Below are 111591 nucleotides of genomic sequence, written 5' to 3'. Positions count from 1 at the left end.
GACATCACATTGTTAATAATATGTTCCCAGTAACTTGAAGAACAAATGTGGTCAATGATGGGACATTTGCCTTCACTCGCAACAGGCTTTGATTGATCTCGGTGTCTAAGTTATATAGGTCAGCCAGACTGGTGATTCAAATAATCATCTCATGCCATTCACAGAGTGGTGTCCTGTTCTTCCAGAGGACCGGTGTAACTAATGCAGGAACCTTTGCCTTCACTCTGAATTGGCTTTGTTTCCTAGGCTTCCAACTGAGCAGGATTCCCCTGGTGGATTCCCTTAGCAAGAAATCAGTACAATGTTGCTGTCACCCACTTGGGCCCCTAGTTCGGGTACAATCTGGCAAGTTTTAAAGAAACATATTTATTACTTATTTATCGAAACCACACTCTATTTCCCCCTCCTCTGAAAAGGAATCCATCGACACAGATGCTTTTCGCTGTTCAAAGGCAGAGTCTAAAAGAACTGTGTGCAATTGGTGAACAGGTCATTTAGGGTGAGTGTAGAAAACGGGCAGGGGAGGCATTAAACACCCCAACAATGGAACAGGTGTTTCTTGAGTGTGCCAGCAACCTTCAAGAGCTTCCCTTCTGTTTGCAAGGCCTGCATTCTGCATCCATCTTTGCCATCAGCCTAATGATACACTTCTAAGTCTCTTCTGGTGCCCTAAGTGATTGGTCATTAGGATAATATTTTTCTCTGTCATCAGTCCCCTGCTGACCTGCCAAAACCTTCATAAAAGACAATGCCCACAGTTTATTATCCTTTGTCCAATCCCACCTTCCCCTGTTTCACCAGCTTGGCACCTGATAATACCAGCGGAGGGAAATTACAGCCATTCAAACTTTGACACCTTGGAAAATATCATATTTAAGTGGTGCTGTTGGCTCACTGACAGCGGCAAAGGATCAGCTTTGGTGCTCTCATGGGGGTTTAATTATAAAGACCCATTTGCAGGCCTAAATGCAGAGGGGGGCTTGAAAAGCATGCAGTTGCTGTCATTTCATGTGCTCTTAGATCAGTCTTGGGTGGACAGGCACACAGGACGTGTAAATTCTGCAGAACAATTATTCTGCCCCCCATGTTTCTTTTTCTGCCCCAAAGAATTTGCTTTTGGAGTTTCTTTCCAAGAAGAGGACTGTGGTCTGGAGATTTGTATGCATGAACCTGACCAGTGTTCAGTTTGGGTTTTATGAATGCACATTTCTTAAGTTTGGGTAAGGACCAACCAGACTCTGGGCCAGCAATCTGATTATATTCGGTTCACAGTGGTGTGGTGGGCGTGCGTTACCAATGAGCCTATGACCTTGAGGAGGGAAGTGTAGTAAAGGAGCAGTTGACTCAGGAATGTTTATGCTATTTCCTGGTTGATATGTAAATTGTGGGTGGCAGGAACCTTCTCTGGCGATGCGAAGGTTCAGCCAACTTACCAACATTGAAGATCATCTACTGATGTTACCTAATTGTTGTCCTTGCATCTCTGGGTCATAAATTAATTATCCATGACATCTTGGTGACACCTTCAACCTTCTCCCCTTTCCTCCGTAACATTTATTTCTTTGAACTCTCAGATTCTTTGATGGGAGCACAGCAATCGCTGTATTTTCTGGCATGCCACTAAAGTAACTTCATTGCAAAATCTCCAAATGCTTTGGTTCTTCTTAAGGGTGGGCATTTGTCACACAACAGTGGAGACATTTAGATAGATGGAGTGTGGCATTCCTTTTTTTTTTAATATATAATTTTTATTAAAGATTTTTTTTAAAAAAAGGAAGCTAAAAACTAATACAAGCTAATATAATGTTAAAAAAAGGAAGGAAAAGGGAAGAAATCAAAGAGAAAGCTAAAAATGCAAGAAAGGAGAAGAACAAGTGAAAGAAAAATAGAAAAGAAAGAAAAAAGATACGAAGAAGTAGCTTCCAATCTTCTTTATAGCAGTTGTACAGAAAGTATAATTATAGATTTACCTCATACTCCATGGTTACAAGATACTGTAACTCTGTTCTTTCTGTAATCTATCCTGTCTAATCATCAAAACCATAAATCATAAGTTCATTTTTTTTCTGACTCACACAAAAAGTCCATAAGGGGTTTCCAGTCAGCAATAAACATAGATATTGTCTTTTCTTTCATCAAAGAAGTCAGCTTAGTCATCTCAGCAAGTTCCATCATCTTCGTCAACCTTCGTCAACTCCGATTTGGGCAGTGCCAAATCGGAGCGTGGCTTTCCTGGACATATTTCCTGGCAAGGCAGCCAAGGGCTGGGCGTGAATGTCTTGCTACTGACAGCACAGCTGTCTTTCCAGCAGTGTGAAGCTTCCCTGTGTAGCGCATGCCAAAATGATGAATCATGTACTACAAGGCCACAACATAAGCACCTCCGTGTTGCCCCTGAGGCACAACATTGCACCCAAATATGTCACAAAAGAGTTTATATCACAACTCTGCAGTGCATTTCCATCCTCTCTGCCCATCTGTGGCTGCTTAGGAATCTCTGGTTTTCCACACTTCCATTTGAGGGAAGACCTTGAAAGGAAACCCCTAGAATGGGTATTTTTCAGGGTCCCGTTAAAAGGAATCCTGTCCCTGAGAAACAGGCAGGGTTCCTCTCTTTCCTCTGGAGAAATCGGGAGATCTTTCATCCGTTTTTTTCTGCTCACAAAGGTGGCAGAAAAATTCAAAAGGGTTAAGATTATTACGTTATGTTATATATTACATTATATAATGTTATATTGCTCTCCCTGTAATGGGGCCTGTCCTTATTGACTTTATGGAAGCAGCCTCAGGTTGGAACTAATTCTCCTCTATGAGAATCCGGTAGAATGTTTGGTTTAATCAGCCACTGAAGTATCATCAATGACCGTGGTAAGAAAATTCAGTAACCCAGTAAAGCATGTTGCCTGAAGGCTGGATAGATATAAGATGTCTAGTTGTTTATCAATTATTTTGGGGGTGACTCAAGGGTGGGAAAAGATCCAGGCATATTTGAAGCTGGTCTCCAGACTCATAAGACTCTCTGGGAGATTAAATCAGATGCAATTGCCATTAGCAAAGCCTGCAGCCCCCCACAACCCCACCCTGATATTGACTAATGGCTCTGAGTCTCCACAGCTGTAAAAGTCCCAGTGTGCAGTCTATTTAAATCATTCCCTCTATATTCTATGAGCCACAAGGGCAAAACTTGTTAAGGCTGTCTTTTGGTTTTCTTTTTAAAAGTATTTTATTATTGCCACAGACTGTAGTTGTGGAGTTTTTCATATCTATCTCCGGGGGTCAATATTGCTCTCCCTGTAATGGGGCCTGTCCTTATTGACTTTATGGAAGCAGCCTCAGGTTGGAACTAATTCTCCTCTATGAGAATCCATTAGAATGTTTGGTTTAATCAGCCACAGAAGTATCATCAATGACCTTTTTGCTCATGCCAATATTAATGATGAACATTGAATTCTACTGTGCATGATAAACATTTACTGTTACACCACGGTATAGTGGTAACGAGTCTAGTTCCTAAGGGTGTCTTTACACATCAGTTCAGCTGCCTCTGATCTTACTCTGTCACTCCATCCATGCCGAAAACTTCACATTCACTTTGCATTTACAATAGATATTTGCTACTTCATCCTATCCCTGAAAAATGTTCCACACATTTTTCTCCAGGCAGAAAATAAAACTACTGGTCTTGCATCAAGACCTCCAAGGGCACAAAAAGTGTAAGGGATGGGGGTGGAGGGGAGTCAAAAGTTGCATATTTAGAAGCCTCAAATACCTGGTCCTTTATTTTGTTCTGCATTGGTGATAGAAGGAAAACAAGGGTTACCCTTATGACTACATACATAAAAACTTTATTTCACCAACGATCAATGCTGATCAATGAATTAATCCATATGTATTCTTCCGTTATATATTGCACATTCACAGCCAACAGGCCAATCTGTAGGGCTTAATAATAGAACCAATAAATAACATCAAGATCGAGAACAGGATAATCCAAAGAACACCATTAATCTCATAAAATTGCCGAGAATCACGAATAAGCATCAGAAAATTACAACATAACAGCAATACACCAAGTTGACTAGGCAGCCTCTTCTCCAATTTGGTGCCCACAAGTGTGTAAGGAAAACAACCAGAATTCAGTTCCTGATGCCTCTTATGTACAACTACTCAACACTGCGGACCTCTCCATAGCAGGAAGTAACTTTACTGTGATTTTAGACCAGCGTAAGATCCTTCTTAATTTATAAATGCAGCAGTAGGGGAAGATCCAGAAAGCTATTTAAAAGTATATAAGAATATATCAAGTAAAAGACCAAAAACAAAATAAAAGAAAGAAAGTGTTTAATAAAGCCCACCTGCATAATATTCATTGATGCATTCTCATAGCCGCTAGTCAAAATTTAGGCACACTTTGGGTAATAATGGCCTCTTACTTTGCTAAGAGGAAAAGATATATACCAATCTCCATTTCTACCTGGGAGTTCTTTTACGAGGGGCCTAATTAATATGTCTTATAAGTCCCTATAAAGATTACAGTAAAATAAGATGTGTCATGCATCCTCTATAGCAGTTTTTCTCAAACCTTGGCAACTTTAAGATGTGTGGACTTCAACTCCCAGAATTCCCCAGCCAGTATACTGGCTTGGGAATTCTGGGAGTTGAAGTCCACACATCTTAAAGTTGCCAAGGTTGAGAAACACTGGTCTATAGCCTGGGAGTGACACAGGCAGAAGCGTTAATGGTAGGAAATCTTTGGTGTTTACCGCTGAGTCTGGCTAGGGCACCTGCTCATAATGTCCATAGTTTATTAAGAATTGGCAAAAGACAGCTGGCATGGCAGCAAAGTCAAGCCTCCAAGACTTACGTACATTGCCTCAGTGCCATGATAATATCTGAGTGCTATCCTGGGTCTCAGTTCTTTCCTTCAATCCACGTTTGGCTTGGCATTTCCCACCCTTTGTAATAGCACAAAAGAGAAACCACACAGAGTCCAATTTCCTCTTGCACATATCTTCTGTGAGGATTGAAAACTGTCCTTGATTATCAGGGAAGTCAGCACTCTTGGGATAAATACTAATTTGAGACAATAATTAAAAATCACAATCAGTAAATCTTCTTTGCTGCAGCTAAATTAAAGGTCCGAATTGTGCACCATGCAATTGCTGTGCCAATCTCATGGCTTTTCCCATCATTCCTTTGACCCCAGGCATCCAACCCTTCCATTGTTTCCCCCTATTTCTACTTCCCTCATCCTTGCCAAGCACCGTTTTTTTCTCTAGTCCATCATCCTGTCACATCACTTGCCCAAAATATATGAGCTTCTACATCTCGGGACAGCAGCCAGTTTTTAATCAAGACCGTTTCACTGGTTCTTCTTTCAGTCTTTGGTGTTCTTACTAGTCATGTCCAAGTCCATGATTCAAGCATATTTATCTTCTTTTCTTGTTCTTTTCTCAATCCCCAGCTTTCACAGCTGCAGGCTACCACTGCAAAACCCACTGCTTTAATTATTGCTTTAATTATTCTGATCTTCCTTGTCCTTGAAACAACTGTGCCCACAGTGTACGGTAAAAAATGACTTTTTTGATCACCCCCTGAAGACACATCTGCTTTGCAATATATTTATCCATCTTGATCTTGCCTAAATTTGTTATGCCATCTTCCCTAAGATTAATGTCTTAACTTCTTGCACACGTTCATTATTATCATTCCTTGAGCTGAAGAGAGCAACATTATGTATCCACTTCACTGCCAACCATGACTTCACAAGGCATGATGGTGGACACTTCTTTTGTCCTCCTAGCATTTAATATTTAATCCAGGTTTGTCGCCTTCACAGTGAGCTGTTCTAGATCTTCTTCACTTGTAACTAAGAAAGTGGTATCATCTGCAGATCTCAAGCTGTTGGTGATTGAACCTCCAGTTCATCTCTTCTTACAATGCAGTTACTGTATTAGGTAAACAAATATGGCTACAATGATCATTCTTGCTGCACTGGTCAGACCACACCTGGAGTCCTGTATCCAGTTTTGGTTGCCACAATACAAGAAGGATGCTGTGGAGGTGGAAAGAGTCAGAGAAGGTCAACAAAGATGGCGAGGGCTCGGAGGTTAGATCCTAGGAAGAACAATTAAACGAACTGGGTATGTTTGGCCTAAAGATTGACTTAAAGAAAGAAGGTTGTGTGGAGACGTGATAGCAGTCTACCAATACATGAAGGGATGTCACAGGGAAGTGGGTGTAGTTATATTCTCCTTAGAATCCAAGGGTCAGACAAGAACTACTGGTTGGCAGCTTTACAGAGGGAGGTCCAAACTCAAAATAAAGAAGAATTACTTGACCATAGGAGCTATGAAGCAGTGGAACAGTTGGCCTCCTGGAGTTGTGGGGGCTGTATCAGTGGCGGTTTTCAAGCCAAGAATGGACAGCCATTTGTCTGGGATGATCTGAGGATTCCTGCCCTGGGCATGGGGTTGGACTAGAAGTCCTCCAGGTCCCTTCTGACCCTATCATTCTATGATCCTTCGCCCTATCTTGAGCCACTCTGTTTCTCCAAATTGAATTCTTATCATAGATTCTCGTTTATTGTAAAAATTCCTTAGAAGAATGATCTGGTGTTCTGGCACTCCAGTTATCTTCTATATACCACTTAGATGGATCTGATCAAAGCAGCAGGAAGGAAGTTGTAAAGCAACACATGTCTATACCACTAAAGGCCTTGTCATCAGTCAAGATAAACTGCCTTCTTAAATTCTCATCTTCTCCTATACTTCAAGTTAGTTATCTGATGCTGTATCCCCCTGCCTTTTCTAAAACCTGACAGTTCATTTGCCACTTCTCTTTCCATGTATGCCTTTAGCTTTCTGGGTAAGGCTTAAACAAAACTTTCTACACCCACAAGGAATGGGTACAATAGCTTTACAATTAGCCGATTCTCCTGCAAGTCCATTCTTACACACTGCATCTTTCGGTCTCTGGGCCCCATGGTCTTGTTCCTTATTTGCTGTTAGCATTTTAATGTCCTTGTTCCTACAATGTTAAACAGTTCCATTGGCATTTCATTTGCACCTGAGGCTTTCCTGCTGGACAGATTGTCTGTTGTAGCCACTTTCTAAGTCCTAGACAGCTGGCCGTGCTGGTTGGGAGCTAAGCAATTTGTTGTCCCACACATCTGGAAAGTGGCAAGTTAGGAAAGGCTAGTAGGGATCACCTCTTGGGATCCATACAGCTTCTTGAGCATAGGGAAATATGATCACAGTCCTTCTGAAAGCCTCCTCTCTCAATGTACTGGACATCATCAAGAGTATCTAAGAGGCTTCTCTTACCTTTGGATACATCTACAGCAGCCTCCACCAATGTGAAGTCCAGATATTTGGACTCTCAACTCCCCAAATTCTGGCTAGGGAATCCTAGGAGTTGAAGTTCACACATCTGGAGGGAAGGCTGATCTAGACCCTTGGCCTGCCATAAAAAACATGACCTTTCCTGTTTCATGTTAGAATGGTGTTTTCTGCTGCCACCTTGTGAAAACCTTTATGGCTCCATTGAGTGCCATAACCGAATTCAGGATCACATCTTCACAGGTGTGCTACCTTTATTAGGTTAAGTCCAGCTTAAAAATTATTTTAAGCTTCAGGGTTTCTCACACTTCTTCCTTAAACAAAATGTTTGAAATTATTTAGGGACAACTGGCACCAAAGAGAAGCATATATATTGATGCCATGTTTCCTTTCTAATGCTATTATGGGGGAAGAGAATCCCTTGTAGGGGAAGTAAGGAAATGGACAAGACGTTTCACCCTTTCTTGGCTGGCTCTCCAAAAATCCTGTGCAAATAACTCCATCTTAGCTTTAGAGTAATTTGTTTTTCTACCGAATCTTAAAAGCAAGTCTGAGTTCAGCTGGATGGTATGGAGCTGGAGGGGTGGCCCATGTGCTTTTCTCTTTTTCTGGATCTTCTGCATGCATCCGCTAGCTTTCCTTGAAAAAGTTAAGCAGGGATGGGAGACCCCCAGAATTCCCACTGCTCTAGGCTAGACTGAAAAGTTTAAAAAAATCCAGGAGAGCGATAAAACGTATGTATCTACCTGGATCTTAAGATCTTACAACGAAGTCCTCCTCCTGGTCTGTCCCCCCTCAAAATAGATGAAGAAGGTTACCTCAAGGGAGAAAGCTTTTTCTGTGGTGGCCCGCTGTTGATGGAATTCCCTCCCCAGAGGGCCTTACCGGGCACCCACATTAACATCATTTCAGCGGCACGTGAAAACCTTTCTATTTTCCCAGGCTTTTTAAATTGGCTTTTAACTGACTTTTAATGGTACTTTAATTCATATTAGAGAGCCAGTTTGGTGTGGTGATTAAGGCACCAGGCTAGAAACTGGGAGACCATGAGTTCCAGTCCTGCCTTAGGCACAAAGCCAGCTGAGTGACCTTGGGCCGGTCCCTCTCTCTCAGCCCTAGGAAGGAGGCAATGGCAAAGCACTTCTGAAAAACCTGTCAAGAAAACTGCAGGGACTTGTCCAGGCAGTCTCCGAGAATCGGACACGATTGAATGGATTAAAAATCCATTTTGAATGACTGCCTTGCCACTGCCTAGTTTATACAATGTTCTCATTTTGCATTGTCTTTGATTTTATTTCCAAGTTTTTATTCAAATTGTACTTTTTTGAAAGAGTGTTTTATTATAAATCAGCCAGAGAGTTTGGCTATTGTGTGCTTTAAAAATGTTTAATCAATAAAATAATAAATAAATAATAATAAATGAATTGTTTAATTATAACAAATCAATAAAAGATAAACAAACAAACAAATAAATAAACTGTTCCCATTATTGCTGTCAAGAAAACTACAGAGATATGTCTATGAAGTCATCAGCAATCCAATTTGACTCAACACAAGGGCGTCTTTGCCTTCACTAGTAAAATGTTTATAGCAAAGGCATCTTTGAATACTGACTCATACTAAGGTGGGATAAAAAATAAATAAATAAATAAAAGAATCAATCACTCGTTGAGATCTCTTTTGTAGGCATTCACTCACAGGATCACTCACTCACATCCCGTGTTTGTGTTAATCTGTTAAAAAAAATACACACGTTTGCATGGAAATGCAATTAAATAGATATTTTCAGTGCATTTTATCTTTTAAAAAAATGTGTCTGAATGCATTTTCTCCCAAATGATGTACCTTTGCATATCATGAGCCACAATTTTCAACTCGGCATTCAAAGCATGTGAGATGACATTGGGAAATCCTAACCCAGCTCAGTGTTTACAAATCTTTCTGGGATTCTTTTTAACAAATCTCAGGCGTGCCCCAGAGGGTGGTCCAAAAAGTCAAGATGTACCCACAACAGTGTGATTGAAACTGATTGCACCTTCACTTTTTGGACCACACTCTGGGGACACTCTGGATTAATCTGCTTTTTAAAATAACACCCTGACAAATCGTTCCTTAAAATGTGTGCATGTATCCAAACCTAACAATGACCACTAGGTGGCACCAGAATCAAAGACTGCAGTGGGCATCAGAGTCCCATTGCATTATGTCATTTGGGGTGTGTCTGATTTAAAAAGCTTCAGTTAGGCCTGGTTTTAAGCTGAGTTAACCAGTCCCTCCGTGAAATGAGGGGTGCATTTGTCTCCTATTATGGGATGTGGCTGTACCTGCCATCGGCTTTCCTAGGACAGCAGCAAAAATTACATTTTTGGTCTGCTTCATCCAAAAGAGGAAAGGGAGGGGCTCAGCTGTGGTGTAGTGTGGTGCAGTGGTAAGAGCAGGGCTTCTTAAACTGTGGGTCAGCACCAGGTTTCTCTTAGAACTTCATCAGGTTTGTGCCTGCTGAGCAGCCACACGTGTTAAAACTCATTCCGTCTACAGTCAGGTAAGAGTAGGCTGACCATATTTCCCTGAGACAAAAACGGGACATTGGGATGGCAAAACGGGGCAGGGCTGGGCGACGGGCTGGATCGGCAGGCAGGAACTTCTCCAGTTTTCTCGGGCTGGGAATCTTCGGATTCCTTCATTTGCAAGAGGCAAGGCTGGGCTGGAGAGTCTAGTGGGCGGTTGTCCCCGACAAGCCATTCCTCCTCTGGCCGTGCTTCTACGTTCTTTTCTTCCTGCCATTTCAAGGCAGGAGCCAATCGGCTCGCCCTTTGATCACCGCCTATCAGCCGATCCTGTTTTTTCCTTTTTAGGTTTCCTGCTGTGTCGAGCTCTGCGGCTTTTTTCCCACCGTTTCTGCCAAGCTCCCCCTCCTTCCACTCAAAGTCAGACTGCATTCTGACACGTTCATGGGAACTTTCAAATGTTTAAGTAAGGTTTTTAAGAAAACAGGACAAAATGGACATTTATATTAAAATGATGGAACGGTCTGGAAATGTTAAAAAAACGGGACTGTCCCATGGTCAGCCTAGATAAGAGGGGCTTGAGCCCGGGCCAAGAAAGTAACATGAGTAAATATCTCAGACAAGCTCTTCCCTAGTTCACATGAAGATAAAGGGAGGGAGGGGGAAGGTCATTCAGACTTTCAAGATTCTGTTACTATATATAGCTTTACAATAAAAGTAGTCCTGACCTACATGGCCTTGGTTTCTCAGTCTGGTCTACCTTGTAGGGCTGACACAGGGTAACTTTGGGCCAGTCACGCTTTCTCAGCCTGGCCCACCTCACAGGAGTGTTGTGCTAGGAAAAAATGAGGGAGGGAAGTCTATGTATACAGCCTTCACTTCCTAGGATGGTGTTTCTCAACCTTGGCAAGTTTAAGATGGGTGGGTGGGGGGAATTCTGGGAGTTGAAGTCCACCCATCTCAAACTTGCCAAGGTTGAGAAACACTGTCCTAGAGGGAAGGTGGGATCTAAATTAAATACAGAATAAATATGTTCTACCATGCCTTGGTTGGTTTTTTGCTTCAACAGTGTGAAACCTTTATTACAACACCCATTTAAAAACGTTGGAACATTTCCTGGTTTTTGTTTTTTAAGTCATCCAGATTTTTGCACCCCTATTTTCATCTCCTGGAGGAAGAAAGAGAGACAACGAGCTGGCTCAACACTCTTTCCAATTACCTGGGAAGATAATTCCAAATAAATCTGAGATTTTCCACCAATCGCACCCCAAATAACCTTTTAAAGGTGCATGCTTTTAAACATTACCTATCTGTGTCCTGCCGAACTCCAAAGGGCTCCTTTCTGAAAAAATGGAGAAGGAAGCGAGGGATTGGAGCAGGGTTTCTCAACCAGGGTTCGGTGGCACCCTCAGGTTCTGCAAGAGGTCACTAAGGGCTCCCTGGAAGATCACAATTTATTTAAAAAATCATTTCAAATTCAGGCAACTTCACATTAAAGAGGTAAGTTTCATTCTTTATTTTCAGTTTAAGAACACTGTTAACGCATATAGACAGGCCTACCCATGAAACGAATATAATAATTTTGCAACTTCTGGCCTATATTTGAGCCTGACTGTGCAGGGGTTCCCTGAGGCCTGGAAAATATTTCAAGGGTTCCTCCAGGGTCCAAAGGTTGAAAAAAGCTGGATTAGAGAAAGGGGCTTCACACCACTTGCCAGTTTTGCTATTCCCCTGGCAACAATCCTCCTTTATTTTATTGTGGGTTGGTTGTTTTTTTTCTTTTCCTTGTTTGCAAAGTTTGAATGTTATTCTCTGTGCTCCCATATGCTTCCATGAGGCGTACTTGATTAATAAAAATCACATTTCCCCCTTGCAGCCTGACACAAAGTAATTAACTTTGCATGTCACACACAAATCTCGACAAGTTTGGGAGGGTATGTGGAGGAGGCAAGCGTGCGGAGAGGCTGGGCAGCAACAGGCAGAGTCGCCCCCCCTTCTTTTTTTCAACAGCCGGTTCTGAAACCGAACACAGCATCCTGTATGGTTTTAAATCGTTTTAATTGTTTTTAACATTTGCATTGTTTGTATTGTTGCTTTATTGCTTTATTGTGGTATTGTTTATGTTTTAATTGTAAGCTGCCCAGAGTCATGAATGTGAGGTAGGAGGCTATATAAATTGAATAAATAATAATAATAATAATAATAATAACAACAATAATAATAATAATACTTTTTTTAAACAGCTCCAAGCTAAAGCTCCTCTGAGTGGGGGGAGACATACCCTACACCCCCTAAAATGCCCTAAAAGCTCCCCCTCTCCAAAAATAATCATAAAAAGTCCTCCAAAAACAGATATTGTGTCTGGGCTGCAAAACATAGAGTTGACCAGTAGGTGGCAGCAAAGAGAAACAGAAATCATCATTCTGGTTGGTCTCACAGTCAGCCAGATGTTTAGACTGTATTTGGCATTTTTGTCCACTTATCGAGTCCTTCCCAAGGACTTGGGATAGGCAGATGTTGTTGTTTGACTGTGTCAAAGGTATTGTCGCAGGATGTGTGCTGTTCCAAGTAAAGCTGCCTTTTGCAATTGACTGATGGTGATTTTGTCAATGCTGATGGAGTTCAAGCAGTGCTCCAGATGTTTTGAAGTTGCACCCAAGGCGCCTATTACTACTGGTATTACCTTTGCTTGCTTTCGCCACAGTCGTCCTATTTCTATTTGCAGGTCTTCATGTGTTGTGATTTCCTCCAGTTCTTTCTCTTTTCTTCTGCTGTCTCTGGGGATTACAATGTCCACTATCCAGACTATTTATTTATTTACATATTTATTAAATTTATCCCCACCCATCTCCTCCCATCGGAGGAATTCTGAGCAGTTTACAATAAAATTGCCAATTAAAAACAAGCGTAAAATATAAATACAATGTATAAATATATAATTACTCTTAATAAATAAAATAAAAATAAAATAAAAATAGGAATAAAATCCAAGTGGCAGGAAGGTCTGATACAGTCCATACATGGGAGGAGCGCTCTAAGGCACCAGCCATCCCCATGTGCAGCCACTCCCCTCCTCGCCCTAAGCAAGGTGGCAGAGCCAGGTCTTCAGGCTCCTCCAGAAGGTCAGGAGCAATGGGGCTAGCCTCACCTGCGGGGCAGCATGTTCCACAGGGCAGAAGCACCTTGTCAGTCTTTAGTAATCTCAGAAGAGCCTCTTTACCCCTGGGGATGGGAGACCACTAGGAAATCCCAGAGAGGAAGGCTAGACCATGAAGTTGGAAAAGAACAATATGAAGTATGAATAACTTTATTGATTAGTCAAATGACCGTATCAGAAAGTTGGGCATCAGCCACTATAAAATATAAAATGTGATACCATAAAACAGCTAAAAAGAGTAAAATTAACTAGAATATACTATGTTGAGATAAAATACGATAAAATACGGTAAGAAAAAATAGAGATAAAATTGTAAGATAAAAATGCAGGATGTGATAAAACAAGTGATAAAATACAGGAACAATGTGAGTTTAAATGAATATTTCTCCAAGGAAAAGAACAGAAAATAGATGAGTTCAGCTCCATTTAAAGGAAATTTGACTTTACGGTGGGGTGGGGGTGGGAAGAATTTGTAATATATGGATTGCATTAAAAAAAATCAAATGCTTTATCTGAGAACTGACGCAAAGGTGAGATTGCCCATGATGGTTTTATTTAGGGGGGGGGGATCAGTGCTTTGAATACCGTGTTAAAGTCTGTGGGGTTGTCGTCTCAGTAGGTTTTCAGAAGACCCCAGGAAGGAGAAGGTTGACTTCGGCGACAGGAGAAAAAGGCCATTTTGATCAAACTTCCCATCTTGGTCCTCCCCCGCCCCTTCTTCTCCATCCTGCCAGCTCTTGCACGCTTTCAATCAGTCCATGGCTAATCAGCTTTATTCCTGACCCTTTCAGCAAATTGAGATAACGGCTGCTTAGACAAACAGCAGAGTAATTGTGGCTCCGAGTAACTCAAGGGCTGCAAATGGGCGGTGAGGAGAGAGGGCTTATAAAAGAACCCATGGCTCTCATGGGCCAAAAGGGGAGAACCCTCTTGGACAGGCGGGCCAAGAAGGAAGAGTGATGTGCCCGGGCTCCTGCAATCTCTGGAGCCGAAGGAGGAGACTGCTGTCCCCTGGATAGGGAGTGTGTGAAAGCAAAGCTGGATGGATCACGATGGCACCCAACTTCATGTTCATTATGTCCATCCTGATCTATCTCTCTTCCTTCATTGGCATGATCGGCAACCTCATAGTCCTTTTCGCCTTCCTCAGCCATGCCATCCGGCACAAGGTGCTCCAACCTCTGGATCGCATCATCGTCAACATGGGCCTGGTGAACCTCTTCCTCTGCTGCTACAAAGCCATTCCTGGGATGCTCATCTTCAGCAGCACCAGAGTCTTTGGGGAGGAGAGCTGCAGGGTCCTCCTCTACACGTACCACACGCTGAGGCTGATCAGCATCTGGTCAGTGGAAAACCTGAGCTTCCTCCACCTCATCAAGATCCGGAGGCCCAACCACCGATGGGCAAAGTTCATCTACAGGCATCAGGCCCGATACGTCAACAACACCCTTGCTGGTTGTTGGGTGGTCAGCGTCCTCTTGCAAGTCCCTTATTTGCAGTATGAGGAGACAGGCGTCCAGAGGAATAAGTCTGTCACCTTCCTGGCCACTTCTACTTGCTTGAGATCCACAGAGAGCTTTGCCATGAGATTTACCACCTACGCATCCATCAGCCTGGACCTGGTCCTTATCCTCCTGGTCATCATCCTCAATGGCTTCATCATAGATCTGCTCTGGAAGCACAACAGAAAGGTCAAAGCCTATTCCTCCACCATAGGCAGTAGGTGGAATAAACACACAGCCCAGGCCACCAAAATCCTGCTTTCTCTGCTCTCCATTTATGTGGTTTGCTGGATCTCTAATGACATGGTTTGGCTCACTATCGTCCTGGGGTACAATAGGAACAATATCGAGAACAGCTTTCTCAGTGCCTTGTATGGCATGCTCTCTTGCATATATTATTCAGCCAGCTCCTACGTGATGGTATTTGGGTACAGAAAAGTCCGTGAATACCTTGCAGAAATCTGCTGGTGCTTGAGATGTAGAAGGCCCACAATGGTTCAAAACATCTCTTTGGAGGACACATCCCCCAGATGATGGGAAAGCTCTCATCAAAGAGGACAGCTAGACACTGTTGTTCAAGTTATCATAATTCTGGTCCTTGGCTGAGAAAACAACAACCCAGACGAATCAGGACCAGTTCTGGAGCTGGTGTGCCCTCCAAACTTCAATATTTCATCTTCTGGACCTACACTCCTGCTTGTTTGATCCGGTATCCACATTGGTGACAAACTCCAGAAAGAGAATGGCAACCAGACATGCTTGGGAAGGGAGTAACTGCTACACTGGGCCCTGCTCTCAGCTCTTCGTCATGGTTTGCAAAAATTATGGCATCTCAACTTCCATTTGAAGAATCATTTCAGCTTGAAAAGAATAGGCCTCCAGTCAATTAGCTAATGGGACAATGGATTTTATAGAAGAAGGAAGACAGCCCAAGAAACAGAGGCATTCACAGGGGAGAAGGGGTTTTAAAAAGTCAAGATGGAGGCTGGGACCACACACTTCTCCCCCATGGACCCCCCGCTAGCACCAAGGGTATTGATCCAGAGAAAAGGAGAAGGAAGGGGAAGTAAGAACCAATGGCAGCTCCAAGAAATTGGGCGGAAGGGAAGAAGTGGGTACAGATGGTTGGTTGGGAGCTATGAGGATTTTGCAAATTTATGGCAGGGTGGGAGGATCAGAGCCACAGGGGAAGTGGTGGGCAAGGGCTGGAAAAAATAGGACAGAGTTATGGCTCTGGTGGTTCTGTCCCATTTTGTCCCACTACTTTTCCTCAACCACAACTTCTTTTCTTCTACAAAACTCCACCTCTGAGCTGAACCCACCAACAAAGTAGATTTGCAGAAGACAGCCTGTATAGCAGCTGTTAAGTCTGCCATGGCCCTATGGCCAGCCACAGTTGTGGGCCACTCCCTGAGAGGAATAATGTGGCTTGCAACCAGCCACACCCAGCCAAAACAGGAGACCATGCTAGCAAACTGACGTGGTTGGTCTACCACCTGCTCAGAAGAAATGTTAGGTGACTTCCCCCACAACGCAAGGAGCTGTCCCTACAGTCCTCTTGCCCTTACTGAGAAGGGGAGAGATTTTGCACCCATTCTTCATTGCGGAGTCTCATTTGAGGAGCAGATAAAGTTTCCTTCAGTTGAGTTTAATGGTTAGTGAACACAATGGCTGAGTGTGAGCAGTGCAACATGAGGATTTTGGTTTCCGGCAACATGGAGGAAGCAGTTTGCAGGGCATTCATCTGGGGTGTTTTTTCAATCTTGGAGTCTAGTCTGATGCTCCAGGATTTCCAGTCCAAGTTCTAACTAAGTCCCATCTGTGGTTAGCTTGTTGATATCAGTTGAGGTCAGCTCAGTACTACCAGGTTGAACAGGATGATTCAAGTTAAATCAACCTGAATCTGTAAGTTTATCTGTGTTTTCATGGGACTGTTTGGTGGGAACAGCTGGAATGAGTCGACCATGACTTGACTAATGCAAACATGAAACTTGTCTGTTGCTGGACGAAATTACTGCTAGTTGCAAAGGGAGGTTCACCGAGTCCCACAAGAGCTCCTCCCTTTGATAGTCATTGGTGGGAAACTATCACTGGTCACTGGCCTAAAGTACGCTGACCCACATTTTAAAGATGGATCGCCCTGCATGTCCATGCGCCACTCCAAGTACCCAGATTGCATGACAGAGATTGCATAGAAGGTAGCTTCAGATGGCTTGCGGATGGAGGGTTGCCAGACAAGATCTAAGGTTGCATTCAATGGAGGCTAGGGCATCTGTGATGGTTCACACGGCCAGTTCAGGAAACATTGAAAGAAAAAGCCACTCTCTGTGGGGAGCCCAACATTGTGTGATCACTGAATGACTTCATGGATAAGTCCATGTAGTTTCCTTGGCAGCAGTATGTATTTGCTATCACCTTCTCCCACGGAGTTCTAGTTGGAAGGAAGGAAGGAAGGAAGGAAGGAAGGGAGGGAGGGAGGGAGGGAGGGAGGGAGGGGGAAGGGAGGGAGGAGGGAGGGAGGAAAAAGAGGAAGGAAAAAGGGGAGGGAGGGAGGGAGAGACTTTGCTTTGTCTCAAATCTTCCAGGATTTAGAAGACAGCACACAAATTAGTTTCTTCATCAGAATAGGGCAAGCAAGAGCAGAGAGGCTACTTTGGACTGTAATTCTCAATACAAGAGCAGGGATTTTGCAAGTGTGAAATTCTTCAGGATGAATTTGCATTATAAACCTTAAAAAATAATTAAAAAGATGTTAAAAGGCTCTCTCGGTCTCAGTCCCTGACTTTTAAACTGCAGTCTTCTCCCTCTCTCTCTCACTTCCTTCTACGTCTTCCTCCTGCAAGTGACAGCGATGTGGACAGCCAGCTGTTCTTGGTCTCTGAGTGACTGTACAATGTATACTCTGGAAATGCCACTTCCTTTGCCGGAGCAAATGGTGGGTAAACATTTGCCTCCCATCAGCTAGATACAAATGAATGGCTGCAAGCGTTACCTCTCTGGAGCACTGGAACAAAGCCACCAGCCCTTGAGGGTTGCAATGTCCACCTTCTGTCCTCTTGCACAGTCAAGGAAAAAGCAAAAGTGCCAAAGTGCAAGGCAAAAGCTGGCTGAGTGTTTTAAAGAAATGGGTGTCCTGGATGATGAAATGAACTACAGAGGTGAATTTCCAACCTATGAGTTGGCACACATTTCTTCCCCATGCCCCTCAAAAGCTCAGAAGACAAATGTACATACTTGGTCTTGGTGGTGTAGAAAAACCTTGGCTTGGGGCATGCACAACCAAGTTTAAATGCTTCCCTTGTGAATATTTGAGTCCATTTCCAGATGTGCAGATGAATTCCCCAATGCTGGCTGGGGAATTCTGGGCGTTGAAGTCCACACAGCTTAAAGTTGCTAAGTTTGAGGAACACTGATCCACATTTTATGCTTCTGTGGCTACAGCCTAGAATTGCATTTGACTTTTTTGCAGCCACATCACACCGCTGGCACATACTCAGTTTGCAGTCAGTGGCACTTCCAAGGTCCTTTTCATAAGGACAGTTATCCAGCCAGATATCATAGTGTTTGTGTTCTAAGCGTCTGCTGAATGTCATATCAATACTTTCAACCCACTTCATCGACCAATATAATTTGTACTCCTGTCTTCTAGGATATGCACTACCCTACCCAACTTCGTAGCGTTTGCAGATTCCATAAATGTTCCTTTCACCTCTTGCAACTAGTATCTGAAGGTATGCCAGACGTGTCCCCACCCCAGAGGCAACACCAAGTCTTCGAAACTAAGAGCCCTTGATGAATAAATTCATGCATTTATCCGACCCCCTTTTAAAGCCACCTAAGTTAGCAGCCATCACCAGGTCCTGGAATCATTAATTCCACAGGTTAATTATGCCCTTTACTCTCTTTACTTTCTCCATCAGTGCATGAGGTTCTACATCTGGACAACCTTCTTGGGTTGTCTTTTCGCCAAGCTATAGAATCCCAAACCATCTTTGCAGAGAAATGTTGTGAGCCCCTTAATAAATCTGCTTACCCCTTTTCTGCATTTTGTCCACCTCTGTTACAGCCTGTTTTGGGTATGGATACACCGTATATTTGTATAAAGGCATTACAGTGTTGGCGTTTTATTTTCAGTCCCTTTTCAGCTCCTCGTTAGCCTTCATCATCACAGCTGCTGCATCAAGTCAATCCGTGAAGGAACCAAAATCTTTCTCCTGGTTGGTTACAGACAGCTCAGAATCTCTCGGCCTCGATGGAAATCTTTTAATCTGTACTTTTGCCCCAATCCGCACTTTTAAAATTGAACAACGTTGGCCATCTGGTTGACTGTCCACCCAGTTTAAAGAACTTCTTCTGCAGCTCCTCCCCATGATTTCCGATTTTCACCCTCCATCATTCACAAATCTGCCCATCTCACGGTAATAAAAAAATTGAGATTGTTTATGAAGAAATTAAAAGCACCAGTGAGGGAGTGACTGCCCCAGAGTCACTGTTACAGGTAGTCCTCGCTTAACAACCACAATTGGGACCGGAATTTTGGTTGCTAAGCAAACCAGTCATTAAGTGAATCCAACCCAATTTTACACCTTTTCACAGCAGTTGTTGAGCACATCACCGCAGGCATTAAGAAAACCACGTAGTCGTTAAGCAAATCATGTGGTTCCCCATTGATTTTGCTTGTCAGAAACCGGATGGGAAGGTCAAAAATGGCGATCATGTGACCATGGATCGCTGAGATGGTCATAAATGCAAACTGATTGCCAAGTGCCCAAATTGTGATCACGTGACCGTGGGGACGCTCCGACGGTCATGTGACGACTGGCCGTAAGTCAGTTTTTCCAGCACTACCATAAGTCCGAACCATCACTAAACAAATGGTTGTTAAGTGAGGACTATCTGTACTGTCCATGGCTGAGAAGGGATGGGAACCTGGGTGCCTCTGGTCCTACTCCAGTTCTCAACTGTCCTATTGCCTTGTTCACCTCTACGACCATCTCAAATGCTCGCTAGAGGCTTTTGCTGTGGCGAAATAGGGGGATCCATTCACACCAATGGGGAAAAAAGCCCAGTTCCAGCCTTGCTATGGGAAAGCAGATCCAGTGCATTTTCTGTCAGATTGCAATTGCTCCAGAAATAAAATGGTTTAGCTGGCACAGAGCAACAATATTGCGGGACCACAGAGGCCCATATCTAATCCAGAAGTGGCCCAAACACCACGGGCACAGTGGCCCTAGACTCACGCACACAGACTTGGAACGACTTCACTGGGATAATCCCCATCAACCCTCAAACTTGCAATAATTTAATTTGGTGGGGAGTTCCCCGTGAGGACGTTCTGTTTCTAGTGGATGACTGAAAGGCTCAATCATTTCTCTAGCTAATTCTGCTTGATCATTGACTCAGAGGGTGTGAATGCGGGGTGCCTGAATTCCCCCACCCATGGTGCTTAACCCATCCAAGGGAGCCTTCTAAATTCCCTGCAGACCTCTGAGTCAAGCTGAAGATCAAACCCATCCAAGGCTCTTTGGTGGTTTGGACATCTGTTTAGCTGCCAGCAATAGGCAGGCAGCTCAATGGGTGCATTTTGTATAAATAAGCCACGTCGCAAACATAGCGCAAACTAATGTAAAGTAACTTACCGAACCTTATCTGCAGATAACATTCGCCATTCCCCTTCCTGCAGGCTCTCAGCGCACAGAACTTTAGGTTCCCTCATCAATCACACTATTGTAACGTCATCAGTTTTCTTGCGAAAGAATAACTGTCAGATAGTCATATATTCTCAAGAAAGGCTAATTACAGATCTGCAAACAAGGAGTTTCTTTTTCTATTTCAGAACAGCAGAGAGCCAAAGGCAGAATCAATACATGAGGGTGCATGTGTGTGCATGGGTCTGTGTGTGTGTATGAAAGAGCAGGTGCATGTTCATATCTCTCCCAGCAGACTTGCTAATGGTTTTTCTGACACTCTCAGCAGAGATCTGGAAGAAATATCATTACCATGGTTGTATTCATGACTGACCACAGGGAGGCACTATACACCTGTTTTGTTCTTGTTGAAATTAATCTGGCATAGGTACCACCATATAGTGAATATAACCACTCTAATACAAAATTCTACAGCGCCCCCTCAGGGGCAGGGAGGTCTTGAGGCTTCTGGTGTGATGCTCAAACAAAAATAACACCCATAAAGTGGGGAAAGGTCCTTAGTCAGCCCACTAATAATTTTTCCAGGATAGGAATGCATAACATTATCCTCAAACTGCCCCTAGCCCACTTGGAAGGCGATCTTTGGCCTTGCATCTAAAGTAGTTCTTGCTGAATTCTGCTAGTATAAAGGGTGTTACGTTGTATGTTGCGGGGCTTTATTTTGTTGTAGGCAAATGTTTCTGCTTCAGTTAGCTACCATGAGCTGTGGTGGAAATCCCACCGCCCCTCTAGTCACTGGTCAGTGCCCTTTATGGTCGTTTCATCCTGGGCTGCTGAGCCACCCAACCCATTTGAGGACCCTCCCATACTGGGCAAGTGAACCTCTGTGTTTTTTTTTACTTGTTTCATTAGTCCACTGGTGGAAACTTGAAAAGCTGGGATTTCTTTTTTCTGCAGATTCACAAGTGACCTGTGAAATGATGGGATTTTTGCTTGTTTTAACAGCTTTACTGGGACTGGAGGAACTTTTTCAAAAATGTACACCTGGGTGAAATTGACTAGAATTCTATTAGTTTCCTTTCTAACTCAAGTAACTGGAAGAATAATAAAACTGGTGTTTTTCTGCTTTTTTCCAAGATGGACAAAGTGTTTCTGAAGGGGTCACTTGAGACAGGCTCATACAAAGGTCTATCAGTGGATAACATATGTCTTCAAAGACCCTCACAGGTCTTTGTGATTAAAAAAAACAGGGGAATCCATCAATCAGGAGCTGTGGTAACTGTCCACCAGGCAGAATCCCTGTCTGTTGCCAAAGCAGAGCAAAGGATTGAAATCGAAAAATAAATTTCTAAATTCAGCTTCATTTCCAGCCAGACTCAGCCTGCGAAAAAACTTAAGTCAGTTTTTTTCAACCTCAGCAACTTTAAGACATGTGGACCTCAACTCCCAGAATTCCCCAGCCAGCATGCCACACGTCTTAAAGTTGCTGAGGTTGAAAAAAACTGACTTAAACCAAGCAGAAGAACCCTCAAGTTCACTTTAGTTCATCATCTTAGGAAGCTGAGTGCCATCTGGTGGAAGGATTAAATTTGGCAGAGGCACAACAGAGTAAGACTAAGCCAAGCTTCAGGATCATTTTAGGTTACACCTAACAGTGCAAGAATATCTTTCCTTAGTGGACCAAGAGAGAAATAGCTGGGTCTCTCGCCTGGTCCACCATCAGCTGTTAACTGGTCCATCTGCCCAAAACGCTTGCACAAAGCCAGGAGTGAATTTTGACGGGTGGTTGAAACTCGCAAGGGCTAAATCTCGCAAAATTACCCTCCATCCCATGTTAAGTAGAAGGACTGGTGGCTGTTTTCTCACTGGCTGGTGATGTTTGGTGGGAAGGGAAGGGAAGGGATATAAGATGATGGATGGATAGATAGGTAGGGGAGGGGAAGGGAAGGGAAGGGAAGGGAAGGGAAGGGATGGGATGGGATGGGATGGGATGGGATGGGATGGGATGGGATGGGATGGGATGCAGAGGAATCCACTAACCCCATTCCTTAACTCGCCTAGCACACCATAAATGGAACCACCACCATTTGAAGGCAACCCAGAACAGGGGCTGCAGAATCCCACCATGGATATGCAATGGGAACAGTAAATATCCTACTTCGGACACCCTAATGCTGGGAAAGATGGAAGGAAAGAGAAGAAGAGGACGACCAGCAGCAAGGGGGATGGACTCCGTCACAGTGGCGATGGGGGCACCCTTGGAAGACCTGAAGGACCAGGCTGGGGACAGATCCTCCTGGAGAAAATCTATCCATGTGGTCACTAGGAGTCAACAATGACTTGAGGGTATGTAATCAAGCAAGCAAGCAAGCAAGCAGAAGGGGAGCCCCTTTACCCATTTTGCAGCTCATGAAAGCTGATGCCTACTACAGGTCATCCTCCTTTAGCGACCACAATTGGGACCAGCAACTCGGTTGTTAAGCAAAGCGGTGACATAAGTGGGCACTCAGTCAATCAATCGTTTTCTATCAGAAAACTGGCTGGCTGAACAGCACTTTTGGCTCAGCCCAGGACGAAACCTTGTAAAAAAGAGACACAATCAAGTTTTTGCAGTGACTTCAATTCTACAAGAAGTTTGAGCTCTCTCTTTTGTTTTAGGCTGGACAATCAAAGCAATTTTAAAGACCTTGGGTTTGGGCCAGGAGGGTAGGCAAGTTCTGCTGCTGATGTGGCTTTTTAAAAAAAATGATTGGGATGCATTATTTACTTTAGGCATCATGGTTTATTGTTTGTAGCTGTTTTAATCTCTGTATGCTGGCTAGCGTCACTGTTGTGAGATGGGTGGCCATATAAATGTTTTAAGTTAGTAAGTAAAAAAATCAATAAGGCATCATCTTTGCTGTAAACTGTATTTACAGTTGATCATATTTAAAGTGACAATATTTCCTTGGAAAAAATAAAGGACAAACCTGAAAAGGGGGCAAATCTGAAAGAGATTTAGAAGGATACACACACACACACGTGTGTGTGTGTGTGGGTCACCACCCATATAAAACTATTTCACATAGCTACTAAATATAAGTAAAATCCAGATGGCTGCGATCTCATTCAGTCCTTGCATATATTTGTTTAAGTTTATAACTTTGCTTTGCAAAGGAAAATTCAAGAGCAAAACCAAGAAAATAAATAATTAAATTAAATGAATCTAAAGGATAGCTTTCTGAAATAAAGGAATGTCCTTTATAATAAAGGGCATACGGTCACTGTACTTACATTTTGTCTTTAGAGAAGTTTATTATATCAGTTAAATAAACTTCAACTCCCAGAATTCCCCCAGCCAGTATGTTGGCTAGGGAATTCTGGGAGTTGATCCACACATCTTAAAGTTGCCAGGTTTGAAAAACACTGTCCTAGACATCAGCTCTGAGGTTGCAATTAGCTTTTTTTTCTTAATGGGGATATTTTTACTGATGTTTTATTTGGTGTTGTGTACAAGTGGATGCACGTTGCTCAAGTGCTCTGCGGTATTTCTCATAGAAAGGCCATGCATGTACTGGAAATAGGTAAATACATAAAAAAGCGCCCACATAAAAGCTGCAGTATGTGCCTGGGTGATTCCTGTTCCAGGCACGCAGGATTCCTCTTCCCACCTGCACTCAGGCAGAAGCTTAGACACCTCCTTTCTATTCATATGAGCTACCCGGAAGGCCCTTAAAAAATCAACAACTAAACTTTCAATAATAAAATAGCCGGACAGCATAGCCTATTATCGTATCCCTCCATACATTTCCAAGCCTCTTTCCAAAGCCAAAATAAAGGCAACCTTTTTTTTCCAATCAGGCATCTGGTAAGACAACTCTATATCGTCGAGGGAAAAGACCGATGTCAAAGCCCTGCGGTTGCTAGGCGACGCCGCGGGAGGGCGACCCCGATTGCCTTTTCCTCTTCCGCCCTCGCTGGCCGGGCAAAGAGTGGGGTGGCTTTCCACCCTCGCTCTGGATTGGTCGGCTCCCCTAGAGGCCGGCGGGGAGGAGGCGGGGCTACGGCGGTCACGTGGCGAACATGGACCCGGTGCTTTACGTGTTGGCGGCGGTGCTGCTGGTGGCGCTCCTCGTCTTCGTCAGCCGCGTCAGGGGACAGGCGCGCGCCGGTAGGACCCTCACCTACGGGACTGGAGGAAAGGACGGTCTGCGCCGGGCAATGACTTCCGGGAGAAAGCGACGGCCTCCTCTAGCTGGAGGCCTCCACACGCCTTGGACTACAATTCCCATAATCCCTTTGGCCGGCATCTAACTACCTGTGCTGGCTGGAGAGGATGGTAGTTGTAGTCCAGCGCTTCTAGCTGGCACCTGGGTCCTCAGTCTTTGCCCCCTGCAAAGAGAGGAGGGGTCTCTGAGGATAGGCAGAGTGCTTTTCCTTGGGTTCTTGATGGATTTGCGATGTGGCTGCCCTAAATCCCCTTTTTCAGTGGCCCTGGGCTCTCCTCTCTCTGGCAGCATGAGCGCCTCGTGTGCAAAGGGCCTGATAGGGAAAAGTTGGAACATTGGGCAGAGTCAACTCTGGCCTTCCCCAGCTTGATATCTTTTAAATGGGTTTGAGGGCACACCCATAGTACCCTTCTCTGGGACTTGCAACGGGGGTCTTTTCTGGGGGTACTTGCACCCAACACGTTGCAATGTATCACGAAGTAAGCGAAAGGCAATGGGCAAAATTGCACCTCTTTCCAATTCATCACTGAGAAGTCGCCATTCAGAGAAATCCAGTGCTGCGTCCCTTTCAGTCCAGATTAAATTGGCATCTGCTGCCATGGATATCCTGCACGTGAAATAGTGGGAATTAGTGTTAGAATGACCTCTTCAGCCTAGTAGGTAACGCAAAGAATTGCAATGAATTGAAGTTCTTCTCTTACTTCCCTTTAGCAGCACTTGATGTGTTTCAAAAAAAGAACACACTTTTATTTTTTAAAAAATGCACTCCAGAATTCATAGCAAGGACCATTTTGCTGGGGAGTTCTGAAGGCTGCACACCTGGAGAACACCCATATTCGGGAAGCCTAGATAAAGAACATCTGTCTAGCTACCTGCTGAAAAAAGGCGTCTCCTTTGCATCTTGAACTGCAGGGGAAGCTTTTCTTGGTAGATCGACAGGCTGGGCAAGCTCCAAGTCCCTTCTGTCAAACTGTCACCCAAATGGGACCAGGAGAAGTGTCTTCTTTTTTGTTATAATGGCACCTGCCCGCCCTGGGGAACACCTTGCCCCTTGAAATTTGGATCGCCCTGGGTATATTGGCTTTCCGCACTGAAGACCTGGTTTTTCCTTGGAGCATCGGGCCAGGGTGTTAGGTGGACCATCTTTAAAAGATTTACTAGGTAGATATGTGAATGGCCTTGGACGTGATGTGTTTGTAGTTTTTTTGCTCTGATATCTTATGTGTGTTTGTTTTAACCAAGTGTTAGCTGCCCAGACTCACATTTCCAAGTTGGGCAGCCATTTAAATTGAATGAATGAATCCCTTACTTGTCCTCCCAAGCATTCTTTTTTTTTTTTGCACAAGGTGTAGTGATAACCACTAACCTTGATGCTTTTAAAAGGGGGCTGGACACATTCATAGGGAACAGGTCCATTGAGGACCATCAGCCTGCATCATTTAATGTTCTCTCTGGATTGGAGATAGCGTACCTCCCAGTACCAGTTAAAAGTGGAACAATGGTAGGAGAGAGCCGTATCTCCATCTGCTGCTTGAGAGCACCCACAGTCTTCTGACCTTTTTCAGTGGTGTTCACAACTGGTGGCAATTGCATCTGTCTCCAGCTATCCTGTCACACGTCAGCCGCTATCTTTCACAACGCAGCTGGCCTGATTTGGTATGTCTCAGGCACTGTAGGCGTCTCAGGATGTGGTATTAGCAGTCCGTTAGCTTATTTTTTAGGTGTAGTTGCACCATAGAGTCTATTTTGGACACTCCTTTGCACCCCCATCCTTATGTGTGCAAGTCTCTGTCCCCACAGAGTTACATAAACTACTCCAGTTCCTGTCCACACACACAGAGTACACCATTTTCCTTTAGGAAGAAAAAAAAAAATCCAAGATTATTTCGCAGGCCTCCCTGCTCACATGAATGCTTTAAAAAAATGTTGAACCAGAGGGGGGAAAATATTTATTTTCACCTGGACAAGCACCTCTTGCTTATTATTCCTAGTTCAGCTTGAGGCAACCTTTTGCAGTGAGTGCAAGTCAGTTGATACGGTCTTTTGAACGGTGGTGTTGAAAAGGCTTAAGTAGACAGCACTTAAGCCTCACACCCTAAGAACAGCATCCTTTTTGTTTCTGCATTTAAAAAAAATTAAAGTGAGTTCTGTGGAATTCTGAGTTGAACCCATTATTTATTTATTTATTTTTATGTTTTTAGATTTCATGAGCTCACTTCAATTGATGCATAGGGTAGTTAGCTCAAAAATGTGCTGCAGCACACAAAAGCTTCTGCCTTTTAATAAAATTTGGTAGTTGGAAAACAGGCTAGCAGACTCTGATTTTCTGCAAAGATCTGTGGAGGAGAAATATGAGTGATGGAAATTCAGTCTTTGGGGCTGCATTTTTCCTGCTGTTTTAATGTCAAATTATTTTGTTACAACAGTTAGTCCATGTAATGGGGAGCCAAATGATACTATGGAATGGACTGAACAGCACATTTTAAAAATATAAAACAGAAGAAGGAAATTATGCAAAAGAAAGTGATATGAACATCAGTAAAATGTAACATAGAAATTAATATATTAATAGTGACTGTAGCAACCATGATTACACTAATCGTTATTGCCTTGGCAACAATAAAAATCATTTTCAAGTTGTATGTTAGGTACAGACTTTGCATAATGAGAAATCCATTAATAGAAATTCTTATTTTGATGGTGCCTGAGTTATTTTCTTTTAGGTGCTAGACAAGACATTTCAATGTTCTTAGACCTTTAAAATGATTTTTTGGAAGAATCTATATTTTAAATGCCACTTATGCCACCCATTGGGCTTTATGTTTCTGTGGACTGGATAAGTGCTTTTGCTGAGTGATTATTGGAAGTATTTTAATGTCTTGAAGCCAAGCCTAAGAACAAGGCCCCACATCCAGTTATCTGCAGAACATGCCCCTGCTGCATGGCCATCACCACCCCACTTCCCCTTCTTTGGGCTCAGGGCTGATGCCAAGCCTGAAACCCAGATGGGTACATTTTTGAGAGGGAAACACCCCCCTCCTCACCCCTCTACTCACACCCCCCACACCCTGGGGCAAAAGAACCAGTTAATGCAAACTTACCTGCCTCCAAGGCAAAATGCCATACTGGATGGGGATGATAGGAATTGGAGTGTCTGAAGTCCTGAGCATTGATTGGTATAACGCACCTTTGGGGGCATTATTTTTCCGGCTTGCAGGGGATTATATTGAAGCCAGTTCAAGATATTTTGCAAAGCCATTTTTAATTTACTTTCCATTCCATAAAAATGCATCTGGAAGGAGAACACATAAAGTGGTTTTATTGGGCTTGGTGTGGCAGCATCCTATATACCTGCTGGGGAGCAAGTCACTCTTAATTCACTCGCTTCCAAACATACACGGATCTTGAATTTGCATGAGACCCACTGTGCTGTCTAACATTTGCTTCCAAAGGCTCGTATTGAACTGAGATATATTTTGCATTGAAGTTCCTTAGCCGGGAACAACCAGCCTGGTGCTGGCTGGGATTTGCACTGGGAGGGTGGGACAGCCTCTATCCTTGCCCAGAGCCTTCTTATCAAACTTCTAAACAACTTGCTGTTAGAAAAACTAAATAAACCCAATTCGTGGTGTGTGTGTATGAGTACCTTCGAGTCAGTCTCAGATCCTGGTGACTACGTGGACAAGTCCCTGCAGTTTTCTCGGCAGCATTTTTGGAAGTGGTTTGCCCTGGCCTCCTCCTTCCTAGGCCTGGCCCAAGGTCATCCAGCTGGTTTTGTACCTAAAGCAGGGATGGAACTCACATGCTCCTGATTTCTAGCCTGGTGCCTTTAACCACTACACCACACTATCTCTCTGTTACGCCCAATAGACAATAAAATAAATTCCTTTTCTTATCTAGATGATGAGGAACACCATCAGAATGTGGTGGCCGCCGCCGCCGCAGCCCGACCCCAGCCCTTCACCGGCGAACGGGGCGATGGGATGCCCAGGCACCGAAGGAACAGGATGCTTGCTCTGAGACGCTCACAACAGGCCGAGGATGCAGTGGAAGGTGGCAGCTACTTATTGTCCAAGTTTTGTTAGTGATGGTTGCCTGCTAATAGAATGTACATCCTGTTTGCGGGGAACTGGAGATAGCTTACAGAATCCAGGGGGATGGAAATAAAAGGTCAGATCCAGCATCATATGGCAATGACAAACGCAGAGCAGCACAGATTGCAGACAAGAAGCAGATAAACGGGTCTGCCATGCTGGGTTATAAAGCATGAGGACCCCATTGCTAGGCTCATCTGGCTGGCATTGATGCAATTGAACCAGGCCATGTAGCTGCCTGGTGTGATATTTTGGGGAAGTGTATCCCAAAGCAATCAAAACTACAGGTAGTCCTCGTTTAACATCCACTCACTCAGCGACCGTTCAAAGTTATTGTGCTGAACAAGGGGGACTTATAATGGGTTCTCGTAGTTGTGGCCATCGCGGCATCCCCACGGTTACTTGATTGCGATGAAGGCGCTTGGCAAGCGGCTCGCAATTACGATGGTCGCAGTGTCCCGTGGTCATGTGATTGCCATTTGCGATGTTCGCTGCCAGCTCCCAACAAGCAAAGTCAATGGGGAAGCCGGCAAGAGGTCGCAAATGGCGATCACGTGACCACGGGGCACTGCGGCCATGCAGGATTCACCAAAGGACAGCAACTGGGACTGCTGGGAGGGCTGTTGTAAGTTGGCACGGTCACATGACATCGTGCCTTACAACCACACCGCTTAGCGAGGGAGTTCCCAGTCTCAATTAACTGTTAGTAGGCGAGGACTACCTGTATATGTTTCAATCCATGGCCTAGATTTTCACAGGGACAGGCTCATTTGGCGGCTGTCCTAGCACTGATATCATTACACCCTCCTCCCAGCTTCTCTTCTGGAAATTGAAGGTTGCCGTGAGGGTTTCTGCATCAGCTCTTAGTGAATGCAGTTTGATGTACTGTTGTTTTCCTTTTCCTGACCAATTTGGATTCACTCAGAATTATTTTAGCTTTGCAAAGCGTCAAGATATAATTTATCTTCTGGTTTATGACAAGATTCAAATGGAGCTTTTGCATTTTTTGAATACATGAATACTTAAAGGCCGGGTTATCACATAACCATGGTTTGTTTAACAATAGCCTATGGAATAAACCTGGGTGCACATACTTGCACTATGCCATGGTTACACACCTCAGTGGCTTGGTTTATATGTTTGCTAGGCCAAGATGAAACAAACCACCTTATGGTTTGATGTAAGCTACGTGCAAGGGTACTCTGACTGTAGCCCAGTGTAGTTCCTCCTGAAAGCATCTCCCTCAAGAATTTTTTAGATTTGCTACTTAACATTCCTTAACTAGGGAGATATTGAATCCAGGGCATTTGCCTGCCAAAGACTGATTATTATGTGTCTTGTCCCCTTTGTATGCCTCGTGTCCATTTCCTATTGGGGACATTTTATTGCTGTGAAGATTCCGCATGCTTTTTCACTGAGAGATAGGCAGCTCATAATTAGTATGCCGATCTTGCCCCCCCTCGCATTATGCTTTCCTTTTTAATGAGGAGCTATGCTCTCCCACTTTGAACATAGCAAAACTTTCCCTTTGTTCTGCCTCAGTGGTGCCTGCTGAATTTATGATGCTGCTTAGCGGTGCACAGACACTCAGTTGACAGCCCTGAACTTTTCAACTTGGGTGGATCTCTTTGAAGTGCACAGGCATTTCAAAAAGAATGAAATCAGAAAAATGCTTTTGATATTTTCAGGGCAGGCTGCTTATAATTTCTGTCAAATTACTGATCTTCCTTGAAGTAATCTCAAAGGCCTGATGGTGTTGGCTTTGAAACTTCCAGCTCAGAAAAGGATGGGTAAAAGAGTGAAGGCTATGCTAGGTTAAGGACACGTCAGTTGGCCAACATTATTTGACTAGTCAATATTAGTTATTTGACTTAGCAGTAGGATGCCATCCAATATCCTGTGAAGTTTAAAGGATGCTTTAATGCTCCCTGAATGACACTCCCTTTCATTCCCCAATACACTTTCAAGAGGCGACGGAAAAATTTCTTTCCGCTGAGATACCACAATAGACTGGTGAATCCTAACTCCAGTTTTTCCAGACAAGCCAGTGTAAAACTATTGTTTATGAACCTGGGTGGTTTGGATAAATTATTATTAAGGCTGATAGCAGCTTGGGCATAATGACAAACTTTAGCTATTTGAAAATGGAAGGCTTCTGATCTCTTCACAGTCCTGCCAGAAAAAAAAGGTGGGGGAAGATAAGCTAGTTTATGCATATAGGTCTAAACTTTGGTGTAGCTGGGGGAGGGCATCTTCTGTTATAAATCCTAGGTTGAGTTGTACCCCTTGGAATTTGTGGGGTGTAGTCCCAACACTCCTTGGGGAGGGAAGGGGTTAGTTTGGACTGGCTGAATGTCGTGATCCATAAGGTCCTTCCCAATGTTGTCCTTCTGTCTTCTGCTGAGAGCAAAGTCTAGAGGGACGGATTCTCCATCAGAGTCCCAGGCAAACACCCCCTCATTTCGAAGCAGGACCACAAAGATGAATCATTTCTTGGCCTTATGCCCTGTTGTCCCCACGGACATCTCCAAAGAAAGCTGCAAAGCAGACATTTATTTTTTCAAATTTATCAGCTTCTGGCTGGTGAACAGCAGTTCCGGAATAGAATAAATTAAAACCAATATCTAACAGTAATAATAGACTACCAACGATGGTGGTTTGAACACATCTGTGGGCCAACATCCTGCTAGAGTAGCGCTGTTTTAATGTGCTTCTGCAAAGCAAGGAGAGTTGAAGCTGCACATACTTGTGGGGATAAGGGTTCCATAGAATGGAGGGCACCCTGTTGTCTGGTCTGTACTCCAAGTATTATTTTTATTTTTATTTTTATCCTGCCTTTATTATCTTGCAAGAATGGGGGAAACTCAACAGGCCCTCCCTATATGTCCATACCTGCCTTACAAAACATGTAAAAGGAGCCAACCAGATTGTTTCTTGGTGATGTGATCTCTTACAATTCTTCTCCGTTTCCTTTTTCTTCTTAAAAATGATGGTTTAATAACCAAACCCAGAAGAAAATGATGGAGCTGACCCTGCTGAGTTCCAGTTTTCTGGAAAGGTTGGAGCAAAGAAACAGCGAAAGTTAGAGGAGAAGCAGGCAAGGAAGGCTCAGAGAGAGGTGAGTCCCACCTGCGTTTTATAAATCAGCCTTCCCCAGCCCGTTCTTGTCCCTAGGAATCCTGGGAGTTGTAGTCCTAGCATAGTTGGAAGGCGCCGAGTTAGCAAATGCAAAAGTGTGTAAAGAGAAGGGAACAGAATTCCCAGGCCTGGCCAAGTAGCATCAATGTCTGTGCTTTTTTTTAAAAAAAGTCACAAATTCAAATTTGGTTGTGGGCTAACAGAAGAACTGTTATTCCTACTAAGCACTGGAAATTTTGAGCACCACTGAAAAAACACCTCTAATATTTTCTCCCTTGAGCTGAGTAAAATGGATTCTAAACATGTAGCATGAAGATTTTTAAGCAAGGCATCCTCTTGAGACATCAATATAATGTTTATCATTGATTGTGATTTTAGTTTTACTGTCCAATTAATCAAGGAAGGGGATAACTCAAAGTTGATATTTTTGCTTTTTTTTAAAAAAAAACCCCTTTTTCCTAAATAATATTTATTTATTTCCTCATATCTCTATAGCCACCCATCTCACAAAATGTGACTCTGGGCAGTGTACAATAAAAAAACAACCCATAAAATCAGCAATATTAAAAAACATTCCACAATTAATTAATTAATTGTTAAATGTATATACACGTAGTCCTCGACCACAGTTGGGACTGGAACTTCCGCTGCTAAATGAGGGGGTCATAAAGTGAGTCACATCTGATTTTACAACCTTTTTTGCTGCAGTTGTTAAACGAATCACATGGTCGGTAAGTAAATCTGGCTTCCCCCATTGACTTTGCTTGTCGGAAGCTGGCTGGGAAGGTAGCAAATGGTGATCATGTGACCCCAGGATGCTGCAACTGTTGTAAATACATGCTGGTTGCCAAGTGCCTGAATTTTGATCACGTGACCTGAGGGACACTGCAAAGGTCGTAAGTGTGAGGACCGGTCGCAAATCACTTTTTTCAGTACGATCGTAACTTCAAATGGTTTCTAAACGAATGGTCCTAAGTCGAGGACTATCTGTAACCACCTGTAGCTTGTGACTATTTCTTAAAATTGGTAGCGCTCCCACTTTCTCTCTTGTGCTGAGTGTATTTGCGGTTTTGCTTGTACAAACTAAGGCACCTTTTGAGGCCAGACTCCTATGCCCGCTGCCCTGAGAGATAAAAGCACGCATTACTTCTGCCGAGGATTGCTCAGTAAATTTCATAAATATACTAAATGGTATAGAGACATCACACTGACAACAAAGGTCCACATAGTTAAAGCAATGGTGTTCCCCGTAGTAACATATGGCTGCGAGAGCTGGACCATAAGGAAGGCTGAGCGAAGGAAGATCGATGCTTTTGAACTGTGGTGTTGGAGGAAAATTCTGAGAGTGCCTTGGACTGCAAGAAGATCAAACCAGTCCATCCTCCAGGAAATAAAGCCAGACTGCTCACTGGAGGGAATGATATTAAAGGCAAAACTGAACTACTTTGGCCACACAATGAGAAGACAGGACACCCTGGAGAAGATGCTGATGCTAGGGAGAGTGGAAGGCAAAAGGAAGAGGGGCCGACCAAGGGCAAGGTGGATGGATGATATTCTAGAGGTGACGGACTCGTCCCTGGGGGAGCTGGGGGTGTTGACGACCGACAGGAAGCTCTGGCGTGGGCTGGTCCATGAAGCCACGAAGAGTCGGAAGCGACTGAACAAATAAACAACAACAAATAGTTATATGACAGCCAAAACATGCATTTTCTGTTAGGAGAACATCAGTTTAGCTTTGCTGGGAAAGTTAGGTACTGCCTTTCTACCCCCTTTTTCCCCCAAATTCAATTTTTGACCTTTGGATAGTTCTGTGATTTCAAGTCCATGCTAAATTATTTACATTGCACTTAATCTTGGAAACAGCAAACCTCAGAGAAGGTTGCATTAATTAATTATTAATATCCCCGTGGTCTTCCCGCATTTTTGCCTACAGCTCTCAGCCGCGCCTGTGTTTCCTTGCTGTATCATTGTTTTGCTTCTGCATCAAGATGGGGAAACACATTTTTAAAATCCTGATCAATTCACTTCTGATATTCTTCACTGTTAAGGAGACGCTCTCTGTAACCTCCAGGAAGGAGGGATTTTTATATATATATACACGAACACACACACACAGCCTTAATTATCTCCCCCTTTTCTGTGTCCAAAGGCTGAAGAAGCGGAGCGGGAAGAAAGAAAGAAGCTGGAACAGAAACGAGAGGAAGAGCGTCGCTTAGAAGAGGAACGGCTGCGTCAGGAGGAGGAAAAAAAGGTGAGCTGTGGAAGGTGAGGTTGGAACAAAGGTGGGATGCCCAAGATGGCCGAAGCCGGGACCGGTTTCTCTGCAATCCCATTCCTTCAACTCTGTCTCTTCCACCACCCTCCAGAGATGTAGGAGCCAAATCGGAAGTGGCAGGGCTGCAGCGTTTGGCCCATTTTTGCATGCATTTTAGCCTTGAACTAAATTACAGTAAAAATATATTAATTTAAATTTCACAATCCCAGATTGCTGCTTTGCCTCCCCATTTTGAATGGCACTCTGGCAGAGGGGCCTGGGGAAGCCACAGCAATAGGGCAGGGGACCTGGAGAACAAGAAGTGCCCCAACACCGCTCTAATTTTTTCTCTTCTTCCTTAATCTGCCTTTTCCTAACTCGAATTCCTCTCTTCAACACAGCATCCATCCATGGTTGAAGGGAGCAAACCCTCGTGCCTATAAAATTCTCCATGATGAGTCTTAAAAAAAAAGAAAGAGATAAGGGGGAAAAAAAAGTAACATTTCCTCAGTCATAATGCAAACCACATCAGTTGCCACCCCTGTTTCTTGTGTTTTTAAATAAATATTGTTTCTCTCTTAAAAAAGAGAAAAACAACTTTGCAGCCCTGAAAGATACTCCCACCTGCTCTAGGGTTCTGCCTTGCACAGCCTGGGAATGTCCCTTTTGCTGTGGATTGTTTTGCGTGAAGGAAATGGTTGAACGCAAGGACTTTTATCGGTGACTGCAAACATCTCACATTGCCAGGTTGCATCGTCCTGCAACACTTAACTGCAAGAAGGATGCCTGGCAGTGTACCAGTTGCTTTGCAAGTATTCTCCCTCATGTATGAGCCCAGTTTTTAAATCCCTCATTTTAAACAGGGCTTTCAGATAAACAGGAGAGGTTAAGAAGATACATTCACTCATACAGCATCATCTCCCTCAAAAAGAATAGGGAAATCATCATGCATTTGCCTTGAATTGCATACTGGATAAGCCAAAGAAAGGCAGTAGATGGGATTAGGTAAAAAAAAATGTTATGTTGTTTCATGTGAACTTAATGGTAGTTAAATAAAGTCAGTATGTTTTCCCTTTTTGGTCACATTACCAATTATAAATTGGCCAACGACTTCTGGGTGTGTCTGAGGGCCACACCCAAGGCTATCAGAAGCCAGATGCAGTCCTGGAGCATCAGATGGTGCATTTCCATAAATAGTCTCAGATACTGTGGTTCTTGCAACTGAGGCACCAGTTTCATTTATACTTTTTCCTGCTCTTTTGGGCCCAGTTATCTGCCTCTGCAGGTTGGGTGGACAGGTGAGCACGGCGCAGCAGTCTCCATCCTCTAGAGCAGGGTTTCCCTAACTTTAAGATGTTCCCCACTTTAAGTTGTGTGGGCTTCAACTCCCAGAATTCCCCAGCAGCATGCTGGCTGGAAAGTCCTGGGAGCTGAAGCCCGCACATCTTAAAAGTTGCTGAGGTTGAGAAACACTGCCCTAGAGGAAGACATTTTTGTTCAGCCTTTTCAGACACTGGCTGGGCTGGTTAATGATGATGGCAATTGAACCCATCACATCTGGAGGGCTCTAGTCGGGGAAGGCCGGATGATGTGCACACGTTTCTTGGTGCTCCAAATAGAGACAAAACATGTGACCCTCTCAAGTTGCAGGTAAGAACTAGTCTTGGTGTTGGCATGGCTAATGATGCCCATCTCCACCCCCTCCATGCCAGCCTTTTCTGCTAGAGAAGCAGTTTCAGTCCTGCAACCGAATGTGTGTCCTCCTCTGTCTGCTGAGCAAATTAGAAACTTCTCAGAATTTTAAAAACAGTGGATGATTTTCATTAGCCACTGAAAGACATACTTTCCTTCCAGAAACTATTTCACAGTTAACTTTTATGGATTAGATTCAGCTTTAGTTGTGTATCACTAGGTTTTACACCACACACACACGTTTTTCCTGAAGGCACCCTAAAACTGTTACACAAGGTTAAGGGACATTGAGTTTGTTGGCTGAACTGGGTGATCCCTGAAAATCAGGAAGAAGAATATCCCGTGAATCTCTGGAAAGTCAGTCTTGGTTTTAACCAGGTGTGTAAATATTGTTCAGAAACAGCACATACAGGCTTAAAGTAGACTCTGTGAACTTTTGCTGATTTCTTAGTCTTTCTCCCTGGTGCTGTTCAGATCATACCACTCTTCATATCTACCCCTGCTTGCTTCCCCAAGACATGTCTTTTTGATTCTCTCTCTCAATAATATCCTCCAAGAATGGGGAATGACCCTTTGAAACCTCCATGTCCACCCCTTCTTCTAACAACTTCCCAGTCAAGAAACCCTTTCCAACTGCTGGCAGGCATTTTTTTTTCCTGAAGAACAAAGAAATTTCTTTATAAATTGACTATCTGAGCAAGCATCGTCAAAGCTCCCTTTTTTCTTCCCTTGCTTGTCCTCTGAAGGCCACTAAGGATCAAACCAACAACTGGATTAAGAAAGGGCATTCTTGCAGAGAAGGAAGGAAGACCTGGAGTGGATATTGTTGAGCTAGAGATGAGAACTGTATTTTCAGCCTTCAACTTGTTGATGGATGGGGCTTGGACTTGGCAGGAAAGAGACCTCCAGAGGATTTGGTGTTTCTTGGACAAGGTCATCTATACTATTAGCTCTTCTCATTTTGTAGGAGAAAGGGGCTGTCATTTATTGATGCAAAATACATGCTTTTAACTGGTTTCTCAGTATTTAGCCTCTTTCCCTTCCCTCTTCCCTGGTCTGTTTGTCTTAGACTATAAGCCTGAGAACAGGGACCATCTTGCTTTTTCACTGAGCTGCTTCGGGAAACTCTAATTACCTGGAAATGGGTTAAAAATAAAACAGCTAAACGAAGCAGTATGGCAATACTTTATAGCAGTGGGCATAATTGGAAGAGTCCTGCTGGGATTGCCATTAAAGATCTGGCCTTAAGCCGGCTAAATATCTTGGGAGTCCAACCTAGTGGAGAACATCAGGTTGGGAAAGGCTTGTCTAACAGTGACCGCAAAATTAAATCTCTCTATAAAAATAACGTGGCACGAAAACCGTATGACGGTCCGCTCCAAACATTCATTAAACCCAGTAAATCGTAGGGCCCGCCAAGGAAAATGGAGGGGTTCTTCTTAACCAACTTCAGAGCATAACTCCCTCCTCCTGCAAATCTAACAACTCAGAAGCAGCGTTGGAGTTTGAAAGTCAGGCACTTCCTCCCTTAGAGGCAGAGGTCTGCAAATTGGCAGACTTCCTCGCTGTACAAGGCTCTCAGCTCTCTCCGTTTGTGCTGTGGTTTCTTTGGGTTTGCATCTAGAAACAGGCCCTTCAAAAGCAGTGCCTGAAGCGAAGAATGCAGATCACAGACTGTTCGCATTCTTCGCCTTTTTTCTGCAAGAATGTCAAAGGCAGTCCTACGGCAAGGTAAGCTGGAATTACCTTGAAAATCTGGTCCATGAAATGGGGTGATCCTATAACCTTACCGCAGTGTTTCTCAACCCTAGCAACTTTAAGGCATGTGGACTTCATCTCCCAGAATTCCCCAGCCAGCTTTGGCTGGGGAATTCTGGGAGATGAAGTCCACACGCCTTAAAGTTGCTAAAGTTGAGAAACACTGCCCTACTGTATCCTAAGCTACTCTGTTGGTCCACTCTGTGCAGCCCTTCTGGTTGCCAAGGACCCTCACTTCTTTTGCTCGGGGTCCTCCTTCCTTCAGAGTGATCTCCTCCTAAAATTTGAAAACAGGCGATCTGTATGCCAAGGTGGCCTTCAATATTCTGCGGTCCTTGGTGAGCTTGTTGACTTGCTATAGCTTTACAACCAACAGTGCTCCTGTTCCTTTGCCATTAGTTGTCAGGCGACATGGTAGGGATGGCAAGAACAAAATCAGCCGAGTCTCGCTGCACTCCCACAGGAAGAAGAACAGAAAAAGGCCAAGGAAGAGGAGGAGCGGCAGGAATATGAGGAGTATCTCAAGCTGAAGGAGAGCTTTGTGGTGGAAGAAGAAGGAATGGATGAAGCCATGACCGAGGAGGAGGTGAGTGTGACCAGCTGGCTGCAGAGGGTATGAATGAGGTGGTAGAGCAGAAGATAAGGATATGGTGGTTGGGTCGGTTCGTTTTTACGGGAAGCGAGGGCTCAGCTGTTCTTCCCCCATAATTGCCACCCAACTCAGTTAGGAGCAGAACCACCACAAGATGGTGCCTCCTACTTCCAACCCTTGGATGAAGTCCAGAAGGCTAGCATGGCCAGTGGTAGCAAATGCTGCCAAGAGGTTGAACAGGAGGAGGAGGAGAATACTTCCCATCTTGGTAATACAACCCAGCTCTGAGTTTGTGGATGGGTGCGGTCTTGCTCCATGCAGACCTGGCTTTCACCAGATAGTGGTGAAACAGTTGGCCTACAAGCTAGGACCTATGCCAGGGTATGGGTCTCCCTTCTTCTGAAACGCCTCCCTGGGGCTGCCCGCCATAACTTCCTCTGAGTACGAAGTGATGTTGGGCCAACCTCAGCCCAATTAGCTCATCAGGTTATCTCGAATTTAATCTCAGCTTAACCACTTCTAGTGGTGTTTTGCGTTTAAAACAGGCAGGTGGATGTTCTGCTTCTCTGATCTTCTCTGGAGAAGAAAGTAATAAAGTAAATCACATTTAGGTAAGGTAGTTAGTTCTTCTGAAGGTGCCAAGCTCAAGTAGCCGGTGGACCACTTTTTTTTTTTTAATGTATGACATGCAGAGTGAGTTTCGCTTTAGCCCCTTGGTCTAAAGCGGTGTTTCTCAACCTTGGCAACTTTAAGCTGGGTGGACTTCAACTTCCAGAATTCCATGGCTGGCCGGGGAATTCTGGGAGTTGAAGTCCACCCACCTTAAAGTTGCCAAGGTTGAGAAACACTGGTCTAAACAAATGTTGGGAACAAATAGACTTCAGAATGTAGCACCTGCATTTAATTATTCACTGGACGCTTGTGTTGAATCTTTGAATAAAAGCCTGCTTTTATATCTGTCATTTTAGACCATTAATAGTGCAGACTGAAATCTGCCCTTAAGCACGACCCAAATGGACTAGAGTAGGAGGTAAAATACAAAATACAGGTAGAGGTCTATGAAAACCTTCTAAGATCATTGGGTATGAATTGCTGGCAAAATCTTTATTTCTGATTTACTGCATCTTTTCACTGCAAATTTATAGATCGATTGGTGATCCTTTTCTCATGGGCCAGTTATAACTTATTTGCAAAATTAGTTATAAAACAGAGATTAGCTGCAGTTGGAAAATCCGTTTTTCCAATTTCAGAAGGCCAGAGGACATAACCGTGTCGTATCAAAAACTCTAGCATAACGGCCCTCTGCAGCAAATTTAATTTCCCTGCGTGTAGTGCATGGAATGTACTCAACATTGTTGATGATTTCAAGTAATTAGCAATTATTTATTTGTATTCTGAATATGTATATAGGTTCCGGTCAGGCATGAACATGTATTATTTACGCAGTCCACCCCTACAGCCCATCCACCTATCAGTATGGCATTTTCAGCATTTGACAGCGAGCTGCTGTAGCAATTTACTCTGAATATGCATGCATGTTTTCTTTGCTCCATCTCATAAGGCACTTTGAGGGGATTTGTACTACACAATTAGATACAAAAAAATAAATAAATAAAACAGTCTTAGGCTGAGCAAAAGTTTCTCTGGAAGATTTAGATTCCAGTTGATAATTGGGAATCCAGAGTGATAATTTTTCTTGCATATATTTAACACACTGAATGGTAGTTCAAAGAAGAGGTGCCTAAAGATAACCATTAGGTTTTACCTCTCTCTCTCTGTATCTGTAAATAACCAAATTCAGTTTTTAATTCTTTACTAAAAAAAGAATTACATAAATACATAAAATTCAAGAGTTGATGGACTGTAGAACGTCCTTTAGGTTATAATAACAGGACTGTTGTATGTGTCACATATATTTGGCCATTAATATACAGGTAGTCCTCGCTTAACAACCACAATCGGATTGCTAAGCAACGTGGTCATTAAGTGAACATGACTCGATTTTATGACCCTTTTGCGGCAGTTGTTAAACAAATCACCGTGGGCATTAAGTGAACCACGTCGTTAAGCGAATCACATGGTTCCCCGTTGATTTTGCTTGCCAGAAGCTGGCCCAGAAGGTAGAAAATGGCAATCACATGACCACGGGACACTGCAACGGTCATAAATGCAAACCCGTTGCCAAGCTCCCAAACTGTGATCACATGACCACGGGGACGCTGCAACAGTCGTAAGTGTGGGGACCAGTCGTAAGTGTGGGGACCAGTCGTAAGGCGGTTTTTTCAGCACCATCCTAAGTCTGAACCATCACTAAACGAATGGTTGCTAAGCAAGGACTACCTGTACATGCTCTTTTGCAAAAAGGTCCCTGCCCCCAAATCTGACAGTCTATGCATTTCAGCAGGGAGGAGATAGAGAGGAGGATTGAGAAGGCATTAAACCCATCCTTTGTTTCAGCTGCAGGTTGAGCCAACTTATTCCCAGAAACGGCGCTCTGCTAGCTATGATGGTTGGCAATTACGATTAGAAAGTATTCTGTACCGGGCATACACTTTAGCCCAGCTCTCTGAATTCAGGGTGTTTGTGTGGGGGGCCTGTCTGGCTTGGTTCCAGAGATTTCAGGGCTGATTTCAGGGTGTGAAGAAGAGTGCCGCAGAGTCATTCTCAGGAGCCTTGCAAAGCTTCTTAAGATGCTTCAGAAGCATTCATAAAAATGAAAGCAAGCAGCATTCCACCCAGCCCTGGGAAGCCCCTGCCTCCACTTCCCCACCCATCTGGGGCTAAAACTGAGAGCCCCCTGGTCCTGCTGCAGCTTGTCCGTGAACAAGACTTCTTTTTTTTCCCCCAGCCAAGCAGGATTTTTTCTGACCTTTGTTGATTACATAACTGCAGGACCTTCTACTTCCTTCACCAGCGAATTAATGACTGTTTCTCTTGTTGTGCCCAGTCACAGAGTTTCATCACAGAACTTCTTGACTACATTAAGGTATGTTCCTCTTCCTTATTTGATTCTTTCCCTGCTTACGTGTTTGTGACCTGCGTACAATTGCTCAGCTCTGCCCGGGTCTTCCTTAACATCCTCTGCCAGCGTTTCTCAACCTTGGTGACTTTCAGATGGGTGGACTTCAACTCCCAGAATTCCTCAGTCAGCATGGCATCTCCCTTGAGTGAGCCTTGAACCTGCTTCCTTCTTGCCCTGCTTTCTGCTTCCATGTGGCCTTGTCCCATGTTCCCTTGCTAATCACTGGCCATCTCCTCTTGTTGGTGCCTCATTGTGGGTGTGTGGGGGGGAACCTTTGATCCTGCCTGCTTTCTACAGGAAAGGCTGTAGACTGTTTTAGCGTGATGGATGTTAAGTTTGTGGACTCCTTTGTATTCTCTGAACTTGGTTGTTGGCTTGCAGATGTTTTGTTGCCCGACTAGGCAACATCTTCAGTGCTGAAGATGTCACCTAGTCAGGCAACGAAACATCTGCAAGCCAACAACTAAGCTCAGAGATCTCCAAGGAGTCCACAGTTCAACCTTGAGCTACATAAATTCTCTTCTATTGGATATTAAGTTTGTTGGCTGATAGGTAGTTACTTTTGAGCTTCTAGGGGGTTCACACACTTGTCCAAGAAAACCCTTGGCATCAGGGATCTTCTCCAACTGTGGTAAGAGAGAGACATTTGACTTCTGCATCCCCATCATGGCTGGTCTCCCCATGCATGGACTTCAGCCCCCCAGGATTTTCTGCAGTGGCCCTGCTGCCCAGAGGGTTCATGGGTAGAGTGGGATGACTCGATTCCAGCTTGGACTTCTCCTGATGGGTACCTTCCCTTTACCAATAGTTGTTGGAGGCCGGGTTGGGGCGCAGCATTGCAATGGATGTAGGGCCTGGGCTTCTGCAGCTGTGGATTTGCTTCTGGACACACCCAGGACCCGGTCTGTATTAGACGGGGGCTGGCATTGGCAAAGCAGCCCCCAGCATGGTGGAGGCGCGAGATTGGCCAGTCCCAGAAAGAAGACATGCAGACTCTGGCAGTTCCAGGCTCTGAGAACTGGTTTTGATGGACTCGTTTCCCTTCGGTTTTTTCAGTCCATAATGTTCAGTTCTCTAGCTCGGCTGCATCTGACTTCATAACTAAGGGACTCGCAGGTTGAGTTTAACTGCTGTGATAGCGATGAATCTGTTTTCCCAGATTTTCTTTTTTTCCTGATTTCTTTAAAAATGAAGGTGCTGGATTTCACTCTCACATGTACAAGCCAGCACAGGATATCATTTAAACCAAGCTGCACCTTAGGCTCACAGTAGGTGAAAACGTTTTCATCTCCCCTCCCCACAGGTGTATAAACTTGAATTAAATTAACATCGTTGATTTCTGGAAATAAAATTGGGAACAAATGTTTTAGGGACTGTCTTGGATGGCTTCAAAGTTAGCAGAGGTGACAGACGTCAGTTCTCAGCTTTTAGGGTTTATCAGCTATATTTGCTGTGTGCTTGATTTTCTGTATATCAGAAGCAGTAGCTCTGTCTTACCAAATTTTCTCAGTCCCACCCCCACCCCCTTCTGTGATGCCAGGATGTTTAGTTAGGAGAATTGGGAGAAATTGAGTTCAATAAACCTGTAGAAAATGTTCTGGGCGGTGAGCTTTACCCAAAAGATTCTCTCCAGGCAGTTGCCCTTGTTTCTTGTTCAGCCCCGCTGGCTGCCTCTCGCTGCTGGGGACGTCTTCGGCTTTAGCCCTGGGCGCTTCCGCCGTGCTTCCTTAAACTTGCCAAGTCCAGGGGGCTTTCTTTGAGCCGTTGCACCAGGCGTTGGCCCACCTGGAGAAAGGGCAAAATCGTTTCTCCCAACAGGCTCTGAGTGAAAAAACTAGGAGGATCCAGCAAGGGAAAAATCTACCCCTTTGTCACTTTGCCTGTTTGGTGAGGTGACACACGCGCCTTTCCTGGGTCTCCTGGAACAAGCAGAACAATTCACACATCTTTGTTAGAGTAAGGATTTCCTTGAGTGTTCTGGCTTTTGGTCCCAGCGCGTCCTCAGCCAAAGCTGCCTGTCACGTAGGAAATGCTTTTTGCTTTCTCCTGAAATGGTTTTGGCCTAACGTTAACTGTGTCCAGGAAAGTCCTGGAAACTTGCAGGGAGAAGGGGCCCTTTCAAGCGCTGGCAATTTGATGGTTCGCTTCCTTGACCAAGCAGCTTTAGAAGGCTTCCCCCCATTTTTCTTCTTGCTCACGCCTTTGCTGTTCATAAACTGCATTATGGGGCCATTTTGGCTAGGCTGGCCACATAGCTCACCCCGCATTGCCTGTAGAACCAGGGTTCGGTCCATGCCAAACAGGCAGTCATCGGGGGAGACCATTTTCTTCCCCTCTGCTGGCCAAGGCTCCCCCACATCCCTGAGCTGTGGGGAAGAGGCCCTTGCAGCTTATGAAGAAGCGTGCTCAGCCTCTAGGAGGCGCTTCTTCAGCGTGGTAGATACCTCAGGGCCACGTTGTTTCCTCTGCTGCCCTGAGGCTAAGAGCAGAACAGAATGGCTGACTGGAAACCACCTGATGTGCTTGTGGGCGAGCTGGGAATTTCCTGAGCCATGTTCTTCAGCACAAGCACCAGGCTGCGTCGGCTCCTGGGGGTCGAGGCACGTGATGCTCCTTCTCAGAAGTGGTCCCCTTGGTGGCTTTATGAGCTCCGCGCCTGCAGAGCTCTGCAAGGGCATCTGTTGAGCTCCAAAGGGGTGGTGGTGGTGGTGGGTCCTAAGCTGGGCAAGGGGTGCTGGCCCGCCTTTTCAGAGATTTGCATTTTCTTTATTTTCTTTATTTTCTTTATCTAATTTATCCCCGCCCATCTCCTCCCATTGGAGGCCTCTGGGCGGTTTACAACAAATGATTTTAAGGCAAGGAAGTGATATTTCAGGGAAGTTTTGAATTGCTTGTATGAATAATGCTGACTCAAAACAGGCAGGTTCTTGGTAACTGTCTTGAGGGCTGTGGTGGATTGTAGGCATAACGTCAAGGTGATGGATGATTGATTGATTGATTGATTGACTGATTGACTGATTAGCTGCCTTTGTGTTTAGAATTTCCCAGGCTGAGCCTTGCCACCTCAGTTAGAAAGATGGTATGGAAACACTATTTCTGCCAAACCTCTGGGGAGCCACATTGTGTATGCACCTCATTCTAGTTGTGGCTCAAATCTAGCCGTGGGTTGGGTTTCCCCCGAGGCACCATTTTTCTTCTCCACCCCCCAGGCTGTTATTTTGCTCCTGGCTTTAGCAGGGGGCAGCGTCTGCTTTTTCAGAGTTGAGGCGAGCAGCTTTGGCTTCGAACAGTGGGATACCAGCAATGCTGTCATGAGTATGGATGGTGAGCAGGAGGGGGCCCCTATGCAGGGGGGAAAATGCATGCGCAGTTGAGAGGCTTCGAACTGTCCTTCAAAGAAACTCAGAGCAGACCCGCCTTGAGTTTTGGGGTTTATCTGTCTGGGTTTCCCACGCTCCTTCAGTTTGGTAGGATTTTCTGTCTACTAGAGCAGTTAATAAACACTAGAGACTTCCTCGTCTCGGTGTGGTCTTTGCTTAGTCAGGACGGACACCGACCATTTGCTAAAGCCATCGACCCATCTTGAAACTGAACTGCAGACTCTGGGCTGGATCACCTGGACTGATTTGTTGGACTTTCTGGCTTCTCCTCAGTCATAGCTTTGCAGAGCAATTCATCTGGCGAAGAGTTCTGCAGAACCCGGAACTGCGCAAACCCGTTTGTGCTGTTGGGGTCGGCCATAATAACGGTTGTGCTTTAGTATGGGTGGTGGATTCTTTTTCGTGTGCGTCACCATGATGGCTTTATTTTTATGTATGTATGTATGTATATAAAAGCAGAAGCAGGTCCTGCAGGTTGAGACTCCCAACCCCATGCAGTCTGATCAGTGCTATTTATTTATTTCCCATTCACTTTTTATCCCTCCAAAGTGATTTTAACCTCGCGCACTGCTTGTATTAATAAAACCAACCCACAGGTTGATGCAGTTGGTGTAATTAATGCCAGAGCTACGGAGCGTGCTGCCCTCTGTTCCAGCTAATTGCCAAACTTGTCCCTTCCACCTAGAACGCAAAAGTGGTTCTTTTGGAAGACCTGGCTTCTCACCTGGGCCTCAGGACACAGGTATGTGTTTGCACACCGGCCGTTGCAGATCGTCCGTGAGAGGGTGCCCGTCTGCCCGTGTGCTGTGACGTTAGTGACATTCAAGTCCCCGCCAGTGACGTCTCCATGTGGGGATGGCTAGCACCTTAGAGCGCTCCTCACGCACATGGATTGAATTAGATCTCGCCACTTGGATTTTACTCTTATTCTTAATTTTATATCTATTTATTAATGGTATTTATATTTTTATATATTGTATTTATATTCCATATTTACTGTTTTAATTGACTGTTGTAAACTGCCCAGAGTCCCTCTGGTGGGAGGAGATGGGCAGTGACAAATTTGATAAAAAAATGAAATGAAATGAAATAAAATGAAATGAAACGAAATGTGCACTGCCTGCCAGTCCCGGGACAAGGGCTGGGAAACGTCAGCAGGCTTTCTCATGCTCTTGCCGTTTTTATAGGTCACCTGCAATTTTTTCCAATGACTAAAAGAAATGCCAGTTTCTTTTTGAAAACATTCTTAAAAACATCTGCCAGCTGATTACTCTCACTATCTTCCCTTTCAAGTTAAGGGAAAAGCTAATAATAATGACAGTGCTCAAGCCTAGGTCCGTGGGTGTGTGACGGAGCCCGCTTCCTGGCTGTGTTGAGGAATTTTTTATTGTTCTCTGGCTGCTGTGTATCTTATTTCTTGTTTATTTTGTACTTGTATATATTTTTGTTTGTTTTAAGGCTGTGAGCCGCCCAGAGTCATGTATTGAGATGGGCGGCTATATAAATCAAATACATATATATACCATATATCTAAATTGAATACATATGTACGAGGGAGGGAAGACCCCTCAGAGCCTGACTTCTGGGATTCTCTCCCCCCCTTTTACCAGGTGGCCCCTGCACTTCCTTCTATTAATGAAGTAATGTGGGGTGCCTCTGCGTGTGTTTCTGCGTTCCCCGTCTGTGGCGTCCCTGGGCGTCCATGCCTGCATTGGGAAGCACAGCATGGCTCTGGGTCCCAAGGCCAGGATGAGGGGGCTTTCAGTGATGGCTCAGCAGCATTCTGGGCCACTGCCCAACCACCTCCCGCAAAGGGAAGCGTTCGGGGGATTGGGGGCCGTGTTTTCCTCCTCAGCCCCCGGCTAGATCCAGCCCCTTTGATCTTTCTTTTGCTGACTTCTCCCCACCCACCGCCCCCATCAAATTAGGTCCCATTCTGTTGAGTTTTCAGAAGGTTATTCTGCTGATGGATAGAGTCCACCTTTATCTGACTTCCTTCCAACGCCCCCCAGGGGTGATAAAAATCATTTTGGGAAACAAGATGGTGGTGGGAGGTCTGGCAAAGAGGGACCACAGAAGGGGGAGGCAGCTTTTGGGAATAAGGCAGAGACTACACATGAGTTCTCCTTTCTTCCTTGCTTATACTGTCAAGCAAATAGACAGGCATCCAGCTTCACTCCTGTAATACCCTCTTTTTTTGTGACGGCACAGTGGCCAGAGGAAAGAAGTCCGTTGGCTGCCAGGCATCTCCATGCCGTACGGCAGCTATTACTTTGGTCCTGGTTGGGGTACCCAGCTGCCCGCTTTCCAACTCTTTGGTTTCTCCTGGTGGAGATCCATAGTGTGGGAACATTGGCCCCCAGAGGGATGCCGGTGGTTGCTGGCAAATTAAAGTTAGTCAGTGCTGGGAGAGAGAAGATGGAGGATAGTGCCTCCTCTGGAGAGTTACTGCTGCTTGCTACTGACCACTTGTCCTGAATCTGGTGAACTTTGGATGTGTTGGACTTCTGGAGGGCGCCACCCTTGAGAAGGCAAACATGGACATCATTGAGCTTGGTAGCCAAGACGTGGCTTGGTGTAATGCAGTTCTCTGGGCTTCTCTCTTAGCTGGGCTTTGTGCTTTCTGAGTACCCCCTAAAAGAGATCCTTGGTGGGCCTGCCTTGAAATCCAGGTGGGTTGTTGGCTGCTGGAAAACACATGAGCCTACCTCAAATTATGAAGTTCCCTGCTAAACTGCTTTGTCTTCCCTTCACAGGAGGCAATCAGCAGAGTCCAAGACCTGATGGCAGATGGAACGCTCACAGGCAAGAGTCAAAATATTACGGGATTTTCTTGTCTTGTTTAGATCAAAGCAGATGTCTCCAGCGGAACACCTGAGCCTCTTCTGCTGATATTCATGATCACTCCTATTCTGCTGCAGTTGCTGTTTACAGCATTATCATGGCTCAAAGTGTGTTAGCTCTTTGGGTACAGGTGGGCTGAAAATAATACAGCAAAATGTCAAAAGTCACTGCTTGGAATATTCCATTGGTTGGTGTCTGGTTGACAGACATGAGCTGCTCTCCTTTCCCAAGATGTGTCCAGTTGAGATCTTTGACTTGTTTGGGGAAGGCAGAGAAGGACACCCTCCTCCTGTGAGGTCGCTTCCTTTTCTTTGCTTTTCCCACTGGCCGTCATGCCATGGTTAGAGCTGCTTCCTCCAAGCTGCCACACTTCAGAAGTGGTTCAGCATAATTCTTCAAGTTAAGGTCCCAAGATATTTGGAGGGCAGCAGCTGGGGAAGGTGCACATGGCTAGGAAGGCCAAACTTCACATTCTCAGCCATCAGCCATCAAGTTTATGGGGGGATCTGGGGTGAGGTTCCCTTGCAACCCTAGCAGGGAGGGAGGGAGGGGAGGGGAGGGGAGGGAGGGCGGACCCTCTTTGCCATCTCCTGGAATACCACTTGAACAGTGGGAGAGCAACTGCCTCCATCTGGGCTCTGGGCTCTTGAAGTTTCTCCCTGGCGCAGTTTAAAACAGGCTTCTGAGCTAAGTAAGCAGTGAGTCTGATTCAGCAGCATTCTGGTGATCAGCATCTGTCTTCATTTTTCTGTTTCTGTACCCCATAGGTGTGTGCTTGTGTGGGCCTACTTTCAGCTGCCTTCTCTGGCTGATTAATCCTATATTTGGTTACCTTTTCTCTCTTTCTGTGAGCATCCTGCTCTGGATGACCCCCCCCCATCGCTCTACCCTGGGATGCGGGTAAATCTGTGAAACAAGTGTAAACAAACATTCCCACTTAAGCAGTGAGACCCTTTAAATCTTCCTCTAATGGCATGACTTCGAAACATTTTGAAATACGGAAAAATCCATCCCTTTTAATTCAGCCCAGACAGCTTTGTGGATTTTAATTTCTCCAGGGGTGATCGACGACCGAGGCAAATTCATCTACATCACACCAGAAGAGATGACGGCCGTGGCCGAGTTTATTCGCCGGAGGGGACGGGTCTCCATTACGGAGCTGGCTCGAGAAAGCAATTCTCTGATCAACCTGCAACCAGAGGCCAGTTTTCTTAGCAAAGGAATGGCCTGAGAAGCCACTCTGTTATTGGGGGAGAAATAAAATGGATAAAGTCATTTCTTGGTTCAGTTGGGCTTTCGGATCACGAAGCCACATTCATGCATTTGGAATATATTTATATAAACAAGTCAGTTGATATGCGCCAGGAAGGCAGTTGGAAGATGCTTTTAAAAGGCTGATGAATTATTTGCTCTGTAAAGGCTGTAACATACCTTGCACGCTTGGAATTAGAAATTTGCGGGCATTCCCCGTGTATTGTCTAACAACAGTCTTTCTGTTCTACAACTCCCATATTCCCAGTCAGCACAGCCAGGTAGAAGAGTTGTAATCCAACATACTTTGCAGGTTCTGATTAAAGGAAATAGGTTCTTTTAAAAAAAAATCTCCTTATGCAGTGTTTCTTAACCTTATGCAGTGTTTCTTAACCTTGGCAGCTTGAAGATGTGTGGACTTCACCTCCCAGAATTCCCCAGCCAGCATAGCTATGCTGGCTGGGGAATTCTGGGAGATGAAGTCCACACATCTTCAAGCTGCTAAGGTTAAGAAACGCTGTCCTTATGTATTGAACTCCCAGATATTCAAAATCAAACTGCAATCGCCTTTTAAATACTGCAGCTTTCTTCCTCTTGTGCTAGTTTTCAATTTATAGCGACCTTTTTTCCGTATAAGGCCATTCAACAGTGAATAGTTAGGATCACGACTTTTTTTGGGGGGGGGTGTCTCAGTTTGGATCCTGATGCAAAGATGAGGAACGAAGGTACTGAACATTTCAGGATTTGAAAGATGTTGACTTTCTCCTGACTTCGAATAAATACTGAATATTTGGTGGAAAATACACAGTCTTTGCAGATGATCTTTTTTTACTGGGATTATCATTTTCAAGATTTACGGCAAATCCAAAAATTATTTTTTTCCCCTAAAATGTAGATGATCAAAGTATACTTAAAAGCAGACGAGAACCTACTCTCACTTTTAAAAATTATGCAAGATAAATACAACCCCAAACTGTGTTCAGTAAAGGCATTTCTGGATTATAAATGCTATCTATCTATCAATCAATCAATCAATCAATCAATCATCTATCAATCAGATTTGTCACCGCCCATCTCCTCCCACCAGAGGGACTCTGGGCAGTTTACAACAATAATCAATAAAACAATAAATATATAATACGATTACAATATCTAAAAATACAATTACAGATAAGCAATAAATTACAGATGAAAATAGAATCCAGATGGCAGATGATAACTCAGTCCTTGCTTGGGGCAAGTGCTCTAGGGCAGTAGCCATCCCCAAACATGATGACTCCCCTCCCTGCCCCAAGCGAGGCGGCAGAGCCAGGTCTTCAGACTCCGCCGAAAGGCCAGGAGCGATGAGGCCAATCTCACCTCCAGGGGCAGCATGTTCCACAGGGCGGGAGCTACTGCAGAGAAGGCCCGCCTCCTGGACCCCGCCGGATGGAACTCTCTTACAGACGGGGTCCGTAACATGCCCTCTCTGCATGATCGGGTGGGATGGGTTGACATAATGGGGAAGAGGCGGTCCCTCAGGTAGCCTGGCCCCATGCCATGTAGGGCTTCGAAGGTGATAACCAACACCTTGAATTGGACCCGGAAGCAGACTGGTACCCAGTGCAGCTCGCGCAGCAAAGCCCTTTGCCAGGTCTCTGCTCAGTACTTCAAAATTGTCTAGACATGGGTGGTTTTGAGACTCAGTCTGAAAAGTAATCATTCTCCTGTTCCATATTCCACAGCCAAGGCTGACCTCTTGTCACTTAAAATTGGGGAAAAGCTCCCTATCGTCGATAAGTGAAAGTGGCATGCAGACATACATGTTGCATAGCCAACCACTTTTTAGCTTAGCGTTGGCTGTTTGCTTAGTCTGTGCTTCAGTGTATTATGGGGGGATCCAGAAAATTGAGTAGATTATTCGGGTAACCATGAGTAAACCCATCACACAGATATAGCCAGAATATCAAGCTAGATCAGGGTTTCTCAACTAGGGTTCCACGAGAGGTCCCTAGGGGTTCCTTGGGAGATCAAGATTTGTTTAAAACATTATTTCAACTTCAGGCAACTTCACATTAAAGAGGTGAAGTTGTAGTTTAAGAACACTGTTAATGCATCTGTACAGGCCTACACCTGAAACAGATACAGTGATTTTGTAACTTCTGGCCTATATTTGCGCCTGGATGTGCAGGGGTTTCTTGAGGCCTGAAAAATATTTCAGGGGTTCCTCCGGGGTCAAAAAGTTGAGAAAGGCTGAGCTAGAGGGTGCAAGGGAAATTCTAGCCATCTACAGCAACAGCTTTTCAAATTTTAAAGCCAGCTGGTGCAGGATCACTGTGTTTCATAAGGACGCTGTTGTGCACCAAGAGATTCTTCCCAGATATTTCTATGGTATGCAAGAACCTGTCTTATCTAATGGTGCTTATTTAAATACCTTTTAATTTGAAAGTCATGGAAAGTACTTTAATATTGGTAGGGCATGTTCCTCCTCTATCAGTTCTCCCCCATGATGCCTTCCCTGCTCCTGCGTCTCTCAGCTGCTAATGCTGGAGCAGAAGATCTCGGCTCTGTTGGAGGTTGAAAGCTGTACCTTTGCTATGCCCAACTTGTATAAAGAAACATGACTTAATGCCACAATCCTTCCAAGGAAAGCTAATCACAAGCAAGCAGAACACCCAGAAGCTTCGCCTTGCTCAAAAGAATCAAAAGAAAATTATTTTACCAAAACTCTACTTAGAAGAGGAGAAACATTTACTTACATCCGATGGGATCCATCCAAAATCAGTAACTTGTAAAACATGATTTCGGTGGAAGAAAGAAGCATGGGTATAGTGCAAGGAATTGCAGCCTCGTTGTTTGCACTGAAATTACTTTCCTGCTATACAGTATACAACTGGGAATTGGTCAGCTTCAGAATGGCCCCGATTTGGGGCTATCACAAAACGTCTTTGTGTTACACGCAGCCCAGTTCTGCATGTGTAGAAGCAGAATATGCCGTTTCCCAGTAGCTGTTGCATAGAATTGAACCATCAAATGTGCATGTCTCCTTGGCGATGCTGACTACAACTCCCATGATTCCAACTCAGTGTGGCAAGGTCATCCAGGATGGCGATCGTGGAACCTATACACTTCGAATGTGTATCAAGGCCCAGATGGACCGGATTAGTTTTTGATTCAGAACTTAGGCTGAGTTGTTTTCTCTGAGCACTGATGTGATGGACAGTCATCCATCTGGGATGGTGTAGTGAATCCTGCAGTGGGCAGGGGGTTGGACCTGATGACCTCTTAGGTCCCCTCCAATTCGATAAGATCTTGTGATTTTTAAACCATTGGGTGATTGGTTTAAGTGAGGGAGCAGCCTCCCTTCACATACCACACATGGAAAATACAGTAACATACATGAAAAATATAATAATATAATAGTTCATTATAAAGATCAGTTTGGTAGAATGGTTTGGGAAATGCCGTTTGAATTTTTGGGATATCAACCATGTGCCATGCACTGCTTTCCCTACCCTGGAAATTTTTTTAGCAAATTTTGCACAATTCCTTTCTTTTTGAAAGGATGCCTGTTGTTGCGATCAATGTCGCTGATTTGGGGTGGATTTTAAAAGCGAAGTGTCAGAACTAGTTAGTACCCAGGTAGGAGACCATCAGGCAATGCCAGATTGGTAGTTTGAAAAACCTCCAAGGTAAATTACTTTCGTTTTGCTCCCAAATACTGTCCTCCAAGTCTTTCCAGTCACTAGAAGGCAGGCTTGGCCCACCAAGGGGATAGCTCCAAGTCAGTCTTGGCTGATCTTGAAAAAAGGTGAGCCAGGGCTGTGCCTGAATGGGGCACCACCAGGAAATCTCTCGGGTGGAGGGCAGACTGGGAATTTGGAAAAAAGGCAAGGCCAAATGGACTCCTCCACTGTTGACTGTGTCTGTGGTCATGGTCACCAGGTGTCCAACTGGCCTTGAGAGATGTCGCCTTTCCAGGCCGGTAGGGCAGTTGCTCTTGGCCACCAGCACTGAATGCCACCAGAGTTCTCTGCCCCCAGCTATTGGTTCCATAGAAGTTGTCCCCCCCCCACACACTGGGGGAAGCAGGTAGCCAGGGATCGCAAGCGGGGGCCAAACACAGCCCTGGGCCAGCAGCCACTGGACACAAGTGAGAGCCGGGATCGGGGCCGGCTGGAGCAGGAATGGCCGGGCCCACCAGCTGCCTCTCGCAGAGTTGGCAGAAAAGGGTATAGACCTGGCCTTGGACCTCCTTGTGTGGAGGGAGCTAAAAGAGGGGAGGAGACCCCACCAGAGTCTGGGCTGAGCTAATGGCGCTGGTGTGACCTGGTGCCCACCAGATGTTTCGGACTACAGATCCCACAATCCCTTGCTAGAGGCCAGCACTGAAAACCCAGGCGGGTGGTGGGTTGTCTAATTCTGGCTGTAGGGAAGGGAGGGGGGAAGGCAAGAGGGTAGCTGTGACCATGTGATCGGGTGCACATCAAAACAGGTGGGGTTTTGCATGCTCACAGCCACCACCTTGACTATTTTGATGCCCCCCCCCTTGGGTTAGTATCGGGATTGTTAGGCCCAAAAGGAGAGCTGAGGCCAGCTCCTGCTGACTCAATGGGTTTTCTTGGCTTGTTATGGAAGTGGTTTGCCACCTTTTTTTCAACTTCCCACTCTAGTGTATGGCTTTGGGATCACCTGGTGGTCTCCCATCTGAACACCAGCCAGGTCTGACCCTGCTTAGCAATTTGAAGTCAGCCAAGGTCAGCTAGGTGCTACAACCTAGCAGAGAGCAAAATAAGGCCATACATCATCGTCATCATCATCAATAACCTGTCCCATAGTACATGAGAACTGCCTTCCGGATGTCTCAGCTTCCTGTCAGCCACACAAGCGGTGGTATTGTGGTTTATAATCTGAAAGTGTCTGGAGGACACTAGGTTGGGGAAGGATGAATTGCAAGAACAGATTAGTCTGGACAAAACAGTGTTATACTGTAGTTTAGGTGGGGAAGACTCAAGGTAGAGGGGAGGGAAGAAAATAAAAATAAACTGCAGTTAGAGTCCTGCGTTCAAAGGAGAGCGAGCAGAACACTTCAGGCCAGGGAATCAAGCATGTCGCACTGCTCAGCTAGACTACTGCAGCATGCCCTATGGGGGACAGCTCTTGGAGACCATTCAGAAACCGCCACTGTTCCAGAAGGCAGCAGTGGGGCCGCTGATGGCAGCCGGCCATCTCAGCCCCACAGCACCAGCGCTGTGGCCGCTGCAGGCTCAGATGCAACATGCAGGGGCTCACCTAAAAAGCCCAATGTGGCTGAGCTCCTGCTTACTGAGAAAGCTTAATTACTAGCTGTGGAGGGGAAGAGAGAGAGAAAGGGAGAGGAAGGAGGGAGGGAGGGGAAGGAAGAGGAAGAGGAAGAGGAAGGAAGGGAGGAAGGGAAAGGAAAAAAGGGAAGGAAGGAAAGGATGGAGAGAAGGAAGGAAGGAAGGGAAAGGAAGGAAAAAAGAAACGGGAAGGAAAGAATGAAGGGAGGGAGGGAGGGGGAGAGGAAGGAAGGGAGGGAGGGAAAGGAAGGAAAAAAGAAAGGGGAAGGAAGGGAGGAAGGGAGGGAGGGAAAGGAAGGAAAAAAGAGAAAGGGGAAGGGAGGGAGGGAGGGAGGGAAAGAAAGAAGGAAGGGAAAGGAAGGGAAAAAAGGGGAAGGAAGGAAGGGATGGAGAGAAGGAAGAAAGGAAGGAAGGGAAAGGAAGGAAAAAAACGGGAAGGAAAGAAGGAAGGAAGGGAGGGAGGGAGGGGGAGAGGAAGGGAGAGGAAGGAAGGAGGGAGGGAGGGAAAGGAAGGAAAAAAGGAAGGAAGGAAGGGAGGGAGGGAGAGAAGGAAGGAAGGAAGGAAGGAAGGGAGGAAGGGAAAGGAAGGAAAAAAGAAGGGAAGGAAGGAAAGGATGGAGAGAAGGAAGGAAGGAAGGGAAAGGAAGGAAAAAAGAAACGGGAAGGAAAGAAGGAAGGGATGGAGGGAGGAGGAGAGGAAGGAAGGAGGGAGGGAGGGAAAGGAAGGAAAAAAGAGAAAGGGGAAGGAAGGGAGGAAGGGAGGGAAAGGAAGGAAAAAGAAAGGGGAAGGAAGGGAGGGAGGGAGAGAAGGAAGAAAGGAAGGGAAAGGAAGGAAGGAAAAAAGAAACGGGAAGGAAAGAAGGAAGGGAGGGAGGGAGGGAAAGGAAGGAGAAAAGAGAAAGGGGAAGGAAGGAAGGAAGAGAGGGGAAGGAAGGAAAAAAGAAGGGAAGGAAGGAAGGAAGGAAGGAAGGAAGGAAGGAAGGAAGGAAGGAAGGAAGGGAGGGAAAGGAAGGAAAAAAGAAAGGGGAAGGAAAGAAGGAAGGGAGGGAGGGAGGGAGGGGGAGAGGAAGGAAGGAGAGATGAAAGGAGGGAGGGAGGGATGGATGGAGTGCTGAGAACCCTGTCTGTTGCTGCAGGCCCACCTCTCGGGGTGGCGTCCCTCAGCCGTGGGTCTGCACCTGCTGCTGGACAGCCGAGGGGCTTCCGGCTTCCTGAGGCCATGACGGTTTTCCATCGTGGCAGATGCAGCCGCTGAACATCTCTGATCCAGACCCCCCGGCCAGGCCGCCGAACCTGTGCAAGCTGCACTTCACCAGCCAGCCCTCCACACACCGAGTGCCCCCGGAAGAGTTCTCGCTGGCCATGGCCTACGGCCTGCTGGCCGCCCTGATGCAGTGCATGACTTTGGGGACCCTCTGTGTGGCCGCCTCCATGCAAAACTGGATGTCGGTGGAGCCCGGGGCAAACATTGTGGGATCCTACCCATTGGTGGTCTACACATTTGGGATACCCTACAGGATGAATGTCTCGGGGAGCATCACAAATGCAGGTGAGGAGCACGGTCTGACACGCCTGTTTGCACGACGGATGGTCGCTAATGAAGCAGACGCCTTGGATAACGGTCAAGCCATCTGTGTCTGCAAGGCTGGTCAGAAAAGATGAGATGGTGGTTGCAATGCCCATAAGAAGAAGGCAAGCTTCAATGAAGCTGTTATGGCTACCATCTTGACTTTTTTGACCTCACATGCAGACATCTTGCCCTCTAACCAAGGCCTAACCTGAAATCTTGGAGCCCCACTCCTGGTCAGCCAGGGCTTGCTGGTGCCACATGGACTTCCTTCATCCTAAGGAAGCTTCATCTCTTAATAATCTCACGCCAAAGCAGCCTCCCAGATCCTTTTGGGAAGTTTGGAGTTCAAGGTCGATATTAATGGGGCTCCATTTCCAAGTCTATCTGTATAATAATAATAATAGTAATATTAATTTATTAAACTTGTATGCTGTCCGACTCTCCGTGGCTCTGGGCGGCTCATAATGATCAGAGAAATGACAGTAAAATCAGTAAAAAATAAAGATCTTCCTCCTGCCTTTCGCTGACGTGCATTTGGTCCCCTGCATCTCAGTCTTCGGTCTCTTCTTGCAGAGTATTTGTATTTCTTCGGTAAGGGCCGAGACCTGATCAAGCCAGCCATGGTGACCATTTGCCTTCTGAGTCTGTGCTCTGGTGTCGCGGCCTTCTTCCTTGATTACATGCAAGTCCAGATGCCAGACAAGTTTCGATTGACTCTGGTCCCTTGCCTCCACAGCTTCTCAGGTAATGGTCTTGCACGCACCTGGTTGGCAGGTGGGGATTTGCTGGCTCTGTTTCAGTTATTTATTTGGGGAAAGGCTTACCTTAGGCTGAGAAGGAGCCTGTTTTAACCTGCAACTGAGCAAGGAAAAATGCTAATATCCGGGCAGAGCTGACTTACAGACTGTGATGCCCTTCACTGGGATCACAATAGCCCCCTCCTCTTCCTTTCTATTGTTATCACCATACTATTTCGATGCACTAATAGCAATTTAAGTCTTAGTACTAGTCCTTGTATACTGCTAATAGACAACTCTATTAGACATAATGAGATATTGACTGGCCACATGACATCATATGATGGCAACTGTGACATAGCGATCAAAGCTCCACCACCTTTTTATGCGCCAAAAAGGTCCAGACTTTGATTGAACAGTGGTGACAGCCATATCATCATCATCATCATATCTATCATCTATCACCTCTACACCCCATCACTGTGTCTCTTGGTGAGGTGGGATGGGACAGAAATGAAGAAGAGATTGGGAGTTTGAAATAGCTGATCTGGGGCTGTCACATCTGGCCTTCAAACATCTGGGGGACCCCTAGAAGGGAGCAGAAAGTAAAGGTTTTCTATTCTCTCTCTTGGCCTCTAGAGTCCATCCGGGGTTTGGCAGCCCAGATCTGCTAGCTCTAAGCAAGTCCCATAAGCATAAGCTAATCCCCATTAGTGACTTACAGCATCTTCACAGCATCTTCCAGCCTTCGATGAAGTGAGCTAAAACCCATCTTTGTTATTGTTACTTTAGGGAGAAAGTTGGATGACTCTAGTAAGCTGCTGGTTTGCAAATGAGAAAGGCCACTCCCCAGACTTTTCTCTGTTTTACCTCTTTTCTGTTTTTTCAGCTTCTGCCCTTCGATTCCTTCTTTTCCATTCACATTGGGTGGCCATCGTTCTCCTGAATCGGACCTTAATTAATCCAATCTGGGGGAAGAGACTTTAATTTGTATATGCCTTGTGCAGCCAGAACAGGGACTGATTTATACATTTTCCCCAAGACTGCAACTGTCTAATGAGCTGGAGGAGGCTGCTTAAAAGTGCAGAACGATTCTGTAACCATGGAGTAGTCATGCTGCATTTTCAAAGCACATAACATCTCCAAATGCTTCCCCATACCTCTCCTGCTCACTGCATCCACCTTGTCTGTTCCTGTCAGAAGAACTGGAAAGAGAGTATAACACCTTTTTTTAAAACTTTTTAATTTTTGTCTTCTTCATTCAGAGATTCAGGATGTGTAGAACTAACATGACACCACACAGTCATGTAAATGACTTGTATTGATTGCAGGTATATGTTGCAGCTCCCTCAATTTCTTTTTTTCTGTTACATATTTTTGAAAGAATATAGAAAATTAGGTAATACAAATACAAGTACAAATTTTAAAAAATAGAGAGAACAGATAATACAAACAAAGAATCAAATATATGGGCAGCTGGCCAACAAATCTGAACTATCTTATCATTAATATATTCTAATAGGCAATTGGAAGCTTATAGTATTTTAAGATGTTTCAAATTTATTTTCTAATCAAAACATGGCCTTATTAAACTCTGAATGAAAGGTAGTTGGTTAGCATAGTTCAAATCATTGAAAAAAGAGAGAAGGCATAGATAATAAACAATACATTAAGACAATTTTATGCCATGCCACAAATTTGAGGTTTAGAGTTTATATTTTAACTTGCTGTAAATTACACATTAAAGTTAAAGTATAAGCTGTATGGGATTACGAATTTCAGGACTTGTTCCATTTTACAATGAATCATTTTCGAATATGGTTGAGTTTTATGGCATTGCCACCACATGTAAACAAAGGATCCAACCTTTTTAAATTTTCCAGCATTTTTCAGAAAATGCATTATCTGTTTTAGCAATTAAAAAAAAAAGCAGAGTGATACATCAGCAGTAAAGCATCTTATACCAATCCTTTCTGAGTATAATACTCGTGGTAAATTTGATGGGGGGTTTTTCCAACTGAAATTCCCACTGTCTTAAACAGTTTCCTTGCACGTCGCAGAGGGTTGGACTGGATGATCTTCGTACAATTCTATGAGGCTATGAGTCTTCCTTGTTGGAAAAAAGGATTGTGGGCAATTTCCAGTTTGATTACTTCCTGGAAGCACACTTCCAGCCATTTCCTGTATCCAGATAAGAGCAAGCGTGTGCCCCGCTCAGTTCAGCTAGCAAAAATATGGTGTGATGCTTATTTATTTGACATCAGCAAACATCAAAACACAGTAAAATGGCAAAACAGGACAAAAACAGGGAGAGGGAAGGAAAGCCATAAACAACAGATAGATAAATGTAGATAATGTAAATTCTTGCCTGTGGCTTTTCTCTCTCTCTTTCAACTATCTATCTATCATTTCTATCATCTATATTGTCTGTGTCTGTCTGTCTGTCTGACTGTCTGACTGTTTGTCCAACTGTCTGTCCAGCTGTCCGACTGTCCGTCCGTCCGTCCATCCATCCATCCATCCATCCATCCATCCATCCATCCATCCATCCATCCATCTATCTATCTATCTATCTATCTATCTATCTATCTATCTATCTATCTATCTCCAAAGATACAATACATTCCAGAGCCACTAACAACAATCCTATGGGTAATTAGCATGGACAGTCCCAATAGAGATGGAAAGTAGGACACCAGGTGATTCTTCCTCTTTTCTGAACCATGAAAGAAACAATTTGGTAGATGGGGATGATGTATCCAACATTTCTGAACTAAACACTCTATTCATACACCCGTTCACATGTACTTTTCTAACTCAAAATCTAGTTGACTTGGTTACGGTTGGGTTCTAGAGTAGTGCTTCTCAACCTTAGCAACTTTAAGACGTGTGGACTTCAACTCCCAGAATTCCCCAGCCAGCCATGCTGGCTGGGGAATTCTGGGAGTTGAAGTCCACACGTCTTAAAGTTGTCAAGGTTGAGAAACCCTGTGATAGACTGTAGCCACTTTGTATAAACACACACTTTCTGACAATGAAGCAAGGTTTTACCTGTGCCCCCCTTTCACTGGATTTGGGTTGAGTCTAGTTAGAACCTGGATGGGACGCCACCAGGAAATCCCTGGCCTGTAAACTAGATTGAGAAATTGGGGGGAAAAAAATCCCTAAGCAATGGGTGAACTGATAGCTAGCAGAGGAACTCAAAACTTTTTATCTACTTTCCTTGCCCAGGAATGTTTTATCTGCGTGCCTGTAGCATTGCCAGCCCCTCTTTTTTAGACTGATATTATCACAGCTACCGTCGCTTCCTGTTCCTGCAACTGGCACATTTCATTTTCTCTCTCTCACACACACACACACACACACACACATCTATTGTTTCCTCTCGAGCAGGAACACCGTGCAGAGGTCTTGCTTCCAGGGCAATGCTCTGAACTTCGGAATTTCTCTCCACGCACCGTTCCCGCCCCCCCCCCCCCGGTATGAAAGTTCCTTGCCAAGAATTGTAATGTGCCACGTGGCTGCCCTGCAAGGGGTACCAGGTAAGACCACGGCCAATGGACGGCTCGGTCAGCGGCTCAGCCCTGGTTCCGGTGTTGTGTCCTGTCCAGGGAAAGCAGAGCCCTGCGTGAGAATGAGAATGCAAAGAAAGGCAGGATGCGACCCCGGGGAGGAAGCCCCTTGGCTGCATCCACAGGGCAGGCAAATTGTTTGAAGGGGCGCCTCTTCTCCCTGCTGCTCTTGGCACCCTCGGTCTACTTCTCAGGGTGGAAACAGACCGTGCTCCATCACGTCTACCAAAATGGCTTGCTTTGACAGAGAAGCTGGATGAACTATGTTTGATTTTTGCAGAGGAAGCTGCCAGGGCCCTCTTTCACTCAGGTGCTGTGGTAGCCCTGGGCCTCAACGCTTCCTCCACCCCCGTCCACTTCCAGCCTCCGAGTCTCAATCTGGATTTGGGTGTGCCGGGCCCCGTCGCTTCTGCCTGAAAGAGGGTTCCCACTCCACGTTCACAGCCTTTTTATCTCCCTGTCCCCCCACCCCCTTTCTCCTGCAGGGGTACTCATCATGGTCCTCATAGCGATATGCAGTTGGTGCTTTGAGAAGATTAATAAACTGGCCAAGGACCCTGAATGGAAGCTGTTCCACCTCCGTGTTTACTTTGGAGAGAGTTTCTACATCAGCTTGTTGGCCTTTGCCTTTGTGTCCTGGGCTGTGGTCCTCAGTCTGTGCTCCGTTAAACTGAGCAAAGAGCAGGGGGAGCCCAGCAAGAGCCCCAGTGCAAAGCAGTAGAGGACGCCAACGGGCCAGTTCAGCTCTTGGGTTCCGGCTTTATGACCCACCAGGAAAAAAACACCAGGCCCAAATCTTGCCTCCTCCCTTTTTTGATATGGAAAAATCCTCTTCTCTTTAAACCAGAATCCCCTCTCTCATCCCAAACAGGGATGCTAGAATGGTCTTGCTCAGCAAGCCAGGTTGGTATTTGCAAACCACCATAAGGAAGACACCCAATGTGACATTCTGGCTTAGGCTACGCGGGATCTCCATGGCAAGGAAAGAGGCCAGGCCAAGGAGGAAAGGGGAAAATTGCTTGGGGGGCCTGGGGGGCCACAGCTTTAGAGGTCAGCCATCCCCATCTACCAAAATGCAGAATGAGGATATTACCTTTGGATCAGCTCAGAATGATCAATGCAGACCCTCCTCTGCTTGTACTAAAAATAAGAAACCTTCAAAATAAAGTTCTGCCTATTTTCCCTAGGAGCAGGCCTGTTTTATTTCCAAAATGCCATTTTTCAGGCAGTTATTGATGAATTGGTTTGGTCTGATAAGCTGCCCAACTCCGTTCCGAGCAAATAAAAAGATCGACGGACCAGTCTGTGGGTTATGCCAAGGAGGGTATTAAAATTGCATTTACCTGATTTAAAACTGTAGGAATAATACTGCTGTTTAGCTTGGATTAAAGGCAGCCCTCTCCACCTTGGAACAGGGCATTTGCTCTGTTTTTAAGACCTTGGGAGCAAATAGCAGCCAGCCTTGTGTCATTTTGGGGTGCCATTTTGGTTCTGAGCTTGCATCGTCAACGCCTAACACCAAACCCAGGTTTGCAACAAGGAAAGTCAGTTTGCTCTGCTTTGAGCAATCACACCACACGGGCACGCCAAGAGATCGAAACCCAGGATACCAAACAGGGTTGTGAAAATATGAACCACCACCAGGGGGCAGTAAGGGGATGCTTCGCTGCCCTCTAGTGGCTGTCTGGAGTTTTGCAGTCCAGAAATAGTAACCCTATCAGGGTGCTTTTAAAATCATAACAGCTGTTGGTGCTAGGGATTAGGAGTAAATAGAGGAGTGTTTCTCATCCTTAACAACTTTTATGACATGTGGACTTCAACTCCCAGAATTCCCCAGCCAGCATGGCTGGCTGGGGAATTCTGGGAGTTGAAGTCCACACGTCTTAAAGTTGCCAAGGTCGAGAAACACACCAGAGCCTAATTTGCAAGCCATTAAGTAACCCAGCGCAGGTGAGGATGGAGGATGACACTCTGGCTTGCAACAATTCTGGTAGGAAGACGGGATCCCCAGGAGAGGTCAGCCACAGATAGTGTCACACCCGGATTTGGGGAGCTGAAGTCCAACATGTCCAGAGGGCACCCGGTTGAGGAGCTGCACTGGAGGGAGTGACTGTTTTGTTCTGAATAGGATTTAAAGACAGCACCCAAAGCTTCTTCTGGGGGTCTCACCACATGCTCAGGGGTTCGAACCCAGCTTGTCTTCAGGATAAATTGCTAGCAGGGACGTGGATGGATTGCCCTCAATATTAGGGAAAGACAGGATCTATGTGTCCAGGGGTCAGTGAGGGCCATGCCAAGAGCCATCCATTGGCATCTGCTGTGGTCTCACGGGCTAAGGAGCCGCCAAGGTAAATGGAACCTCCATGATTAGAGCTGTGGAGATGCTGGACGGATAAGGAAAAACTTCTTAGGCTTTCCTGAATTAGCCTGATTTGAAACTAACGTCCTCTTTCCCTCCTTCCCTCCTCCTTCCTTCCTCCCTCCTTCTTCCTTGGTCTTTCTCCTCCCTCCCTCCCTCCTTCTTGTTCTTTCTTCCTTCCTTCCTTCCTTCCTCCCTCACTCCCTCCTCTTTCCTCCTTCCTTCCTTCCTCCCTCTTTCTTGCTCTTTCTCCTCCCTTCCTCCTCTTTTCTCCTCCCTTCTCCTTCCCCTGTAGGGGTACAGGGGCAGCATAACCCTGGTTGCCAGTGATTTAGCCAGGAAGGAGAAATTTTAAAAGGACAGAGAAAAGTCCTGTGGGTCAAATCAGTTCTCCTCCCGCCCCACCCAAACCCTGACCAGCTGACTGCCTTGCCCAGTGCAAGGCCACTGTGCAGGTCACAGCAGGAAAAGGTTACTATGGCAATTTTCCTTCCCTCTTGTCTTTGCCAGCATCAGAAGGTTTTGCAGGGAAGGTGCAGCTCGGGAGCCCCATGAAGCCGGGAGGAATTCCATCCGGTCTCTTTGCCTCATTTTAAGGTGGGATGTCCATAGGAGGCTCAGATCCTGCAGAAGACAGTTGCCCCACTTACGGCTGCAGAAATGAAAGCAGTGGGCCTGGGCTTGTCCTCGGGGATTGCAGGAGCTCTGGGACTTGTGCTGGAACAAAGAAAACTCCTTTCCCATGTGCAAAGCCATCACACCAATGGGTTCAGGAAAAAAAAAAGGGGTTGACTTCATTCGGTTGAATGCCTACTGTTTATCAGAATCCTCTTGTCTATTCCTGACTTTAAAACTGAGGATCCCATCAAAGTCCATCTCATCTAGACTCTGCAGGGACCCTGATGTGGCCCTTGACAGAGTAACATCAACAGACACGTCTGAGATCTGAATCAATCCATCAAGTTGTTGAGCTGGAAGTGATGCCAGAGGCTATCCAGTCCAACCCCTGCTCAGTGCAAGAATCTAAATTCAAGCTGCCTCCCCACCAGGTTCCCACAATAGGAAATCCCTCCTTCCATCTCCTGGGGTGGAAAAGGACAGGCCCCGACTCTTGGCGGGATGCCCCTTCAGTCATTTCAGGGTGCTATCTTATTCCCCCTTCATCTTTCTGAAGGTTCCTTAGAATCTAGTACCTAGAACTGAACTCGGTACTTGAGATAAAACTGGACAAATTTCCCCACAATTTGGAAACTGGGTTTCAATCGACACAGACACCTTCTAGTGCTCGCTCCCTATTCATCTCGGGGCCAGTGACAACTGCAAGTCCCTTCTAGTGCACCTTATCCCCAAGTGAAATCTCTCCCATCCTATACACCCAAGTTCCCATCCAAGTTCCCATCCTACAGTATACACCCAACATGGGCCATATCCACTCCATTTCTCTAACCTACATGCAAACAGAAGAAAACTCCAGCAGAATTCTGGGAGTTGAAGTCCACACATCTTAGGGTGGCCAAGGTTGAGAAACACTGGGTTAGGGCATGTATCTTGAAGAATGCACCCAAACCAGGGGATATCTATGGAATCAACCCTGAGCTACATATATTCTCTTCTATTGGATATCTATAGAACCTCCATATTCAGAGACAGTATATCTCTGAATACCAGAAGCTGGAGCTAGCAAATCAGCTATAGTCCTGAGGACAGGTTTATGAACTTCCCTTTCCAGTGATTTTTGCATGGGAGAGGCCAACTTTGACCAGCTCTAGCAGAACAACTGAGTGAAAGCAGAAAGAGGCTGCTGGTAAGAAGATTAATGCAATCACACCTGAGTCTTCATCTGGGTTGCAGATGCCTCTGAAATTATCATTCTTCAAGGAAACCTCTGCACCTGGGGGCTAAGTGATTTTACAGAGAAAGTGGTTTGTATGGGCCATCAGGGAGAATAGCCAAAGGGAGAGCTGGTGGATGGATGGCAAAATCCAGCCTTCTTGTATTTAACTTCCAGATCTACCTTCACTGGATGATCCATTGAGAGGGGCCACCCGTGCTGTGCCCAACTCGACTACAATAACTCCAGCAGAGGCCTTGGTATGTTAAGTTAAAAGCCTAGAAAACGCTGATCTAATTATGCTGCAAATGACTAGGTGTGTTATTCTGCCACGAATTCCTGCGGCAGATCTGCCATTCAGAAGCAGGCACCCACAAGGTATGTTTGCCCTCTGTGGCCTCTGCTGCTGTGCAAAATGAAAGAGTTGTTGTGACTCTGGACCGCTTAAACTCTTCCTCAGACAGAGGCTCCCCAGTCAGTTTTTGCACAGACGGGGGGAAATGGTTCTCATGGCATCCGCATCCGATATGAGACAAAGGACGAGTTTTAATTCTGGCTAGGCACACCCATAGTTTGGCCCGAAAGATAATGCATGAAACTTGGTCCTTGTAGTGAAAGAGTGCCATTTCTCAGCCCAGTGATGACAGTACCTATTGGACCCACAGAACTGGAAATTTATTATAAGTACAGTTATGAACTATTTTGCATGTTTGCATACTCAGCTGGTATCCTGGTTTCTTCAATGCAAGGAGTTCAGAGATCAAGGAATGGAGAGCTCCTAAGCCATCTGAAGTTATGGCTAGCCAATTATATTGGTTAACAATAAAACCAGGATTGAGGAAATCAAGGGCATCGTTACTCATCCTGTAGTTATCTTATGGAACTCCCTACCATAGGATGCTGTGATGCCCGCAGTCTAGGTGGCTGTAAGAAAGGATTAGAGAACATTTTAATTCAGGGTTAACCAACACAAGTTGTAGGATTAAAGCTCTCATCATCAAACAAAGGGATCACTGAACAAACCAATCCAGAGTTCTTACTCGAGGCAAAAATGACAAATTATGCTACTTTGGATACCTTATGCGAAGACTCGGCTCTCTGGAGAAGGATCTGATGGCGGGAAAGGTGGAAGGAACAAAAAGAAGAGGACGAGTGGCAGCAGGGTGGATGGACTCAGTTCCAGTGGTGATGGGGGCACCCTTGGAAGACCTGAAGGACCAGGTTAAGGATGGATCATCATGGAGAAAATCTAGCTATATGGTCGCTAGCAGTTGAAGACGACTTGATGACATACAATCAATCAACCAACCAATCCAAAGCTCTCTTTCAGAGGAGTCAATCTTCTCATAGCTTTCTCCTTGATCACTAAAGGATTTCAAACCCTATGTGGCATGATTAAAGGACCTGGGTATGTTTAGCCTACAGAAGAGATGGCTAAGGGGAGGTACAGTAGCAATCTTCAAATATCTTCTTGTCACAAGGAGGGCATTTTTTCTCTGTTGCCCCAGAAGGCAGAACCAAAACCAAGAGGTTAGATCTGCAGGGAAGTAGATTCTGGCTAGATATCAAGAGGCACCAGCTGCCAGCCACATGACATGCTGAGTTCTCCTTCATTGGATGGTCATCTGCCAGAGTGTTCTAGTGGATCCTGCTCTCAACAGGGGGTTGCACTAAATGTCCTCTACGGCAGTGCTTCTCAACCTCCACAGCTCTAAGATGTGTGGAATCCAACTCCCAGAATTCCCCAGGCAGCTTGTGTATATGCACAGATCTGCCTATCACAGGACACAAGAAACAAATGGTTTTTTCTCTTACCCTTTTTGAGGCAACATGTTTTTTTACTGTTCTTCTGTCAGCCTTGAGAATCAAAGACATTTGCTCCATATTTACATCATGGTTCTGTGTGGCCTGAGAATCATGGGCTCCTACCTCATCACTGCCAGCCCTTTCATTTGAGGAAATGTAACCCAATGTCCATGAAGAGCCATGAGTTGGGAAAGTCTTCTGTGGATAAATGCTTAATGACAGTACTGTGCTTGTAATGAAATTACAGTGAGAATCGGCAATGTTATAACTATGTTTTCTGGATCGTTGGCACGATTCTCCTGGCTGGAATTAAATCCCCCTGGGAAGTAGATAAGCCATGAAATGGGGAAAAACTTTCTGAAAAAGATCTGAAGAAGAAACATCCTCTTGGTCCTTTAAATTGTTACAGGTAGGGGTTCTGCTGCTTTTTTTCTCTTGCCAATTGTTTCACATCATGTCTCTGCCGTTTTCCTAGTTCTGATCCTGGGAACAGGCAGATAATCAAGTCTGGGGCCAGACGCTTTTCTGTTCTGGAAGCCTTGTCGTGCCTTCTATTCATCAAGCACGTCTACGCTGAATGGACCAACAATCCAGAGATTAGATCAGTTGCTGATGCCTCATTAAGGCCAGCTCTTTCCACCAGCCTTTTTCAAAGCCGCTTTGTAGTTGTTACAGACTAATGGTTTGGGATCTGCAAGAATTGCCACTGACTTTGTCTCCCAAAATCCCCCCTTGTGTTGGTGTCTATACCCTCCAGATATTCCCTGTGCACACAGATGTTGGACCAACGCCTGCTGCTCCCTCAGCATCCCACGGTATTTCGTTTCTATTGCTGCATTAAAGGAAGACATGGAAGAGCAGCAGTTGATGCACAGGATGTAAAGGCTTCACATGACTCTGGAATGGTTGGGCTACAATTTTCTATTACTTCAGGAAGCATGTATGGTTCACACATACCAAATGATGATGTGGTTGGTTGGCTTTCTACCCAGGGTGATGGATGAATCTACCAACTGTGGTTTATAAATAATGGGTTCTTCCAAAGGGTGGTTTTATGATCATGTTAAGCCAAAACCGGGACGCGGTGGCGCTGCGGGTTAAACCGCTGAGCTGTCGATCGGAAGGTCGGCGGTTCGAAACCGCGCAGCGGGGTGAGCTCCCGTTGTTAATCCCAGCTCCTGCACACCAAGCAGTTCGAAAACATGCAAATGTGAGTAGATTAATTGGTACCGCTTCGGCGGGAAGGTAACGGCGTTCCGTGAGTCATGCTGGCCACATGACCCGGAAGTGTCCTATGGACAACGCCGGCTCCAAGGCTTAGAAACGGAGATGAGCACCGCCCCCTAGAGTCGGACTCGACTGGACTTTACGTCAAGGGAAACCTTTACCTTTACCTAAGCCAAAACCAAGCAAGGTCATGACTTAGGGCCCCTTTGGCATGCTGAGCTGAAGTGTTCCCCACCCATACTTTTCTAGGTTAGCAGAAAACTGTAACAGTAAGAAATTGTCCTCATTGCTGATCCCTCTCTTGACTCCATTGCCTTCCTTCCCAGTCCCTGCTGGTCCCTTGCCTTCCATGCAAGGCCCACGGGTAACCCAAGATCTCAGAGGCCTTGAGGCTGCCCTTAGATGTGGTCAGAGCAATGACATCTGTGATAATTATTAGCTAATCTCCAATCTAATCGAAGCAAATATTTGTAGCTCAGGGTTGAACTGTGGAGTCCTTGCTGCTCTCTGAGCCTCGTTGTTTTCGTGCAGACGTTTCATTGCCAGACTAGGCAACATCTTCAGTGCAAAGAGTGAATGGGCCTTGCTCTCTGCTTATGTACCGTGGCTTGCCCTGCTTGTGTTGGTGGGGGTGTTGTTCTCCCCTTGGGGGTTCCCTGATTGGGCTGTTGTTTGCTGCCTGGTTGATTGCCTGAGTTAATAGTTCCTTGATTAGAGTGTATTGTGCTGTTTGATGGTTCATCTGGTGTTAATCCTAGTGTTGATTTTTGCATATCTGGGTGTTGATTGCTGGCACGGGAGTGCACTGGTCTTTTGGCTTTTCTATTGTAGAAAACAGTTCAGGATAAAGCGAGCCAGTCTGGATGTTTCCCACCCCCACCCCAAAAAATATTTTTCAGTGTTCCTGAGAAGTTTTGGGACAACCACTCACCAATGGGGCTTCTCAGATTTTCCTCTTCCTTTTCCTGGGCTTGCAACGGAAAGGGAAATATCTGCTCCCCCTGAGCAGGTGGTATGATTCACTTCTTCTGAAATAAAAACTGCAAATAGGAAATTGCAACAAATAGGAAAACGAACACATACATTTGTGCACCGAGTGAGTCATCCTTCAGGATCCTGATGGGGACAGATGAATCAATCCCGGAAAAAGTGCTTAGATTGTGTTTTCCGCTCCGCAAAAACAACAGTTCCACAATTCAGCCCTTCAGCACTGATTTCATTCATCACAGTGATGCCAGACCCATCCTCACTTCTCAGAGTACAGGTAGACCTCACTTAATGACCATTCGTTTAGTGGCGGTTCAGACTTACAATGGTGCTGGAAAAAACCAACTTACAACCGGTGCTCACACTTATGACCGTCACAGCATCCTCGCAATCACGTGATCATGATTTGAGTGCTTGGCAACTGGTTCACATTTATGACTGTCACAGCATGCTGTGGTCACGTGATCACCATTTTTGACTTTCCTGGCTGGCTTCTGGCAAGCAAAATCAATGGGGAACCATGTGATTTGCTTAACGACCATGTGGTTCGCTTAACGGCCATGGTGATTCACTTAATGACCACCTCAAAATAGGACATAATATCGGGTTGGGTTCACTTAATGACCACTTTGCTTAGCAGCCAAAATTCCAGTCTCAATTGTGGTCGTTAAGTGAAGACTACCTGTAATACTCTCCTTGCTGTGTGAGCTAGGAGTATATTCTAAGAAGTTAACTTCTGCATTCTTAAGGGAACCTGTTCACACTTTATTTATTATACAGCTCTAAAAGGTGTGAACCTAATTTGATATTGTCTTCAAACATTTTAAAAAACAGTGTCTGTTGTTCAGCATCTTCCCCATATTCCACAAGGTACATTTCATTATGTGTGTGTGTGTGTGTGTGTGTGTGAAAATAGGAGAGCAGAACTATAGAATTTCCAAATCAGGAAAAACTTTCGTGATGGGAGCAAAGCCTATAGATCTTTCTGGATTATTATAAATAGGCTTTAATTCTAAAGAACAAAAGAAAAGTGCAGTCACAACAACAGTGTATGAATATCTTGTTTTTCACTGTACAGTCATATTACCAGTGGCCTACAACTTCCCTAACTTCTTATTTATCCACTGATCTGCAGCCTCCCTGGCTTCCCATCAATCCACTTTTAATTTTTAGCAACCACATAAATCGACCTTCTCCAGGACGATCTGTCCCCAGCTTGCTGCTTCACTTCCGTCTCAACAAAAGGCAGAAGGAGCATTTCACAGGCCTTTTGCAGATTGCAAAGTGCAAGCATTAAACCCCAGAAAGTTGTATGCCAGCAAACAGCAGCAGCGGTATCACTTCCTCCCTTCAAGCTATAAAGTAAGCTCAAAACCCTCACAAGAGAAAGATGAAAGCAAATCTCCAGCATCTGAAAATAAGGTGGAAAAGGAGAAGTCCCTTTTTAGGGTAAGAAAACATTTCAGAAATTGCAAAGCATATTTTAGCACAGCAGTAGAAGAACATTTGATGTCAGCTCTTTGTAAGTGGCAGCTTCATCTTTTGAGATAGTAGATGCTACTGTTAGCCTCATCCTCCATATATTTATAGAGCATAGAACTGCTTATTTTGAAATTGTCATGCATAGAAGTGCACAGGTGACCCCGCTATTAGGCAAAATAAGGTGACCATGACAGATGGCAGATGCTGGTGGTTGGGAACAATGGGGAAATGTTGGAGAAGGTCAGAAGGTGATTCTCCATGACCTATGTGGATCTCAGTCTCATCTGCCAGCAATCTGGCCAAACACTGTGTATAGAAGAGATGAGTGTGTGCATGTCCTTGGCATGCTTGGCATGCTCCTCACCCTGTCCTTGCAACCTCTGATTAGTCTTGTCAGATCCTCTCCAGCAGCTGCTGGGACAACCTGGTGCAACTGAGGCAAAACTTTTCATGAGGGTCATGGCTCTGAGTCTCAGCTTCGCCTGGTCTCCATCTTGCTCCTGTAGGTTGGGAGTTGGCTGGGGCGTTCACCACAGGGCTCTCATAGTGGGGAGGATCTGTCACAAAATACCAATTTACCAGGAGGAAAAATGGCTTTCTTGGCTTTCTAACATCTTAATTCCAGGCCCGGGAATTTCCCATCATTCCAACAGGCTTGTTCTTTTTTTGTTTGAATCTGCAAGCTAGTACTTTCCTATGAAGCCCGCCAGCTTCCCTTAAAATTAAAAGACTCTTAAAGAAATTGAAAACTCAGACAAGGCCAGAAACCTTGTGGGCCTGAAGATGTATTGGTCATGTGAAGGATGCTCCTTCTTTTGTTCATCCACCTCCTGCAGCTCACAAACTTCCTGGAATACCCTCCATTTCTGTACAGATCTGTGCATCTGTTAAATTCCTTATCTGTGCTATTATTCGCTCCAAGGCCATCGAAGGAGTTTCATGGCTATTTAGAGAATGCAATGTAGGTCACTTGAGATATATTCTTAGTCTTCTGTCCCCAGAAGTTACCATTCCCTGAAAGAGTTCATGGCAAGCAGCATCTTCCCAAATGAACATTAACTTCTGCCCCCTTGATGTGATTTCCCCTGGGGTTGGGATCTCCTTATATCACGTGGTGAAATGAATCTCTGGGGAGAATCAAATCAAATGGATACAGGTATTAAATAATCCAGGGTTGAAATATCTGCTGAATGCTTGCAAGTGGCTGGTTTGAACAGGCATCATTTCCTGTGGCTTGCAAATTGCTGAATGCATGAAAGCAGGGAGGTTACCGCAGACCACCCATTAATTAATTTGCAAGCCCACAACCTGTCCCATGGCTCATGTCAAGAGCCACCAACTGGAAGAGAAAGGTTGGCTATTTTTGTTTAACCTTCCAGGCCAATTTCCAGAAAAGTTAAAATTTACATTTCCCCTACCAGCTAGACATCTCAGGCAGCTAGGTACATATGTTGCTTTGTGTAAGAATTTCCACTGTCATCTTCAGCCCCAAAGGTGTTCCAAAATAGCAGACAAAATGTGTGGAAACATCATATCAGGCTAGCCTTTGATGTGCCACGTGATCCCTCCTCCCTCCCTCCCTCCCTCCCTCCCTCCCTCCCTCCCTCCCTCCCTCCCTCCCTCCCTCCTTCCTTCCTTCCTTCCTTCCTTCCTTCCTTCCTTCCTTCCTTCCTTCCTTCCTTCCTTCCTTCCTTCCTTCCTTCCTTCCTTCCTTCCTTCTGCATAATATGTCCATGACCCATTTAAAATTAAGCTAGTTGAGAAATACAGACAAAGAGGGCACACATTTCCTTCCAACATTCCACTTCAAATCTGTGGACAGTGCGAGGCATGAATTTCTCCAGGAGAAGAAGAAATCGTCAAGCCATTTCCCAAAGGCAGCGGTGAGGGTCTCGGTGTAGACTGTAGCATTGCTCCTGCAAGCCTCAGAGGAGAAGGACACTCCTGAGGTCATCCCTTATGAAGGTGGTGTGGAGAGCCAAGGTGGCCCAGGGGTGAAGGTGTTGGATTAGGAGTGGGGAGACCCAGATTCTAGGCCTCCCCCAGCCATGGAAGCTGTTGAGGTCGTTCTGGACCAGTCGCTCTCTCTCAACCCATCCTACCCCACAGAGCTACTGATGTTATACACTGCTTTGAGCTCCTAACTGAAATATATGTTTATTGTAAACCGCCCAGAGGCGCTTCGTGCAAGAACAGCAGTGACAAAATCTGAAATATAAATAAATAGATGTGATATAAACCTAACGAATATGAGAAACCCGAATGCTGCTGGCTGAAAGAGAAAGAAGAACAGATGGGACATTCATATGTACCCTTTGTTAATATGTTTTCTACTACAGATTGTTACTATGGTAACTAATCATTTTGGCCGGGTGAAGAGGTTGAATTTAATTGTCCCCTTTTCACGTGTTAATGGTTGCATTGCCTAAGGGAGGAACTTGCCTGAACTTGTTTTAGTTTCAGTTTCCCTTCTGTGTAAGCTTGCAGAGAGTATGCAGCTGAGAGAAATCTCTCCTCTCAGCAAACAGCCATTAAATATGTTTTGCTTTCTGTAAATAAAATTATTTTTATAGAAATGCCTGGTGTGTGACTTTTCTGATCTCTCCTGGGCCAAATGCTTTCTAGCACTCTGCCAACAGGTTATGGGCCCAGTAAACAGCCCAGTAAACCCAGTAAGCCCAGTAAAACCCAGAGAGAATAGAGAGGTCAGCTCCACACCTCATGCACAATTTAAAGGCAGGTAGCAAAGACCTGTGAAGATTTTTTTTGGAGCCACCTGGAGATTTTCCAGCAACTGCCGGTCTACAGGACAAAGAAGCCAGCTGAGGTGTCTTGCAAAAGAAGGAAGAAGCCATGGCTACCTCCCAGCCCTCAGCGATGCCTCTGGAGCACCTATCAGAGACTAACTATTTGAATTGGGCCCTGAAGATGGAGATGTATCTTCGCAGAGAGAATCTTTGGCTGCAAATTGCTGAGCAAACCCCCCAAAATCCCAGTGCTGAATGGCTTAGACAGGATGAGCAGGCTAGAGCCACCATTATCCTGGGAGTTGAGGACAATCAGCTAGTCCACGTGCGAGGCATGCAGTCTGCAAAGCAACTTTGGGATGCTTTGAGAGACTTGTATGTAAAGGCAACAGCAGGGAGTAAAGTTACCCTGACAAAAAAGCTGTACAAAGCCTACCTTGCAGAAGGAGATAGCCTTCCTGAGCACCTGCATTATATTCAGCAGCTGTTTATTGAGTTGCAGGAGAGAGGAATGGAATTTACACCTCTCACAAAATCCTATATCCTCCTGTCCTCACTGAATGAAACATGGGACACGCTGATTTGTACCCTGGAGGCTATGCCTGAAGCAGACCTCACCCCATCGTATGTTACACAGCGCTTACTCGCTGAATGGGAGAAGAGAGAGGAAAGATCCCCCCCATCTCTTCTGGAAAGCCGCAATACCAGAAAACAAGGGAAAAGAAGGGAAAGGAAGCTGAGGCCACAGCACTAGCCAGCCAGCGATGCCTCACTTGTGGTTCAGCTGGACATTTGCAGAAAGACTGTGCCTTGAGACCCAAGAGTAGAAAGACAGAGAAGAAGAACACAAGGACAACACAGAAGAAGGCTCTTCAGACAACCCAAATTGCACAGGTTGCTGAGAAGGGTAATTCTGATGTATGGGTGTTAGATTCTGGGGCCAATTGTCATTTATGTAATTGTAAAAGCCCTTTTGTGTCACTGTCTAAAACTGAAAGACAAAGTGTATCTTTGGCTGATGGGTCTGTGACCAAAATTATGGGACAAGGTGACTTGTATTCATCCTGCTTGGGAGAAACTGTAAAAGGTGTGTTGTATGTGCCAAATTTACAATCAAACCTTTTATCTGTGGCACAATTGGCTGCAACAGGGTATGTCATAACATTTAAGAAAAATGGTTGTGAGATATGTAAAAATGGAAAATTGTGTGCTACTGGTATATTAAAAGACTCCTTGTACATTGTGCAAAATGCAAGGAAGCCAAGCTGCAAGGCTGCAGTTGGCAACACTCCATATCATGACCAATGTGTACACCTGATGCACAGGAGATTTGGTCATGCTAATTTCAAGTATATAGCACAAATGCCACAGCTGTGTGCTGACCTAAAGATTAAACCCTGTGACAAATACTTAGATTGTGTAGTTTGCAAAGAATGCAAAACACTAAAAGCTCCTGTGAGTAAGCACAGTGACAGAGTTACAACTAGACCTTTGGAAATTGTACACTCTGACATTATTGGTCCTTTTGCTCCAAGTCTTGGACAAGCAAGGTATGCAATGACCATCATTGATGATTTCTCAAGATACACATTTATCTACATCTTAAAACATAAAGATGAGGCATTTGAGAAATTTAAAGGTTTTGTGACATGGGCAAATAGAAAATTCCCTAGGCCTGTATCTGCACTCCAATGTGATAGAGGAGGAGAATACCTTTCTCACAAATTCAAAAGGTTCCTAGTGGAAAAGGGGATAGAACAAATTCTTTCTAACCCTTACACCCCTCAGCAAAATGGTGTTGCTGAAAGAAAGGGCAGAACCTTGCAAAATTTGATGGAATGCATGCTAAAAGATTCGTATTTATCTTTTAAGTATTGGGGAGAGGCAATATCTACTGCCTGTTATGTACAAAACAGATTGTATAACTCTGTGATTCAGGACACTCCATTCCATTTGTTTTATGGTGTGAAACCAAAGGTAAACCATCTTAGAGTGTTCGGTAGCACTGCATGGGTTCACATTCCAAAACAGCAGAGAAGGAAAGGAGGCCCCACAACAAAGAAAGCCATCTTTGTTGGCTATCAACAAAGCCAAAGGAGCTACAGGTTCATAATGGGAGAGAAATTGATAATTAGCAAAAGCGCTTCTTTTGCTGAACAAAACTGGGGGAGATTAAATTCTAGCTCTCCAGTTGATCTGACCACCACAAGAGAACAGCAAGGACTTGCTGATGGTGATCTTTTGCCTGATGAGGACATTAAACCAGAAAAGCAAACTGAAGATCTGTCTGATAAGACAGATGCTTCTCAGGAAAGTGATAGGAGTCAAAATTTAAGCCCTGTATTACCTCACAGATCTCAGAGACATAATAAAGGCATTCCTCCATCACGTTTTCAGGCTGAAACAGTAAAGGCTTTTCACATATTCACAGAACCTGAGTCTTTAGAACAAGTGAATGCTTTACCACCCAAGATTGCCCAAAATTGGCATTCTGCCATGCAACAGGAGTTAGCATCCTTGAAAGAAAATAAAACATGGAAACTGGTAAATCTACCTCCCAATGAACGCTGTCTAGGTTGTAGGTGGGTTTTCAAACTGAAAAGGGATGCTGATGGCAAAATCCAAAAATATAAAGCAAGGTTAGTTGCAAAAGGGTTCACTCAAAGGAAAGATTTAGACTTTGACAAGACTTTTGCACTAGTTACTAAAGGTGAATCAGTTAGATTACTGTTAAAAGTTGCTGCACTCAAAGGAATGTCAGTTCACCACTATGACATTCAAACTGCATTTCTCTATGGTGATTTAGACCACAAATTATACATGCAGCAACCCCCTGGCTATGAGAAAGGGGAGAATCTAGTCTGTGAACTGCAGAAGTCAATCTATGGGTTAAAACAAGCTGCTAGATCCTGGAACCAAAAATTAGATGAAAAACTGCAGAATTTTGGTTTTGAAAAAGGAAAAACATCCATATGTATATATGAAGAAAGACAAACAAGTCTGTATGTATCTGTGCATTTATGTTGATGATTTGCTGCTGTTCACACCAACAGAAAAACAAAGGCTTGATTTTGAAGCCTGCATGAAAAGCCATTTCACATTAAAAAGCCTTGGAACTGCAACAAATAACCTAGGTTTGGAAATACACAGGAAGAAGGATGGTAGCTTTCTGTTAAACCAAAGGAGAAATAATGTTGAAATATTGTGAATGGAAAGACATACAGAGTTGTCAAAGAAAATTGGTTTGCATCTTATTCTGTAGTATAAAAAGGGGAGTGTTAATATGTTTTCTACTACAGATTAAGGTTACTATGGAAACTAATCATTTTGGCCGGGTGAAGAGGTTGAATTTAATTGTCCCCTTTTCACGTGTTAATGGTTGCATTGCCTAAGGGAGGAACTTGCCTGAACTTGTTTTAGTTTCAGTTTCCCTTCTGCGTAGGCTTGCAGAGAGTATGCAGCTGAGAGAAATCTCTCCTCTCAGCAAACAGCCTTTAAATATGTTTTGCTTTCTGTAAATAAAATTATTTTTATAGAAATGCCTGGTGTGTGACTTTTCTGATCTCTCCTGGGCCAAATGCTTTCTAGCACTCTGCCAACACCCTTGAGCACCTTATACAGGTAGTCCTTGCTTAACAACCACAATTGAGACCAGAATTTTGGTTGCTAAGCAAAGCAGTGATTAAGAGAATCTGATCAGATTTTACAACCTTTTTGTGGTGGTCATTAAGTGAATCACTGCGGTCATTAAGTGAACCATGGGGTCATTAAGCAAATCACCCCATTGATTCTGATTGCCAGAAGCCAATGGGGAAGTCGAAAATGGCTATCACCTGATCACAGGATGCTTCAACAGTCATAAATACAAATTGGTTGCCAAGCACCCATATCATGATCACGTAACTGTGGGGGGGCTGCGATGGTCCTAAGTATGAGCACTGGTTGTAAGTTGTTTTTTCAGCACCGTCGTAAGTCTGAACCACCACTAAATGGTCATTAAGTGAGGACTACCTCTAACTGCAAGAACAATATGCACCATCAATGAGAAGTTATCTGCAATTCTCCTTTTAAAGAATTTCTAAAGCAAATTCTCTTTTCAGCAGATTGAATGAGAACGGGCAGGGAAAACGTAGGAGAACGTCTCTGCTTGGACTTAAGATGAATGTTTTTCTTCATACTGGTCTTACGTTAGAGGTGTATCGCTCAAGCACATGAATGTGTATGTAATTTGTAGGCTGACTATAATGGGTTGTTGGCTGAGGACCCAAATGATTTGCAGCAAATGCTGGATAAATGATATGATGCAACGAGGAGTACAGATCTGCACATTTACAACTGAAGCATAAGGTAGTTCTGTTTGACAGGGAAAATGAGCAATTACGAGTTATACATGAATGGTGAAAAACTAGTATATGCAGGAGGATTGCATAGCATCATACAACGTTTATCTGGAATGTTTTTGACTTCCCTATCCAGCTCATATTTTGCTGGTGGTCTCCCCTCCAAGACTTAGCCCAGCCCTATTCTACTTAGCTTCTGAAATCAGCCAAGGTCAGTTCAAGGAAAGCTGTTGGAACTCCAGAACAGGCAACAGCTTCACCCTCAGGCATAGCTTAGGATGAGTTTTGGCCCTTCCTGTCTAAACCCCACTTCTAGGGACCCACTGAAAAAAAGCAACAGGTCCACAGCATTGCAAAGGCTACCTTGAGATTGAGCAAAGGGGCTGAGCTTTCCAAGAATGATGGCATTTGGAGAAAGACATTCGGAGGGTGTCGGAATGGAGTAAAAAGGTCCTCAGGTGAATATAACTTGGAAGAAGGTTCAAATTCCATCTGAGAGATGGTGGAAGGGTTCACATTTCCCTGTCTCCATCTTAGCTTCTCCAGGGCACATGATGCAGGGCCCCCGTCAAAATCATGGAATGGACCTGTTTTTTCTCCCCCTCTTTTATAAGAAAAAGAAAAAGAAAAAAGAAAAAAGGGGAAAGCAACCCTCCAGAGATGGAGTAACAAAAGATCCTTCTCATAATAATAACAACAGAAAGATTGCAGGGAATGGAAAGAACATCCCAGAATGAATAGCTGTCAGGGATTACAACTTAGCTCAAAGTGGGCGCTATTTAAAGATAATGTGTTAAGAGCGGCTTTGGTAGAAATGGTTTGATTGTGCAACTGAGAGGCCCTGGGAAGCCTGGCTTCTTCTCGCATTTGCACACCTCGCTTTGGCGCAGTGCGACGTTTTCGGCAGGGAACGGTTTGCTCCCATCATCATTATGGTTGTTTACCCCTTACTCTCTGCGCCCATGTTTCCCCCAGCAGGACCATCTTCTGATGACTGGAGAGAAAAAGGTTGAATCCACGTGGAGGAATCTCTCCCTAACGTTTCTAGCAAAGAACCCACAGTCCATAGGATCTATTTATTTATTTATTTATTTATTAAATTTATATTGCCACCCATCTCCCCCAATGGGGATTACTGACCATGAGGCAGTAAAGTACAGGTAGTTCTCGCTTAATGACCACAATTGGAACCGAACTTTCAGTTGCTAAGTGAAGCGGTCATTAAGCAAATCTACCCCATTTTACACCTCTTTTGTGGCGGTCGTTAAGTGAATCATCATGGGTATTAAGCAAGCCATGTGGTTGTTAAGCAAATCATGCGGTTCCCCATTGATTTTCCTTGCCAGAAGCCAGCCAGGAAGGTAGATAATGGTGATCATGTGACCACAGGGTGCTGCGATGGTCATAAATGTGAACCAGTTGCCAAGAGCCCAAATTGTGATCATGTGACTGTGGTGATGTTGCGATGGTCATAAGTGTGAGCTCCAGTCATAAGTCGGTTTTTTCAGCATTGTCATAAGTGAACCATCACTAAACAAATGGCTGTTAAGTGAGGACTACCTGTAGGAAGAACAGAACTTGCAAAAATGTGAGTGACCTACCATCTGATTTCTCTGGTCAAACCTTTGCACTCATGGGATTTTCATTATTCTTAATTTGATCAAAGGGTTAGTTTAGCATCCAGGTAGGAACAGGCAAGCAGTAAGAACATTGACTGGAAACCACAAATATTGATCTCCAACCCAGCCATGGAAGAATCAGCTGGGGACATTTTTACCGTTGGACCTTGGAAATCTGGCTGCAGTACAGGTAGTCCTCACTTAATGACCATTTGGTTAGTGACAGTTCAGACTTATGACAGTGCTGAAAAAACCAACTTACAACCGGTGCTCACACTTATGACCGTCACAGCTTCCCCCTAGTCACGTGATCACGATTTGGGTGCTTGGCAACCAGTTTGCATTCATGACTGTCATAGTGTCCCACAGTCATGTGATCACCATTTTTGACCTTCCCAGCCAGCTTCCAGCAAGCAAAATCAATGGGGAACCACGTGATTCACTTAATGACCACTGCAAAAAAGGTCATAAAATTGGGTTGGATTTGCTTAATGACTGCTTCACTTAGCAACCAAAATTCCAATCCCAGTTGTGGTCATTAAGTGAGAACTACCTGTAGGGTATGAAGACTGATTCTGAAGTTACCACACTTATAACTGCAGCCTGTGGTTGGTTCCTATTTATTCTTGTCCACTTAATACCAGCTTAGTTTAAACTTAAGTTTTGCCTAGAATTCAGCCTTCCAGATGTCTTGTGTGGCACACCTCTGGATGTCCTAGCCATTTTTAGGGAAGAGAGGTGAACTCCTTGCGTTGTCTGCAAAAAGGATTGAGAAACAATTCCACGGTGGGCTGGGAGAATGCCTTTGGAAGTCTTGCCAAAATGTTACCTGTCAGGATAGAAAACGGGGTGTATTTGTGTGTGTGTGAGAGGGAAATTATTATACTTGTTCTGACTCAACTTCCTATGCTCTAAGTCATTTTCTTTAATAGGGAAGATGCAACCACAGCCTTGTGACATCTTGGTAAATGCACGGGATGCTCTAACAGAGATCAGAGATCCAGCTACACAGACAGCCCCGAATGCATAGTGGAAATGTGTGTGTGTGTGTGTGTGTGTAGGTGCATCTGCTTACTACTGAGGTTGCAAAGAGGGATAAATCTTTATTTTCCTTCACAGTGCAAAAGGGAGTGACTCATTGTCCAATTAAATTTAAAACTTATGTAATCCTTTTTTTTTTAACAGAAAAAGTTAGTCCCGAAATGAATTGTGCAAGCTGTGGTATTCCCTGTGACACCCTATGGAAGCCAAGAAAACAAACTGATGGGCCATCAAACCAATCAGCCCAGAGTTCTCACTCAAGACAAATGTCCAGGCTCAAATTATCCTACTTTGAACACATTATGCAAAGACCCAGCTCTCTGGAGAAGGCTCTGATGCTGGGAAGGTGGAAGGAAAGAGAAGAAGGGGGTGACCAGCAGCAAGGGGGATGGACTCAGTCACGGTGGCGATGTGTGTAGGGTTGGAAGACCTGAAGGACCAGGCTGGGGACGGATCCTCCTGGAGAAAAATCTATCCATGTGGTCACTAGGAGTCAACAATGACTTGAGGGTACGTAATCAAGCGAGCAAGCAAGCAGAGGGGGACCCCTTTTACCATTTTGTAGTTCATGAAAGCTGATGCCTTTTACAGGTCATTCTCAGTTAGCAACCACAATTGGGACTGGCAACTCAGTCATTAAGCGAAGTGGTCACTAAGTGAAACCACGACTCTGCTTCCGATCTGACTTCAGCTTTCCTTTGCTTTACAGACCTACGAAAGTCATCAGTGCGAGGATTGGTTGCAAAGTTACTTTTTTGTTATCGTCGTAACTGCGAGCGGCGCTAAATGAGGCAGTTGTGAAACAAGGACTACCTCTAACCTTTTAGGGTTTGGGTGGGGGTGTTTGCAATTGTTTCCCGCTCTTTTTACCAAAAGGAAAAAAAATTACCGTAATATGTAATATGGCTGTGAGAGATGTACAGACCCGCTTGAACGATTTGAACAAATAAGGCAGCTAACTTACCGGTTTGTGACCTTGGGAAGCACATTCGTGTCAATTGTGTGTTGTGTAAAGAACTTTCTTTTTTCCGGTGTTGAATGCACGTTGAGTTCATCAGTGGTCTGCCTTTTGTAGTTACAATAGACAGTAAATTCTGCCTTTGTTGCAGAATTTTTATTTTTAAAAAAACTTATACCCACTCTCAACAGCGTCAAACAACACTTCAGGGTGTTCTGGGTCCCAGAAGAATAAGCTCAGTTCCCTCAATGATATATTTGTTAGAAGGCCTTACAAAATGTAAGGAAAAAACATTTTCCTTTCTACCTCCTTCAGTTGCTCTGATCTGAATAAAATACACCCAGAGATATTTATTAGTGTTTCAGTCCCCGCCTTTTAGGACATATCCTGACATAACAGAGCAAGGGGGAAATCAAATATTTACCCATTGAAAATTCCTTTTACTATACAGGCTTGGGGAGAAGACTGGAATTTTGAATTGTAAGAATGTGCAGATTGTGGCTATCTAGCATGCTTAGGAATGTTCTTGGCTAAATGTTCGTGGTATCATGCAAGAAATGCTTGTGCAGATACGGTGGGTGGTAGTAGTAGTAGTAATAGCAATCTCCAAGTCCTTCCAGTAGTAAATGCAACCTGTGGTTGCTCTGAGTGGCTATATTAAATCTCAATGTTTTCTCAGAGCTTCAGGAGAGATTTCTCCTGGGGAGACAATTTTTTGAGCTCCTGTCATGGATTCATCAGTGCCCAATCTGTTCAAATGGCCCTGCCAAATATCCTGCGAAGAGCAAGGTGAATATTTTATTTATTTGATAGATAGATAGATAGATAGATAGATAGATAGAGAGATAGATAGATAGAGAGATAGATATAGCCGCCCATCCCACATAAGTACAGTGACCATATTTTCTTGGAAAAAAATAAAGGACCAACCTGAAAAGGGGGCAAATCTGAAAGAGATTCATCAGGATTTTTTTAAAAGAAAAATGTTCTGTTTTTTGTTTATAACTTTGCTTTACAAAGGAAAATTCAGGAGCAAAAGCGAGAAAATAAATAATTAAATTAAATAAATCTACAGGACAGCTTTCTGAAATAAAGGACTGTCCTTTATAATAAAGGACATGTGGTCATGGCACACATAAGTGACTCTGGGAAGCTTACAATAAAATAGGTAAAAGCAGTAAAATACATAATACAAAAAAAACCCATAGCAGCCGAGCTTCATAAATAACTCTTGCAAAGCCAAGAGACAGGCTCTATCACACTTCTGGGAGCCTGGTCCCCAAGCCAGGTTTTTAAGGCCTTATGAAAGGCCAGCTGGGTTGGGGCTAACTTGGTGTTTCTCAACCTTGGTGATTTTTAAGATGTGTGGACTTCAACTCCCAGAATCCCCCAGCCAGTAACATTTGACAACAGATGTGTTTTTATTTATTCTTATTTATGTATTTATTTCTTTAATCAATTTATATGGCCGTCCAAGTCACACAAGATGACTCTGGGTGGCTCACAAAATTAAAATCCACAGTATAAAAAACCCATCAACTCCTGTTTGCAGGAGTGTCTGAAAGATATAGTCAAAAAAGTTGTTAGTGGCTTTGTAATCACACACAAAAAATCAGAGGAATTTTGATTGCATGAACTTGGTTACCATTTTTTTTTTACCATATGCTGCAGACATCCTGGCATTGAAAAATGGTTTGCACCAGGGCTGGGACTGTCAAGATTGGCTCTCATTCCCCACTAGATGCTTGCTTCAAACCTTCACCAGGACATGAAGGATCAACAGGCTGATCCCGGCACTGTTAATCAGGATCACTTTGCCCCAGCTTGGGAGTAACAGGGCCTTTTCAGTCGCAGCTCCCAGACTGTGGGTTTTATACTCATTGAGTTTCAACTTTACAAATCTATCACTGTAAGGTATTTTTCCCCTTTGAACCTCTGGCGAGTGCTGTTACAGGTAATCCTCACTTAATGACCATTTGTTTCGTGATGGTTCAGACTTATGACGGTGCTGAAAAAAACTGACTTACAACCGGTGCTCACACTTACGGCTGTTGCAGCATTCCCCCAGTCACATGTTCACTATTTGGGCATTTGGCAACCGGTTCACATTTACGACCGTTGCAGCATCCCATGGTCACTTAATTGCTGTTGTTGACCTTCCCGGTTGGCTTCTGGCAAGTAAAATCAATGGGTAACTCTGGGATTCGCTTAACTACCGCATGGTTCACTTAACGGCCACAGTGATTCACTTAAAAACTGCTGCAAAAAAAAAGTTGTGAAATTGGGTTGGATTTGCTTAATGACTACTTTGCTTAGCAAACAAATTATGGTCTCAACTGTGGTTGTTAAGCAAGGACTGCCTACAATTTATGGCACTTTGTTCTGTCCCTGTTGCCTGTACTTTAATGATTCATCCATGGTGGATGAACTTGTGCGTTTTGGTTTGTATCATTGTGAATGTGGGTGTGGTATGTTGTGGCATTTTGTAACTCATATTTTAAATGCTTACTCTTGGTGCAGCAGTATCCTAGGAAAGATGTGATGGAGGCCACTAATTTATTTATTTGCTAGATTTACAACCTGCCTTTCATTCAGGAGCATAAGGTAGTGTGCAGAGTATTCCCTTCTCTCATTTCCCCCATAACAACAACCCTGTGAGGTAGGCCAGTGTGGGAGAGAATGACTGGCCCAAAACCACCCTCAGGAGCTTCCATGGTGCATCATCATCATCATCTACCATGGTAATAATATTGATCAACCATGCAGGACCGTTGTAACCCGTATTTGCACTCACTCATTGTTCCTCCAATTTGGCCCACCAAACAGGGAAATTCATGTATGAATTGTACCCAGAACTATCACTCAGAACCCGCTGATTTGATTTTGGGTAAATACAGTAAATAAACATCTTAAAGGTGCAGAAAAATATTTGATTGGCCCAACGGGTTTTGAAGTGCACCTCTCTCTCTGAAGGAATGTATTCTGCATTCTGGAACCTGCTCTGGAAGAATTGGTAACAGGAGAAACACCCCTGAGCATGGACCGAGTGCATCCTTGGAGAGGACAACTGATGCCCCTTCCTTCCTTCCTGTTCCCCGCTGGGTTTATTTTCTTTGCCACCCTTGTTCTTTCCTCTTGTGTTGTTTTTGGGTTTTTTGTATTGTTCTTTGCTTTTAAATGTTTAACAACTGTAAACCGCCCAGAGTCGCTGGGAGTCAGATGGCATATACATTTAATAAATTATTATTGGTATTATTATTATTTCCAATCCTTCTGTATCTTCAGGAACCCGACTGTGTGTGCCTCTTACCTTACTGAGTAAAGAATTATTGCAACTCTTCCCACCCCAGTGGAAAAAGACTGTGATTGCATGCAGTTGTGTTATTACTTTCACTAGGCGTGCTTAGCAAGGTGGAGTTCATTTAAGCCCTGTCTCTATAGCAGCATAATATTTGTGGGAGAGGGAAAAAGCTGGTGGAGGATCGGCCACCAAGGTGGGCGCAAGGATGAGAATGGGGGTCCTGTAAAACTCAGAACTCCCTTGGCAGGAAGATGATGCCCGGCTCCACCCAGACCTGATGGGAGATGGGATAGAAATCACGACCCGTGCCTGGAGGCTGTCAGGGCTGGGATGGGGCAAAACGGCCTCAAACTCAGCCCAAGCAAGATGGAGCCAACCGATTCCAGGATGGCACCATCTTTGGCCATTGATGGCGTTAGCCAAGGTTGGCTAAGAGTCACTCAGCAAATGGAAGACGGCAGTCCGGAGGACTTTTGCCCGGCTTTGCACCAGCCGGGCCTTTGCCTGGAGCAGGAGGCATCAGGGTGGCTGTTCTGGCCCTTGCCGCTTCTGGGTTAGATTACTGCAATTCACTCGACGTGGGGCTGCCCTTGAAGACTCTGAGGAAACTTCAGCTGATCCAGAATGCAGCGGCAGGGACGGCGCTGCCCCGTCTCCCCTCTGCCGCGGGAGCTGCACCGGTGCGATTCAAGGCGCTGGTTCTTACCTATGGAGCCCTCTATGGTTGGCTAGGCAGCCTCCTAAGGTGGAGAGGGGTTCGGGCCATTTCGACTGGAAGGGGGCCAACCGAACAACAACCCTTCGAGGTCGAAACCAGATCTTATCTTAGCCGAGCCTTGAAAGAGGCGGCTCCAGCCAATTCAGCTACATCTCCACTCGACGGCTGTGTGCGTGTGTATACCTACCTGCACACGTGCAGGGCAGACTGCGTTTGCACAATCCGCTTAGCCAAGTCAATGCATATGCAAGCGCGCGCGCGCAGGCCGCCTTCACACGACACGCTGCCTCTCGGTCAAGGGTCGACGAGGTCGCGCCAACTGCCAGGGTTGGCACAACGCACTGCGCCACCGACCAGCCAACCACGTTGTAGCTTCTCCTCCAGCACGGACGCCCCTGCATTCCCACGCTACGTCCCCGCATCCTGCCCCCAGCGTCCCGTGCACGTGGGAATGGACCCGGCCCCCCCTCGCCCGTCGCGGACCGCCCCGGAGTAGAGCTCTGCGGGGAGAGAAGAGTTACAAGGCCGGCGATCCACCCTCCTCCTCGATCCTGCCCGCCGATAGGCTGAGGCTGTGGCCAGGGGGGCGTGGCCGCCGTTTGCCGCAAGAAAAGGGAGCAAGATGCGTGTCGGCGAGCGCGCGCGTGTGGACGGCTGACTCGGGCTGCGATGCGAGCCCGCCGGCCGCGCGGCTCGCCTTCCTGCCGCCGACGCGCCGGGGCAGCGCCGCCGCACAGCGCCCTTCACCCGGCTCTGCCCTGCGGTTCCCCTGCAAGGAGGGCGCCGTCGGTCCGTCCGGGGCTGGCTCGGGGCTGACCCCCGCGCCGCCCGCCGCCCCGCCGCCCCCGAACGCGGGTTGGAGGACCGCCGGGATCGCAGGGAGGCTCCTCCGGCGCTCAGCGCGGCGCGTCTGGAAAGAGTAAGGGCAGAGCGGACGGGGGGGCGGCTTCCTTGGACCCCGCCCGGGGGGCTTTGGGGAAGGGGGCGTGGAGGGGGCGGGTGGCCGGAGGGGCAGGCTGCGGCGCTCTGCAAAATTGCTCCCCCCAAGCCGTTCCTGCGGCTTCGCGGTGAGCGCGCGCGCGTGTGTACGTGCGTGTAAAGCACACCCACCTGGGAGAATACACCGCACGGTGGAGGGTTCCCGTCACTGGCGGGGTGTGTGTGTGTTGGGGGGGACGGAGTGGGGTGGGGGGGCAGAGCAAATGCCAGGCTTCCCATCTTTCGCCCAGCATTACCCTGTGCCTGGTTCAGGTCGGACGGGCGAGTTGCCGCGGGGTTTTCTGGCTTGAATCTCCAACGGTGCCCGACCTGCTCCATCCTTGTGCATCCTTGTTGCATTGGATGGGTGTGTGTCTGTGTGTGTGTGTGTACACTCGAAACCAGCTCCCATTGCTAAGGCGTTGGGTACTGTGAGTGCATGGGGCGGGGGGGGGGGAGAGGTTTGATAGTTTGGACTTTTTTTGAATTTGGTAATGATGTCATAAAGAGGGTGCCATCCCGTGCCCCAGGGGAGATTTTGGAGGATGGCAGAGGGGCCGGCTGCCGATTATGTCATCCGCTTTGGTGGGGAGCTGGCTGATCACGCCACCCGCTCTCCTTTTGGGGCTGAGTAATGATGCAGAAGGCGGGGGGGGGGGGGAGCAGAGAGAGGAGGAGAAGAAGAATTTTAATAATATTTTTTGCAAATCCGTATTAGGACGAAAAGCATCCTCTCTCGGTGTGAAGCCAGACAGGATTTAAGGGACATAAGCCCCCTTTCCCAATGGAGGTCTTGTGTAGTGGAAAAGAGGGAGCTGAGTTTATTCGGAAAGAGGCTATTTAAAAAGTACCCCCTTTTTTTTTTTTGCGGGGCTTTTGCTTCTCCGCCTGTCCTGCTCCTGTCCCTTGCAAACCCATCTTATAAACACCCCTAGCTGAGAGGTCGCCTTTGCTGCAGATTGGTCTCTCCCCCTGGCCAGATATCTGGGTTTTAATTTTTCTTACCGGAGAATGTTTTAAAAGGTGACTCTTGTTACCTTCTGGCTTCATTGGGAAATTGGCTGTTTTTCAGACCTGGTGGATGTGAAAATCTGGTCTGTGTAACCCTAACCTTCCCCCTTTGGCTGCTGCCAATATTTCTTAAAATAGTGTGTGTGTGTGAGAGAGAGAAAGAGGGACTGTATCTCTTCGAGATCACCCTTCCTGAATTCTTGCTGGAGCAGTTACATTACCTTGCACCGGTGTCAGGAGACGCATAAATTTTTCTGACTGTCCGGGAGGAGGGGGAAGATAAATGGCTGATCCTGCTGAATCTTTTTTTTTTTCCTTAATCATCTTTTGGTGGCCTCATGGACCACTTGGGTGTGTGGACATCCAGACAGGCACATTTCCTATAGCTTGGCATCCAATCCTAGCTGCTTTGGGGTGTGTGTGTTAGTGCCAGCTTTTTCTAGAAGAACGAGGAGGAACCAATATCTGCAGTGCTCATCAGGAACAAGCCAGTGAATGATCTAGTTCCCTCTTTCTGCTGCCCCTTGGTACCCGGCACTTGTGTTTATTTTCACACTGGCTGGGCATGATGTAAGCACATTGGCAGGGGCACATGCAAGGCGCACACACACAAACCCAGAGAGAGATTGCTTCGGGGCTCTGTCACCCGTGAGGCCAGGCATTCAGCTAGATTGCGCCAAGCGAAGGGTGAGTTCCAGGAACGAATTCTAGTTTTCCGGCATAACAAGGGAGGGAGAATCTCTCTCCCAGCCAAACTGCTACTAGAAATTCCTGTGCAGCGGCTTTTCAACAGATCCACAGGACGGCTGTGGAGTGAAAGGGCTGTTCTGTCCCTGCAAGCAGGACGTGTTGTTTTTTTAGCAAAAAAACTGAGCATGCATAGATGGTTTTTCTCTTCCCGTACAACAGCTCCAGGTCTGTCTGTGTCTGGAGGAGGCCTGGGATCTTGTCCCTTTCTCTCCTGATCTCCGGTAGCTGGGAAGAGAACTAGGACCGGAAAGGGTGTCTTCTGTCTAAATTGCCATGATACATTTGAATAATGATCTGTTTGGCTTGTTGGTCCAATAGCTGCTTCCAAAGTGGTCCCTTTTGGGACATGAAGACAGCAAAGATGCTTTGCTGTCGAGCCACAGGCATGCATTGAATGAAAAGAGCGCTGGGCCCCCAGTGTTTCTGAGTTTATTTTCCCTGCCAGTTCTCATGCAATTTGATGGGGGGGGAAAGAGCTTAATTTCCAACTTCTTTCCAAAGGGGAAAAGTGTATTAGAATATTTGTGGGTTTGTAGTACTTCCTGAGTGATCAGATGGCCAAGAGGCACATGGGAACATCTTGTCTTTATTACGTGCACTTCTCTTACATGCTCTGCAGGCCTTTCTGGCTGTGCGATGTTCCCGGGGGAAAATGCTAGGACGGATCTCTTCCCATTGGATTTTTTTCTCAGATTGGGAGGCTTCTAAGTGGTGTATCTGAGAAAACAGTATCAGCCCTTGTCCTCTCTGCCACCTGCAACAACAAAGGCAGCTCGAAAACACCACCAAGAGAAACTTGAAAGAAATTCTCAAGCATCCTGAGAATAAGGTGGAAAAATGGAAGCCTCTTTTGTGGGAATGAAAACTTCTGTGGAACGGCAGGTTGGATTTTGCACAGTGTGAGAGGACAATATGATATCTGCTCTCAGCTTGTGGAGGCGGAGGATTTAGCATCCTGATCAGAGATTACGGTATATATCAGATCGCTATACGTAGCTCAGGAATTGTACAAAATGGAAACCGCCGAGAGTCACTGGGTGTCGGGTGGTGCATAAATTTAATAAATTTAATAATAATTAAATAGTTTACTGTACCTTTTCATATTTCTTGAGACAAATGGATGTGCTTTGGTGAATGTTTTCAAGGGTGATTGACATTTGGTTGTTAAAACTGTCCCTTCCTGATTGTACAGTAGAACACATCCCTCAATCCTGCAGCAAGGAATGAGTAAGTTTTCCTTCGTGGCAGTGTGTGACAGTTGGGGAGAGAGGGTGTGTCTGCATTGCTGACCAAGTCAGACACGCTGTCACACCCCCTTGTTCAAATGTTTCCGGTAGATGCAATACCTCTACTCCTGGGATTTTCAACAGCGAGTAGATCCCTGCTTGATACGGACCTAAAGGTTGCATCTCTAGAAAATACTGGGGCTATTTCCAGAACTTCCCTTTTCATTCTTGAAAAACTAGATCAGTGTAATGGTATGTGGGAATGACCTTGAGAAATGGGGCAAAGAGATGGTGCCTAGGGATGGTCAGATAAGGGAGGGCAGAGCCTGCAGCTGCATAATGGGTGGAGGAAGAAGCTCAGAAGGGACCCACCCTAGCTTCCCAGGCTGTAAAGGAGACGGCGGAAGATCTGTACTTTCAGACTTGCAAGAGTCTGTTAATGCAGCCTTACAATAAAGTAGAATGAGCTCATCTGGCCGTGTTTCCTGTTTGGCCCACCTGGGAAGGCTGACAATAAGTCTGCGTGCAACGTTTTGGATAACCTGTGGGTAAGACCACTTCCAGGCTAAGGAAAAAAGACCAGTTTCCAGTTGAGTGCATTTATGAAAATATCCAGCAGAGATAAATCAGCAGTGGTCCATTGCAGCTTAACACAAAACAGATGTTTCCTCTCATACAGCTGATCTGACATGGCTACCTAAACTTACTGGGAAACTTAATCTTCAATTATATTTGCAGGGCGATTCCTTGGGGCTCCGCATTGGGTCTGGTCTTCCCTCTTTACCGGCTTTTGGGAGACAGATTTTACTCAGTGGGAAACTGCTATATGGAGGTTTGCTTCCAAGGAGAGGAACTGAAACTGGATGACGTGGTCATGTAGCCATTTAGCATCAGGCCGAGTCCTGGGAAGATTGGCCAGGGGTGTGGACTCAGGTGGGTTTTTACCTGGACATACTTGGACATGTCCTTTGATTAGAGCAGTGTTTCTCAACCCCGGCAACTTGAAGGTGTGTGGACTTCAACTCCCAGAATTCCCCAGCCAGCAGAGTTGAAGTCCACACCTGGGAGTTGAAGTCCACACACCTTCAAGTTGCCACGGTTGAGAAACACTGGCTTAGAGGAATGGTCTCGCAAAGGGGGGACTGTGGATCTCTCTCACCTTGCCTACGAATGCGCGTGACTTCTCTGGACAGCCATGCTAAAGTGTCATCCATCAGTCCTTGATCCAGCAGAAAAATAGGCTAGTGGAAATTGTGCTGAGCTCATGGATCTGAGCTGGCAAAGGGTAGTGTCGTGATATATCTATTATGGGTCAATTTCAGGAGAGGAATTAGTGGTTTGCCTCCCCTCTTATCTGCTGGTGATGAACAACCGCCCATCGTGTTCCTTAATGTGGGGTAACCTGGAATGGCTGGGTTAGCCATCCGTCATGTGGCCCAACCAACAGTCCCAGCTGGGGAGTGAAGCAGGAAGGCTCAGCCCTGATCTCTTTCTTGGTATAAGCCCTCCTCTGCCCATCTGACTTGGCATCTGGGCTATTTCTGATCGTGTGTCCACTGCTCTTCTGAAAGTGAAGTTCTTAAAATAGATGGTCTTGCTCAGAGTAACCTGCCCTGCACCTCTCTGATCCCTCACTCACTCAGTCTATTTCTGAATGCAGGTCTACCGCTCCTGTGGTAGAGCGCTAAACCCACGCTCAAAACTAGCCTAGATGACAGGTTACTGGCATGGAGTGACATGGGGTGAAGCTGGAGTCCAAAGCTCCATCCTCGGTTACTACTGCAGAACCAGTGAAAATGTTTTAATGCTTGTGTCAGAACTAAGACTGCACATTCGGCAGAACCTGGTTCTCTTTTCTCATTTGCATTGATCTAAGATAGCATTTAGCATGCACCAAACTCCGGCAGGATGTCCTCAAAAGGATGGGCATTAGATTTGCTCTGCTGGAGATGCAAAAAATGGGAGTGTTAATTGACCCATATCACAGGGTCCTATGGCTCTTTGACTCTTTTTTGGAATAGTGTTTTAATGTTTATAAGTAGATTTGTGGGAAATCTTTCAGTGTTAAAGATGTCAATGTGATGTTGAATGATACACCAAAGCTCTGGAATCTGACTATGAGTCATGGTTGTACTAGGCATGTGGGGGGGGGGGCAGAGAGACTAAAAGGATAATATAGAGAAATTGGAAAAGTTATATTATTCCAGATATTACGGATTGGCTTTTGGAAATGTGTAACTTCCTGGAAAAGGCGATATTTTCTACTGATCAAAGTATGAAACAATATGTTCGTCTTTGACATAGATGTTATGATACTTTACAACAATATTTTGCATTATTGCAAAATCATATTATACCGGTGGTCCTCGCTTAATGACCATTTGTTCAGTGACCTTTCGAAGTTATGATGGTGCTGAATGAATGCTAGTTATGACCGGTCCTCAAAGTTACGGCTGTTGCAGCGCCTCCATGGTCACGTGATCAAAATTTGGGTGTTTTGCAAGCAGCCCACGTTTATGACCGCAGTGTGTGCTTGAACTCCCCCACCCGCCTATCTCCCCCCATTTCTCCCCTTCTGGCCGCCTTGCACTCCCCCACTGCTGCCTGCCCCTGCTGTCCCCAGCTGAGCTTCACCGTGTTCTTCCTCCGGCTGCTGATGAGTCACACCCGGTCATTAGGCGGGTGGGGGGAGTTGAAGTGGAGGTGAGTGTGGCAGGGCAGGAGAAGTGTGAAGTCCTCACCTAACAACCACAACCGGAACTGCCGTTGCTAAGCAGTGCGCACATGTGATGTTTCGCCTAGCAGCCGCTTCACTTAACAACAAAAATTCCAGTCCCAATTAGGGTTGTTAAGTGAGAGCTAGCTGTATGATCTTTTTTTTTTGGTAAAACAGCTATAAATTTAAATACAAGGTAGTTTTCCCCCCGTTTTGTCTTTTTTTGGTCTTTTTTCTCTTTTTCTCAATTTTTCATTGTTTTTATTTGTATGGACCACTTAGTTTAATTGTTGTGTATTGTGATACTTTGCTGATATTTTGTAGTCTTTTAAAATGAAGAATAAAGTTTGAGAGAGAGAAAAAAATGCACAGAATAAAAAAGGGGGAGAGAGAGGGGTGCTTTTACCAGCATTTTAAAATCAGTGTTAAGTTTTGAGGCTGACGTTGCATGCCAGCTCAGCTGTACTTTCTGCCCGAAGTGGAATTTTGGACCTACTGCACTAGGATGGGAGACCACTAGCAAATCCCAGGGTTTCCTAGTGGTCTCCCATCCAAGTATTGACTAGATTAGGAAGGCAGAAAAACATCCCAGAAGAAAGTGGTGGAAAAGCATTTCTGCCTTGTTGACAAAAAGTGTCTGTGGAGGCGTTCATGTAGACACCCGGAGTTGGGTGTGCTCGTGCAAATTTGCACAGCGGGTAGCCTGTTGAAGCATGGAAGGAACAGCAGAAGAGAACTGCCTCCAGATAATCCAGGAAGAGGCGTGAGCGTCAGAACATTTTTCCAGGGATATTTTATGCATTTGTTGGAAATCGTTTCAAAACCGCCTGCCATCCGGTTGTGTTCCAGGAGAGTCTTCCTCACACGTTGCAGCCAAATGGTGCCATCCATCACCCTCTGAGAGGCAGCAGTGAAAGGAAAGCAGGCAAAAGGGGCATTTTGACATTGGGGGCGAAATTGCGGAGCAGCTGCAGTCAGGCCCGCTTTGGGAAAGGCGTTTTAGAGGGTTGGGGGCGCCCTGTGGAATGACGGGCCGGCTGGAGACAAAATCAATACGATAATATGCTGAAAAGGACCCTGAGTATTTATGGCAGGAAAGATTCATCAGCCAACCAAGTGATGGGTTACGTCCCTGCTTTGGAGTCACATTGCCCTGCTGCATAGCCTCACTAGGGTGGCCTTTCTTATCCCTTTTGTTCTTCAAAACTAAAGCATTAAAGCCCATTAAAAATCCATTAAATCTATTAAAGCCCATTAAAAATCTATTGATACTTTAGTCACCACCAAGCCCTTCCTTGATTTGGATTTTTTCTCCTGTCTGTCCGTCTATCCAGTCTTCCTTGCTGGCTTTTTTGCTTGCTTGCTTGCTTACTTTCATCCATCCATCCATCCATCATGATGGGACTAGGTAGAACGTGGGGAAGATATAGAATAGCAGAATTACTTGTTGATATTTAAACAAGGATTGAATGAACTTTTTGTTAAATTATTTTATTTTATTTGACTTTCAAAATACATTTTTTTGTTTCAATACAGCAATGCTTATATAATATAAGTAAAGATTACAGATAGTCCTTGCTTAACAATGGTAATTGGGACCGGCAACTCCATTGCTAAGTGACTCAGTCATAAAGCGTGACAACACGTGACTGTGCCAACTTACGACAGCAGTTCTGGCACTTCTGGCTGCGGTCGTTAAGCGAACCACTGCAGGTCACTAAGTGCAACATCATGTGACCGCGACTTGTGACTTTCTGCCGGCTTCCCCATTGACTTTGTCAGAAGCCAGTACTGATGGTTGCAAATGGCCATCACATAACCACGGGATGCTGTGATACTATAATCGCTCGGTGGTTGCCAAGTGCCTGAATTGCGATCATGTGATCACAGGGATGCTGTGACAGCTGCAACTTCAAGGACTGGTCATAAGTCCCCCTCATTTAGAGCTGTTGTAACTTTGAACGGTTGCTGAACGAACGGTCATTAAACGAGGACTACCTTTATTGACATTCTGTTATTTTTCCTCTTTTTTCAATACTCTATCAATATTAATTACAATTTAGGATGTCAGTATTACAAGCATAAAATTATTTGGCTTTTTCATCCAAAGTGAAGTATAACATTGAAAAAAGAACTGCTGTGACTCTCATCAAAGTATTTGTTGTATGATAAAGGTTTCGATTTTAAGCTGATTACTTCATATTAAAGTCTCCATTGTTTGTTTACTTGGTGTGTGTGTATGCTTGGATGTGCTGCAAAGCAAACATCGCTCTTAAGACTTTCAGTTGTTGCTTGGACTATAAAATAAGATTCTGGGGAGACAAATGTCCTTTTATTCACAATTTGAAAATCAGGTTAGCCAAAAGATGATTAGAGGAAAGGAAGGATGGTGGGCCTGATGACGTTTCTTGATCTGTGACCCTGGGATGCTCTGGCCGTTTTCCACCAGCTTTTTCAGCTGAAGGCCATCCAAGCAGAGTGATTGAGAATCTGGGGTCTTGTAATAAAATAAATAAATGAAATGAAATTAATAAAGTAAAAAAAACCCCGCAAACACAGTATCCAGTTCTGATCTGCAAATCGTCCAAGTCACTGCTTTTGCCACCACTTAGCATCCTTTCCATTCTGCCTGATGAAAAGCAGCATGTAAGTCAGAAGTTTACTCATAAGCTAATTTATTTATTTTATTAAATAAATTTATATGGCCACCGAACTCACACACAGTGACTCTGAGTGGCTTGCAGAATTATAATTATAATTATAATTATAATTATAAAATAGAATAATATAATATAATGAATATCCCACTTTTGTCCATCCATTAGGGCTTGTGGCACTGAGGATGCAGCAAGAATCAGTTCTTGGTCATTTTCATCATCATTGTAAAGGGATGGGCAGAATTAACAACTTTTCAGACAAAATTGTGTGGGATAGCTAATGTATCAGAAGGTAGAGATAAGATTCAAAACAGTGTTGATAAGCTAGAGAAACAGGCTGAAAAGCACAGAATGAAATTCCAACAGAAACCAGTGCAGTTAAAAAGCAACAATTTAATTTAATTTAAATTAATTTAACAATCGGTTCTTTAAAAAAGCAATAATCAAATACCCAGGCATCAGGTGGACGTTGCCTGCCTTGATAAGGCTTCCTCCTCATATTTGCTGGTTGCAAATATGAGCCAGCTATGTGCTGTGGCTGCAAAAAAGGCCAATGCCATCTTAAGTGGCATCAACAGAAGTATCACTTGGAAAGCGCAAGATATAATTCTTTCATTTTATTCTGATTTAGTGGGCACTGTGCCCAGTTCTTGGCATCATATTATGGGAAGGATCTTGGACAGAAAAACTGGAACAGGTGGAGGGAAGGGCAATAAGGATGTTTGGGGATGGGAACTAACTCAGTGCCCAGAGTGAAGGAGCTGGTATATTTAGCCTGGAAAAAAGATGACGGAGGAGGAACATGATAGCATTCTTCAAATACCAATAAGGATGTCATAGAGATGAAGGACATGACCTGTTTTATCTCAGTCCACATTGCTCTGCACAGAATAACAGATTTAAATGACAGAAAAAACAGGTTCTGACTGAACGTTAGAAAAAACTTCTAAACCAGTGTTTTTCAACCTCGGCAGGTTTAAGATGAGTGGACTTCAACTCCCAGAATTCCCCAGCCAACATGGCTGGCTGGGGAATTCTGGGAGTTGAAGTCCACCCACCTTAAAAGTTGCCAAGGTTGAGAAATAGCGGCCTAAGATTTTGCTAATGGCTGGCCTCTTGTTAATGCACACCAGTCAATTTCACCCCACTTGCTTTGCACACAAGACTTCTCCACACGCAAGAAGAGTTGCAGGATCAAAGCTAGGGGCAGTTCCAGACCACCCGGCTTGCTAAGGGTCTGTGGTGGGGAAAATAGGGGAAGGGGGGTTCAGAGCACAGCTGTAGTCTGCACACACTCCGCGATTGGCTCTTGGGTGATCGTCATGCACTTCCTAGTTGGCCTGCGGCTGATTTTTATGTACTTCATGCTTGGTGCATGAGAACCGACTGGCAATGGATTCAGCCCTTTCCATCTTCTCTTCCTTGTTACTTTGAAGTAGGAGTTAAGAGTAGAAAAGCAAAGTGGAGTGGATGAAGCATGGGGATGACCATCCACCCAGAAGTGATGGGTCCCCTGCAATGAACATAACAAGGGCGCGTGAGCCACCTTGACAGATGAGATCCACGTGGCTTAGCACTTTTTCCCCAGTGGCCTGTGCAGGATCCCAAGTGCCGTCTAAGCAACCCTGAACATTATCTGCTCTTGTCTGGCCGCCTCCTGCCTTGTGATAGGCAGAAGCATTTTGCACATATACACAGAGGCTGAAATCCTACAATACTTTTAACCCTAAACCTGGTTTGGCGAGGTGTTCTGGTGTTTACATGAGATCCTGTTGCCAAGGAAATAAATCACATTATGGCTTAATACGATGGCTTGGTTTGCACAATATGCTATGCTAAATTAAAATGGGGTTGGGTGGTTGGTGGGAACCCAGAGAGAGACATTCCACCTGGAGAAATCTACCAGCTGGATAAGACCCATCTCCCTGTCACCTTCCAGTCTGAGTGGTATTACAACCCATCCCTGCCCTGCTGGCTAGGATAATGAGAATTGTAGTACGTCCATAAGGGTCTTGGCGACTCATGTAGTACGTCATGTCATCTCAGCAACGACACAAACTTTCTGATGTGAAAACACTTACAAATGCTCATGTTCTTTCTGGGTTGAGAACGTGCAAAGGCAGTTGATGGTTGGACAACCAGCGCATGAAAAAGTTCTACCCCACACTTATCTCCACCATACTGAAAGCAATTCTTGCAGGCCAACAAAATACTGGAATGAAATTTGGTTCTCTTTCTGTTGTAATGAATTAATTGGACATGGCAGAAGTAAGGGTGCCATACTGGGTTTGTCCACTGTGCTTAACCATGGTTTTTTGGTCTAGCCAACCACAGGCTGAGTCCACCCATCCCACTGAGCCAATATAAGTCACTAGATTGCTTAGTGCCATGACTTGATCATCATCTGGCTTAATATCGATGTATCGGCCAAGTGGTCTAGAAGTGTGAAGACACTTCTAGATGTACATGTCTTTGTTCCTCGTCTTTGCATCAGGATCCAAACTGAGACCCCCACCCCCAAAAGTCGTGATCCTAACTATTCACTGTTAAATGGCCTTATATAGGAAAAAGGTCCCTATAAATTGAAAACTAGCACAATAGGAAGAAAGCTGCAGTATTTAAAAGGCGATTGCAATTGTTTGATTTTGAATATCTGGGAGTTCAATATATAAGGGCAGTGTTTCTCAACCTGGACAACTTTAAGATGTCTGGACTTCAGCTCCCAGAATTCCCCAGCCAGCATGGTTGAGAAACACTGGCCTGAGATATTGTGAGATATTTCATATCTCCTCAACCTAGTGAATTGGGACTGCAAATCCTGAGATTATCGGCCTGAAATCCTCAACCTGAAATCTTCCGTAAAGGCTTGGACTGTTACAGATGTGTTCTAGTCATAATACAGCTACTGGCTACCGGCCTTCTAAATTGTCCAGTCTTACAAGTTAATCAGTGGGGGGAAAAAAAATCTGAAATCTATAGTTGGGAAACAGGGTGAACCAAATTGACACAGAAGAACTTATCAGCCTTTGAGTTCCTTCAAAACTTCCCATTAGAAAGCTTGATATGAAAAATAAGGGGAAGGAAGATATGCAAACTTTAGGCCGGATGTTTCAACCACAAAGATCTCACAAATGTGGCATTTTGGTTTGTTTTTGTTTTTAATTTTCATTTTTTCCCTGCATAGGGAATGGTTAAGATGTAACAGTGAGCTTGTAGTTGAGGTGAAATTTGAACTTAGGTGTTCTCCATGCCTTGTCTTCTAAGTTACCCTGGCTTTATATTCTGAATTTTATGAACATGCTGCCTTGTCTGTCAAAGCAGAATCACTCCAGCAGACTTGGACTTGTTTGCTCATTAGCGGATTGTAGCTATTTGGAGCAAATTATCCTAGGAGGAAAGTTCCAAGTAAACCTCTCTCGTGGCCTTGACTCATCTGAAAGAGTGGAGGAGAATGGAAAATCCATTTGTTAAGACATTTAGAGACTATTTCCCAGGGGTATGTTCATACTTAACCACCACACTGCTGTCTTTAACTAACTTATTCAAGGAGCAGAAAGGGATTAAGAGTGAGCCAAGAAATTAAAGGCATGAGATAAAGTAAGAAAGGCAATAGAGTTGCCTCTACTTTATTCCTCTCCACACCTGTCCATCTTGCAAACCATCCTCAATTCTACCACATCCATCCACCAAGTCATAGACTGCCTTTTGTTCTTTCAACTTTTCACCTCTCCCTTGTTAAGGGTCTTATCAACCCCACCCAACCAGAACTTTCTGAGTCTTCCCCTTTCTCTCCACCCATTTACTCTTCCTTCATATGGAGTATCTGTTCTGTGATTGGATCCTCATTCAAAGCACCTCTTTCACACTGGCCCCTCAGCTTCTCATTCAGCCCGCCTTTGTTCAGCACTCATTCATTCTTCACCCCGTTCCTTCCTGTTCAACCTCACGCGCACAATACCCTTTATCACAACCCACCCCTAGAGCATTCAGCTTATTTTTATCTCCTGATGACAAAGGTCCTAAGCAGTGGGCAAATGCAGAATCTTATAGGCATCTGTTTGTTTTAGCTTCTTTTGACAAATTTTGTTCCTCACAAGAGACCACATTCTATTCCCGTTTTTACCAGCATTTGCATATCTTAAAATTTCTCCATCCATTTTTCTAGCCTGAGGAAACATACTACCAGGGTAGATAAATTTATTTACTTATTCTAATATTTCATCATTATACAGTGTGTGTGTGTGTGTGTGTGTGTGTGTGTGTGTGTGTGTGTGTATTTCCCCCCCGCAGGTGATTGCTTTGTTTTCCATGTCACCTAATCAATTAAAATCAATTGTATCAATACATAAGATTGACCCCAACTATTCCAAAAATTAAAATGTAATGAATGTATGGTGTGTGTGTGTGTGTGATTTTATGTGTCAACTTTATTCGCTGGAAGAATGAAAAGAGATTCAGCAGCATTTACAACACCCACTTACCCTCACAGGCAAACACACCAGCTTAGAAGTGGTAAAAGCTGTGACAGCAATAAAAATCTAGCAAAATCAGCAGGAAGTAGACAAAATAAGGCAAGCATTTCAGACTTATTTTAAAATGACTTCTTATCTTTCTGGCGGTTCCATCAACTGAGTTCTTTAGGCAAATGGGGTCACAAAATGTTAAACAAGGTGAGGTCCCTGGAGAAGGTGTTCTGCAGAGTAGGTACCACCGAGGAGAAGACACTGTCTTATGAAGCCACCAGCCTCGGTCTCCTTGGTGATCTTGAGAATCACAGTCCTGCGGAATCAGGCCAGGGACCTTAGCATGGGATGGAGACCTAACTCTTTTCCCTCTCCTGTTGATCTGTTCTCGGGAAGCATATTTTCCCTAATCCAGAACTAACAAGGAGGCTTCATCCTTGCTAATGACCATCACCAATGTGGTTGGCCTGAGAAACTGCTTTCCAGTGAGAATTAGGAAGAGTTTTTTAACTGTGGGAGGTATTCACCCTGAATTTAAAGCTTTTTAGGATTTGGGGATTAGGACTTCCATTCTTCCTCACCATTGCTGTGTTGGCTGGAGGCAGATCGAGGGCACCAGGTTGGGGGAAAAGATGGTTGGGAGTCAAAGAGGACCCAGTGAATTTAGGCATTTTGTAGATTTCTTTTCCCATTCATTCCTTTAAATTGAAATTTAAACCCTGCCAGTGCATCAAGATGAAACCAGGTTTTTTAAAAAAAAATGGAAATGAGAAAAGGACAGCTGATTATAATCCTTGAAAAATACATGGAAAGGGAACTAGTTGGGGAAAAAAAAGGGTTCCCAGCTCTTTTCAAAGTGGCTTTGCAACTCTGCTAGCAATGAAGGGCTAAATTTGCAGACAGCCTAAAATATGGGGTGGGGAAATGCTGCAGCCCTCAGTAAAGAAATCTCTAAAGCTGATGCTTGCTTTTGGGAAGGATCCTCCACCCCTGGCAGATACAGGTAGTCCTCACTTAATGACCACATTTGGGACTGGAAATTTGGTTGCTAAGTGAAGCAGTCATTAAGCGAATCTGACCCAATTTTACGACCTTTTTTGCAGCTGTTGTTAAGTGAAACACCACAGGTGTTAAGCAAACCATGTGGTTAAGTGACTTGCATGGTTCCCCATTGATTTTACTTGCCAGAAGCTTGTTGGAAAGGTAGAAAATAATGATCTCATGACCACAGGACCTTGCGATGGTCATAAATGCGAACTGGTTGCCAAGCACCCAAACCATGATCATGTGACCATGGGGACGCTGCAATGGTCATAAGTGTGAGGACCGGCCGCAAGTTGGTTTTTTCAGCACCGTCGTAAGTCTGAACCATCACTAAACGGATAGTTATTAAGCGAGGACTACCTGTAACAGCAGCAGCAGGGTGAGGATAAACTTCAAGAATAAATCAGAGACGCGACCCCCAAAGAATTCTGAATTGCAAACCAACTTAAGAGACCCTAACAGCCTAAACTCCTAACCACAGTTCAGTTGTGCTTGCTTGCATTTCTGTGGAGAGATGCAAGAGATGTCTTACTTCTCAATTTCTCTCTGGCTGCATCAGCAAAGTCAAGTTCATAAGTTCTTCCTTACATATTAGGCTTCTGTCAAACATATGCTGGCTATCCCGGATTCTCATCCGGGGTCCCCAATCTCATCAGAACCCAAGGAGAAAATGGCCAAGGTAGAGAAGATTTATGTCTCTGTGTGTTGGCTTTATGAGTTTTTGACAGAACTTGCCAAGTGTTAGTGAAGGACAAGCAGAATTAAAGGAAGAGGTCAGCTTTTAATGTGGCTTTGTAATCCATGCTCTTTTTGAAATATGGGACTGTACAGGCGGCTCTTCCGCCGGATCCCAAGGCTCGCGGGACTTGGAGATCTCCAATGGCCAGGAAATCTCAAACATCATCTTTCTCTTCAGGAGCCGCGATGTGAGCATGTGTTTGGGTACATATCTGCAAAGGGTTGGCAGGGGAAGAGGACAGCGGTGGAGCTGAATTTCAGCACGGCATTTGCGCCATGCTAATCAGCGCCTTAAATTCTGTAACCGGAGTGGATCTGTGTGGGTGTTTCACCTTGTCAGTGGGTTGATTGCCCCACTCAGAACACACAACTTGTGCGCAAGATGGGCTCTTAATGGCCCATCAGACCTCATTCTACCCCTCCCACCCCTCAAACTCCATCTTTTTCTGCCTGCTGTTTATAGTACTTAAATGTTCGAATGTGGCTTTATAATTTTTGTATTTTTAAAAAATCATTTTTAATACTGTTAGCCTCTCAGAGTGATGTGTTTGAGATGGGCGGCCGTATAAAACTGCTAAAGAAAGAAATAAAATAAATACTTCTGTGGTGCTTCCAAATGCAATATATTTCAGTTTATCCGGTTCTTAGATTTGCTGGGTGAACATTGCCTGGGAAGGAACAGGTGACAAATCTGGGGAGTTTTCAGTTGGTGAAACGAACCAGAAAAATTTAAGACCAGTGCCTCTGATAATATCAATTTGTGAAATTGACTTGAGGTCAGGGGTGTCCATGGGGTATGTGAGTCAAAAAAGTCAAGATGGTGTTGCATGTCAAAAAGGGCAGGGCTTTGATTGCACGCTGTGGCCACCATCTTGACTTTTTTGACCCCCTCCCTGCGGACGCCCCTGCTTGAGAAGGACGGAACAACTGAGGGGGAGGTAAAAGGGAGGAACCTCCCAGTTTCATCTTCCCCAAAGAGGAAATAATCATTTTCCTTTTTTTAATAGGAATTAATGTATGGTTTGCATTTGGTATAGATGTCTTATGATGGACTACTGCAGATTTACCACTTGTTAGCATTGGACGTTGCTTGGAGATGCTTAGCATGATGTGTTGAAATGTGTTTAATAATAATAATAATGCCTCTTTTCAGACAGAAAGTTGAGCAAAAAAAGTCCTATTTTATTTTTTTGAAGTGCAAAAAGAATCACATTGCCCATGGAGGGGGAAAAGTATCCATCACACCTATTAAATCAGTACCTTTATTTGACATGCTTTAAAACCTTGCACACTTTTTAAAAGCCCTCACTATAGCTTGAATATTAATGCCTAAAGTTAAAGGAATGAAGACTTGGTGCTAAATTAATAATTGGTATTTATTTTCTCTTAAACTATGGCAGTTCTTTTTCTGTCTACAACCTGCTTAGCAGGTTGGAGCTCAGTGGAATTGCCAGAGGGATTAGATGCAGGAATGACCCAGCGAAAGGATTGAGCAATTATTTTTAAAAGGTCCCTGGAAGAGAATCTGGATTTTAAAATGGAACCAGCATCGTCTTTTCCATGGAGAAGCACCCTCCCATCTGGATTTTGTTTAGAAGTGAGATCTACATTGGGTATTCCCAGGAAATTGAGTAATTAAAGGATTTCCGGGAGGCATTTCGTACAGGACTCGACTTAATGAGCTGCTTGTTTTGACTGTTTCCTAGACTTAAAAGTGCAAAAAGAAACACATCCCCATGCTTACAGGATCAGCTCTGTTCATGATAGACTCCCCACCACCATTTCTAGACAATCTGACTGGAAGTTATTAGGATTAATTTGAAAGGCACCAAGTTGCGGTTGTCTCAGCCAGACTCCCTCCTTATACATGATGGTGTCAACAACCAAAGCAAAATTATTCTTCTTTTTTTTAAAGACTTCATTAGAGTTTCAAAATACAAATAAAAAACAAAGAGTAGAAAAGATTGAAGAAAGAACTAAAAGAAAAAAGATAAACTAAAGAAGTGCAGAAATAGTTAGAAGTACAAAAGAAGTGACTTCTGATCCTCCCCAACACAGATATAAACACAGATATATAATACATTAATCTCTTACTCTAAATCAAACCTTAATAAACATTATTTCTATAAGAAATAATAACCTAATCATCAAAACCCAAAATAAAAACTTCATTTTTTTTTTCAGATACAAGCAAATAGTCCAAAAGCGGTTTCCACGTGGAAACAAATCCAGTTAAAGTGTTTCACTTCCAGTTTTGCCTTAGCTGCCAATTCTATTAATGTCACCATCCATTCTTCCACTGTGGGAATTTGTACGTCCTTCCACCTTTGCGCATACAAAAGTCTTGCCTCTGTCGTCAAATACAGAAAGAAAGTCCCAAATTTTGTTTCAAGTTTATCCATCAAATCCAAAAGGGAAAGTTCTGGTTCCAGTTGTATATTTGTTTTAGGAATCTTTTGGATTATAATACATGTTTGCTCCCAGTATTTCTTAGCTTTGTCCAAAGTCCACCAGAGGTGGTAGAGCGACCTTCACCTTGGGAGCATTTCCAACACACATTTGGTACCCTTTTATACATCTTTGACAACTTTCCAGGTGTTAAATATCAATGGTACCTCATCTTGTAAAAATTCTATTTCAAGTTATAATCCAGTGTGAATTTCAAATCTTTGCTCCACGTGTTCTCCCGTTGATCAGCCATAATATTATATCCAAATCTTTTGGCCCATTTAATCATACAAAGAGCAAAATTAAAAGTCTTGTTGGAATAAGATTGTGTATTGCAGTAGGTCCTCTGCACATATTCAGTGTGTCCAGTTTTGTTCAGTGGCTTATCAGCTGTTGTTGATCACACACCTCCCTTCTTTTAGAGAGGTCTTTTAAATGTGTTGGATTGGTGTGACCAGGTGTTGCTTTGCTTAGATCTGTCTGTGATCCCTTTTTAAAAATCACTGTAAGTCACAGTGAGTAGTTGTGAGTATTGGCCTACCAGTAGCTCCTTTATCCTGTTTGTACGGCCCTTGGAGACTCTCCAGATTGTGCCCCCAAATGTGTCTCATTTTAAAACAGAACATTGTGGGTTTGCATGTTTTGTGATGTAGCAGCTACTACATTTTACGAAAAAAATATTTATACTTTTAAGGATTTCTGTTGCTCCTGCAACCATCTTGTCATCCCTTCTGAACTTCCTGTTCATGGTCTTTGAAGTGAGATGGAGCGTAAATTCACCTGGTAAAAGGTTTTATTGCAGTTCCCTTCTTCATGGAAGGCTACCAAGAATCCAGACAGCATCATCTTTCAGCTTTGTAGCTTTCATGCCCACCTTGGCAGCTGTTGTCTGAACATGCAACTCCTCGCTCCCATGGCAATTTTGAGAGAACACCCACAATCTCCTTCAACAGTTCAAATGCTTCAACTGACACACACACACACACGCACGCACACACCACCCCCAGTAGCATGAAGCAAAGATGCAGGGTTAGAAACGAAAACTATTATTGTTTGGCCCTCCCATAAAATTCTGTGCGTGGAGCAGGTGATTGTGTCACATTTACCATGCCACCATTCTTAGACTTTCTTAAAATACAGGTAGTCCTTGCCTAATGACCACAATTGGGACCAGAATTTTGGTTGCTAAGCAAAGCAGTCATTAAGTGAATCCAACCTAATTTTATGGCCCTTTTTGCAGCAGGTGTTAAGCAAATTACTGTGGGCGTTAAGCAAACCATGTTGTCACTAAGTGAAGCATGTGGTTTCCCGTTGATTTTGCTTGCCAGAAGCTGTCCGGGAAGATCGAAAATGGCGATCACGTGACCACAGGACGCTGCAATGGTCATAAAGGCGAGCTGGTTGCCAAGTGCCCAAATCATGATTGTGTGACTGCAGAGAAACACTGCAACGATCGTAAGTGTGAGGATTGGTCACAAATCGGTTTTTCCAGCACCGTCATAAACCTGAACTGTCACTAAATGAATGGTTGTTAAGCGAGGACTACCTGTATGCATGCTTTCTCATTTCCTTGGAATCTATCGTCCAACATATGCTTCCTTGATCCTTGCTCTTCAGAGGAGCAAAAGCAAGAACGAGTTTTGAAAACAGTTTATTTTAGGTGTCTCTATGAGTGCTTTTATGGTTTGGAATGTGAAATTAGTCACCAACTTGTGACCTGTATTGTGAAAGCACCGACTTACATTTGGTGTTCTTTTCTTGATTGATGTCTTCCATACTCTGCAAAAGACATATGTGGCTTGCGGAAAGGCCGGTGGACATAGTTTTGACGTGATGGAAGCGGGGGGAGAAACGCGGACATGGAAAGCATTTGTCTTGTGATAAAACACCATTTTGCAGCAAAAGCCAGACTGTGGGGAACGAGAAGAGCTTTTTATATCACCCCCTCCACAAAACTCTGATTCACTAGCCCTGTTCCATTTCCTTGAATAGCCATGCTTTGAGATCCAAGTACTCAGTGACTCTCTCATGATTGTTATAGTAGATATGCGCACTGACCACATGTCTGCCAGAAATCCAAACATTGACTCCCATCCAAATTGAACTGCTCATCTTGTATTCTCAGGGTTATTCCAAATTTGCAAAGTAGCTCTTCCAAAAGTGAGATCCCTGGCTTCTTGTTCTATGTAAAGATCAGTGCTTGAAGTCCTGGATATGATGAGCAAATATGGGACGTGTCTCCAGGTTCACAGTAACTAGGCGCTCACTCTGGTTTGCAAGGAAGGACCTTGGTTCAGTGACTGTGTACGTGATTTGCAAGGCCATCAAGTCAGTGCTGATTCTTAGAAATCCCATAAAGAGACCTTCTTCAGGTGGATCTGTCCCCAGCCTGGTCTTCAGGTCTTCCAAGGGGGCCCCCATCGCCACTATAGCTGAGTCCATCCCCCTTGCTGCTGATTGCCCTCTTCGTCTCTTTCCTTCCACCTTTCCCGGCATCAGAGCCTTCTCCAGAAAGTTAATGATGCCATTAGGTGATTCTTAATAAAGCTTCCTTGTCTGCTGATATCCCTTCAATAGTCATAGTAGCCATCGTTAAAATTGGCCCTGAGAAGGGCCCTTTGTTTACAAAATGATGCCCAAGACGTTTCCTGTGCTGAGGAGATTGCTACTACATCTCAAACAGAACGATTAAAAAGATGGAAATCTCAAGTAAAACAACTTCATAATTGGATCGAACCGCTTGAGGAGTTGCCTGGAGGTTCGCAGGAGGAGTGGACGGTTTGGAGATGTTTAAACAGACTGTGCACCGGTTTGGCCAGAACTAAAGATTATATGGAAAAATGGGGGTTTCTCCCTGAGGGCAAGGATATTTGCTGCTAATGCATATTCAAACAACTGCATATTCAAACACCTACCCATCTTTTACAGTGCCCTTTGGGGCCAACATGCACACAGAGTGACTTATTGGTCGGAAACACCTCTGCCATCAATGTGGCCCGGGACTGGGCTAGAGCTATATAAATTTTATATTTTTATTAAATGTTTTTAACTTTTTAACTTTTAATTAATACTTTCCCCCTTTCTATTTCCTGCATTTCGGACATGAAATGAGACGAGGTGGTTCTTAACCCAGAGTTACATGTGGTGTGCGTGAGGTGAGCATAGAGGGCTGTGGGATGCAAAAACGCAAGATGTTCCAGCTGTTTTGGTAGGACTCTGGAGGGGAAGAGCACTTTTCTCTCGGATGATGCTCTTTTTGCAGCGACTTCTCATAAGCAGGGGCACCAGCAGACCGCCAAGATGCTGCTGTGACAGATGTGCCCCACATATATCTTGAGAAATCCTTTAATGTGTCTCCACATTCCTCCTCTTTCCCTGTCAGCCAACTCTCATGGCTTTTAAGCATGGAGTTGAGCACATTGATTAGTTTAATGGCACAATGAATCAGTTGAGCTAGAATAATACCCATTATTGGAAAAGGCTGGGTGTGTCATTGCATGTTCTCAGCGGCACAGTTTCGTCTGTTACATAAAGAGTCATGTCAGTCCGTCACAGTTCGGGCCAGCCACAGCTGGGCCTGGTTTGCTGCAGCAGCTGTTCTGTCCTTCTGGAAGGTGATGTTCGCCACAGCTTAGCACTGGAGCTATCTTGCAAAGCATTGGAACGTGGTCAACCTCTGAGTTGAGCTATAGAAGCTTGCGTTTGCTGTCTGACGAATCCCTGATGCTAAGCAGCAAGTAAAATGGCCTCCTCTGTGGTCGTGCAGCCACCAAGAAAATATTTCTTTTGTGTTTATTTATCAGGACCTTCCTCCTTCATTTAATTTGATCTAGTGCATAACTCTGTCTCATAGTTTTGATGCTTTTGGCATTGTTTTGTTGGAAAGCACTTGGGTTTTTTTCAGTCGTAAAGCAGAACACAAATCCCACATTAGTTACACCAGACATGTTTTGCCTGTAGAACCTAGAACGTGGAATACCAAGCAGGAAGATTTCTGCTTAGAGGTTATTGGTAATACTTCTTCTTCCAGTTTTGCTCCCTGCCCCCCTGATATTCTGTGACTGCAAATGCAAGAAGTTCCAGGCCAGAACAGCACTGGTTTTTAGCTTGTTAAAGACAACTTCCTACTACAGTAAATGTTCAAAAATCAATAAAACAAACAGCAGTTTAAAATAAAAGCAAATCTATAAAAACCAGCAGATGAAATCATTATCTGTGGACTAAGGAAAGCATCTGGACCTGAGCAGGACAGTAGATTGGGAGCTAAGTAAGTTGCCCTCTAGGCCAGTGTTTCTCAACCTCAACAACTTTAAGATGTGTGGACTTCAACTCCCAGAATTCCCCAGCCAGTGTGAGGAATTCTGGGAATTCTGGGAGTTGAAGTCCACACATCTTAAAGTTGCTGAGGTTGAGAAACACTGCTCTAGGCCAAACATTGTACCTGGAGATGTGGGCTGAAAAAGGCTGGGGCTTGTTGCCTGTCCAGCTAACTTCTGACCATGTGGAGATATGAAGGCCACTTTCTGATGAAGAACTTGTACATCATGTGGCTCTCCTTCAGAAATCCTGGCTCACAGCACTTTCTACTGTGTCCCAAAGCAGACTGGCAAAAAGTGGAATTGCTTAAATGTTGATCAGCCATGCCTATATTTCCAACTCAGTTGGCATCTGAGTTTTAAAATTCTCAAATAGTCTTCAAAGGTGGCCCAAAGCCCATGGACTGCAGTAGCGCAGCTTTCCCCAGCCGAATGTCCTCCCAATGGGCTGGATTTCAGGTCCTATAATCCCTAGCAAGATGACCTTGGCTGACCTCAAAAAACTATGCAGGATTTGACCTGGCTAGTATTCAGTTAGAAGTCCATCCTGCAAGCTCCAAATTATATGTCATACTGGGAGGCTGAAAAAAAAAATCCTAGGAGAAGACAGTGGCAAAGCACTTTCAACTGTTGGAAGAAAAGAGCTTGGATGTGTCTGAGTTGAGCTTGACTGGATGTTTTTATTTTCTTAATTAGAATGGCTTATTGATTTGGATCTGGACGCGGTGGCGCTGCGGGTTAAACCGCTGAGCTGTCGATCGGAAGGTCGGCGGTTCGAAACCGCGCAGCGGGGTGAGCTCCCGTTGTTAATCCCAGCTCCTGCACACCAAGCAGTTCGAAAACATGCAAATGTGAGTAGATTAATTGGTACCGCTTCGGCGGGAAGGTAACGGCGTTCCGTGAGTCATGCTGGCCACATGACCCGGAAGTGTCCTATGGACAACGCCGGCTCCAAGGCTTAGAAACGGAGATGAGCACCGCCCCCTAGAGTCGGACTCGACTGGACTTTACGTCAAGGGAAACCCTACCTATTGATTTGGAGAGAGAAAGTCCAATGCTCCTAGAAGGTGACCGAAGGGCTGGTTTTGTGGCACCTGATCTGGCAGAATGAAGTCTCCTGCTTGTAGTAGGGAAAAAGCTGTAGGTGGATGTTTGGGTGACCAAGCCAATGCCGCTTTTTTGACCGTTCTAATTTCAGCTTTTGTGTCATGAGTAAGGATGGCGAGCAGGGGGCTCTCACCCAGACTGTCAAGCGCATGCGTAGCACTGAGGAACTGTTCAGCCATTCAAAGAGACACAGATCGGGACCGCCTTAACCTTTGGGGTTTATATGGCTGGGTTTTCCCACGCTTTCTCAGTTTGTTAGGATTCTTGTTAAGTACTACTAATAAATATTAGAGACCAAGTCCTCGCCTCAGTGTGTTTCCTGGTAATCAGGACATTTTGTATCTATACCTTTTCCTCCAAGAAGATAAAAACTTGGGCATGCTTCCCTCCCAAAATTTTTTTTCCTCTTTTCATTGAGCTTTCTAAGTCTCACGGACCAGAGGTATCGGCAGGTTGTGGTCCAAAAAGTCAAAAATGGTAACCGCCACAGTGCAATTGTAGCTCCGCCTGTTTTTTATGTGGGTCACCATCTTGACTTTTTTTACCCTATTCTGCGGGCACCCCTGCTGCGGGCTCTTCCCCACGGCTCAGTTAAAATCCACTGTCCTCCTTCCAGGGATGGAGATGGAGATGGGGACAGAAAAGAAGCAAATTTCAAAAGCTGGCTCAACCAGTGGTTTTAATGGTCAGTCAAAACTCACTGCTAGCTTCATGCAAGTTTTTGGCATGGGTGTGTTCAAAAGGAGACTGATTGATTGCTGGCCAGCATGGGGGGAAGGGATGCAGCAGGAGAGAGGGTCTGCTGTTAGGCCTGTTTCAAAGCCAGATCTCTGGATCAACCCAGAGATCTGATGATGCACTGGGAAGAAGGAATAGCTCTGAGGAGCAGGAGGAAGAGCCTCAACCAAGACCATGGTCAGATAAAAGAAATCTGAGTCCGGTCTAGAACTGTAACCCGAGAAAGCGTCTTGGACAAGACCCTCCCTACTTTTCATGAAGATAAAGGGAGGGAGGTGAGAAGTACATTCAGACTTGCAAGGTTCTGTTACTATAACCATATAATAAAAGCAGGATTAACCTGCATGGCTCTGGTTTCGTAGTCTGGTCTACCTTGAAGGCTGACAGGTGAGTACAAGGGAAGGCTGTTTCAAAAGAGCCTGACTCTCCTGTGCTCTGGGGGACAGTGTTTCTCAACCTTGGCCACTTGAAGATGTGTGGACTTCAACTCCCAGAATTCCCCAGCCAGCCATGCTGGCTGGGGAATTCTGGGAGTTGAAGTCCACACATCTTCAAGTGGCCAAGGTTGAGAAACACTAGCCTAGAGACTGGAGGTGTGTGTGTGTATGTGTGTGTTCACACCAGCCTAAAGTGGCCAAGAGGAACCAGGCTGATCCCCAGGGGTCACCTGGCTACAGCACCCATACAGCAGTCAGCAAAGTATGTCAGATTGTACCCAGGTAAAACTGCTGAGCTTTGTTGCCTGCTTAAGGGGGAAAGCACTGTTTTAAAACTGGAACAGCTAAGGATGATCTAAGGCTATCCTGGGGATCGGATAAGAGCAAGGTTGTGAGGTCACAGTAGAAAAAAGAGGTTGCATAGGTACATGTTTGCTACACTTAGGTGCAAGTCGGGACAGATGCTTAAAAGGCTAGTCAAATTTGCGCTGTGAGTTTCATGCCGTTTCAGCCACAGACTTCAAATTCTGGTACTTTTAAACTCTGTGGATTTGGGGGCTTGTGATCCCAAAGCTGCAAATTTTATCACCCAGGGCTCAAAGAGCCAAATTCCCACCACCCCAGTATGCCTTTTTCTTCATTGTATTTTGTTTTTGCTTTTTTTTTTAAGCGTTCCTGATGCGCTTCAGGGTTTTTGCAATGGGAAGCAACGTACGAATATTTTAAATGAGTAAATTAGTTTCCAGGGAGGGAGGTTAAGCAGGGTGTACAGAGGTTTCCACATTTCTGTGCAAATATTAAAAATAAATGTTCTATTTGCCTCTATGTCTGTCAGCCAAGAGTCTGGTAAGCCCTGGAGATGGGTAGGACAAGATAGGACAAAGCATGTTTGAGCAGATTTCCATGTTTTCCTCTTTTTAAGAAAATAATAATAATAATTACAGGGTTTTAATTTTATTTCTTTTAAACGTACTTGCTTTAGGAAGTGTGCTGTGTTTTAAAATGGAAGATGGAATGGCGATAGACCACAGATCCTATATTCAGTTCCCAGGATTACAGAGTGAATGAAATATACTAATACAACCATATACTGACCACACACAAATTGTTGTTGTTGTTGTTATTGTTATTAGACTCTCAATGTCTCTGGGCAGCTCACAACAATATAATTGCCATTTTTAAAAATAGATCGATAGACTTAGATTATGGAAGAGTTATTTCATGCTGGAAATACTGGAGATCGGCTTTCTTCAACCTGACATCCTCCATCCTGGAGGAGAATTTTAAAAGTTGTCTTCCAACATACGTGGAAGGCACCAAGCTAAGGAAAGTTAGAGTAAAGAAATCTGATTTAAGGCAGCCCTTCCGTTTCTGAAATCTCTTACAGGAGTTAATTTCCTGAAATGCAGTCGGTTGCTCTATTTGCGTGTATCGTCCCAGCACTGTCCCCTAGTCTGAACTGAAAAGAAAACATTATTTAAAGGAGAGAAAGATTATTCAAGGAATCTCGGGGCACCTTGGGGAATTTTATGGCATACCTGCTGATGGTGGAAGGATGATCTGCTGTTTGTGGTGCCCCCCAAACTCTTTGGCTCTGTCAAAATCAGACTCCCCTCTCCTGGTCTGGTTTGGTTTCAGTTTCCGAAAGTTGCCAGCCTGCCAGGGAAGAGTTAATGGGACTCGCTGCTTGGCAAGCCGAGCTTCCTGGTTGGTTCCAGCCACCTCCAGGAGCAAGGCTCAATCCAGCTTCAGTTCAAATAACAGGTGATGAACGGTCTTCCTCCAGGTATTAGTTTCTGCTTTTCTCTTTCTCCAGAGTGCCTACGACGAGGAGAGGAGGCAGCTTAAACCCAAGGTGGGTGAGCTTCTGGTGGCGTTATGTGAACAAGATCTCCTGAAGCTTCGAGGTAAACATCTGGAAAAAGTCTTGGTGGCGTTTCAGAAGCTCTTCTCGGCTTTCACTCTCGCTCGGAGAATGTGCAGTTCTTGGGGAGAGCGGGGGCTGTCTTCCACAGGCAGGCAAATCCCTTCTAAAGAAGGTTTGGGGGGCAGGGGGCTTTGAAGGAAAGAGGGGAGGAGATGGGGTCCTTCATCCCCTTCTCCAAGTTTGGAAGTGTCCTTTTTTTCGCTGCTGCCTTTATCTCTCCAACAATTCTGGGTTTCGCTGGTGCTTTGTCATAGCATGGGGTCGTTTCTGAGCCTTGCCTGGTACTGCAACTCACATGTGAGTTGAAGTATCAAAGCTGGGGTTGCGTTCACACAACCTGTTCAGCCAAAGACCAGCCAACCGTGTTCTGCTCTCACCTCTTGTGATTAGTTTATGATTCGGGGAGGTGCAACTGAAAAATCCAGATTAATTGAATTGACCGTAGTTTACTTAAGCCTGGACAGATGTGCTGGGTGAACGCAGCCATGTAATGTCAAGTATGAAGGAAGCGGGGAGAAATAAAGAATTATTGAATGTTCAAGTTTGAACCACGTGCTAAGTGAACCTTAAAAATAGCCTCACTTGTGTTCTTAAGGCCACCCTTGACTCTCTCTTTAGAGAAAACAAACGATGGGTCATTGTTAAAAATGGCTCCCCACCTTGCTGTTTATATCAGATGCATCTGGGATCGGTGCAGTCAGCTTGGTTTGCACTCGACACATGCTCTGAGCAACTCTTGTCTTTGTTCATGAGCTCCGACATTCAAAAGAGTATCAGCTGTTTTGGATGGCATAAGGACCACAAGCTCAGCCTTTATTCAGGTCTTGAGTGTGGCATGAGGTTGGACAATAATGGCTTATATTTAGTGGTTTCATTTTCTAGAAGCGCTCTTGTGGCTTTGCAAAGCAGAGGGAGCGTAAACGAGAGGTGGGTTTTCCCTTGCTGTAGGCCACATAACAGGGTTTTCTGTTAAACATGTTCTCTCTGTTCTGAGTTCAAGTCCAGGCTTGGTCATTGGGATCACTGCTTGGCTTTGGACCAGTTGTAATCTTG

The 111591-nt window shown here is 44.8% G+C and overlaps 4 protein-coding genes across 4 annotated transcripts in view; all 4 read left to right on the top strand.

Annotated features, from left to right (window-relative positions):
- Positions 1–14056: 14056 nt before the first annotated feature.
- LOC134502411 (vomeronasal type-1 receptor 92) lies at positions 14057–15040 on the top strand. Its single transcript, XM_063310751.1, has one exon. The coding sequence runs from the start codon at positions 14057–14059 to the stop codon at positions 15038–15040; it is 984 nt and encodes a 327-aa protein (XP_063166821.1).
- A 9108-nt stretch (positions 15041–24148) lies between these two features.
- Positions 24149–49190, top strand: DDRGK1 (DDRGK domain containing 1). The gene is made up of 9 exons (XM_063309602.1): positions 24149–24304; positions 28263–28415; positions 31468–31574; positions 33744–33845; positions 37762–37884; positions 40838–40876; positions 44978–45034; positions 47049–47097; positions 48195–49190. Exons 1-9 carry the CDS (start codon positions 24217–24219, stop codon positions 48365–48367), a joined length of 891 nt encoding a protein of 296 aa, XP_063165672.1. The 5' UTR covers positions 24149–24216; the 3' UTR covers positions 48368–49190.
- Positions 49191–54929: 5739 nt separating this feature from the next.
- LOC134502410 (uncharacterized) lies at positions 54930–60287 on the top strand. Its single transcript, XM_063310750.1, has 3 exons — positions 54930–55236; positions 55831–56001; positions 60052–60287. Exons 1-3 carry the CDS (start codon positions 54930–54932, stop codon positions 60285–60287), a joined length of 714 nt encoding a protein of 237 aa, XP_063166820.1.
- Positions 60288–110363: 50076 nt separating this feature from the next.
- LZTS3 (leucine zipper tumor suppressor family member 3) overlaps positions 110364–111591 on the top strand; it is a 25548-nt gene continuing 24320 nt past the window's right edge. Inside the window, exon 1 of the mRNA XM_063310306.1 lies at positions 110364–110518. The gene's annotated coding sequence lies outside the window, so the exon portion shown is untranslated. The remainder of the gene's footprint in view (positions 110519–111591) is intronic.

This window comes from Candoia aspera, chromosome 8 (genome assembly GCF_035149785.1).
Source record: "Candoia aspera isolate rCanAsp1 chromosome 8, rCanAsp1.hap2, whole genome shotgun sequence".
Lineage (NCBI taxonomy): Eukaryota > Metazoa > Chordata > Lepidosauria > Squamata > Boidae > Candoia > Candoia aspera.
Note: the sequence above shows the minus strand (reverse complement) of the source record. Positions and strands in the feature narration are given on the sequence as shown.

Excerpts from the sequence above, each read along its gene's own strand:
- LOC134502411 (XM_063310751.1), top strand. The coding sequence starts at position 14,057 with ATGGCACCCAACTTCATGTTCATTATGTCCATCCTGATCTATCTCTCT.
- LOC134502410 (XM_063310750.1), top strand. The coding sequence starts at position 54,930 with ATGCAGCCGCTGAACATCTCTGATCCAGACCCCCCGGCCAGGCCGCCG. Across the intron at positions 55,237-55,830 it reads GGGGAGCATCACAAATGCAG|AGTATTTGTATTTCTTCGGT; the intron begins GTGAGGAGCACG and ends CTCTTCTTGCAG. Across the intron at positions 56,002-60,051 it reads TTGCCTCCACAGCTTCTCAG|GGGTACTCATCATGGTCCTC; the intron begins GTAATGGTCTTG and ends TTTCTCCTGCAG.
- DDRGK1 (XM_063309602.1), top strand. The coding sequence starts at position 24,217 with ATGGACCCGGTGCTTTACGTGTTGGCGGCGGTGCTGCTGGTGGCGCTC. Across the intron at positions 33,846-37,761 it reads GTCAGGAGGAGGAAAAAAAG|GAAGAAGAACAGAAAAAGGC; the intron begins GTGAGCTGTGGA and ends GCACTCCCACAG. Across the intron at positions 40,877-44,977 it reads AACTTCTTGACTACATTAAG|AACGCAAAAGTGGTTCTTTT; the intron begins GTATGTTCCTCT and ends CCTTCCACCTAG.